Source organism: Archocentrus centrarchus, chromosome 21 (assembly GCF_007364275.1).
Source record: "Archocentrus centrarchus isolate MPI-CPG fArcCen1 chromosome 21, fArcCen1, whole genome shotgun sequence".
In the NCBI taxonomy this organism is placed as follows: domain Eukaryota; kingdom Metazoa; phylum Chordata; class Actinopteri; order Cichliformes; family Cichlidae; genus Archocentrus; species Archocentrus centrarchus.
Window position 1 is genome coordinate 24,230,035 of NC_044366.1, and position 126,601 is coordinate 24,356,635.

General features: G+C 42.4%; 4 protein-coding genes and 1 long non-coding RNA gene across 8 annotated transcripts; all 5 read right to left on the bottom strand.

Annotated features, from left to right (window-relative positions):
• Positions 1-13,648: 13,648 nt before the first annotated feature.
• Positions 13,649-39,493, bottom strand: impg2a (interphotoreceptor matrix proteoglycan 2a). Its single transcript, XM_030757503.1, is given in 25 exon segments — positions 13,649-15,825; positions 16,834-16,897; positions 17,453-17,532; positions 18,068-18,269; positions 19,982-20,167; positions 21,440-21,557; positions 21,560-21,649; positions 22,905-22,928; positions 22,931-23,123; positions 23,231-23,518; positions 23,605-23,885; positions 23,888-24,520; positions 24,860-25,046; positions 27,550-27,593; positions 29,723-29,907; positions 33,849-33,874; positions 33,876-33,908; positions 35,104-35,259; positions 35,347-35,396; positions 35,686-35,732; positions 37,349-37,419; positions 37,501-37,515; positions 37,609-37,775; positions 38,836-39,066; positions 39,169-39,493. Coding segments are annotated over 24 exon segments (3,429 nt in total). The 5' UTR covers positions 39,248-39,493; the 3' UTR covers positions 13,649-15,825; positions 16,834-16,854.
• A 2,642-nt stretch (positions 39,494-42,135) lies between these two features.
• Positions 42,136-67,515, bottom strand: LOC115800616 (sentrin-specific protease 7). Of its 4 annotated transcripts, none has more exons than XM_030758099.1 (23): positions 67,321-67,515; positions 63,487-63,575; positions 61,930-61,995; positions 61,739-61,854; positions 56,056-56,310; positions 55,626-55,750; positions 55,238-55,344; positions 53,755-54,073; positions 52,275-52,423; positions 51,077-51,217; positions 50,956-50,989; positions 49,750-49,977; positions 49,229-49,638; positions 48,881-49,008; positions 47,177-47,293; positions 46,927-47,043; positions 45,651-45,746; positions 45,355-45,560; positions 45,196-45,242; positions 45,063-45,106; positions 44,384-44,452; positions 44,131-44,281; positions 42,136-43,999 (listed from the first exon to the last, which is right to left on the bottom strand). In XM_030758099.1, the coding sequence occupies exons 2-23, from the start codon at positions 63,541-63,543 to the stop codon at positions 43,820-43,822; spliced, it is 3,162 nt and encodes a 1,053-aa protein (XP_030613959.1). In that variant the 5' UTR covers positions 63,544-63,575; positions 67,321-67,515; the 3' UTR covers positions 42,136-43,819. The 4 variants fall into 4 exon arrangements, with proteins under 4 accessions (XP_030613959.1, XP_030613958.1, XP_030613956.1 ...); XM_030758098.1 differs by lacking the exon at positions 67,321-67,515 and adding an exon at positions 65,952-66,017; XM_030758096.1 differs by lacking the exon at positions 67,321-67,515 and adding an exon at positions 65,871-66,010.
• A 3,397-nt stretch (positions 67,516-70,912) lies between these two features.
• LOC115800935 (uncharacterized) lies at positions 70,913-72,599 on the bottom strand. Its single transcript, XR_004021704.1, has 3 exons — positions 72,465-72,599; positions 71,868-71,957; positions 70,913-71,525 (listed from the first exon to the last, which is right to left on the bottom strand). It is a non-coding gene; the product is annotated as an uncharacterized LOC115800935 (long non-coding RNA).
• An 838-nt stretch (positions 72,600-73,437) lies between these two features.
• On the bottom strand, positions 73,438-79,148 carry atp6ap2 (ATPase H+ transporting accessory protein 2). Its single transcript, XM_030757864.1, has 9 exons — positions 79,000-79,148; positions 75,844-75,974; positions 75,616-75,744; positions 75,428-75,523; positions 75,197-75,334; positions 75,022-75,075; positions 74,767-74,916; positions 74,563-74,682; positions 73,438-74,296 (listed from the first exon to the last, which is right to left on the bottom strand). The coding sequence occupies exons 1-9, from the start codon at positions 79,073-79,075 to the stop codon at positions 74,102-74,104; spliced, it is 1,089 nt and encodes a 362-aa protein (XP_030613724.1). The 5' UTR covers positions 79,076-79,148; the 3' UTR covers positions 73,438-74,101.
• Positions 79,149-85,212: 6,064 nt separating this feature from the next.
• On the bottom strand, positions 85,213-119,055 carry bcor (BCL6 corepressor). Its single transcript, XM_030758095.1, is given in 19 exon segments — positions 85,213-86,393; positions 86,500-86,653; positions 86,831-86,908; positions 88,842-88,987; positions 89,772-89,938; positions 97,581-97,865; positions 99,198-99,523; positions 100,837-101,121; positions 102,182-102,517; positions 103,573-103,732; positions 104,311-104,367; positions 105,834-106,883; positions 106,885-107,142; positions 107,145-107,213; positions 107,215-107,589; positions 107,592-108,311; positions 108,313-109,020; positions 109,202-109,283; positions 118,252-119,055. Coding segments are annotated over 18 exon segments (5,508 nt in total). The 5' UTR covers positions 109,205-109,283; positions 118,252-119,055; the 3' UTR covers positions 85,213-86,062.
• Positions 119,056-126,601: the final 7,546 nt, after the last annotated feature.

Here is a 126,601-nt window from a genome sequence, read left to right on the forward strand (position 1 = left end):
CAGACACTTAATCCTCAGTAAAACCACAATGTGTCAACTTCAGTGGGGAGATTTCATTTTATTAAAAAAAAAAAAAAACTGCAAAAACTCCAGCCTAAAAATTATGTCATGCAATGGTTACTGTTAAAGCAGATGAAATGATATCAAGAATTGTTTTGACAGTGGAAAACTGATCTCAAGTAAAGTTAGGCAACTTATTTTACAGCACTGCTTGCTATGAAAATCTCTTAAAACACAATTGAAAGTAATTCTTTAAGGTTAAATTGTCTAAGGTTAATATAAGATCAGGGATATTCTGTAGATACTTTATATGCCACCAAGCCAGTACGGCTTTAAAAACTGGACAGGCTCTAATATTCTTGTTTACAAGGAGACATAGTTGATAAAAGATAAGAGAGACTCAGAAGATTACAGGAGGCAGGACATGAGGGGAAGCAAGTTAGTGGGGAAAAATAGATCTGTGAAGAAAAAGGTAAGTGAACCATGATTTTCTTTCAAATGAGTATTGTAATCACTGCTGATGTAAAACATTCCCTCCTGTTGACCCAGAATGTTTTTCTCTGTGTTAGATTTGTTGGTAAGCTACAGTTTCCTCCACAAAGCACAAGGTATCTAAACCATTATCACTCTTGACCACAGATATGATGAGAAATACCTGGCAGGAAGAGCCAAACAAAACAAACTGCTTTTATTTGAGACAGAGCCTGCACTCAGCTATCGTAGCTTAGCATAACAACTGGAAACAGAGAAAAACAGCCAGCCTGGCTTCATCCAGAGGTAACAACATCTGTCTAGAAGAAACTCTAAAGCTCACCAATTAATACTTTATGCTATTTATGTGAAGTAACTTCCTGTCAAACAGAATGAGTTAACTAATGTGTGTACACAATCATTTCTAAGTGTAAATTAAGATATAGAATAATGGTTTATGATGTCAAGTATTAGGATGGCCTTCGCAGCACGAGGACGAGTCGTTCACCCTGGGTTTCTACCCAACACACATGAGTGAAACTGTGATAGTAGTGCATCAGTGAAAGCTGATATGAAGGCAAAAACCGCAAAATCTCTTATTTGTGCCTTTGTGAACTTAACATATCTGGACTGTCACAGCAATCATTCATCATTATAAAGCCTGTGATGAGAACGTTAGTAGTTAAGAGTTAGCTCAGTAGGATAAAAGGTAGTCCTTGGAGCCAGAAGCCAGGATTCAGACTTGTCCTCATGGGATTTTTTTTCCCTTGGAGTTTAAACTCCTTTCACATTTTATTGTAAAATCATTCTTGACTACAATTCTTGCTAGAAAGTTAACAAGGTTGTCCAGGTGACAAGGTTGTCCAGGTGGGTGGCTTAGTGGTGAAGCCGACGACCACACGCACATGCCACGTTGCGGCGCGGGTTCGCGTCCCGGCCCGTCGCCGATTTGCCCGCGTGTCTTCCCCTGTATCTTTCCCCCATTTCCTGTCTCTCTCCACTGTCATGAAAAGCCACTGTGGCCAAAAAAAAAAAACTATCAGAGGGCTCAATAAACACTCCATTTTCTAAAAAATTCTAATTTTCTGCAATTATTTCATAGTTCAGGCTTTACAGGGTTAAAACATCTTTTGATCATTAGTGGATTTCATTGTATATTAAGTCTGTTTAATGTTATAAATTATTATTTGCTGCACTTGTAAAGTAGCTGCTGTGAAAGCTCGCATTCCTGCTTAACTGCACAGAAAACATCAATAAATAAATAAAAACTTGGTCAGGCTCCTTGTGTTGAGAAAGCAATTCTGGTTTACAGATGTGAAAAATCTAAAGAAGGGAAAACTAGAGAAATCCCAAATTCATTCAATGATAATTGAAGTGAACTGACTTACTGAAGCCATCTCACCCTGAAATGACTGTGGCCCTCTCTGGTTTCACATGAGCTGCCAAGGTCAAAAATCTGCTATAGCAAACAGAGGCTCAGCTTTGACTTTGATCATCTTTTGACTTTGAGTTTAAACACTGTTTTCTCTCATATAAACTATGCTTAGGAAGGACATTCATCCACTGATCCACTTTCTGCCTCTTATCGCAGGCTGCGTTGCAGAGACAGCTGGCTAAGCAGACAACCTCAGTCCTCTCTCTTCCTACCCACCTCCTCTAACTCATCCAGGGGGATACCAAGCAGTTCCCAATCCAACCGAAAGATATAATCTCTCCAGCGCATCCTGGGTCTGCCCCAGGGCCCCCTCCCTGTAGGACATGCCTGAAACACCCAGGAGGCATCATAATAAGATGCCCGAACCACGCCAACTGGCTCCTTTTGATGTGGACGAGTAGCGGCTCTACTCTACGAAATGACTCATTTCCTCACCCTATAGCCACTTTATTAGCAATCTCTTTCTTACAGTCGCTACCTAAAGCTTGTGAACATAGATGAGAGTAGGAACGTAGGTCTACCTGCAAACTGATAGCTTCACTTTCACCACCAGAGACTGGTGCAGTGTCCCCTCACTCGTGAACAAGACCCCGAGATACTTAAACTCCTCCACTTGGGCCAGTAACTCATCCCTGACCTAGAGTGGGCACACCACCCTTTTCCAGCTCAGACTTGGAGGTGTTCATTCTCATTCCCACTGCTTCAAACTCGGCTGTGAACAGCTCCAGTGCGAGCTGGATGTCACCACCTGAAGAAGCCAACAGAACCACATCATCCACAGAAAACAGAGACAAGATCCCGAGACCACGTAAGTGGAAACCTTCCACCACTTGGCTACACTTAGAAATTTTGTCCATGAAAATCATGAATTCTTAGGAATCGCAGGATTTTGTAATTCCACTTAAAAAGCTGACTAAATAAGTAAGAATATTGAAACTTTGATCTCAATTTGTGTAGCAGTCTTCCAGATGTCATAAAGCCAGTACTTGGGATTTAACAGTATGGCTACTAAAATCTAAATAACACCAGACTGTGAGCTCAGCAGCCATGTGACCAGTTTCTTTCTAATCCAAACAAGGAATGCCTGTCTCCCTCCATGAGCCGAGGCATTGATGGGCCAGAGGAGGTTTCCCTGCGGCATCTTTTTCCCTATGAACATTTGTTCCCACTTGCACCTTGTGGAGGACTCTGCTGACCAAAAGTCTGGAACAAGACAGCTGAGATCATGTTTTTCACACTCTTGATTTAGCATTTCCAGTTCAGTTATAAATAATGCAAAGTCTCCATTACACACAATTAACAGAAAAGGAACATAATTGGAAAAGGCATCGGAAAAAAGCATTCATTTTGCATTTTTTTGTGTCACTGGGGACAAATGCCTCACTGCATCAAAGGTTTTTTTGGCTTTTTTTTAAAACCTGTGACTAGTCTAGCCTATGACTGAACCTTTAGTGTTTGAACAACATACCAACAATCACCAAAACAAAGGGACAAATGGTGCCAGCAAATCAAACTGATACTGAAAAACAGTCAGCTGGTTAGTATTGCTGCCAAAAATCCAAAACTATCCCTGATTAAAGAAGGATGAGAGTAAGAGCTGTTTGTGATAGAAACACTTGTGAGCTAAGATAAGATGGTGCTTCTGTAGTGAAGTAGCAGTTAATCTTAAAACATCAGGTACTACGTGGAAGTGAAAAAACAATCAATGTGATCAAGGAAAAGTAACTTCCTGCAAGGTCAAATATGCTCTAAAATCCACACCACCTGTGTAGGCAGCAGGAATGAAGCATCGGATTTGTGTGAGATCAACAACTGGAAAACACAGGTCGAGTATTTTCTGTGTGGACACAGCTTTACCCTCACAAGGCTATACATTTGTGACAAAAAAGTGTGACTCTAATATAGCTTAACAACACTCATTTGCCTTTTCTGGATACTCCCAAGATGAAACTGCATTCCTCTGAAGAAAACAGTATCCTAAATGTTTTCCTTTCTGACTTCTTTGGACTCCTCTGTTTCACAGCTAAAGGCATTACACTCATCACAGAGACACTGAACTACTTCCCAAGAGCTCATTCCAGAACATCTGTATGGTATAAATCACTCTCTGAGAGGTTACCTCACAAAACACCAGGTCTCAGGGGTGACAGAGAGAGAGGGAGAAGCCCTTGGCAGTGACTGCCAAGCAAGAAAAAGGACCCTAACACGCAAAATTAAATAGATCATTTTAATCGTCAAAACACTGGAATTATGCTCAGAGAGGGATTTGTGGATGAGAAAGTAGATTCCGGCTGAAAAAATGAGGGATGCAGCAACAAAATGAAATCAACACACTGTTATGCTAAATGGATCCCCAGAGGCCTGGATGACTCTAGTATAGACACATCCACGGCAGACAAGTTCAACTCTATGATGAATTACATCAAGCACAATAGCAGTAAATATTCTACCAGACTGACACCTGGCCGAAGCCTATTTACCGCCTAAGATTCGGTGTCAACATTATGATCCAAAAAAAAAAAAAACAATCAAATGCAGAGTGAGACACATTTGTGGGATTTCATGGACCACGAGAGGGCCAATACAGCCAAGCGTGACGAGGCTGCTGATGGTTTACAAAACCTTCAAATCTACTTTTAATGTTTGATCCTAGAGTATTTTTAAGGGCAAATACGTTCAGCATGTTTTAGAAAAGGACTCCTTGCATTTAGGTCTGAACTGATTCACAGACGACCATTATTGCTGGTAAAAAATAAATAAATTTGGCCAGTCCCATAGGCAAGCAAGCCAGGAAAACTCCTACACAATCACTTGAATTGTGAAAAAGCCCTATGTACTGTATATCAGATGTTATGATGTCACACTAAAGTGACCCATTTTTAGCATTCATGCACCTACAGTATGACACACAATGAAAGTATTGTATCATGTTTACTTCACAGCCATGACATCTACTTCATTAACAAAAAAACCTGAATATTATACTATGATGCCATCATGTCATCTAGCAATCATCTAACAATGGACTAAAATTACATTTATATAGAAAAGGAGCACCTGAGCATTTCAGGGGACCCAAAAAAACAGGCTAATTTTAATACAATCAGTCCCATATTTATGTTCTATTTATTTATATAGATATGTAGAGTAAATATAAATATAAAACGACTCTTGGTTGAACTCTTGGTCACCCATTATTACACTGTTGGTGAAGTACGTGAGCTGAAACAGAAAAGTAATCCAGCCATGTGTCTTATTTGACTCTTTCCTTGACGTGATTTACTTTCACCTTCCATCTTTCACTCTCACTCCCACAAGAGACACGCTGGAAACAATTATGGGTCTAGATCAGGCATACAGAGAAAAAAAGTGATGACAAGAGGGGACCTGGTGAAAGAAGGAGAGACTGAATAATAAAGCAAGAGAAATGCTATTACAAGTGATAAAGTTCTATTACAACTTGGTCATAAACGTCTAGGGCTTCCCCGAACACCATTTCTTTGGCTCCAGAGATTTTCACACAGTGCACAGATTATTTGGGTGCTGTGGCAGCTGGTCTGCTCTCAGAATGGTGCTTAGATTGACAGGGATATCAGGCGCTGATAAAATATATGCAAATCATTGCAAAGTTAGATAATTTCCAAAAGAAAACAAAAAACAAAATGTGTTGCAGTGAAATGTCATTCAAGTTGAGCTGCATGCAAACACCACACTTTTATATAAGCTTTAATAACAAAAATATTCCTAGCTGTAAGAGCAATGATTACAAATCTTATGAGTAATAAGTGTCCACCACCAGCCTGCATGTAGGAAACAACTTCAGTTAGAAGGAAACTCTTTTTCACAGATACAGGAAATAAACTCTGTAGCTTCTGCAGTGTATTTGCATTTCCCATTTACTCTGCTATTTACCAGCTCATAAATCAGTAGACTTTCATAAGACACTTAACAGGAGTGTGCACAGACATGAGGAAAGGAGAGGCAGACTTAGATATTAACCAACACCTCTGTAGACTTACCAGTAGGATTATATGCTCTTGCTCTGTTGGTGAGGCAGACACAGAAAGACGAGGTACCCGTTTATGTCCACCTTCCTGTAACACAGGAATTAAGCATTTCAACTAACCTCACCCACATCAAAACTTTGTGTGCTGTTACAAGTTGCAACGATGGATCAAAAGGCTTTCATTTCTAATCCATGTCATGTTTCAATATTATTGAAACATGACAAATGTGATATGTCCACAGAGGCTTTTCTTTTCATAAACAAGAATACATATACATATCACTGCTTTATCATCTAGGTAACTTCACTGGCTTTTCCTGATTTTTCAGCAAGCTGCTAATAACTACAAAAGATTCTGCAAAACATCTGTTTATGCTTTGAGAGACAACTGTGAATTATGGTTAAACATGTGCCGTCTCTATGTGATGTGTGTAATTACTGATCCAAGGACACTATAAACTGAAAAGAGGTCCTGCAAGCAGTTAAAACTGCTCTTGAGTCCAGCTGGTCTGATGGACAGCCACTATATTATATTAATAGGTTTCCTGGTGTAGTAATAACCAACTCCTCCTAAAAACAGCCAAGACCAAGGAAATGGTGGTTAGTTATTGAGCAAAGGATGTTGCACAAACTGCTGAACATACTGGACAACACCTCTCACCACCTACTAGTCAAACAGCAAAGTGTGTTCAGCAGCAGGTTCCTTAAACTACTCTATACTGCCAAAAGTATTCACTCACCCATCCAAATTATTGAATTCAGGTTTTCCAATCACTTCCATGGTCACAGGTGTATAAAACCAAGCACCTAGGCATGCAGACTGCTTCTACAAACATTTGTGAAAGAATGGGTAGCTCAGTGTATTCCTGTGTGGTACCGTGCTAGGATGCCAGTGTGTAGAGAGCTTCATGGAATGGGTTCCCATATCTGAGCAGCTGCATAATGGGTAAAAATTATACATGAACAGATTAACACTTATTTTAAAGACAACGACCTCTTCACAAGTTATCAACATGCTTACAGAGAAAAATATTCCACTGCAACTGCTCAAATCACAGATGACTGGTTATGGGAAATGGAAAATAATATAACTGGGGTTGTGTTACTCGATTTCTCAGCAGCCTTTGACATTATTGATCATGAGATTTTTTTGAAGAAACTTAAATGCTATGGCTTTGTAGAATCAGCATTACAGTTTATCAGCAGTTATCTTAGTGACAGGAAACAACTGGCCTACTATAATGGCTGCTATTCAGATAGTAAAACTGTAAAACGTGGAGTGCCACAAGGCAGTTGTCTTGGCCCAATTCTATATACAATATTTACAAATTACTCAGTGCTAAGCAAAGCAGACATCTCAATGTATGCTGATGGCACTACAGCATATCTAGCAGCAAATTCTATTAGTGAGATTAAAACTGACCTTGAATGAGAGATTAAATGTATAGTTGACTGGGTGGACAGTAACAAACTCATTTTAAATGTTTCTAAAACAATGAGTGTTGTCATTGGTACAAATCATTCTCTAAGAGCCAAACCTCAAGTGGAAGAGGTGAAGCTCTTAAGAATTCTTATAGACAGTAAACTCTCCCGGGATAAACATATCCAAGGAGTGGTTTCTAAAATGGGTAGTAGTTTGTCAGTTATTAAAAGATGTTTTGAATATATAACTAAACAAACAATCCCAGATGTCATTCAAACTCTTGCATTGTGTCATTTAGATTATTGCTCTGCTGTTTGGTCCAATAGATCATTAAGCAATATTAAAAAATTACAAATGGTGCAAAATAAGGCAGCACGTGTGGCTCTAAAATGTGGTACTAGGACAAATGTTGCTAAAATGCATGATCAGCTTTCCTGGTCATGGGTGAAGAATAGAGGGTTGTATGCACTGACAAATTTTCTAAATAACATAATTACAGTAAAAAGTCCATCTATGTTTTACCAAAAACTACCATTTAGCAAATGAGGTCAAATCCAGTGCAATTTAAGAAAAGAAGACGTAGAAGAGAAGAAACAGCCTTTATTGTCCCACAGAGGGGAAATTTAGGTCTAACAGCAGCCACAGATATAAATATAATTTACATTGTTGAAAAAATATATAAAAAGTGAGACAAGATTAACAATAATAATACTAATACTATAATACTACAACTGATAATAATAATAATAATAATAATGCTGTACAGAAATATAACCAGTTAGGGGTTCACTTGAAAAATGTACGTGGTGTGCCTGTGTGTTGAACCTTGAACAGGACAGACAATTTACAACATACTATATATGTTACCATACAATATTTACATACTATTGATGGTGGTTTTGTTGGGAGCAGTGATGGTTATAAAGTCTTACAGCTGCTGGGAGGAAGGATCTGCAGTAACACTCCTTTGTGCATTTAGGGTGCAGCATTCTGTCACTGAAGGAGCTCTCCAGTTCAGTAAGAACTTCACGCATGGGGTGGGAGACCTTGTCCATCAATGATGTTAATTTGTTCAGAGTCCTTCTGTCTCCCACCACCTGCACCGGGTCGAGAGGACATCCTAGGACAGAGCTGGCCTTCTTGATGAGCTTGTCTAACCTCTTCCTCTCAGTTGCAGATAAGTTGCTGCTCCAACATACTGCTGCATAGAAAAAGGCTGATGCTACTACAGAGTCATAGAAGGTCTTCAGGAGTGCCCTCTGCACTCCAAAAGACCTCAGCCTTCTCAGCAGGTAGAGTCTGCTCTGACCCTTCCTGTAAAGTGCATCAGTGTTGGGAGTCCAGTCCAGTTTATTGTTCAGGTGAACACCCAGGTACTTATAAGAGTCCACTATCTCAATGTCCACTCCTTGGATGTTTTTCCATACTGCAGACCACCCTGTCAGAGACACTGCCCTGTGTCCTCACGTACTGTGGGCAGTCAGTGAGGTAGTCTAGTATCCACTGGGACATGTGGTGGTCCACTCCTGACAGCTCCAGCTTGTCCTTCAGAAGTACTAGCTGGATGGTGTTGAAAGCACTGAGAAATCAAAGAACATGATCCTCACAGTGCTTCCAGGCTTCTCCAGGTGGGTCAGAGCTCACTGCAGGAGGTAGATGATGGCGTCACCCCAATGCCAGGCCGGCAGGTGAACTGCAGCGGGTCCAACAAATACGTCACCAGAAGGCATAGATGGTTGAGGACCAGCCTCTCGAGGGTCTTCATTAGATGCGATGTCAGGGCTGCCTGTAGCTGCTAAGATCCTTTGGATGCTTGGTCTTTGGTACTGGTACCACACAGGAGGTCTTCCACAGTTGTGGTACTTTCCCCAGCTTCAGGCTCAGGTTGAGCATGTATGTAAAACACCAGCAAATATAAAAGAAATGCAAAAGCACACAAAACACAACAGAAGTCGAATAAAACACACTGAAAATAGAACATTTCATTTCAAATGATTCATCACTCATCCACGTGACTTCTTCAGTCTCAGCTGACTGGATGTTTCCCCGACCTTATAAATAGTAACCTTTTCCAGGTTACAGGAAAGCTCTGATATCATGTCCTGCAAAACCACCGAGACCTTGGTTCAGGTATGTGGATGACATCTGGGTAAAAATCAAATTTCAGAATACCACAATTCACTGATCACATTAATTCAGTGGACAACTACATCAGGCTCGCCAGGGAGGATATGATAGGATCAGTATTTAAAGTTTGAGTCTCATAATTTACTGGAGCACAAACTTGGTGTCATCAGGACACTACAACACAAAGCAAACACCATCCCCACAGACACAGCAGCCTGGGAAACAGGAGAACATCATATCAAAGAGAACATGAATAACTTATCCCAGCTGGCAATTTGTTAAAGCTGGGAAGATTCCTAAAGAAAGCTCCAGGCCATCCAGGAGAAAAGAAGAACTACGGCTCCCCAAGCAAAAAACCTTTAGTGATCCTGTATGTGTCAGGAGTATCAGAACAGCTGGGATGTATTTTTTTTCAAAACATCACGTCTCTGTGGCTTTTAAACCCCAAAGCACGCAATGCCAAAAACGCAATGCCAGGAACTGGGTGTACGCCGTTAAGTACCAAGAGGATTGCAGTTAGTTTTACAGAGGGGAAAACAAATAACTCCTGGCTAAGTAAATGGCACAGCACAGAAGAGCTGCCTCGTCAGGGCCACTCTTTGATGGGGTGCACATCCTGGACAGGGAGGAAGGGTGGTTTGAGGGGGGAGTCAAGGAAGCCATTTATGTGAAATTGGAATGACCATCATTGAACTGAGAAAGGGGCCTTAGAGCATATCTCTCACCATCTTACTGTGACTGCAGCAATTCAACAACTCTCTGTGAATAGTACTCAAAGCCAAATTGACAATTTGCATATTAACAATCTTGAAACTGAGCTTGTGGCTCATTGTTAGGCAATGGCACAGGGCTGGGAAAACTTGCAGTCAGTTCAGACTGAAGAAGTCACTTGTGTGAGTGATGGAGCTTCTTCCCACTGAAACCACTGAGTCCAGATGAACAGAATCAACTTTCTGGCAGGTGCAGCTCAGCTAAACTCCTTATATAATTATAAATATTACAGAGCACACAAACAGTACATTACAAATGTAAATGAGTTCAGGTTTGATCTCATGTTTGGGTGAACTCAGAGAAACATTATAGAGCACATTTTATAGGCACAGACACCCCCTGGTCTTCACCCAAAGCCACCAGAAGATAAAAATTTATTACTCTTAACTTTACTATCATTACTCATACAGCAGGGTTACAAGTATGGAATTATATTTGGGTCACGTGTGAGAAACTTTTTTTTCTTAAAGAAATTGGTTTGTCATAAATTACACACCAAGATAACTGACAGGAAGTTGAACAGATGTCAGCCACAGCGGTTCAGGAGTTTCCCTAACTGCTGAAATTTTCATCTATTCATCAATCTTCTAACTAAATTACTTGGTGTTTTCCCTGTTTGACTCATGTTGTGCTGCCATGAAGAAATATCATACTGCTAAATAGTCCAAACTGGAAAAATCTAGATTCATTCAGTGTTCCTTTCCATTCTTCATTCGTCACTAATATTGAACACGCTGAGACCCAAAGTAGACACACCCTCCTGCTTGATTACCATGGTGATTTAGATTTTCTAATATTAAAATTAAATTATGTTATTGCTGGCGCTAACACACCCATTGATCTCACCAAACCACACCAACTATAAACCAAACCTCTGGAACAATAGCTCACACTAAAAACATAACAAAAAAGGGGGCAGCTGGATCCGATTTTCTATGAATGCAGCACATTGACACACTGTTCAGATCTGTATTGTTTCACCAGACTGATGGTGTGTTTACACAGTGTCGTGGACTTGTGCATAGCCGTTAAACACCAGATCCTGGCACATCCGTATAAATGTGTGTGTCACAGACTCATTACTCATACGTACTAATTTAGAAACTGTCATGTTGCAGGCAAACCTGTAATTCTGAGGTTTGTCTGCTCTTCAGATCATCTGGGATAGCCTCATACTAGAAGAAAGTAAAACTGTTGCATGAGCAGTGATGTTGAATGCATTAATATTTATTTTTATTTTTAAGCGTGGCCCAGGCAGACATCAAGCTCACCTCTCAGTCCTGGCAGACCATCTGATGAAAGCTGCTCTCGGTGCCCATCCACATAATGTAGTGACTCAGTTTTTTCTGTAGTCCTTCTTCATAGCCAACTGGCTATGCCATATATATCACAATTTCAGCTGCTTTAGCCTGCCTGCCAGTAGCTGCTGCACATCTGTAAGTCACTTTGCAACCCACCTCCTGCTTTTGATGTTGTGTCTGACTTCACCAATTTCATATCTGTTGCCACCGACACCTGCAGCATGAACTCAGCATTTTTGGCTCTGTAAAGGGATCTTGTTGTACCACCAAATGTAAAATAATGCAGATATACACTTGCTGGTACACTTTGCCAGTACTGGGTTGGACCCCCTTTTGCCTTTAGAATTGCTGTAATTCTTCAGGGTATAGATTCAACAAGGTGTTAAAAACATTCATATGAAATATTTGGTCCATATTGACATGTTAGCACATTCTCCCACTTGTGATGCAAATGTCCCAGTCCACCACATCCCAAAGGTGCTCTGCTGGATTGAGATCTGGTGACTGTGGAAGCCATTTGAAGACAGTGAGTTAGATATGATTTGAACTTTATGATATGGTACATTATCTTGCTGGAAGCAGCCATCAAAAGATCGGTACACTGTAGTTTTAAAGGGATGGACATGGTCAGCAACAATACACAGGCAGGTTGTGGTGTTTAAATGATCTACAATGGGTCCTAAGAGTCCAAAATTAACCCCACACCATTATACCAGCAGCAACTATTGACACAAAGCGTGCTTTGATGTTGTTTACACCAAATTCTGACTCTACCATCTGAATGTTGCACCAGAAATCAAGGCTTATCAGACCAGATAACATTTTTACAACTTTCTGTTATCCAGTTTCGGTGAGAATGTGTGCATTCCAGCCTCAGCTTCCTGTTCAGGACAGGAGTGGTACTCAGTGTGGTCTTCTGCTGTTGTAACCCATCTGCTTCAAGGTTCAACATGTTGTGTGTTCAGAGATGCCTCTGTCATTAACAAGATATTTTTGCCCAGAGAGCTGCCATTCACTGGATATTTTCTTTTTTTCAGACCATTCACTGCAAACCCTGAAGATGGTTTGTGAGAAAATCCCAGTAGATCAGCAGTTTCTGAAATACTGTCTGGACCCAATAACCACACCACATTCAAAGTCACTTTAATCACCTTTCTTCCCCATTAATGATGATGCTTGTTTGAACTTTAGCAGATCATCTTGACCATGTCTGCATGCCTCAGTGCACTGAGTTTGCTGCCGTGTGACTGGCTGACACATATTTTCATTAACAAGCAGTTGAACAGGTGTACCTCGAACTCAAATTTATTTAAAAAGCACGTTTAAAAACAACTCACATTGATCGAAGTGCTGTATAAAAGACAGAATGGAGAGAAATAAATAAGGGAATAGATAAGAAATAAATAAAATGCATGCTAGTAGGCGCTATATATTTATATACAGTTGTGGCCAACACATGCACAGGAGACACAATGAGCAAATCAGATGGACCCAAATGCCAATAAAAATAAGTTTTAGGTCTAGTTTTAATCTCTTTTTCGGGTGCCTATAAGGAGCCTACCAGCAGCGTTTTGGACAAGCTGGAGACGGGACAGAGAGGACTGACTTAGACCAGTGTAAAGAGAATTGCTGTAGTCCAGATGGGAGGAAATGAGGGCATGAATGGCAATATCTGAATTTCTCACAGAAATAAAACGCTTAATTTTCAATATGGAACAGAGATGGAAAAATCTGATTTTAAGCACTGAGTTAATCTGCTTGTCGAACCTAAAGCCAAATCTAACAACGTGGCCAGTGAGTATTAATAACAATGTTCTTCTGACGAGATTTGTCCTGACTGAACTGTTGTATTTGCTGATACGTTTACATTTAGACAAACTGACAGCAGTACATCATAATTTGTAGACAGTGTGTAAATAAAATCTTACATTATACATTAGAATGATGTAGAATCAAAAATAGTGGTGAAAAAAATGGGAATGGAAATTTGTAAGTAAATGTGCTTCTGGACATTTCACACTGGACCGGATTCTGCATTTTATAATAAAATATTTTATTTTTGTACTTGTTACACTTTATCAGTCATTTACACAGCTGCACAGTATGATAACACTGTTAACATGGTGTCATCAGTATAAAAAAAAAAAAAAAAAAGTTCACATGTTAAAAGACTGGAAGCACACACGATTTACATCCTAGAGTACAGCTGCTATTTTTGTGACAGGACACTGTATGTGATGATTGGCTTGTTTGTCCATGTGGCAGATGTTCAAATGATGGTGACAAAAACTGTATGCAGACAAAAAATAGCATACATATACAAATGAAATTGAACATAAGTTGCGAAAGGCATGACAGTATCATAAGAGTCTGTTTCACCAGTGTTTATGTAGAGATGTAATAGAAGAATGGAGGATAGGAAATGTGCCATGTAAACAAGAAGCTAGGACATTATGTTATTGTGGACTCCTATAACAAAATGAGCAGATAAACTGGCTGACAATAAAAAAGAAGAAAAAGCTGAACTGCATCTATGAGGATCCTCTCAAGGAACGAGAAGGGTGAAATCCAACAAATCTAGAGAGGAACAGATGAAAATACCAAAGAAAGCACTGGAATCTGTCAGAAGGTTTCAGACTAAGGAGAACTATCACAGTCAAATAGGTAGACAAAGGACAGAACACTTTTTAAAAATTGCTGGTAACTGCGCAGTTTCTTTCAGCAGAAGACACAGCTTGAGGTCATCTTTCCAGAAAGCATATGTTGTTTATCAGTTTGCTTTCCCTAGTTTTCCTGTTCTTCCAGTTGCATTGCATTTGACATCTGAAAGCACACCATTTGGTCAAATCCCTGGGCCGCTTGCCTTGGAGCATTTCTTCACTGAAACGTGTTTTCACTTATTTCTGGATCCCAGAGCTGTAGAAGGTTTGTGCTCTCTGCCTTTCTTCCCCCACCGTAGTTTTTTCATTCTTGTCTGCCTCTTGTCATACATTATAAACAAACACCAAAGTTTGTCATATATGATGAGAAACAGAAAGTCTAACACTTACAAGATTGCTACGTTTGGCCACCTTAAAGGAATAGTTTGACATTTTGTCACATACATTGTTTCTGGAGTAGATTTAGATAGGAAAATGAATAATTCTTTAATATCTGAATATAAGCAAAAACCCATTGCTTGGCTCTGTCTGGAGCATCTCTAAAGGCAAATCCACAATGGAAGTGTTTTCAAATGATGATGACCTTCACTTTTTTTATGTTTTTGTTCATTGACACACATAAAGAAGCATAATTTCTACAGAGAGCTGTTAAATTAAACAAATCTTCTATATTCATATACACTATGTGGACAAAACTAGTGGACCACCTACACATTACACCTATAGCAGCTGCTCAGCCATGGAAACCCATGACACCAAGTTCCCAGAACACAGTTTCTGTGCTGATGTTAATGCCAGAGGAGGTTTGAAGCTCTGCAGTTCCTCAGCGACCTTATTCTGAATCTTTCCCGGAAGAAATGAATGAATCTATAAATGAAACACTGCTGATTTGCTCCTGTTGAGTTTATATGTTAAATTCTACGTGGCGAGTTAAATCCTGCCAGAAACTGAGAAAGTGTACATCCCAAAATCCTGAACTATCCTTTTAATGTATAGTACTATCCAAATATACATAACTGATTAATTGGTGTAGCTTTTAAATTGTAAAAGTGAATCACATATTTCAAAGAGTATTTTAAATTCAAATAGCACCATTTACTAAAAAAAAAAGGTCGCTCTCTCAATATTTCTCTGAGAATGTCTACTGTAAAGAGAAAAATCTCCCCTAGCAAACATTAGTTCAGCTATATATATACACAATACATATATGTTCACACTTTATGTTCTTCCCTTTTAAGAATGGACGGATATGCATGATGAAAGGAATCCAATACACCAAACTACATAAAAATTCTACTTGGTGCAATTTGACAGTCAAAATTTCAAGTAACAGGATGCAGTCCACTTTTCCCTGCAGGGAAATGTCCAAGTAAATAAGCAGCCAACACATCCCGTGATGTCACAGCAAGCTCACCCAGTTGAGCGAAGGCACAGAGGGCAGAGGAAGAAGCATCAACACCTCTGCCCTCTCACGGGCAGAGACGGACGCAGACTCATTGTGGAGATTGTAAGAGAATCGTGCTGTGAGACAGTCCATTTTGAACAGCACAGTGCAGGCTCTGAGAATTGTGGCAAAGAAACGATGACAGCCTTGACGGGGAGCTTTGACGTTTTGAAACAGTGGCATGTTTCTGTGAAGGGTAAGAGGAGTGCAAGTATGAAAGTTTGAACAAAATATACATTACGGTACACACTCAAGATGCAGTATACACAATATAGCCTTTGAATAAATTTTGTTTTTGAATGTCTTTGCACATATTACCTCTAATGATTGAGTACAGCAAAAATGAATTTACCATTAAGCTTCAGGAAATGCCTTATTTCTCTGTGATTCGTGTGCAAAATGCTCTGAGTGCACTGGTCAGCCAGGCTTTAATAGTTTGAAACTGTTGGAAATATGTAAATTCACTTTTTGGAGACAGTTAGATGAAAAGACTGATATCAATCTGAAGTCTCCATACAAAATATAAAGCTGGCTCCAGCAACCACTTAAATGCTCCCAGACTAGTAACAGTGCGGCACACAATCACTCATAAAAACAACATCAATTTGATGTTTTGCATATTGTTTTTCATCTGTGTTAAATTAAAAAGATAGAATGTTAAAAATAAGCATACTTCACAAAATGCTGAACATGCCCTTGAAAATCATTTAAATCCTAAGTCATTTTAATTTCTTCCACATCTGCAGAGACCCAGTATCCCATGGGTCATTGAAAATGGAAAAGCAAGACATCATTTATCATTACCTTTTCTTACAGCATGCTCAGTTTCTTCCTATCTACAGTGTGGTTCACACTAATCTAAACAATCTGCTCTAGTAATCCTTCAAGAAACTGGGAGTATTCGGTTCCCCAGGAATCTTTATGTTTTGTTTTCCTGTTCTTATCTAGATAATAATTTGCCATCTTTCCTGCATTTTCTTCACTGGAAAACATAAATTACAATACCAACCTTATATCAATGATAAGTATGAATATCTACCATTTTTTATTAATAATGAGTTCAGAATTAACTTCTTGTGATGTTCTTAAATATATCTTTTCTTACTTGATCGCCTTTCTTAACAATTATATTGAGGAGTATTGTTAAAAAAGAACTAGAAAGTCCCTAAGCAGTGTTCAAATAAAGAAGAAATACCTTGTTGTTCACAGGACAGCTTCATATCTGTGTAGAGGAGCTCTCCGTATGGGTATCCAGGACACTGCAGCACATGCACACACATACAAAAGCACATTATTGATCTTTATTTAAACAGGAAGTGAAACGCCTGATATTAAGAACCTCTTCTGCAAGAATGTTGTGGGCTTGGATGGGCAGCATTACATGAGGAGAGCCTGCACACTCCACACAGAAGGGCCCGGCTTGGGTTCAAATCCAGGACCCTCTTGTGAGGCAACAGTGCTAATCACTGAGCTACCATGCTGTAACATTAGATATTATGATTAGATTCTTTTGAGGTAGATAAATTACTTTTTTCCCTCTGCTTGGCCTGGAGGTGATCTGCTGCCAGATATGGCTTGAAAACAATCAGCACCACAGGCAAACTGCTATTGCCAGGCTAGCTGGATTTCGTAATGGTTTCAGCCTCACTGTATCAGTTCCAGGTCTGGCTGGTGATGATTTTGGAATGATAAATGTGCCCCGTCGACCTCCTGTATCTCAAACTCACTTCCCCTATTCCTCACATCCTGGTTTGTTTGGTCTATTTCTTTATCTCATCACGGTCCAAAAAGAGGAAAACAAGTGAGCCACTTACGCTTGGTGCTGCCGTACGAAGTCTGCAAACTGCCGGTCCTTAGCGTAGAGCTCAATGATGCGTATCCTGTCTTGGATTTCCTGCAGAAACACAGGATATAAGTCCAGTAGGAACATTACATCAGAGGCAGATAAAAAGTAAACTCAACAGGCTGTGGCTCACTCAAAACATGACATCACAAAACACACACACACAGATAAAAGGCAGATAGCGATTAAAAAAAAAAAAACAACAACAACCTGATATTAATTAATCAGCTCCTAGACAGGTAAACTGTGTAAGTATTAAGGGAAAGGGATATGTGTTTCCCTGGGTCTGTAATGCAGCTGCACTAAAATCTTTTGGCCTTTTTCAGCCTTGAGTCCAAATTGGAACAAGATTTTCTCTCACAAAAATCAAGCCAAACAGTCTCCAGAGTGTACTGTATAACTCAAGCTTGGTGTTTGCTTGGTGTACAGAGTAGACAGAGCAAATTGGGAATGACTTCTGCTCACTAATCCAACAGTTTAGAAAGTAATAAGAAAAGTAATAAGGTAAAGAAAAGGCAAACACCCTCCCTTTGTCGTAAACACATCTCTTCTAATTCGACCAGTGGATAGTAGTTCTCACACACACCTCCCTGGTCAGTTCGCTGTTCTCATAAATGTGTCGTATCTCCTCGCTGCTGAAGTCAGTGGAGGCCTCGGCGCTGGCACTGCTGTACACAGGAGCTTCAGGATAGCGGCGGTAGTAGTGACTGTAGCCTGTGGTCGCCTCACTCTCATACATGGGGTTGTACTTGGTCGCCCTCTCTAAAGATGGGAGACTCTCTACTCGCCTGCAAAATGGCCCAAAAACAGTGAAGTTAGTCACACTGTGGGGAAAAGGCGATAAATAGAACGATACATCCTGCATTGCATGGCCACGTGTGAGATCTGATTGCTTGGCCATCAATGAAGTGTGGTCATGACAAAGGCGTACATGGGAATAAGAAGCTGTGGCCACGTCTTACTGATGGGGGGGGTGTGAGATGACTGACTACTACAGCCAAGCTCCATAGGGCTATTACAACAGTAAGGCATGATGAATTTTGACAAATGTTGTTTAGTAGAAGCTTTAAATAATGACAAAGCAGATGTTCAACAGATATGAAAATTTTGCATGCAATATGCTTCAGTTTTACAGAGGACAAGTCAAACAGACACACTGTTGCACCTTATGTCCATTCCTCACTCGCTGGAACAGCACCCTCTCTAACGATTGACTTCTGATTGCACTGTATAGGCTACACTTTGTGCCAAATTAAAGCGACTACCATGACATGTGATAAGGTAAAATGCTAGAATCATGTGACAGCAACCATGATGAACATGGCAGGATTTAATAATAAAGCATCTCAAAATCAATATATAATGGAATTAAAAACTAATTTATCCATGCGTCATGTGTAATAATAGCATTATGGAGTTCATCCCGTGGAGCCAGTAAACAACAGACTAGTTATCTTGTGGCCACACATTATTAAGATACACACACATATTTGTTTTTTGTCACTAATTCATGGTTACACAATAATATCTTGCAGCTACGAAATGATTTACCTCATCCGTGGCACCGGGAGTCTAAGGAAATAAGACATTATTGTCGAATAGTCTTTATTAAACTTAGATAAGTCAGCCTGTTTATGCCAGCAAGTCAGATTCCAGACTAGTAGAAAGCCTAATGTGTTATGTGTTTAAGGCTTTTTAGAAATGGATCAGCACCATATCTGATCAGTTAATTGACTGAGGTCAGCACAGTCATTCTCCACGGACAGCTCTGGATCCATGCCAGATAGATACTTATGTCTGTGCGTGCGTTGTGTGTGTTGTGTGTGTGGTGTGTGTGTGTGAGCGGTTGTGTGCGTGTGTGTGTGTGCGTGCATGTGTGTATTGCATGTGCATGTCTTTAAAGAGAAGGAAGTCAAGAAAAGAGCAAATCAGGACAAGATGACTGAACACCAGACTCCAATACTCAGGTAGCAGGAGACGGTGGCTGGAAGTTAAGAACGATTAAAGAGATGGTACAGTGGATAACTTTGACTGTGGATACAGGCCTGGAGTTCTCAACTTATTCTGTCCCCTCAAGAAAATAATCAGGCTTCTTTAAAGCTGATTGCATGGAGGAGAATCAGTCATCAAACACACTAACTTTAAGAATCTCTGTTTCAACTATCAAATAGTAAGGTATGGTTTGTTTAAATTCAAGACTGGCTGAGAATTTTCCACGTTAATAACCCATCATTATCATTTTTCCCCTGTAGCGGCAAATATTAAATACAGTTCCAAAGCTTAACTGAAACTGTATTTAAACTCCAGTGGTAATATGGTTTTAAATGTAACTTCAGTGGATGTGAAAACTGAAGCTCTGTTGTTAAAATATCATATCATTGTTTATATCGATACTCAGGTATCTTCTGAATATTTTGCCAAAGCCCCTGGATGCTCGTTCTCTCACTATGGAGCGGGGTAACAAAGATAATCACATAAGTATTTGACTGGGACTCCTCACCGTATGGGGTCCTCTGACTCATCCTTGTCATACTGATCCCGTAACGTCCTGGCCAGGAAGAAGATGACTCCAGAAGCCACCAATAGGAAGCCGCTACAGAGGCAATCGCTATTCCGAAACCAGGGCTCAGATACGTACTCCTCACAGTGTTCTCCTCTGTACCACCAGTTCTCCCCGACGCGACACCTGGGGATGACATTGGCATTGGAAACAGCAGAAGATGAAAATGCTTTCAGCCCACAGTATGATGCACGCACACACATCATGCATCACGTTATAATGTATTTTACCTTCATTGAATATTAAAGCATTTAAAAAGTAATCACTGAAGACAAGATGTCGTTAAATCATTAATACCTCCCCTTGGAATAAAAACTTATCACGTTTGTTTCGTGTCTCTGTGGAGCAGCACGATATTTTTGTAAGGACAGTGTGAGGTAAACAATAATCAACAGCATCTGGAGCTGCCTCTGTGTTTTATGATGTGGTAGTGGGTGTGAAACAAATGTTTAGCACTCATCTTGGAACAAAGGCCCGTCTTTGTCTGTTCATAATCACTCAAGTTAACCGCACTACATACAAAAGCATGAACACAGCCACCGGATATATTTCTGTCGCTGATGTTGGATTATTGGCATCTTATGCACATCTTACACAGCGCATGCAAATTTCTACGTTTGGATAGATTCTTTATCACACACAAAAAAAAAATCTGTAATCCTCTGGGATTTTTTTTGGATCATTACAACAAAGTAACAACATCTAAGGTATTATAAAGATTTTAAAAAAGGGGTTGCAGTTTATTGTGTTAGAGAAATGTAAAAAGATATGTCCCTGAGGAGGAAACTGAATTACATCTAAGCATTACTGTTTTCATGTAGGTACAGGGCAATAAATGTCTTCGTGTGAAAAATAAATGAATATTAGCTGCCAAAGCTTTGAGCCTTTGTAGATTTGCTGATTCTGACTCAGGCCAAATCATAAATCTTAAAAGAGAGCTAACTGTATTTTGTAGCCAACAAAGATATAAAACTTCTTCATGTTTATAATTTGTAAGGCCAGCTAGGTTTATGAGAAGCCTCATTTTTAAAAAAAAAGAAGAAGAAGAAGATGTGAACTACCAGCTGGGCAGGCCAGCTTAAAAGAAGAAGAAGAAGAAGAAGAAAGAAGAAACAGCCTTTATTGTCCCACAGAGGGGAAATTTGGGTGTAACAGCAGCCGCAGTTATTATAAATATAAATAAAGATATAATAATTCACACTATTAAGAAAAGAATATATATAAAATCAACAAACAATATTAACCTTAAAACTGAAAGACTCTGGCTTACTGCATGGACCCAGCTAAAACCTGAAAATCTGCTTATGTGATGAACTACTAGACTCGCAAATGTGCAAACTCAGACATCTTTCCCGCACACACTCTCAGATCACTTCCCTTAATCCCCCTCCCACCTACCTGCAGATGGCTCCCTGGCCGGGGATGACGTCACATTTGCCGTCATTGAGGCAAAAGTCAGTCTGCAGCTCACAGATACTCTGACAGGGCAGGCCATCCACACTGAAATACCCAGCATGCAGACGCACTCTGCTTCCCCGGACCACTTGTTTACTTTACACTCAGCATACTCGTTACAGGCCTGGAACTTGCAGGGGTCAGCCTGGTCACCTGTAAATAAGGAGAAAAGTGCTGATTTAATGTATGAGGATTTTTTCTACCAGCACACCATAACTATTGTAGGGTCTTTACCCACAATGCCAAAGCACCTTGAGGTGACTGTTTGTTGTGATTTGGTGCTATATAAATAAAATTGAATTGAACTAAGCATCTGAGGGCCAATGGCCAGATTTTGGGGGGCTTGGCATAGCATAGGATAGCCATGTCGTGATTTTTTTTTTTCATCTGGCTGGTCTGTGTTTGCATATGCAGGATGTGTTAAAAAAACAAAACAAAAAAAGGTAATAAAAAGCTAATTCCTCATTAGTCTACAGCTTATGGGTTTGAGATTGCATTTAGATTGAGGCAACTGAAAGTTGTGATTTGGTGCAATATAAATAAAACTGAATTGAAACCCTGGCAAATGCAGTTCTTCTTTTGTTCTCCACATATGACAGTCACCTGTGTGCACCCAAAACCTGCTCAAATGTGAATGATCACTAAAATAGCTACAAATGGTCAAGTACTAGCTGACTTATGTATCCAGCTGAAACCTGGATTAGTTACCTTACGAGAAATGTCATTGTGCTCACACTAATCGGCTGGTCAGAGTGCAAATAATGATATTGTCAGCATGGCTGCAATCCAGGGAAGCCCTGATTATCTCATCTCAGCTTATCTCTGCCACACGTCTCAATAATTCAATTCAATTTATATAGCGATGGTACATTACAATAGTTTTCTTGAGGTGCTTTATAATGTAGGACCCTACAATATTAGAAAGAAACCCCAACAATCAGACCATCTCTATGAGCAAGCACTTAGCAACAGTGGGAAGGGAAAAACTCCCTTTTAGCAGGAAGAAACATTCGCAGCAGAACCAGGCTCAGGGGGGGACAGGGGTTCAACGTAAGGTTTCATGGGCACTTGCACATGTTTTTTTCAACACTGAATTGATACATTAATATTTTGCAAGCATTTTTCCAAGTTAACTAAGAGTTTAAAATGTATGGAAATTACAAAACTACGAGTTTTTTTAGACAACACCAAGTGAAACATTTGCAAAGGTTAATTTATATCCCCAAATAAGTGCCGGAAGTGTTTCAGGATAGCTGCTGAGACTTGGTCCTGAAAGGGCTGTGGCTCTCGGCAAGAAAACAGAAGCTGTGAAACCATTTCTTTAAGAGACCTGTGACATAAATTTCAAGAAGAAGATGCTGTCATGGTTGTAGTCTTGATGACAGCACTGATCATTAATGAGAAATACCTGACTCAACATCCAGCGAGTACTGTCAATGGCCAGGTTCATGGTCTGGTAGGCTGTATTACAGAAGTCCTCCAAAATCAAGTAGACAGTTGTTGTGACGCCACGAGCCACAGGCTTCCCAAATTTCATCCGGCTGTTGACTACAATGCTCCCATTCCTGAAGTTCAGGATCTCCAGGTTCTCAAAGTGACTCAGATTGGATTGCAGGTAGGGCACAAGCTAGGGAAGAGTTGAAAAAATATACAATTTGATATTACAAGCCAAAGAATTTCACATGGGACCGGGAAAAATGAAAATGACTAATACTGTAAAATGCAGGCATTTACCAGTTCAAGGAAGCGTTGCTCCAGAGCCTTGTACTCTGGGGAACTCTTGTTAAAGAGATCCTCTGAGAAGATCATGTTGGTGACCCTCAGGCTAAAGAAAACCATCAATGCTCGCCCGGGGTTTACAGGCATTGCAATACTGGCCTGGTCTGTGCCATGGCCCCCACCTATCGGGAATCCAGTGCTGCCCTCCTCTGTGTGGTTAACCAAACCATAACCATACTGAACCACATTATAATCATGGTCTCCAGCGGTGGTATCATCCACATCTTTGATAGTGGTCTGGATCTGGGTGATTAAAAAAGTGAAGTTTGTATATTAGATGCAGTGGCTGTACATTTGAAAACAAATCTTGGTTCATTCTATTGCTTTACCTCCACCAGTGAAGGGATGTCTGCGTCAGGCTCAGCATCAAAATCAGGATTAATATCAGCAATACGGGTAAAAGGTGACTCCCTCTCTGGAGACAGGGCAGTGGGTTCGGCGGGGCTCGGAGAATCTGTAACTGGTGGTTCTGGAACATCTTTGTTTACCAGTAAGATTTCATCATCTGTAAGATCTTCTGTTGAGATCTCTGGAGTTTCTGGAGCCACTTCCACTACAACCGGAGCTTCAGGCACAGCCTCTTCCGTTATCTCCTGTCCTTCATTTCTGTTGATTCCTCCAAGCCATCTTCATCAAATACAGGTTCCTCAGAGCTGGCCAACACCACATGAATGGCTGCATCCTCAGGCTTTGCGGGGGTAACGTCCTCATTAGCAGGTATAATATCTGCAACGTTAGACTCTTCTGGTGTTCCCTCACCAACAGGAAGAAGGCCCGTCTCTGCTGCCTCTGGCTGCAGTTGTTCACTAGTTATATCTACAGCATCTGGAATTGGGATTTGGGCAGGCAGACCCTGTTCTTCTATGGTTTCGGTAATGACAGCAGAGATCTCAAGGTCCTCTATAATCGCAACAACTTCATCCAGATTTTCATCTTCCACAGTTACAACAACAGATTCAAATTTGTCTTCCTCTGCTCCAGATGTAACATCTGCATGTATGGTAATTTCTTCAGTTTTCACCTCATCTTCTGTAGCAGTCTCCTCAAGGGACACTTCCCCCTCTTCTGGAGTGGTTGTAGATGGTTCCAAGACATCAGGAACTAAACCAGAGGCCTCGATTTCTACTGGTGGTTCAGGCAGCATGATGCTCCCTGGCAGCTCAGGTGGGAGTTCTTCAGGTGGAGGAGGTTCTACAGAAGGAATCTGCACTGTATCCTCTAGCAGTAGACCCTCCTCCTCAATCCCTGAAAAAACAAAGATGAGAAGAAACTCGCTATCTATTTTTAGCCACTTTTTCTAGTATAGAAAATATTTGACTTAAAGAACTAAAAGCCAGAATGCTCTGGCTGTATCCGTTATAATTTTTTGAAAAAGGGAAATAAACACTCTCGTTTGTCTGCATTTCTTTAAACCAATCACAATCAACTTGGGAGGTGCTAAGCCCAGGCTGTCATAGTGGTGCCCCCTGCAATATAGTGTGAAGAGGAGACTTGTTTAGCAGAGGCAAGCACTCACTCCAGTCTCCAAAAAACTACAAAGGCAAAATAAAGCATCAGTTGTAAAATTGCCCAAGTAACACGTACCGGCAGCTTCTGGTATACGGAAGGTCGGGACAAGAGCAGGAGAAATCAGGACTTCACTCTCCTCTAAAACAATGACATTATTTTCTGATGTTGCCAGTGTGTTGGTTTCTGAAGCTTCTGGCACGAGGTCACCTTTGACGTCCTCTTCCCGGGTCAAGATCTCTGGCGGCTCATCAACAGCACTGACCTGCATCACAAACAGGAGCTCTGGTTGGCCAGCTGCTTTGCACAGACAGAATTTGAAATGAAATTAGAGCCGCTGCTACTGCTCTGTGAGTAGACTTCCTTTATTGAATTAACCGTGGCGCTATAGATCTTTAAATTAAAGGGAATTCCAACCCTCCAACTCCCTGTGTCAGGTTTCATTCCATCAAATAAAAATATTCTTCATGTTTTCTTCTGTAATGCGTCTTCATTTTAAAGGCTAAGTAATGAAAAAGAAAAGATTTTCAGGCAATGTTAAGTTTATCAGCCGTATTCAATCACCAAAGAATATTTTGTTGCTGGTATCAATTGCAAACTGAGAAACAAAGAAAACAGAAGCAGAATTTTTTTTAATCTTACTCCCAAACACCCTTTTTGTATTACGAGCTCTTCAGACTCTTTGGAATAAAGTTTTGATTTAGCAGATTTTGTTTCCTCTGATTAGTTCAGGTCTGACAATTCCTAAATCAAAACTAAATTCTTCATACAAATGCCCGCAGGCTTGTTCCCCAGTTCCATGTCTTCCCAACAGTCCTCTTATACGCCTAGAGACATTCTAAAAGTTAACTACAGTAAATGCCTGACTTAATGGAAAGGCAAGCACATCAGGAGGATTATGTGAGCGTCACGGCAGAGAAGGGAGTGATTGCTTAATGCCAACTGCAAAGACACTACTGGTATATTAGCCAACCGTTGTTATGAAATACAGTTTAACTCTGTTTAATCATCTTTTATTAGAAGCATATCTTGTGTTGCTGTAAATACTAATTTTTTGGGGGGGGGGGTTTAGGCATTTTTAGCCACAGCGGCTTTTATCGGTAATGGAGAGAGACAGGAAATGGGGGAAAGATACAGGGGAAGACACGCGGGCAAATTAGCAACGGGCCGGGACTCGAACCCACACTGCAACATATGTATGTGGTCACTGGCTTCACCACTAAGCCACCGAGGTGCCCCGCTGTAAATACTATTTAATTAAAGAATGAGCAACAGTGGTTAGAAATAGCTTGGTGGCACGTGGTGCGGTGTTAAGCACTGTTGCCTCACAGCAGAGAGGTCCTGGGTTTGAATCATTCTGGGGTCTTTCTTTGTGGAGTTTGCATGTTCTCCCCATTTCACTGGTACTCAGCTCCCCCCACAGTTCAAAGACATGCATGTTAGGTTATATTAGGTAGGTTAATTGGTGATTATAAAATGACTGTAGGTGTAAATGTGAGTGTCTGTCTGTCTTTATGTTAGCCTTGGGACATCATCCTATGAGAGATAGGATAGGTCCCCCCTTAGCTGGGATGGATGGATGGATGGATATGGTAATTAGCATGTGTTTGAATTGCATTTACTGGTTAAGCCATGTTAGTCTAATGAAAGGTGTAATGTTTAAAGACTGTTCATGTGAAGACTAACCTCTGAGAATAATGGTGATGTGTTCTTGCCCATGGTAAGAGTACTTTTAGATTTTCTTTTTCCAAAACTAAAAAGATATGAGCAGATTAGAATATTCCTTGTACCCTTTATATTCAGATTCCTGCTAATCCAGCTAAGTCACTCTAAATAACCAGGTTTTTTTTATGAGAAATATCTCATTCTATATTTGTGGGAATCCTGTTTCTTTGTTCCTTGGCTTTAACGTTTGGTCTAATTTTTTCTTGTGGACCTTGTGTTTTAAGGAATTTTCATGCATTAACTTAATTCTCTAATCTTAATCCCTAATCAAAGACTTGTTTACAGCAAAATCACAGAATATTCTGTTTCCTTTACTGAAAGTGTCACCTGTCCTTCCACAGTGATTTTAATAAGTCAAACTAATGAATCATATAACACTATAAAACACTAAACTATAAAAATCTATAAAATCTATAACTACTTTGATGGCTTAAACAGGATTCCTCACTACATATTTCTGATAATAACCAAATTAAATCTTAGAAAAACAGCATTTTTATTTAAACTGTTCCAACTCCAAATCAGGGTAGCAAAGTGTTTGATGAAACAGCAGCTTAGATCTCACTACTAATGAAAGGTTGCCGAACTCTCCGGCTATACTTGTGTCAAACTATCAGGTCACACTAAAACGTGAACCAGCAGACTTATGGGGCAAACAAAGTCTCAACCACAAGACAGCACAAATAGAGACAGACTTTAGATCACATTACTCGTCTGAATACATTCTTATGTGCAGTCTCTGTGAGTCACTGCGGTGTGGTTGCACTGTAGGTCTCTGCCCAAGAATAGCAGTGGATTATTACAGCAAGACCAAACTAATCCTCAAAGCTTCACTTCATCCTTGCTGGTGAGCTCATCTCCTACCTGCACTGGTCTAGTCTGGATAGCATCTCAAGCCAGTGCAGGTCATCAGTTATACATCAGTCCAACAGCAGTTATACCGCAGCATCTTTTAGCAAAAGTGATGTACAAACTCAAAGCAGCTGGATCGCCTGGAGAGAGATTGTTTTCATGATAACTGTGGAGGGTAACTTGTTACTCACCACGGCTCCGTCTTCAGTGTTGACAGACTGAGGAACCTCAGACACTGTGGAACCACAGAAGAAACAAATATTAACAAAAGCTGACACACAACAGGCAAACGTGCCAAATAGCCTAAATATTTCTGCCTGCCAGCGTATGCAAAATCCTGTTAACTGTTAGTGTTTTCAGCACTGATTGCCTGAACTTTGACAGCGTTACTCCAGGGGTAAATATCCACAAATCAGTGCTAAAATCTGGAATAAATATCAGCCACTGTGGTCCAAGCCTATTACTGCATCACCACCAAGGCAGAAAAACAAAGCCAAGCTGTGTCTTTAAGTCCCCCAGCCACATGTGTCAGCCATATGAGAATGTTTAGCCATCATCTTAGATGACACAGTATATAACTAATATGGAAATCAGAGGGCATCCATCTTCAGATGTGCTTGCCTTCACAGTAAACTAAATGGCTGCATTCTTTAAAAACATGGGCCTGGAGAAATCTCACAGGAGAGGAGAAGGAGATGGTATAGATATTAGCATATAATTCAAAGGCTAAAGCGAAAATAGGAGGTAGCTAACCTGCTTGCTGACTGCCTGAAACGAGCGTGGCATTTTTTTGGGCCACTGTGGCTCAGGTGATCATCTACCAATCGGAAGGTCGGCTGATCGATCCCAGCTCCTATAATCCATGTGTTGAAGTATCCTCGGGCAAGAAATTGAACCCAAAGTTGCCCCCAATGCATCCGTCAGAGTGTTTGCGTAAATGTTAGATAAAAGTGCTTACTTAAGATTTTTTTTAAAAAGCCCTGTATGAATGTGTGTGGTTGGGTGAACAACACTTCTACTAAAAAGGCACTATATAAGTACCATTTTTATCTAAAGAGGATGCAAATTCATGGGAAACTAACAATTTCACCTGACACTGTTTTACTTTAGTAATGTCACATGAGGGCAGTGTCTGTCTGGCTGAAGCCGAAGATCTCTCCAGGTGCAACGTCGTCAACATTTACACTGGCCAACTGCTCAGTAGTTGTTACTGCAGTGTTACCACCTGCAATCTTGTTTTCACTTTGGGGTCTGTTTGCCTGTCTATGCTGAGATCATTTTGGTAAATGCACTGCTCAAGACTGCAGCAGAAACGACCACAGAGCTGGCTTTACAGCTGGATCAATGCCTTGTGAGGTGGACTGTGGTTACATGTTTACTTGTAGATTGGACAGAGACATTATAAGCAAGAGGCAAGCCACTCAAAGAACCTTGAAATGAAATCTTTTTTTGCATTTTTTTTGTATCAGATTTGATTGGTGATTCTGTATATGCAGTTTATATGTCCCGCTACAGAGTGATGGGACTCTTTTATAGAACGTCTGTCGTTGGACCAACCAAAGTCTATGACTCCATTTTGCACTATTCTGATGTCTTGACGAAGTCCACAGACATGCAGGCAAAAATAAAGACATAAACTTCCATTGTGATGGTTCCTGCTACAGAAGGTGCCTTTGGGAGCATTTTTGCTCACTCACAGACTCAAAAGATGAAAGTAATGTAATGTTATCAACAAGTTTTGACATGAAAAAATAATAGGGAATAAAATAGACAAAATAGACAACATCTCTGCTTCGAAGCTGCCTTCTCTGAGTCTGACCGTTTTAAAAGGAGAGCCATGCTAAATAGGTGAAGTCATTTTTTAAGAGTTCACTGTGAGATCCAAAGTGTATAAGCCAAAGAAAAGGATTACAGTAAAGCCCAAAAATCTAAAGCTCAGATTTCAAACATCCTTTCTGCTGATTTCTGCTGACCATTTAATGACAAGGATTTAACTGACACACAGAATAAATACACAGTTCCTATAACCGATGACTGTTATTTGTCCATTAAAAATGGCTCACTTGTGGGGCTGAAACTTGTGTCTGTCCATTTGACAGAAAGAGAGTCAAATAAGAAACAGATGAGACTATTAAAAGCCTGAATGTTTTCTTAAGTAGTCAACTGTGGTGTTTTAATATGAGTGCAGTGTCAGCTGTGTCTCTATTTGACTTGACACATGGAGGTTTGCCCTGCACTGCATGCACCACTTCTGCCATTCAAAGTGACTGCACTGCCATGCTAACAAAATAAACTGCTGCAGGTGTATGAGTGTCCTGTTACAGTGCAAAGAATGTCTTTAGGAAGACTGGCACATCATCTTACCACTCTCCAGCTCATTGTTATCTAGGGCGCTGATGGTGTAGACCACCGTGGGGGGCTCCTTGATCTCCCGATATGAGTTTTCCACTTGGTTCAGCTGTAGGGTCAAGTAGTCCAGTTGTTCACTGCTCACTCCTGCTCCATTCACCACCACTGTGACAGCATAGTCCACCACCACACCACCTAACCTGGAGACACAAATGTGATTCATTATATCCGTCCATACACTGATCATGATTAAGATTTAGGTTGGTCAATTGCACAAATCCAAGTCTCTTTCACCACATCCCAAAGGTGCTCTACTGGAGATCTGGTGACTACAGAGGCTATTTGTGTACAGTGAATTCAGTGTCACGTTCAAGAAACCCATTTGAGATGATCTGAGCTTAGTGACACGGTGTGTCCCATCAGAAGATGGGTCATAAAGGGATGGACATGGACAACAATACCCGCGTAGGCTGTGCTGTTTTAACAATATGCAGTTGGTACCCAGAGGCCAGTGTGCCAAGAAAATATCCCCCACACCACTGCACCAGCAGCAGCAGCCTGAACTGTTCATGCAAAGCAGGATGGATGCATGCTTTCATGCTGTTTATGCCAAAATCTGACCATCAGAATAGCACAGCAGGAATCGGGACTCATCAGACCAGGCAGCTTTTTCCAATCTTCTGTTGTCAAATTTTGTGAGCCTGTGTGAATTTTAGCCAAGTGGCACTCAGTGTGGTCTTCTGCTGCTGTAGCTCATCTGCTTCAAGGACTTGCCATGTTGTGTGCTCAGTGATGCTCTTCTGCATACTTTGGTTGTAACAAGTGGCTATCTGAGTTCCTGTTGCCCTCCTATCAGCTTGAAGGAGTTTGATCATTCTCCTCTGACATCTGGCAACAACAAGGCATTTTCCCCCAGAGAACTGCAGCTCACTTCTTTTCTTTTTCTAACCATTGTCTGTAAACCCTAAGATGTGTGTGGGAAAATCCCAGTAGATCAGCAGTTTCTGAGGTAGTCAGACCAGCCCATCTGGCACAACAATGTTATGTTCAAAGTCTGCATACCTAAATGCATTGGGTTGCTGCCATGTGATTGGCTAATTGGATAATTGCACTAACAAGCAGCTGAACTGATGTCTCAAATAAAGTTGCTGGTTATAAGCTACAAGGTGCTAAGTGAACCTCGCAGTAAAACTGTTTTGTCCGCTAAAACTGTTTCCAGCGGTGAGAATTGATTCTTCACTCTCTAATGTCATATTGAATCCAGCCATAATCCCCACCTCTAGTCTCTCCTTTCTAAAGTCCATATTAGCCTTAATTACTGCAACTAGTGACTATACTGCTCCCTACAGCAGTAAATGAGTAAGACACCTTGTTTAAATATTCGATTTAAAATAAGCAGAATGGGTTCTCATCTGTTTTCACGACCAATTGCTTTTCAGTTAATATATTAGTACCCAAGCAATAGTTTACATTTATCCTTTATACAAAATTACACTAAATGGATTAGAGGGGAAAAGTTGGAGAACAGTTCTCCAAGAGGCATTAGCTTGGTTTAATGTTAAACCTTGAAAAAAAAAAGAAAAAAAAGCTGTAGAGCACTCGCATATGACAGATGACTTATGTGATTTATTCTTGCTTGGAACGCAGGAGTCTGACTGTATAGGACAAAGCAGCTGAGTCAGCAGAATGATCAATATCATCATAATAAACATGGAAACCTCACAAGAGAATCCAGAGCCTGGAAAAAGCCATCTATCAGGCTTCATTTGACTACTGGGAGCCCTCCATGCTGACCTAGTTTGTGGGTTACTGGCAGACAGCTGAGCACGTGCTGACCCACAGTCAGCCCCATTTAGAAGGAGATCCAATTTTCCCCCCTTTTAGTTTCACAAACGTACCAGCAGGCCGAGCTCTGCTCGGCTGTGCCCTCTGATTTGGAATTAGGAGTTACATGCATATAATAATTATAATATATAATCTATTATATATATTGTATATATGATTATTATAACATATACCTATGTCTACTCAGGTATGTATTTGAGCATGCATATAAGGTATATAACCTTTTATTTCACTGCACTCCAGTCACAAACTTTGTACACTGCAACATTTATCTGATGGCTGTATTTACCATTTTCTACACAGACTCATAATTTACATCCAAAACATTGGTTTATATAATGTTACAATTTGATACCTACAAGGACCTAAAGCTGTTAAATGAATGCATCAAACATTTTGGGAGATATGCCTTGTTTTCTCTTGTTTTCCAGAGGTTGTGAGATGATGATGATGATGATGCTCTCATGTTATTGTTAAGTATGAAGCCATAACCAGTTAGCTTAGCTTAGCTGGAAACAGTAAAAAAAAATATTTTCATACAACCCCAACTCCAAAAGTGCTGGGGTGCTGTGTAAAATGTAAATAAAAACAAAATGAAATGATTTGCACATCTTATAAACCCAAATTTACCACTGTGCTCTAGGAACTGAGACAACCAGATTATGCTCACATGTGGCTTCTTCTTTGCATCATAGAGCTGTAGCCTGCATTTGTGGATGGCACGGTGACCCTGTGTTCACATGCAGGGATTTCTGGAAGCATTCCTGGGCCCCATGCAGTGATTTCCATGACAGAATCACGCCTGCTTTTAATGAAGTGCTCCCTGAGGGCCCGAAGATCACGGGTGTTCATTGTCTTTTGCACACAGAGATTTCTCCAGATTCTCATAATCGTTTGATCATATTATGTACTGTAGATGATGAGATATTCATAGTCTTCACAATTTTACATTAACATTATTATAAAAATTGTTTCACAATTTGCAGACATAACTCTTTACAGATTGGTGAACCTCTGCCCCTCTATCCTTCTAAGAAACTTTGCCTCTGTAAGAGAATTTCTTTTTGTACCCAATCCTGTTACTAACCTGTTGCCAGTTAAACTAATTAGTTGCAAAATGTTCCTCCAGCTGTTTCTTTTTAGTCCCACTTACTTTCCAGTCTTTTGCTGTCCCCATTCCAACTTTCTGAAACGTGTTGCTGCTATCAAATTCAAACTTAGCTAATATTTTTCATGAAACAGTCTCACTTTAAACATTTGATATATCTTCCATGTTCCATCTGGACTAAAATATTGGGTTCTGACATTTAGAAATGTTGGGATTTGCGTCCACAGCATCCATAACTTTATTTGGAATTGGGTTTGCATGGACAGTGATAAATATCAGTGCACCTAAAGCTCAATAACCAGTGCATAATATTCAAAGTGTTTAATCTGCAAGAAAACAAAGTTGCATTTTTTTGAAGAGCTGCTGGATTTGATGATTCCAGGAAGTTCATTATTCCAGCCAATGATCCAGCACAGCATACTGAAAACTGTCATTTATCCCCTTCTGCTTTTGTTTAGCTCAAACAAACAGATGCATTTACCTTTCCAAATACCCATTTCCCTCTGTTTCCAATTTTTGTTAAACTAAGCTAGCATAGTGCTGGCTGAAGCTTTTGCATGAGCCTCATATAAGCATGAGACCTTTCATCTAAATCTTCATGAGAAGGCATACAAGCAGATTGTTTTACACCAAACTTCCCACAGGACAACTCTGTCTGTTGTCCATTTTCCTGACTTTTATAAGTCCCTCATTTTTCTCTTTTTCACCTTACAAACAGGATATCTTTCCCGATAACTCCACTCATTTCCATCCTTCCAGGTAAAGCTCAGATTATCTTCTCTATACCAGAGCACCTGCTCACTTGGTCCGACCCACCCTGATCCCACTTAACAGGTAAGTGACTGCACTAAGTCCATTAACACAGGCAACTAGTGACACAGCTTAACACGTGCCCACACTCACAGGTAAACACAGTGTGAGACGAAGCCGAGGCCACACACATACGCAGCTCTAGTTAAGGGATCTGTGGGTTTAAACACAACACAGGATGAGGAGAGCTATTCAAGGTCAAAGTACCGCTGTGACTACTGATGACTCACCCTTCGGCGTCAATTTGAGGTCTATAAAAACAAGGAGGATCTGTTAAACTTCTGCTGCAAGCTCAAATGCTGATGCAAATGTTACAAAATGAGGTGGCTTTATAAGGCCATTTGTTTTGACCACTATAATAATAGGAGAAAAACTGACCTGAAGTCAACTACAGACACGCTTTTTAAATCCAGGAAGCCCCTCCAGAGCATCCTCTAACTGCAAAGACAAGATGATCAGGCATCAGACTGAAACCACAGTTAATGTGTCTCTTATTTTGAGCGGGTTACAATGAACTTGCTTTCCAAAATAAATCTTATTTATTGTTCCAAAGGACTAATTTTGTTCAAAGTAGTTGAAAGGTCATCCCTGGATTATTTTATTCTTAAAAGACAAACCGTCAGCTCACAAGAACTGCTTTTAGTGGTTTTCAAGGCCTTGCTTCGTTACACTTGCAAAAAAAAAAAAACAATAGATTTGGAGCTCTGCAGACTCACTGACCTAGTTTATTAAATCATTCAGAGATGAAGAAGTATGTGGTCTCCAGGGTCTTTGTCTGCTGACTTGTCCTCCAGTTCCTCTTTCTTTACACTCATTTACCATCAGTCCCTATCCTCCTCTCCTCTCCACTCCATGCTCTCTTAATCTGTTCAAGGCACGCAAGCTTGTATGCATGCAGTATGTGTCTTGGTGTATACTACAGTATGGCATGTGAAGGTGTGCAGCAGATGTAATAAAGCAGCTCAGCAACAAATATTTTATATATATATATATATATATATATATATATATATATATATATATATATATATATATATATAGATATATAAAATATTTGTTCAAAATATTTGAATGCATCTATATATATATATATATATATATATATATATATATATATATATATATCTATATATATATATATGCATTCATCAAATGCAAAGAATGACGTGAACTCACACAGGTACACAAACACATTCTGTATAATGCTTTCATTTGCAATGTTTGTGTGTCCACTGTATTAGTGTGTTGATCTAGCTGCCAGGGGAAAAGCCCGTAGTCACGCTTACTGTATTTTCCAAGTACCTGTAAAACCACAAAGTTGTTTCCAAAGGTGCGTACCTGTGCAAAGGCATGCATGTGCAGTAGTTTATCTATTATCAAGACACCAGTCATAAAGCTGTATTTTCAGCACATTGTTATTTCACTGTAACCAACTGTGTATCATAAAGTCTGTCTGTTTTGAGCCCATGCCTAACAGTTTGAATTTAACTACTGCTGCCATTAAAGTGTGTGTTATTAAAACTAACAATGCATCAATCACAGACCATAAACCAGTAGATAGTGAGTCCAGCCCAGCGCCAACACACAAAGGGGAGACATAAAGACAAACAGACATGAGGAGCTAGAGGCAAACCTTTTCAGCAAGTTGTCTGCTGAGTGTTTGGTACTGGAGGCTGGCTGGATCAGCAAGGCTGTCATTGTACATTTCTCCGGTCAAGTGGATGCTTAGCTCCACCACCTGCTCCAGCGGAGCGGGAGTAGGAGGTTGCACGGTTATATCATTGTAAAGCTGCGTAATGAGAAAGAGACGATGACATCCTTTAGTTTAGGGCAAACTGTAAATCCCAGTCTGCAAACAATCTCTGTTTACACTCACAGGACTCTCCTCCAATGCTGGTATGGCAGCAGAATCCTCCTCCTTGTCTTCTAGGTGGTTGAGTTCATATGCAAAAGAAAAAAGGATTGTCGGTTTATTTCAGGTGGATGTCAGCTTAAACGTTTAGCAAGTGCCATGACTGGTGATAGCTATATGGATTAGACTGTTCTTACCCTGACTTCTTGCTAAATCTTAGGGTCAGCTGGCCCAAAGCCAAGCTCACACACCAAGCACACAGAAAGATACACCTCCAGAATATAAAACTGCACACTAGACAATGGCCTGACACAAAAAACTGATTTTGCTACAGCTACCAGCTTAATCAGCAGTGACACTGACCTAGCTCAGGAGCTTCAACTGATTCGGGCGTGTCCGGTGTTGGAGTGCTGTGAAACAGCAGAGGATTGTTTTACCAATGATGATGCAACATTACACAATTAGATATGATAAAAAGCTTTAATGGGTAATGCACACTGTGTGTAGAGACACAAGAAGTTATTAAAGGATAACTTTTTTTTTATGTTTTAAGACAAATTTAAAGCAAAAATAACAAGTATTGTTGCAGCCAAAGCCTGAAACAGGTTTCCCAGTATCTGAAAATTATTGAAACATGTTAAACATCCTTATAATAATTTAGTTTGTTGTAGAATTGCTATCATTGTGACTTAGAAAAAGACAATAGTCAGAGAATTATGGAAAATTTGATTGCCACTGTATTCAACTAAAACGGGTTACTCTGTATAAATAACACAGTGTGTCATATTTCTTTTTCAAAGAAAGACATTTTGAATGTATATCTGTATATTTACAACTAACACAATATTGTAAGTATTGTGTTAGTACTGACATCAAACAGGAACATTATCCCTTAACTTTATTTTTTAGAATTTCTGAAGAAAACCTATAACTGGTGCCAATAAATTGTTCGCTTGATACACTTGAAACATAAGTACTATAGAGATATTTAAATTCATTAATAACAAACATTTTTATTGACTTAAAACTAAATAATAGTGCCCTGATTATCCACTATGTTTCAGTCCATAATTGAGAGCAGTGCAGGTACAACACCTCTATCTGTTTTAGAAGAGTTGAGGGATGGCAGTGACTTGAGTACATTATGTCAGGCTGTGACTACTCAGGCAATACTTGTTGGTTAGATCAATTAATTTATTTTCTTTTTTGTCTATTCATTTAATTTGTTCAAAATGAAAAAGTATAGCCAGAAAGGTAATAATTGATATCCAAGCAAATCACAAGTAAACTATGTATTTGTTTTCCTAAATAAGCACTCAAATGCATCACAAGAATGAACTGCAGCACTGTTGGCAAGCAGGACTCGACCACCTTGAAATAATCTCAGGGGAAGGTGACTTACTGATTGTGCATCACATGTGCGCAGGATTTTTTTTTTTTTAGTCTATTCAACCTTAAAAGTCTCAAATAATCTCTAAAAGATGCTAACGATAGAATTCTGAACAACCTCATTCTGCAGGTTTCAAGCGTTTGTCGGTTACATGCACGAAGTGCAATCAAACACTTGGTGAAATAGAAGCTGTGCATGTTACTGCAGACTCATCGTTTGGCATTTCTGAGCACAATTTGGAACATGTGGTAGCCAAAGTATGCAAAAAAAAAAAAGTTTTTTTTAATGACCTATTCTGAGTGGTGTGCATGTGCGTGCGTGCGTGCATGCATGCATGCGTGTGTGTGTGTGTGTGTGTGTGTGTGTGTGTGTGTGTGTGTGTGTGTGTAATAAATAATGACGAGAATTAGAACAGTTACTGTCACATTTCTACTGCTTCTTTGCTTGGACCCTGTTAATGTTATCCTTTAAAGAGGGAGCTCAAACAGACAATGAGCATCAAGACTTTCATCTAAATCTATGACACGTAAATGAAAAAAAAAAAATCAAAAAAAAAAATAAATATGTGAACTCATGTTTGGTAAGCGATGAGTGGGAATATGAACAGGTAAGGTTGAAGAACTTTGACAACCTTACCTGCACATATGTTGCCAGGACCTGGTGGGCTCACTACAGATGGTAAGAATGACACATTTACAAAACACAGGCTTAATGATGAGATAATAAATGTATCATTAAAATGTCACTTTGGGGAAACAAAGCAGAGAGTTTCTTTTACCTCTTCAAACCGGCAGCGACATTCTCTGGAAGTGGAGAACAGTTTTGTGAGCCAACGCCAGAGTTAATTTATCGTGTTTTGTGCTGTTCACATATCGACTTTTTTGTTATTTAGTTACCTTTTTAGCCAGAGTCTGATGCTCCTCTGACTTACTAAAGTAGCTGCCAATATCTCGTGCTGTGACTGTGCCCTCCTGACATTGACTCATCCAGCTTTGGTATTCTTCTTGCTCCGGGAGGCGGTCCCAGAAGATCTTAAATGCCTCCCATATGGTCTCCTGGCACACTGGTTAGACCAGAGAAAGACACCAGCCACTTAAAACACAATAAATCTGGAGCACTTTCTTTTATAATAATGTTTTCCAAGTTATCTTTCTTTGGGTGACACTTGAATTCTAATTTAAATGTATGTATGTTTGACAAGAAAGCCACTATACACGTTCACTAGCTGACTAATGTATGACTTAGATATTATTAGTCAGAATTTCTTTGGGTTCAAACTAAGGCATAAATCTATATCCATTCCCAAGTTGATGTCATGACATAACTACCATGAGTCAGCCTACTGGATGCTGATCCAAAATCAGTGTACAAACATATGCTTCCTTAATTAAGAGTGCTCACATGGCTGCAGTGATCACTTCCAAACAAAGAGTTAAATATGTCCATTTCCTATTACATATTTTAAACTTTGCAGTAATTTGAACTATATACATATGTGCTGGTAGTTTATTTTGTAACAATATCACTCATTTTTCTTTTTAACAGTTGTAGTTTTTGGCAGGGCAGATTGTTAGTCTGATAAACTATTCCCAGTGGTGTGATTTGAGGCAGCATTACTTGTTAATATGCAACTTGGCTGTCAAGGTGCATTGTGGGTAATTGGTAGGTAATTTAAAAAAAAAAAGATGCTTCTTCTTCTGCTGTGTTGGCAGTGAACCTTTTTAAATGGTGGAATAATCCTTTAAAAGTACATACACACTAGAGCTTATCTGCAGGACTGTACGTAACGAGCTTTTTAATGGAGACGTTGCGTTGTGTAGATGTGTTGTAATGTAGTAAGTAGAGCAGTCTGTTTGAATACTAATCTAATGAAGCCTAACTGACTCTGGTGGATCCCGTTGTGTAAATGCAGCATATGATGACACTCTGGTCTGCTGGAGAATTAATTATTTGCATACTGGAGACACACAGAGGGGACAATCTAACAAAATCAGATGGTTCATTTTTGTTGGTGCAAACCTCCCGCCTTGCTGCTTGTTTGTACTTATCCAGCTTGACGGTGACAATGGAGATCCAGTATTCCTACAAAATTCAGCTTTACACTGATTCATGTTGTATCTTACCCCTGAGATGAAAATAGCTCAGATGGTTTGCAACCACTTGCTCGGCGGTCTCTTGTGCGCACAGTCTGACTCCACTTGGGAAAAGGATGTTCCTTTTTCGTCGAGAGGTAACCGCATGGCCCTCAAGAGATGGCTTCACCTCAGATATTCGAGCGATGCGTGGAAACGCTACAGGCTCCTGAGTATAAGGCAGATCAAGGTATCCCATAGAGGAACCTTCCATTGTTGCATCTGGGGTGTACAACAACAGGAACAACAAAACTTAAAATATAGCATTTGTCTGCGGGTCTACATAAGCGGGGAGCAATCAATTTTTAAGTCAATGCCACGTACCTGTCTTTATGTCCAGAAATATGACCATTAAACTAAATACAGCAGAGTAGAAAACACATCTCCACAATAGGATGCTCATGTTAAATCCCTGATTGTGTTTAAATCCGTGGGCTTGGAAAAGGATCAAGGAGATACGTGTTCCGTCTCAAGTCACGCAACAGCCATGGGAAAAACTTAGTGCAAGTTTGCATATTTCAGAATTGTCCAAAGAAGACCCTGAAGAATAAGAGAACCCCAATCACAAACCATTTGATGACACAGTCACAGTGTTCTCCTGCTTTCCTCTGTGCCCAGAGAGAGGTGTGGCTCATGGTACTGCGAGGACAGCTCCTGGCTCAGGTAGATAGGCAGATGGCACTTGAGAGAGAGGAGGATTTTTTAATGCTCTCTAATCCTGTTTACAGTAAGTCTTTTAGGAGAGCTCACCAAGAAGTTACTGGAGCAACACTGGGAGGGGAGGGTACTTAGTGTGGAGGAAACGTGGACAGAGAAAAGGTAACAATGGCTACACAAGGGACAACGAGAAGCTATATGTACTGTATTTTAACAGGAATATGGAGCAGGTTAAGGATTTAGTTGGGATTTAACATCTTCTGGAAGAACTCTGAGTGCAAAGACTTAACCTCCAGTGATTCAACTGTAGGACAGTGCCTCTGGCAGCCACCCATTTAGACATGGCATTAATCTTACCCAAAATTAAAAAGATATCAACCAATAAGGAACAACATCCTTTAGGAAAGGTCTGATCTAAAAATTGCAGGTGCCAAAGGTATGCACAGAGACACACAGACTTGACCACTCACCCACCCACACACTAACTGGAATCCTCTCACTTTATATAGAACAAGGCATGAGCTCAGGAGTTGACCTTTAACCCCATCCTATTTCTATGGAGTTTAAGTGATTTTTAAAAATAGAAATCTGCCTCTCCTTACCTTTAAGTAGACTAAGTGGTTCTTTGGACATTGGCTGCTTTTTCACTGACCATTTCTAAAGGAATGTTTTTTGTTTGTTAAGCCACTTAACAAAGGCAGCAGAATTTTAAGCATAGTTTTTAAGATAAAACACATTTTATGAAAGTTTGACCACATTTGACCTTGAAGAAGAGGTCAGCAGTCCAAAGTAACTTGATATTTAGAATCCCCATATACACTATATTGCCAAAAGTATTCGCTCATCTGCCTTCACATGCATATGAACTTGAGTAACATCCCATTCTTAATCATTAAGGGTTCAATATGATGTCGGCCCAACCTTCGTAGCTATAACAGCTTCAACTCTTCTGGGAAGGATTTCCACAAGGTTTAGGAGTGTATTTACGGGAATTTTTGACCATTCTTCCAGAAGCACATTTGTGAGGTCAGACACTGATGTTGGACAAGAAGGTCTGGCTCACAGTCTCCACTTTAATTCATCCCAAAGGTGTTTTATTAGGTTGAGGTCAGGACTCTGTGCAGGCCAGTCAAGTTCTTCCACACCAAATTCATTCATCCATGTCTTCATGGACCTGCTTTATGCACTGGTGTGCAGTCATGTTGGAACAGGAAGGGGCCATCCCCAAACTGTTCCTACAAAGTTGGGAGCATCAAATTGTCCAAAGTGTCTTGGTATGCTGAAGCATTAAGTGTTCCTTTCACTGGAACTAAGGGGCCGAGCCCAACTCCTGAAAAGCACCCCCACACCATAATCCACCAAACTTTACACTTGGCACAATGCAGTCAGACAAGTACCGTTCTCCTGACAACCACCAAACCCAGACTTGTCCTTCCGATTGCTAGATGGAGAAAAATGATTCAGCACTCCAGAGAACACGTCTCCACTGCTCTAGAGTCCGGTGGTGGTGTGCTTTACACCACTGCATCCAATGCTTTGCATTGTGCCTGGTGATCTAAGGCTTGGATGCAGCTGCTTGGCCATGGAAACCCATTCCATGAAGCTCTATACACACTGTTCTTGAGCTAATCTGAAGGCCACGGGCAGTTTGGAGGTCTGTAGTGATTGACTCTGCAGAAAGTTGGCAACCACTGCATACCATGCACCTCAGCATCTGCTGACCCCACTCTGTGATTTCATGTGGCCTACCACTGTGTGGATGGGTGAATTAATACTTTTGGCAATATAGTGTATCATTCCCTATATGCTGTCAATACAAACAACTGCAGTATAAAACAGCTCTATATAGCATTATTATGACTGACCTTCAGATAAATCTGTTGAAGGAAAGGTCTGACGTCAAATGTGATAAATTTTAAATCATTACATGGTACTTTCTATATGATGTAAATACATGCCACACTTGTAAGAATCACAGTTTCTAAGTTCAAAGGCTTTTTGTCAATTTTTAACCAATAAATTATTAGGTTAACCTTGAAAACCTTGGCGGAAGCCAAATTTTAATGGATTGTTAACATGAACCTATTTTACACCCCTACAAAGTTTGTCACACACACGCCTGCAAACATTACCAAAAACATAACCTCAGTGGAGGTAATTACAAGAAAGCTTGTCTAAGAGAATTAAGGCTGTGCCGATGAATAAAGGTGGTCGTACCAAATATTGACTTTCAAGCTCATTGAAATATATAAAGACTGTTTTTGCCTTACATACTGTTTCTCTGCATGTTTGCACATTTCACCATTTTTCTAGCAAAATATAAAAGAAATGTGTGTGTGTGTGTGTGAGTGTGTGGGGGGGGGGGGGGGGGGGGGGGCTGAAGATTTTTGCAAACTTACTTTTGTGAACTTATTGTGTGTCTGCTCAAAAGACTGGTACTGACGCTGGTTTCTTGAAAAAGGATAAAGTTGCTAAGAGAAAAATAAGATTCAGCTGACTGACAAATACCAAATAAGCAGTCAAAATACGCCCCACTGTGAACCAGTCTGTAGTTACGTAATTCTTCACAGAGACCAGCCTGAGCCCATTAACATCAGCCATTTAGTTTCAAATAGAAAAACATCAGAATAAGTGTAATTTGTTCTACAAGTTTTAATACACAAATGAAACTAAATGTATTTTGGAATTAGCTTCTATACATTCATCTGACACAACTTATAAAAAAAAAATCCCACTGACAACAATATAAGGTGTTAGAAGAGAGAAAAAAAAAATGAATGGCAAACCTAGAGAATTTAGACAACAGTAATGCAGAGGTCTTAAGCAGCTCTTCATTCATTACACATGCCAGTGTGTGTGCACCCCTAAACTTTTTTGCAAGTTGTATTCATGTTAAACAAATTCATAAAGTTATCTTAAAACTATTATGGACCTTATTTAACCATTAACCAGGACTTGAAACTCATAAGATGAACAATCCATTTTGCAATATTCAAACCCAGGCAGGATAACAGTGCTAACAGTGAACCACCCTGAAATTGAATACGTAGTTTTGACAACACAATAGGGAACCCATATTCAGGGTCAGACATCACATTAACAAACAGGCTGTGATTAACATTTCCAGACACTGTATTATGACATTCTAAAAGCAAAGTGATGTATACAGTAGGCTGCACTGACTGTTAAACAGATGGTTCTGCCAATTTGTGCAGGTAAAGCTGTCATCAGCTGACTGTTGATAACAGAGCCCGACCGATTTATCAGCAGGACGATGTTATCGGCTGATATTCACTATTTGCCGATATATCGCGTCGCCATTTATAACAGACAATAAACGAAAACATGAAAAGATGAGACAGGTGAAGGCTCTTTTAACCATGACACAAGTGTTGACATTGTGTAATTTGTCCACTAGAGAGCACTCTGCAACTTCCCTGCTGATCTAAGCAGCATAGGACAGAGCGTAAACAAGTAAATAAATACCTACACATACCAAACCTTTATGCTTCAATCGGAAAGAAAAACATATTGTCTGATATATCGACCTATCAGAGTTTTTAAATCAAATATCAGTACTGGCCTTAAAAATCCTTTACCGGTCGAGCTCTTACAGAGAGTCACAGATAAATGCTGGTTTACCGGCTTTATTACAAAGAGGAAGTGACTGCCAGGTCTGTCTGTAACTGAGGCATAGTCCTGTGGTTTCAATCACATAATAATGACATTCACTAACAAAACTGCTTTCTATTAAATACCGAGACAGCACTTCTTGAATTTTGTGTAAAGCAAATTGCATCTAGTAAAACTTGATGCAAAAGAAGGCAAGTTCAGGACTACTTAGAAAACATAAAACTGAGATCTGAACTAAACTATCAATTGCATAACACATGAAATATCTACCAAATACCAGCAAGCTGACTTCAAACTAAAATAGCTTAAAAGAAACCAAGGATTAGGCTGGTGCTCAGGGGGATCCTAATAAAAAGACAGATCTTTTTTTTTTTTTTTTTTTAATGTCACTGTGCAAACTATACTTTCAAACAATATCTTCTTGGGCATACTATATAGAAAATTAAATACAAATGTTTCTTTATAAAATACGTATCAGCATAAAAACAAACAGTAAAAAGTCTCGGGGTGAGCAAACATTTGCATGTATAGATACTTCTAAGTCTCTCTGCTCTTTATTTTAAAGTAGCCAATGCTTTTATATTCACTACTCAAAGGTTTACCTTTCCAAGTTAATGCATAAAAGAAATATTTTCAGTTCACACTGAAATGAAAGTCGCTCAGTATGAGCAGTGATTTATAACGGCTACAGGAATGTGACGTGCTCAGCAACTGAGCTGCTTCGCGTGTCTCTTCTGGGTTCTGGGTTCTGATGTCGGTAAAGGTTAAGTATGAGATCTCTGATTTCATCTCGTTTCCTCCACACCTGCTGCCGTGGAAACCATCGTTCTAGGTATAGAGGGAGGTCAAAGTGCACCACAGGGTCCTGCAAGCAGAAGCAGAATCAATTATACTTTCGTTGAACACAACTAAAAATTATCCCACTGGTCAAACTAAATACAGTTTTAAAATGATTTTTTTTAAAACCACAGCAGCCTAATCAAAAAGGTGATTTACCTTCAGAAAGCACTCAACGTATTGAAGCAGGTAGAGGCCACAGTCACTGCTGTTATCCTGAAGGGGAACGTGACAGTGCGAGCTTTTCATCTGATCAGGACCAAAGTCCCTCGGTGACCCACGTCGGACCTCCCACTCTGACTGTAAGTATCTGAGAAACAAATGTGTATCATTTAAAAAAAATAAATAAAAGCATCACACACACATACACCTATGCAGATTCAGATCTGTGGATTTAAGGTGTCTTACTTACTCCCGTAATAGTTTGAAGACTCGTTCATGAAGGGAAAGTTTAAGGGAATCCATGATAAGAATACATGGTCTGCAGAGAGGAGAGGCATGCATGCATGCAAATACAACTGTGAGTCAAGCACACAAGAGACCATCCAAATTTCTCTGAATACCCACCATAAAACCAGCCCATCAGTATCTAAATACTTAACTTATTTCTTAAACAGCAGTTATAGGTTCCCTATGCATGATACACATTCTGGTGTCTGGTTATCTACAATCTAAGCTGCAAGTGAACTGCTGGCTGAACGGGTTAAGTCAAACAGCGGTGGCCGAGCTGTGTTCTAGCCGGCCAACAGGATCAATCGCAGCAACTGCAGACGATGCTTATGACTCCACCAGACACAGCGCAGCTCACTTCGGAAGCAGCTCCCTGCTTAAAGATGTGTGCCGAACACATTTTGGACAGAAGCTGTGTCAAGCTGCACAGAGCAAATGAGCCTGGCAGAAAGTCACACACAGTTTAAGAGGATCGGGTCACTTTACAAAATCCCATCCTAGACCATCATCACTGCATCAACATAAATGGTTTTACAAGACCAGAAATCAACTGATTATTGGATTTTCCTTTTAGCGTGGACAACAGGATCTTCTTTTTAGAATTTGGACCAAAAAAAAAAAAAAAAGGTGGTAAAACTCACCTTTTGCAAACTGTCTTCTTCTGGCACGTCAGCTCTGTACAATTCTACAAAGACAAAAACAGACTGAACAGGTCTGCAGGAACGCACAGACATTTTTAAATACTGTGATATATATAACAGAATTATTTCTTACTACTGGATTAGGTGGTGGGTCTTTTGCTAATTCTTCTTGAGCATTTTCTAAAACACATAAAACCAACGATTAACTTCACCTTTATCACTGGTATCAGCAAAGCTTGCACAAAAACATAGATCCTAACAAAGAAGGCGTGTGTTGTTTAGTCAAACATACCAGTCTGTGTGTCCATATTGTCACTGCGCATGGGTGATCTCTCTGCATCATTATTTGGACTTTCTCTTCCTTGGGCCTGATCTTGACTCTCTGACTCCCCCGTCCCATCGTTGCTCTTTCCCGCCTGTGAGTTTGGACTAGTCCAGTCTTCAAGTTTAGGCTCATCCAGTCCAGGAAAGCAAATGACAACTAAATACCAGTGAGCTCTAAACAGAAGAGGAGTCATTGATGTGTTATCCAACATTGCTAAAAAAAGAAAAGAAAATTGCAAATAATGCCTCCTGTGCTGAACTTACTCCTGGTTGACGGGCACAAACAAGAAGTCCTTTTTGAAGATGTCAACATGCCGCGTCCATGTCTTTACCCGCTGGTGCCGCCGCTGTCTCTGACAGCTGGGTGCACACACACAAAATTTAAAAAAAAAAAAAAAAAAAAAAGAGAGAGAGACTTTTTTTGACAAAGTTAAATGCACTTTGGAGAGGTGCTTGTAAGCTTAAATGCTGTATTGCATGTTACATTGTGCATTCACTTTTTCTGTTACTGAATACATTTAAGCAAAATCTGGTTCATTATCCATGTTAAGATAAAGGCGGCATTAAATACCTTATGAAATAATATAAATAATAATAATTATTTATATTGAAGACCATCGCATCTCTTTTCAGCAACTTCAGCTAATTCAGTTCCTGTTTTCATATTTCTTCCATTTTTCTACAAGTGCTGCACTTTTTAAGGGTTCGTGTCCCACTTTCTACAAACTTTCTACAAAACACTTGACTATCAAATTCAATCGGGTTAGACTAGCAGAAAGAAACGCGTCCTGAAATTACAGATGAAGTGTGGAAGATCTGTCTGGAAACCTTTAACTGTATTCATGTAGACACCAGGTATATTTGATACAATTCAAAGCTGTCCACAGACTGCACTTTACTCCCGATATATTACATAAAGTATTCAGATGCTTGGCCCCACTGACCCCTCATCAGTTCTTTTACTGTCATAGCTCAAGAATGCCCCCAAGGTTTGATCCATGGATGAACAGATTTGAAAATGTTTACACCTTGAGAAGATTAGATAACACATCCCAAACAGAGAGGGACTAACTGACTTCAAAATTAAAAGCATCCTAGTATAGAAAGTCAGCCTCTTGTAACTTATGTGATAAATGTCATTACTTCCTTTCTCCTTTTTTGTCATCAACAGTCTTCCTGTGTGTGTGTGTGTGTGTGTGTTATGCTCTATTTTTAAACTCTCTTTATACTCTTGATGCAAATTAACTGATTTTAACCACACTCACCAGGAATAATATCCACAGACACATCTAGTGTCTGAGCTCATATACAGACTTTATGAGCTAAGTATCTTTTAGCATATGGACTGCAGTCTGAGCAGCAAATGCATTCAGCCTGACATTCACCACACAGTTTATAATCCTGTTTAAGGATATTATGTATTTTATATGGCTGGCAGTTACTCTGGTTACATGTTAAAGCCAAACTGTGAGAAGGCAAGAATTTTTTTCCAGAGTGAGGACAAATCCTACAATCAGTGCAGAGTGCAAACCCTACTTACGAGTCACTGTTGCCACCTTCGCTGGCGTTATCCCGCCGTGTCAGCTGTTTGTAGAAGAAGCTGCTAAAGATGTGAGAGCGCTCGGCCACTGCAGCAGACGCATTCTGGAGGAGGTATCTGGTTTAAAAGCAAACCCAAAAATGCTTTAGAAGCATCTCACTGCTTCACAAACTCATACAGACTCAAAATTGGTTTTTAAGGCCTTTTGTTTAAAAAATTAAAAAAAAAAAAAAAAAAAAAGATTTCGTACTTGAGGTAAAAATCAATGATAACATCATTAAGGTACTGCCCACTGTCAAGGCACTGCAGGTCCTCCATGGTAACAGTGATTCCTCCTTTCAGTGGTGGAGGAGGAAACTGGATCAACCTAATTAAGGAAGGAGGGGAGAAGAATGAGCTGTGAGCTGGATCATCAGAAGCTGTAGGTGAAGTATAACAGTTAAAGCAGTTTTTATTAAGGATGCACTGATCTCATATGACAGATCAGTCTTATAGTACATGCTGACCTTATTCAGTCATTCTGGTATTGGACCCCAAATAAAATGCAGTTTATATCCATGGAGTATTCCCTGCTCTCCTCTTGTCGTCCATAAAAATAATCCCAATGAGTTCCACACAGTGTGTTACAGCCAACATTTTCATCATTTTGCCTCTGGACACCACCACAGTGCATTCGAAATTACGCAATTATGATGTGATCAAAGTGGAGACTTTTAAAATGTATTTATGGAGTTTAATAAAAACATCATTTTAACTATTTAGGATATTACAACCATTTCTTTCATACTACCATTTTCAAAGGCTCAAAACTGACTATAGAGATTATACTTTGCAGTCAACTGTCAGCCCAAAAAGCAGAGTTTCCTCCCTTGAGATGCTCTGTCAGGCCTTTCCTGCAGCTGTGTTCAGCTGTTTGTTTGTGGGTCTCTCGGCTTGCAGTTTTGTTTTCAGTCAGTGGAAAATAAGCTCACTTGGGCTGAGATCAGTTGCCTGGCTTGGCCACGTGAGAACATTTTTTTTTTGTTGTTGTTGTTAATTATTGGGTTATTTTAGCTGCTTGTTTGGGGTCATTACCCTCTTTATGAAATGTCATCCAGGTTTCTGGCTTTTGACTCCATCTGAGAAGTAAAACATGATACAGAGAATTTATGCTGCTACTTCTATCAGCAGTCACATCATCAATCAGCAGCAATGACCCAGTTCCACTGGCAGCCATACATGTCCATGCCATCAGACTGTCTCTACTGTGTTTGACAGATGACGTGGTATGCTTCAGATCATGAGCCCTTCCTTTTGTTCTTCCTACTCTTCTCTTCCCGTCATTCTGGACTTAAATCTTTCCATAGAATCTTATTCCACAGCGGGACCAGATTCTTTTAGCTGTCTCCTAACAAAGTCTAACCTGGTTGTTCTGCTCTTGACCATTACAGGCTGTTTGCACCCTGTTCTAAATCCTCTGTATTTACTTTCACAAAGTCATCTTTTGATTGTAGACTCTGATGATGTTACGCCTACCTCTTTCTGAGTGTTCTTATAACTTGGCTAAATGTGCATTGAAAGGATTTTCCTCACCTCTGTGAGAGCTCTGCTATCATCCACTTTAGTTGTTTTTCATGGTCCTCCAGGCCTTTTTGGTGTCGCTTATAAACTGACCAGGAAGCAGCTCACACCCGGTCACAAAACTGCTCATCAGTCAACTGCCCAGTTAACCCCCTTGAATTAACACCTACACCTTTAATCACATCTTGGCTGCTGTATTTCAAATCTTCTGAGTTTGCGCAAAGAAGCAGAAATTACAAAATCTGTGCCACTGTCCAAATACTTAAGGATCTGGCTATATTAACATTTTAAATGTACAAAAAAATGTACTTTGGGGCCAGACTGCTACTGTGTATGAACAGATCTCAAACCTCCACTGATGAATCTCATTGGCAGCTTAGCTTAGGCTACTTGCCTGCGAGCCAGACCCTGATGTTTATATTTAGTCCAGTTGGAGTCTGGTTTACACAGTGACACAGAGTAGGATCCTTTGGTTCTACGATGGCACACTGTGTACACAGGGGTCGGTTCCTCTTTCTCCTTCTGTGGAGGGAAATGCACATCATAGACCAGTGTGTGGGCTTGCAAGATGAATACCAACAGAGGAAAAAAAGATGTCTTCTACCAATAGTGTTGCTTATTTTTTTCCAGGCTTTCTTCTAATTTTTATTTGTGTTTGTTGGATTTTATATTTAGGGGATAAAACTTTCATTAAAACCAGGAGGAATTATTCTTACTGAGCCCACAACTAGTAAGCACTTACATCAGAGGGATGTTCAATCTCTTGTTCTTCATGATCCACCTTTGGTTTGGGCGAGGATGTCCCTGTGTCAGGCTCTGGTGCAACCTCTGTATCCAACACTGACTCTTTCTCAACTGCGGTGGGGTTTTTGTCTTCTTCAGGTTCAGTGTCCGTGTTTTTCACACCCAGCATGGAGAGCAGGAAAGAGTCTAGTCCAGTTCTTCTAATCAACTCGATGCTATCATCCAGAGAAAGAACAGGAGACAGAATGTCTCCCAAACCATTAAATCTGTCTTTACTACAGCTTAAATTGCTTTGTTCATTTGCCAGAGTCTTGAGACAGACAATGTCCAGGAGAGAGCGCAATAAAGCTCCCTCCATTCCCTCCAGAGGTTCTCTCAGAGTCAGCAGAATGAAAGGGCTGGTCATCCCTATTAAAACAGAATAAATATCATAATGCAAAACATATCTAAGTTTAAATGACTAAAAACACTGAAACATTCATGTCTGCTTGGAGCAGATTGTGAATCCAATAGTCTCACCGGTGTTAGTGGCTCCATCTTTCTTGGCAGACAGCAGGCAGAGGTCCTGCTGTATCGCAGCTGCAGCAGTTTCTGACACGCAGAATAGCAGCACAGCAGCAGGGGTGGGCTCCTCATCGCCCTTAAAACACAGCTGCCGTTCCTCCAGTTCATGCTGCTCCCAAACACTGTACCTTCTCAGCTCCTTACACTCAAAGGTCAACTTCACCTCCAGCTCCTCACTGGTGTCTGGAGACAAAAGGAGGTCCTGTTAGCTTAATAGCTCACAGAGCTTGGATCGATCACTTCCTCATTTGTACCTCTATTAAATAATCCCCCAAACATAACAGACATGTACCTAGCCATGTGTTTCTTTATGCAGAAGTAAAACACTTCTATAATGAAACACATTCCCAGCTCCTGCAGGATTTAACATAATTTGATTGCTGAGATGTTTCATTGGTCCATTTTTGAGTATATTTTTTTTTAAGCACTTGCTAAGTTTCTGTAACAACTCTGATTTTATAGTCAACCACCTTTGTTAAAGGTTTTAGGGGCTCCAGTAAAATATAAACTCTCAAGCCTTTTATAATGAAGGTAGGCTCCGGCGACCCCGTGACCCTGAACTGGATAAGCAGAAGAAAATAGATGGATGGAAATCTGCCAAACTAAACATGAGCAGCAACCCGCTGTGGTGAATAAGGGAGCAGCTGGAAGTAGTTTGAGTTATAACAGATTGCATTTAGAGTTAGTAGCACTGAAACATTTTAAAGTTAGTGGGACATATTGATTTATGCAAACCTAACCTATGTTTGGTAAGTATACTGTGTTCTTGTTGTAAAAACTGATTAATTAGTTTTAATCTCAGATGAGTGCTGGGTGCCATATTGGATATAATATCATGCACAATTTGGATTTTCAAATACTGTCATAAATAGGTGCATTTGAATGTATTCTACTACCAGCCATCAGGAACGCTGTGGAGTGTACTGAGTGGGGAACGTGACCAAAAGCACAGTTTCAGAGGTCAAAATGCACTAGGGTCTTAAGGGTCCAATGCATGCGCACAAATCATCTAACTGAAATATGCCGCAAAGCTGGGAGAGGATATTGTGCAAGTTTACACAACCAAAAGTACAAAGACTGGTCAGAAAAGCTGATGAAGAGAGCCATAAAGAAGGACCATCAGGAAGAAGTACAGATAAAAACATACAGTCACAACATTACCTTTCAATGGGATGCTGATTTTGTTCTCATCTATCTGTAAAGGGAGAGAAAGCTGAATCAGACGCTCACATTCTGACCATACTTAAAGAAAAATGCATGTCTTTGGTTTTATTAAAGTTACCGCAATGACTCCATTCGCTTTCCCGTGATAAACGCCACAGTGCAGGCTGGAGAAAGCCATCTCCATGCAGGAATAGTCTACGTCAAGCCTGGGAGATGCAGTCACTGAACGAGTAGGGTCTTCAACAACTAACTGCAGTACCTCCAAAACACAAACAAATGCATACATGCAAAGTTTGAAGGAAACAGTGCAAAGAGGGCTGTGAGGGAGCACAATGAGGCAGAGAGAGCAATACACAATAAAGTCACAATAATGTAAATACAACAATGATAACTAGCTGCAAGGTTAAAAGGGCACCATGGGCAGGCTTTATAAAATTGTTGCTTTGGCACCCTCTGGTGGTGGATACAGGAATGACACCACAGTTGACAGCAATTCTGCTGTCCATGTAAAATAGTTTAGCAAGATATTTGTCTCAATAATATCTTGTTAGAATGAGAAAGAAAGGGTGCTCAAGTCACAATCAAATTAATCTCACATGGAGTTTGCGCAGCCTTTTTATGGGCTTGAAATGTGTGCTACAACAGTTGAAACAGTTGTGCTACAACTGTTATGCAGAAATATTAGCAGGCACCATCTTTGTGTACACACTACAGAGATTCTCACCCACTGTATGCACTACCAAATTATTGAAAGCTGAATTCAGCGACTTTTCCTGGTAAATTCAAAGTCTGATGCAGGTATTAAATGTATCGACTATAAATCATTAACAGACCATGTTTGAAACTCTAGATGTCCTTTGTTTTCATTTTATAATGTCATGATCTTATTATAGTGTCTTTTTTTAAAATTGGCTTCAGAGTGAGCCTATTTCATGTGACAGTGAAACTGTTAACAAGAAAGGAACAAGTTCTCCCTTATTATATCCAGACATCCACGTGCATGGCTCCTCTGTCTTCCTGTCACTGGGTCAGATACAAGACTTAGTGGCTGCAGCACAAGCACAGTATTGTCATTTAATTGGCAGGTGGTGAGCTGAAACCCTGGGGTGAAGTAAAACCTTAGGCCCCCGGATCATGTCTGTAAAACACCCTTTTGTGATGTCATGTTAATCTGGGCATTAACTCAGCTCAGTTTAGAGGCGTGTGGGATGTTGTTTTCTGAGCAATATAAAAAGGAAAGAAGTGTATATGGGGATTGTAAAAACTGAGATCACATATGAAATGTGTTTCTGCTGGACTGAACACACTCTACTCACCTGCATGTCAGGAGTGACTTCCTGTTTGGCCTCAGCTTCCTGTGAGGACTGTCCCTTTATTACTGTGTCTTCCACAGCGACCAGTGTGCGGACTTGGCTGCAGCCCTGAGAAACGTCTCCACCCTCCTCATCGTCACTGGACAGCACAACTGAAATACAACCATTACGACAGCATTAGGCCAGAGTGAACATCTTTGGAACTTAGAAACAGCTCCTCTCAAAGTTTAAACACACTCCTGAGCACACATATGTCCTCCTTTGACACCGCATAATGGATATGTAATGGGATTTAAAGCCACAGTGAGGACAGTAGTAATCCGAGAAAAGGCACGTGGGTAAGCTAAAAAGTGAAAACACTGTAGCTACTAATTGTGTTTTCACGTGCTCCCGGATGGCCCCTTTTCTGGAGCAGGAAGTCGCTCTTCTGCCTTCAGTGCCTTCGTGTGCCTTGAACATGAATGTAGAAAGAACATGGACGCTACAGAGAAGCTGTATTTCAATGTTTAAGATATTAAAACATCTTGATAACCTGATACTTGTTATCAGCATTACTGGTAACTTTTCTAACTAATTTTGGTGTATGCAGAAAACAACTAATGACGTCCTGACTCCACATTCAAAAGAATCAATAGAGCTGATGGGTGCTGAAACCAGGTATTAAATGGGACCCAGGAATAAATTATGGTATAAATAAGCACCATTGTTATCAGTGCTGCTTTCAGTAGTGGGGAAATCAAGAAAATATAGGCATTTATTGCTACATAAAAGCTTTTTTTTTCACATTTTATCTGACCACCTCTGTTACTGCTTAAGACATTAGTATATGATGCATTTTTGCTCTTCCCTATCCAGAGGAGAGCTCTCTCATCAGAGCATGCATGCAAGGGGTGAGGTACTGGGGGCATATGCACATAGACCCTGGTCTTTGTGAGGATGACTGAGAGAATTAAATGCTCAAGGGTATGGCTTTACTTCCTTAGAGTCGATAATGACAGTGCTCGTTGCCACAAATGCAACAGGTCTTCTGTTTGTAAAGGTGGAAATGTGAGCAATCTGTCACAACATTTAGTGAAAGTCTTTTTCTCCATCACATTCAATCGGAGAAAAGAAAAAATCCTCAAAAATCTGCAGTAATCAAGCTCCATTTAGACTGAAGCATGTATACATATGATGTATATGAGTAGCAGCTTTCTATCTCATAATCTGCCACACTGGTTGTGTGCCTTTTCTGACTGACTCAGAGTCCTGATGCATTAGACTAAGGAATACAGGATTAAGTAATACAATTTTATTTTGATGACCTTTATTTCAAAGTGAGCCACTCTCAGAATGAGGAGGCAGATGCAGCACACTTATGGAAGTTTAGTTAAGTGCTGTTATAAGGCCACGCACACAATAAAGACAGCATGGTGGGATTTCATTTGCTTTCTCAGACACACTCCAGAGTAGACTGAAGCTACACGTGTGTTGGTGTACTCACTGGGCTCAGAGGGGCTGATCTGATTCCCGTTGTCCTGTGTGAATGATAATCTTTGTCTTGGGCTGCCAATAAAGTCTCCAGCTTCCAAATCAGGCACAAGAACTTCTGTTTCATTGTCTTCACCCACTGTGAACCGTACAATGCAACGGTCCAGGCTCTCCAAACCGCCATCCTCTGTACTGTCCACGTGACAAACATGTGCAGAGGCTGCTCCTCCGTCTCCTCCGTTTTCTCCCGTGAGGCGAAGAACGCTCTCGCGGTGGCGTTTGGGGCTTCCTGTTCCATTGCACTGGAACCCTGAATCCTTTCTTTTCCTCTTCTGTCAGAAAACATTTTGTTATTTTTGATGTATACTCAACACAGCATAGACTGAAACAGCACTGAATACAGAGCCACCGACAAATATAATAACAGAAATACTTTTTTTTTTTTTTTAAATGTCATTTTAGCCCTGTTTAGATGTGGAATAACAACTGCTGAGTCTTAGCCACACTTTGTTTTCTCTAAAGCTCTTTTGGTGTGTTTGCTGTTATTTGACAGCGGATGGTCGAGGACAGCCAGAAACAAAGGAAGAGAGGGAACGACAGCCACCAAAGGTCCTTTTTTTTTGGTCATTTAATATCTTATAATTAAATAACGCCACCGCTTATCACTAGACTTTTTCCCCACTCATTTAACTGGGCAAATAAACAATAATGCAAAAGCAACAAAATATAATCTGTACAAATATTTGCACAGATAGTACTCATGATTTGACCTTCAACACAGCACATAATTTATATACAGTATATTAATTACATGTCTAGGTCATTCAGGGCGCCTCAGGTTGCAGCATCCGGACATATATTGATAAGTAAAATATGTCCTGTTAAGATCTATAAAATGCTCCTTATATCACTGAATGCTTTAAATTCAAAGAGGGTGTGAGCTTCTCTCTCACCCTAACCTGTCCAACTGTGAGTGCGTACGGTATTTTCTTTCGCCTGCCAACACTTTTTGTCTTGTCGCCTGCCAGTTCTTGCTCACCGAGTCTGCACTTGGTTAGGATGTCTCTGCTTTTTATCGCCGACTTGAGCGAGAGGATCTGCCCAGTCGTGATCTCATTTTTATGGCAAGAAAATATGTTAATCAACTTCTTTTAATTTATTTTTCCCCTCAGTGTTTCAGATCGCTTCTTTTGTCTGTTTTAATTCAGTTTGCTCCGACTGGTGTTTGGGAAACATTTTATAACCAGTTTTTAAAAAAAAGGCATCACAGATTGACAGGTATAATTATGGACTATTTGCTAGCTGGGTGTACTGTGGTCCAGTAAAATAAACACTGTGGTTTGCATGGACGTGCAAAGGTTTATTCAAAGCACAGGGCTGACATGAAAAGTTGCATAATGTGGTGCACACCTGTTGATCTCTCACCAGGAATTGTTTAGGTTTGATCAAAGTTCAGTGCACTTGGTAACATTTTGAATTTTAAAAGTGGTACCCACCAAAATAGGCTGCACATCTTTTTCTGACTCAGTCCACTTTTCCTTGATGCTGCTGTCACAGGATGCTATATCCTCAGCAGGCTCCCAGCTCAAAGACAACCCACAGTCTGTATGAGACAAACAAACAGCATATAAGGCTAAAATAAACACAGACACCACCTATGAACAGAATTTCATGTCCAAAAGTATGAAAAAATAAAAAAAAAATGTTTTTTTTTTTTAAATGACTAAACATAGATGAGTAAATACAGTAACATCTGATGTACTTTGATAAGATCAGTGGATGGAAGGGTGATGCCTTGAAGCCAACACTGTCATTATGACAACAAATTCAGTCACAGCAGAGCAGCATTAGACCAACAACTGTATACAGTTCGTGTTTACCCACCAACAACTTCAGCAAATTTGTCATCTTCTGTGTTGTCCTTGCTTATTATCACCTCCTCAATATCTTTGCCTTCTTCTTTGTCCTGTTTATCGTCAGCATTTGGTGGTCTTCTCCTGAGGCTTAACCTGTGGAGATGAAGGGGAGAAAGACTTAGATTCCCACACAACAGCAGAGGAAAGAAACTAAGAGAAACTGGACAACAATAAATGCCTGGAAAATGCCATTTCCACACTGTACTGAACTGAAAGGCACATCAATTAGGTAAATAAAGTATTTTATTGACTTTTTTCCTCCTTGGTCTTATTGAGTTGGCAGGTGTTTAGCTGGGGGATAGTCAGGTTTGCTGTTCATTCCTTGGATATAGAAGAGAAACAGATTGCTTCATCTACTAATAATCCTTCAGATTATTCCTCTAATGATGTTTTCCTACCTTTGGGAGGTTTGAGGGGTGGTCCTCTGGTTGCACTTAGGTGTCACACTCTTGCTGCTATTGTTCCCGGCCTCCTTCTGATTGGATCTAGTGTCTCTGTAGGTCGGAGGTTCCTCTCTGCACCGACTGCTCTCCCTACGCCTATTTGGCGTTTGTCCTTTGTTGTTCATGCTATGAGACTTTCGTATCCTTTCCATATACTCCTTACCGAATTCTGTCTTGAGGACATCTGTTAGGATCAGAAGAGGCTTCCTCCTGAAGGACACAACAGAGGAACGTTCATTCACAGCCTTCCTCGAGCAGCGTCTTCTCTGCATTTTGTGCCCACCAAGGCATTCTGACTTAAAGCTCATCTAGCGCTGCACATGAGACTTTATGTGTCCCAGCTGATCCACAGGGTGGGGTCGGCTGGTGTAGATAAGCCACATGTGCAGAAATGATAAGCTTGGCTTTGAGTTACGGTGTTTGCAATGTTTCCTTAAAAACAGCACACACAGCCAAGTGACATACATATTAAAATCACACATGGACTATAATTGGGTGGACCACACGGGTATATGAATGGGCACATATTAAGGCTTAATAATTTACAAACTCCTTTTATCCTACTTCTACTTCTATTTGTTGCTCTTGCTGTCGGGGGAAGGGTCTACTGGCCATCGCACATCCTCTTCAGAGAAATGCTACGTTAAGCTAATAATGTGGAAACGCTGCAGTGACGCTGGTTTCATATTTGCTGTCTTTTTTTAAACTTAATTTTTATTTATTTTTAGCCACAAATAATGACATTGTTCCATAGTTACATTCTTCTCTTGCAGTTGTAAACATTCCACGTTAGAAATTGGCGAGGGAAGGCAAGGTAACAATAGAGTTGTCAAAGATTATGGCAATGAACACAATACAATAATAAAGGTAAAGTGACGAGAGATAAAAAACAAAGCAGAGCAGGAAGAAACAAAACAACAGTAAAAGATAATAATTTTTTGAATTCCTCTGGGGTAGGTTGGGTCATGCATTCTTGTTCTCAATGGTATTTTCCAAAAGTGTACAGTGCATGCAAGGGGCAGGCCTCTGGGTATATTACTGTATTAGTAGGGGCATGACAGGGCTCCACCGTGTATTAAAATTTGTTTTTTGAAGCCTTAGAGAATATGTGATTTCCTCCATTAAATAAATATCCCAAACTTTTTGGATCCATATGTTATATGTGGGGGGCTCTGGTTTTAGCCATCTAATGGTTATGCATTTCAATGCTGCTGTGAGCAATATATTTAGAAGATATCTGTCAGCCTTCCTATTCATTCCCTCAGGTATTTCTCCCAATATTGCCACTAGGGGTTTTTTTTGGAACATCTCTTCTAAAAATTGCTTTAAGAGCATCAAATATCTCCTCCCAGAATAAACTTAATTTAGGACAAGACCAGAAGATATGAGTATGGTTAGCACTCTGTGTCCCACAATTTCTCCAGCATGAGCTGGGTTGTGTTGGACCCATTTTACCAGTTATTGCTGGTGTTCTGAAGAATCTGATTATTACTTTCCATTTGAATTCTCTCCATGTATTAGAGTTTGTGGCCAAATTTGCTCCCGTACAGATTTCCTCCCATGTGTCCTCTGCTATTGTCTCTTTCATTTCAGTCTCCCATTTCTGCTTTATGTTTATGGAGTCATGCATGTTCATAGACAGGAATACATCATACAGTTTGCTAATTACTTTATGGTTTCCCTTTCCCCTTTGTATGTCCATTAAATAATTTTCTATAGGTGCAGGTCCATGGAATTTAGTCCAATTTTTGTGCGTTGTCACAAAGGTTCTAAGTTGTAAATATCTATAGAAGTCTGTCTTAGGGAGGTCAAATTCACTCTTCACCTGCTCAAAGGTTTTAAAATTTCCCTCTTCAATTAATTGATGAATATGAGATAGTCCATAGTTGGACCAGTTTCTGAACCCAGTGTCTAATTTATTTGGTATAAAAGTCTTCATAAATCCCATATTTGTTAAAAGTGAAATGTGTTTTGGTAACTTAAAAACCAACTGTATTTTGTTCCAAAGTTTTAGAGTGTTTTTTGTCCAGATTGACATTTCTTTTGCAGGGACATCTGAGAAGGGTAATATTTGCAGAGGCTCTGAGCACATACTTTCCTCTATTTCAAGCCATCGCGTGTCTGTACTATTCTGTATCCATACTAATAGGGGTTTAAGTTGTGCGGCCCAGTAATAATATTTTAAATTTGGGAGTTTAAGGCCCGCATTGGATTTAGATAACTGCAAGGTTTTTAGTCTAATTCTAGGGCGTTTTTTTTGCCAGATGAATGCAGACATCATTTTGTTTAGTTATCAAAGGTAGATTTGGGAATTTCCACTGGCAACATCTGAAATAAATAAAGCAATCTTGGTAAGACATTCATACGGATGCTTTCGGCACGGCCTACTAGAGAGAGAGGGAGTGTAGCCCATTGCTCCAGATCTTTTTTAATGACTCGGAGTAATTTGCCATAATTTGTCTCATAGAGGTCATATAAAGATGGAGGTATATGTATACCCAGATATCTGATACCATCCTTGGGCCACTTAAATCCACTCTGTGATTTTGTGGTATCTGAAATTGTGCAGTTTACATCCATAGCTTCTGTTTTTTCTATATTTACCTTGTAGCCTGAGTAGAATCCATACTGTGAAATGAGTTCTTTTAAATGGGGAATTGTTGATGGAGGTTCTGTTAAATACAGTAGTATATCATCAGCATATAATGAGATTTTGTGTACTTCCTTATTTATTACTGTACCTTTAATATTAAAATCGTCTCTGATGAGTTGGGCGAATGGTTCAATACTAATGGCAAACAGAAGGGGTGAAAGTGAGCACCCCTGTCTGCACCCCCGTTCTAATGGAAATCTGTCAGACCTATAGCCGTTCACTTTGACCGCTGCCTGTGGAGAAGAGTAAAGTGTTTGTACCCAGTCAACAAAGTGTGGGCCAAATCCAAGGCGTTTCAGTGTATGAAATAGATATTTCCAGGACACTCTGTCAAACGCCTTTTGGGCATCTAAGGATATGATTGCTGATTCAATCTTTCTTTCTTTTTGAACATTTATTATATTTAGTAAGCGTCTTAGGTTATCAGCATACTATCTCCCTGTGATAAATCCCGTCTGATCAGGGTGTATGATTTGGGTGATAAATTTATTAAGTCCTGTTGCTAGGATTGATGTAAGTATGCGTAGATCTGTATTCAGCAAGGATATGGGTCTATAGGACTGGCAGTCAGTGGGGTCCTTACCCTCTTTATGAATTACTACTATGGTGGCTTCAGACCAAGATGGTGCCATAGTTTTGGATTCTAGAGCATGATGATATGCTTTTAATAGTAGGGGAGCTAAAAGGTCCATAAAAGTTTTATAAAATTCATTGACATAGCCATCTGGGCCTGGGCTTTTATTATTCTTAAGTGATTTAATTACCTGCTTGACTTCCCACTCCTCAATCGGTTGGTCTAACTTTAGAGCTGCTGCTTCTGTCAATTGGCTCAGCTTTATATTGTTTAAAAATTCTGTAAGTTCTTGGTCGTCACGGCAAGTATCAGTGTTCTTATATAGTAATTTGTAAAAATTTGCAAAGGATTCTGCTATTTTGTCAGGTTTTGTTGCAATAGTTTCTTGGAATCTTATTTTATGAATAATGTTAGAGGATTGTTGTTTTCTCAGTCTAAATGCTAGTAGTCTGCTAGCCTTCTGGCCATATTCATAATATTTTTGTTTAGTGAATCTCAGGTTGCCCTCCACTTTATCTGACAGTAGACTGTTTAATTGTCTGCGAGTTGCATTTAAGTCCTTCATGATGTTGGCTGAAGGGTGTTGTTTATGTGTAAATTCTAATTCTTTAATTTTGTCCTCTAAGTCTCGTTGTTTAGCATGCCTCTGTTTTTTCCTCATCGATGTGAAAGAAATAATGCGACCCCGAAGAAATGCTTTAGCACAATCCCATATTATCAACGGTGTTGTTTCTGCAGATATATTAGTTTCCAAGTATGTCTTTAACCCTTCTGTAACCATTGCAGTGAAAGCTTCGTCATTGAGCAGCGATGTATTGAGCCTCCATTGTTTAGTTGTTGGCCTATGTCCTATGTCCCATTTTAATAACACAGGTGCATGGTCAGAAATAGTAATAGATAATATCTCTATATCTATTATTCTATGTAGCTCTGGCTTTGGCGTAAAGAAATAGTCAATCCTTGAATACGATCCATGCCTGCTTGAATAGAAAGTAAAGTCTTTTGTTCTGGGAAACTTACTTCTCCATATATCTACAAGTCCTGTCTCTATGGCTTGGCATTTGAGCATCTTACTCATTCTAGAAAGTGGAGTTTTTGGCGCATGCAGTCGGTCCAACATCTGTGACAACACACAATTGAAATCCCCACCCAGCAGCAACAGTCCGGTGCTGTATTTTAATATTACGTTAAACAGCGACTTAATAAATCCAGGAGCATCTATGTTGGGTGCATACACATTAACAAATGACACTTCTATACCATCAATTGTTCCGTTAACTAGTATGTATCTCCCCTCTGTATCTCTGTGAAGCAACGTTTGTGTAAAGTTTATCTGCTTGTGCATGAGTATGGCAACACCCTTCTTTTTCCCTGACTGGTGGGATGAGTAGAAAACCTTATCTGCCCAAGATTTTTTTAGTTTTTCATGTTCTGTGTCAGATAAATGGGTTTCTTGCAGAAATGCTATATGACAATTAATTTGCCTTAATTGATTCAATATTTTCTTCTTTTTGACTGGGTTGTGGAGCCCTTTTACATTATAAGTTACAATTTTCAGTGGGTCACCCATTATCTCTATATGAGTTACGTTTTGACATATCAGAATATATCATGGATGACAGTAGGCCCCTTGTGACCTCGTCTGACCACAATGATAGACCACCCTTTACGTCTAGGATGTCCGCTTTTATAGTATCCACCTCAGCTCGTATAGCCTTTGTACTATTGGCAATTTCGGAGCGTACCGCCTGTAGCTCAGATCTGAGAGCTTGAAAGTCTTCCGCTAGTGCACCTTTGAGTTCGTCTCTTATCACTTTGGCGACTTCTCCTCTCAATGAGGATAAAATGTCTGCTTTCATTTCTTCAATACTCATGTTTGGCGCTTCAGTCCCAGCAGATATCGGTGGATCCATGTCGCCTGTTGCCCGCTGTCTCATACTCCTAGCAGGCCGCGCAGCGTTAGCGTCGCTTCCGTACTTATACTTTTGTAGTTTTTCTGCCATTCGAGTTGGTTTATCTTCAATTTGTCCGGTTGTTTGTATCCTTATGGTATCTTCTTCAGTTTATCGCCTGGTTTTGATTTAGTTAATGCTGTTTTTTATGTAAATATTGTGGGTTTTGCAGGAGCCCTAGAAAAGGCGTCTTAAACCATATCTTGCTCACCAACGCCCCCCATATTTGCTGTCTTGAAGTAACAAAGTTCGGATTCAGACAGATCCTGAGAGAATGGTGAACTTTATTATTAAGTGTAAGCGCCCCATCTTATGGATGTTAATGAAACTGCAATAAATTATACAAACAACATAAGCGCACTCTACTGCGGCACATATTGTGAGTTTTGAGTCATGAGCAGATATTTTAGTGCGTTGTCAACAGTCTTATAAAGTCCATGTATCAGACTGCCTCCTTACCTGGCCATTTCCAATGTTATCATAGCTGTGTGGCTGGGCTCAAACTTCGTGGATCCATTTTTATGCGGTGGCTTCCGACGTCTGAATTTGCAATCTGCAAACGCAGTCCAGGAAACCTTTCAAAGGGGAAATAGCTGTTAGCTATGAGAATAACCCCAAATAGCCGTGTTAGCAATAAGATATTGCTGTACCTGTCTTTCTAATTTGCCACACTCTGATGAAAGACATGTCATGGGGATTCTGAGTGGATTTTCCATCTAAAATTAATATGGTGATTAGTTAGCATGCATGAATAAAATGTATTATGATGTAACAACCAAAAGCCTAAGAACCAAAAATACAGCAAGTGCAAATATGCAAACCTTGTTATATGCAGCGAGCAGCATGGGGTTGCAGCTGTCGAACCAACTGCTACTAAATTACAGAAGTTTATATAAAATGGTGCCTATAAATAAAATAAGCGCCCTGACCCACGAACTGCTGGACAAGTCAGCTAAAATATAACGAATGGATTATTCCCATTATTCTCAGTTAAAAAAATACCAGCTTTGTCTGCTTTCAGCCAATCAGTAGGAAGTATCTGCTGCTTCTCTTTATTGTGAAGGTAACCTAAATCTAGGCTGCTGTTAGGGAGAAATTGGCATCACAGCATTTTAACAGGTGTTATTTTCCTGTTTTCTTTATGAGTATGTTCACTGCAGACGTAATCAGCAGCTACTGTGGGAGTCAAAATAGCTTTGCTGCAATCCTTGTAACAGCTTTTGAGCTTTGATTACGCAAAGAAATGCACTGATTACAGCTGCCTATCCTAAAAACAGTCAGATCTCCAACTGTTTTTCCTGATCATCAGAATCACAATTATCAGAATTCATCAACAGCTGCAGCGCTCGTGCAACAGTCTCAGGTCAGTGGCTGAGAGTTTTACTGGCACATGCATATTTTTACTGTGAAAAAAAAAAAAAAAAAAAAAAAAAAAAACAGGAAAAAATTTATTTTTATTTTTTCAAATTATATTACAATTTAATTTATATAATGCACTTATGTAAATTATGTTTTTATGTGCTTACATTATTTCCACAACTTTACTGTAGATTTGCACCGTGTAAAACTAACAGCGGTGGATGGGTGCAGCTACAAAGTTTGCTTTTTTTCACACTGGCGCTTGTTGTTCAGGTGGTTTGATGAAGGACTCCTGTCGGCTTTTTCCCAGTAAAGGTTTAAACTGTGATTACAGGAACAAGCGCTGCTGTTATAGGTGCTAGAAAAACCTTTTCTTTCACTCCACCTGAGCTCACCATCTCTGTAACAGCTCCACCTTTTTGCTCTTTGCCACGTGTGAAAACAGACTCCACGTTAATCTATGACGGCATCATCCTCTCTGCTGCTGTTGTATTATCAGTGTTTTTGTTGAAAAAACTGGGGCCTATACGGGCTTAATTTTGTAATCCTTTTTTATTATTGCTCCTATATATGCATCTATTGTAGGTCTATTTTTAGCCACATATGTGGTTGAAACGCTCGCGTTTACAAGGTGACAACTGAAGCGCTACAAAGGTTAAATAAAGCATTGAAGCAAAAATTAACATTGTAAATTTTTTGTAATTCAGTTATTCGAGTTACTCGATGAATCGTAGTTAGCACGACGTTAGCAATAAAATTAAATTAAAGCCACACACTCACATAAGATCACAATGCAATATGGATGAAATGGAAAGTGGATATTTCAAAAACATAGGTAATACATATACCAGGTTATCCTTGTCAACAGTAAATGGAATAGTTAGGGCTCTCCTTTGCTCCATCATGGTCCACAATTGGGTAAGGCACAGCAACAAGACTGCAAGAAGCATATAAACAGTCAAAGTCAAATAGTGTGTCATTATTAAGAACGGTAGCATATAAAATGTGAAAACAGGATAAATCTATGAAACAGGGGTATGATGTTTTGTTGAAGAAAAACTCCTGTTTCGGTGGCCCAGTCAAATATTTTCCACAGAAGATGGACATGCTGACAGACTGCAAATGAAATTTAAACTAATATGATAAAATAGACAAAAAGAGCTGGTAACAAGAATGCAACTGAATTCCTAAAAGTAGGAAATACTTGCTGAAATACAGTTTTACCATTTTCAATTAGGCATGGGACCAAATATTAATACAGGAATATATCTTCTTCTTGGAACACGATATCTAAACACTTGCACCAAATACCTTTTCTGTAATACTTGTTGACCATACTTGTTGTTATGGACAGTATTTATAAACAAAAATATATACTATATGTATATATTAAATTAAATGCCAACTACGGAGGGAAAAAAACTGCCACAGTGAGTACTCCATGACTTGTTGTGGTGGCACATAGGGTTAAGTAAATTTAAGTTAAATAAATTCTTGTGTTTTATTTAACTTAAATAAAATATTGTGTTTAAAAAAAAAAAAAAAGAAAGAAAGAAAAACTGACAAGAACACAGCAGACTGCACATCCAACTCCAACTAGACATTCAAGCAGTTTTAAAAATGAATAATAATAACAATAATAACACAGGAATGGCACCACAATGAGCTGTTTTGTTTTCTTTTTCCCTTTTATACATACACTCACCAGAAACTTTATTAGATACACCTTAGTAGTACCAAGTTATACCTCCTTTTGCGTTCAGAACAGCCTTAATTCTCATGGAGAATGGAAACATTCCTCTGAGATTTTGGTCCAAACTGGCATAACATCACACAGTTGCTGCAGATTCCTCAACAGCACGTCTGTGATGCAAATCTCCCGCTCTGCCACATCCCACAGGTGCTCTACTGGATTGAGATCTGGTGACTGTGGAGGCCATTTGAGTACAGTGAACTCACTGTCATGTTCAAGAAACCCGTCTGAGATTATTTAAGCTTTGTGATGTGTCGTGATAGCCTGCTGGAAGCAGCCATTAGAAGATGCAGTGTGGTCATAAAGGTGGCTGATGTGTTTAAATGATAGTCAGTTGATGCTAAGGGGCCTTAGGTGTGCAAGAAAGTATCTCCCCACACATTACATAACCAGCAGCAGCCTGAACTCTTGATACAGGCTTTCACATTGTTTACACCAAATCATAATCCTATCATCAGAATCTCACAGCAGAAATTGAGACCCATCAGACCCAGCAACAATTTTCCAATCTTCTAATGTCCGACTTTGGTGAGCCTGCACAAGCTGTACCCTCGGTTTCCTGTTCTTAACTGCCACTTCACTGTGGTCTTCTGCTGCACTTTTCTTCCCTATTCTTCTGCTCAGTTTGAAACTCAGGAGCTCAAATCAACCTTGTCTACATCCCTAAATGAACCGAGTTGCTGTCATATGATTGCCTGATTACATATTTGCTTTAACAAGCCGTTGAACGGGTGTACCTAATAAAGTGCCATGATACATCATGTATCTTACATAAATGTCTCACAAAGTGTGGGGAACTGCAGAATATTACAGATGCATTAGGCAGATAAATTGTCCACGTTATTATCGTGGTATCATAAGTGTTTTCAACCGCTGACAAAAGTGAATCACCCCTCTCCAAACAGGAAACTATATCAAATGCTGCAGTGAAATATTAGCACATGGCAGATCACAACAGTTGCTGTCAAAGACGATCAAAAGAAAATGTACTTCCTATCTGTTATAACACAAATGCATTTCCTATTTTGATTCGATAGATATTATAAAAAGTTAGAACTCATTATTTATGTGGAATCTCATACGTCTAAATGATACAATTTTAAAGCAGAATGATAAATATTAAAAAAAAAAAAAAAACGCATTAAGAATGTAACAGTTCCGACCTGCAGCTAATCAGAAAGGACCCACTCCGCCAGTTCAGCAAACACCACTGAGGGTTTCTTTTGTCACTGAAGCTGATGTTTGAGCTGCACAGATAGCATTGCTCCTCATTCAAAACAGCCCATCTTTATCATGCTTTTAACACAGCGCAGTATAGTCCTGCAGACCACCGTGCTGGCCACGTGTTAAATATTTACGTTTATTTTCTCTGCCTAAACGCGACAGAAAGTAAAAATGTGATTAACGCTCGGCTACAGCTAGCAGCGTTAATGCTATGCTTTGCCCATGCTAGAAACACGTAGGAGAACTAAAGCTTACCCCAGGCCACGGCCGCTTGCAACAGTAACGCACAATATCAAGAAACTGGAGACAGAACTACTTCTCCACGGACATTTTCACCTGCTCCTTGCAGACAGTGAAGGCACACATTTTCCAGAGTCCAAATGTGTACTCTACAGGGGTTCCAGTATTCCTTAGGAACATCCGGTGAAACCCGGAAGTGCATCCAGAAAAAAAAAAAAAGCACGAACATCGTCCTTAATTAGTAACCAGGTATAAAACATTAGGAATAATGAATTAATTCACAAGTTAATTAATTATATGATATTTAATGGACAATTAACAGTAATTCAGTCTTTTCCTATTAGCTGTGGGACTTGTACTTAGATCTTCTATTTCTCTATTTTAGCCCTCTCATGCATGAATTATTAAATTTTGATTACAGATTTTTTTATCCAATGATTTTAGGGTTCCATAAGGGTACAAAAACATACTGAGAAAAAAATTTTTTTCTATCTCCATCCCCTAAGGAGATATTTTTTTGTACACTACAGTGTACTCTGCGCGCTTTCCTTAAAACAAAGAATTACATGGTAATTTGTTGAAATACTGTGTAAATCTTGAAATAATATCCCAGTATACCTGTATAATCACACCACATTCATTACTAGTCTTTCCTGCCTGTAGTATACCTAATTCTGCCTGGCAAAGGGTGCACTACATGCTTTATTCTTGACTATTCACTCGAACGATTCTAATTATTTCAAATCACTTTATTGTCAATTCATATCACTTTAGAAACACACACACACACACACACACACACCATCCCTTATCACAGGAGTGGGCAACTCCAGGCCTCGAGGGCCGGTGTCCTGCATGTTTTAGATGTGTTCCTAAGCCAACACACCTGAATCACATATAGAAGTCATTAGCAGGACTCTGGAGAACTTGACTGCATACTGAGGAGGTACTTCAGCCATTTGATTCAGGTGTGTTGGATCAGGGACACATCTAAAACCTGCAGGACACCGGCCCTCGAGGCCTGGGATTGCCCACCCCTGCCTTATCACCATGTAAATAGTCACTGAACTCATACTCGCACCCAGTAAGAGGTTACAGAACTCTCATTCTGTAGTCACATCCTCATCACTGCCACTATCACCACACTCTTCCTCATTTGATTCAGGAAACTGCCAACTCTATAACTATGTACTCCTGTCTCTTGAAGCTCTATAAAATATAAAGAAACAAAACATTTTCAATGCATAAAATATGCATTGAAAGTGCAAACATTCAGTGATGACTAGCTAGAACACAGTGGAAATAGCACATGCACATGGCCATGTAGACATGGCCAGTGCATAATGGTCACTACAGTGTACACATGGAAAATTAGTATTTTCTCCAAATGTAAAATCCAAATTGAGATATTTCTTGGACATTATGTTACCTAAGATGCTCATTAGTCTTATTTTATTTTTTTTACCTTCAGTGGATTCTTTTTATAGAAGGTAGACGCTGGGATAGCTAAGGTGCCTGATCTCTTTTTGTCTCCATCAGCCATCTTGGAATCAATGACCCCTGTAGCCCTCTCAAAGGATTTTCAATGGGGTTTTTTTGTATGAAAGGGTGAAATAGCACTACCTGCTGTTGACTATGTGGAACAGTGCCCAAGATTTTATGTATTTGAAGAGATAAACAACTTTTAATCAGCTGTACACTGTAGTGTCACCCATGCATAAAAGGGTTAGGAGAAATGTTTGTAAAGCAAAACAAAAATGTTCCGGTCACAGTTGAGGTTACATTCACATTTTTATACATTGTCAAGGGCTCAAATGTCATTGGACAATTCACTCAAGTGCTATTTAATGGACAGGTGTGGGATGTCCCTTCATTATTACCTCTAAACTAAGCATGTAAAAAGTCTAGAGTTGATTCCAGGTGTAGCATTTACATTTGGCAACTGTTTTTGTGAACCCACAATGTGGTCAATCTTAGTGCAAGTAAAACAGTCAATCATTAAGCTGAAAAACTAAACAGATTTAACGTTAGGAATATTAGGGCATTGGGACTGGATAAGTCAACAGCTTTGGTACAAAGAAAACCTAGGAATTTTTTTAAGCAATGAAGTACAATATTATGCGATGCCCCAGTCAGTCACTTAATCTCAACTCAGTTGAGGAGGATTTCCCTTGGTGAAGACAACAAAAAAGAGAGAGAAAATATCCAGTGAGTGGCAGTTCACTGGAAGAAAATCCTTTGTCATAGATGGAGAATGGCTGGACAACAAGAACAGGAAACTGAGGCTACAGGGTTCACAAAGTTGGACGATTTGGAAGATGTTGCCTGGTCTGATGAATCCCGATTTCTTCTGTGATATTTGGATGTTAGGGTCAGAATTTGGTCCAAACAACTTGAACACATGGATCCGTCCTGCCTTCAGGCCACTCTTAGTAGTGTAATGGTGTGGGGATATTTTCTCACACTCTGGGCCCCTCAGTGCTAACTGACATTGTTTATTGTTGAGTATTGTTGCTGGTCATCACTTTATGACTACAGTGTAACAATCTTATGATGGCTGCTTCCAGCAGGATAATGTTCTCACAAACCTAAAATCATCTCAAACTGGTTTCTTGAACATGTCATTGAGCTCACTGCGCTCAGATGCCCTCCAGTCACCACAGCTCAATCCAATAGAGCACACAATAGGATGTGGTGGAACAGGGGTTTCTCATCATGGATGTGCAGCTGGCAAATCTGCTGCAGCTGTGGGATTCTATCATGTCAATGTAGACCAAAAATCTCTGAGAAGTGTTTCCAGCACCTTGTTGAATCTGTGCCATGAAGAGTTAAGGAAACTGATAGACAAACTGGGTTCCAGCCTGGTACAACCTGATGATGTGGCTGGTGAGTGTATATACAATGATGAGTAAAGCAATTAAAACAACCCAAAACTGCCTAAACTTGTGTAGGTCCACCAAAAACGCTCTGACTCATCAGGACCCTGTGGTGTCTAACACTGTGATGCTGGCAGTGGAGCCTTTAAGTCCTGTGGGTTGATTGATTAGTCTTATTTCAGTGAATCTCGCAGATTCTTTATTGGATTGGGATCTGGGAATATTGGCAACTCTTCTTCCTGTGTGAGGGTTTTTGGTCTGTAGTGTTGTTTCTGTTCTGCTGTGAGTGTGTTGGAGAAATTCTCATCGACAGAGCCTTTATGAATAATATCAAGAAGACGAAGAATCAAGAATCAATTTATTGTCATTACATGCCAAACATAAAATGAAATGGAGTTCCTGAACACCCATCCTGTTTAAAAAGATGGAAACAAAGTGAACACAATGACCCCATTGTGTGAGGAGGAAAAAAGCATCTCATATTGTGCCTTGATGGGGTACAATATGAGATTAGAAAAACCTCCGCATAGCGTAGTATGGGCATGCTTCCCAGGCAGTGTGCCCATAGCATGGGAAGCGCTAGGGTGGGGAGTGGGGGGTGGAGGAAGGGAGCAGGTGGAGGCAAGTGGGTTCAGGGTTACTGTGGAGCTGACCCAGCTCTCCCTCAACTAAACAGTCCTGATAAAGGTGGAATGTTCATCAGCAAATGGTCGTGAGGAGTACCACTTCACACAGATCACAAGATGGTGCCGGGGAAGAGCATCTGTTTAGATAACTTCCAGGAGAGAATGAGACTCCCAGCTATCCAAGGCCAGGCAGGGGAGCCAAATTCCAGATTATACAATTGTTTACAGGCTGATAATAACTGACTGCCTTGAGTCTTGCTGAAACCTCTCAATGGCAAGTTTCGGTCGGACAAGACGGTTCTCCTTTTCCCAATCTCGTCGTCGAGAAAATCTGATCAATAGCATTGAGAGACCAGCTGACCAAATCCATAGATTTAATTTCCAGTTTGGAGATGTGTAAAGAGAGGCTCTTGAGCACAAGCCAAGCAGCAAGCAGGGTAGATAAGGAGAGGGTTGGGAGAGAGAAAAAAAGGCGTCCGTCTCCACCAAGAGCAGGAAGAAGAATATGGTTTATTACAAAAGGAACAATGTCTCCCGTTCGTCATCCGGTTGACGAACGGGAGAGGAGTGTCAATCTTCCAACTCCTCAAACCTCTGTGTGCATTCACTTTTATAGCATCTAACCTCTGGTTAACATTAGACATGATTTGCCTGGAACCAGTTTTCAGAGATAGAGAAACACTTGGTATGTATACATTTCCATATCTGATGTCCCGTGAGAGGCCTCAGTGTCTAAGATTCTGATCTGATGGAAGCATACGTGGATCTTAAACATACACTTCCTTATTTAGACAAGACAGGAAGTGGGGGGAGATTTTCCACACAAAGAGAAACAGGACCTCACCTAAGAAAAAGGCTTCATATCTGATATATCCCCTAGAATAGTAAAATCCCCTATATGAAATCAGACATGTAAAATATCAAATACTACAGTAGCAACATTCAGATGTGTAGTATGTTTCACTAACACATGGAGACAAATTTCAGGATGCAGAGTATCCCAGCAGAACGTACTTATGTAGTCGTTAACTTAGAGTATGTCTATTCTATGACCTCTCATGTTAGACCAGCAATAATACAGCTGTAAGCTTTATAACAGATTCAGAGTATATGGTGCTTAAACTTAATTAGCTACTTGAAGTAACTTTTTATAATAACCTATTGTCCACTCATTTTTCATAAAAGCTCTCATTATAAATCTGCACATACAGCAGACCTATTAGAGCAGAAAAAATATCCCTGCTGTAATTATTAACAATAACACTTTTGCATTGTTGTTTTTTTTTTGTTTTTTTGGGGGGTTTGTTTGTTTTTTTGCTCATGCTTTTTCATCATCATGGGACACTAGTATTCCCTGAATGGAGCCATTAATTCTGCTGTGACCAAGAATCTGTAACCATAACTACAAAAACACAAAAAGAACAGTCACACAGTCATATGTGCATTAAATACAATATTTCATTTTCAAGTATCACTGTTATCATCAATGTGTGTTTATTGCAACACTCTTAATCCTTATATAATCATATCATCAGTATAAAATATAACCACAAGAGCATTTTTAGAATTTATTGGTGTAACAGCAGAAACATCAGGCCGGCTCAGCCCCTGGAGAGAGGTTGGTGAGCCGGCCTTCAAACACTGCAGCATATAAACTTCAGATTTTCCTCACAGAGAACATGTTGACTTACCACTCACACTCAATAAAATAAACATTTGCCCTAGATAACCAAAATTAAAAGAATAAGGTTACAGATAGTGTTACATATCTTTAGATACCTTTTTTTTTAATGGGGTGATGAGTAAAAATGTCTGTAAAAATGATTTGGCCACTTGATACAACATGGACATGGAAAGTACTGGAATAATGTTTTAATTTTTTTCTGTAGAATTAGATATTTTTTAAATAAGATAGGCCATAGCCATGTAGGCTGTTGAGTGCTAGAAAAAAAAATATATATATATATGTCATAAATAATTTTTTTTCCATTGACTTGTCCACATTCCCAGTGTCCAGCGTAATCTTTAACGTCAGGAGCCACATTTCTGCACGACTGTCTCTGAAGACGTTCCCGGACCTTCTGCTTCTAAGAAGCCTTCGCCAGATCCCGGGCTCAGTGCAGCAGTTGGGGATTTTCCTTTCGACTCCTGCCCCGCTCTCCTTTCAGCTAAGATGAGAAGAGAAACATGTGGGAGTCAGTGATATTTACAGTGTAATGCTCCTCCATGATCCACGTGCACACTCTAACCTCATGCTTCATGATGTAATACGAACAACATCTGTAAAGTTTACTGGTAAAAAGAAATGTTAAATTAATGTTTCAATCAAGTGTATCACCAAAAAAAAAGACTCATTATAATGAAAAATAATAACCAGAAGAATAGTTCAGTTAACATTTGACAAAAGTCTGATGTTCTCCAAAGACCAAAAAGCAGAATGTTCTGCAAAAGAAAAAAAAAACACTTAAGAAAAGTCATTTTAGTCACTCTTAATCACTCAATTGTCTTACCAATAGCACTACATGGTGTGAGGATGGGCTTCTCCAGTCGCTCTCCTTCAGCGATGGAAGCCCGGATCCTTCTAACCACATAGATGCTAGCTGCCAAGTGAAACAAAAATGCAACAACATGCAACATTATGAGTACAATAATACACCTGTGAAGCCTTAAAAAGTCTTCTCCTTAAAAAGATGTTTTTCCACATAAACAGGTTGTCTTTAATTACACAGATATCATTTCAGAGTTTTTGATACATCAAAGTATAACTTTAATGTTGCAAGTGATTAAGATGGGGTTCATTTAAACTACTCTGCAAAATGCTGGGTACCTTAATCAATTATAACAAAGTAGCCAAATAAGATAATATAATGAAATAAATGGAATGGAAGAATAAATTATAAAAATGAAGCCATTCACACAAAATACAAGCGTGTTGGGATTGTACAGTAGTAACTCCTACTCGATAGATAGATAGATAGATAGATAGATAGATAGATAGATAGATAGATAGATAGATAGAGAGATAGAGAGATAGATAGATAGAAACACCACGGGGTGGTCGCGCAACGTTTTATTACACAAAGAAGGATTTGAGAAAAATGTCCTACCTTTTATTAGCAGTCACACCATCGTTTTTGTGTCACTTTGTCCGTAACAGACACACGAGTACACACAGTCTCCCTTGTCCTCTAATATTCACACGCGAACGGTTACAAAAGCGCACAACCTATTACATATCGCTTACAATGCCGGAGGTGGGGCTTAATAAAAACCTGCATTCTGATTCGCTGAGCCATTGCGTAAGCTGAACATGTGATGAAGAATATTTGCATTGATGAGCAATACCTGCGAGGTGATGATATAATAATGGTCCTTCAGGTTTAAGGTGAACATAGCATTCACAAAACACCTTGTGGACTTGTTTACTAAGCATTTCCTTTAAACTGCGTGTTGATAAAACAATCTTTTTTTATATAGCACCTTTCAAAACAGTTTACAAAGTGCTTTGACAGAAGTGCAAATTTGGAAAACTCAAAGGGTAGGCAGGCATATATAGTAAAATGACTAAAATATAAATGAATTACACTGGTGACATCAAATGTAATAGAATCACTTAAAAGTGAGTCTATTGAAGAGTTTAAAGAAGTGATTTAAAGGGATTCACTGATTCTAGGTAACTGATCTCAAGTAGATTATTCCAAAGGTGAGGAGCTCTGATGACAAAATCTTAGTCAACTTAAGGATTAAATCTCAGTTTTGGAACCACCAGAAGGGCTCCCAAAGAGGATGTAAGGCTGTGAGCAAGTTCACATGGAGTCAGTAATTCTATGTAGGATAATCTTAAACTCTATTCTTAAATGTGCAGGAAGCTAGCGGAGAGAAGCAAGGATAGGTGTGCCGTGATGCTGTCCGCTAAAAAAAAGTGAGAAGCCTTGCTGCTGAATCCTGAACCAGGTGGAGGCAAGAGCAACAAGGAACATAAACAGATACACAGTTTAATCATCATGGAGTAGATTTAGCCTTACACAAGCTTCAAAATTACAGTGTGCGTTATGGCAGAATGAACACAAATCAGGGTGATCCATTTAATAATTTATTGTCATTTGCGTGTTGCAATTTACAGAACTTCTTTTATTCTTATCCCATCCTAACAACCAACATTTAGATCAAGTATTTATGTATTCCTACACACTGTAATCTGGAGCAGAAGCACGTTGAAGACTATTTCATATTTTTTACAAGAGCACAGCAGTTTCTCAAACAGTTGCATTTGTATATTCAATATATACACATAAAATTTAATTTAACTTAAAACAGTTTCCCCACACAGAGAAAAGCAACAAACAACTTCACAGAGAAACCAGATAAATTTCATTCTTTCATATTACAATATGGTTTTTATAACAAAAAAAAAAAAACAACTTCAATCACCAAGGAAAACAAAGGAGACGCAGCTAGTGAGGAGATACATTTATAAGGAATGCTGTGAGTTTGTAGAGAGGAAGTCTCAGTTTGTGAAGAATGATACCGCTGTAGATAAACTTCAGCGCCGCTAACGAAATGTTAATATTTTTGTACGTTTTCATGCCAGAGTTGTAAACAAAGAAGTGATCTGGTATTACGCTCTTCCTCCCATCAGACTGTCACAGTTTTGTTTTGTTTTCACTAAACGAGAACTCACACAAAACACAAACGTTCACTTAGAGGGCTCTAAGGGGACAGAAGGAGTGTCCACAGGCAGGACTTATTCCATCCTGATCTTCTGATTGGTCATCCTGTAGATGATGCTGTCGTAGCCCGGGTCCATGTTCCACAGGTTGTAAGCGATGGTGATGACAGCGAGGGCCAGCGCGATCATGAGCCACAGCACGATGTTGAAGACCACAGCATACTCGAAGTTGTACTTGTAGGCCAGGTTGTAAGGGCTGCCCGGGTTACTCTGAAAAATGTTTAAAGTAGGCAAATTAATATGCACTCAGTTATGAGGGTATTTGGAACACCAAGTTTAACAACAAAGGTTTGTTTAAACTGTTTTACTAACAGGCGTTATTGAAGACAGGTAAAAAACAAAACAGAGGCTCATTTGTATAACTCGTCATGAATATTGCCACAGAATCAAACGCCACTCAAAAAGCAAACTAAACTTGCACAAGCCTCCTTTTTGTTGGCACTAAACAGAAAATTAGAAAGCAGACGCAGACTTACAATCTGTCTGGATTCCAGAATTGAACGGGACTTCCTGGTCAAAGGAGCTTCAAAGGCCTTCACTGTAACCACCTCCACCACAGAGCTGTTCCCATAGAGACCATACACATCCTGTCCAAACTAAAAATAAAACACACACACAGTTAAAATCTGGTTAAATTGTTAGTTGAAGAGGTGTGTCGCTTCTTCAGGTCTTCTCCTTACCTTCTGAAGCACCGAAGCGAGAAGGGCCTTGGCGTCGCGGTACTGAGGGGAGTCTGGACCATAGAGTCGGCTCAGCTCCTCCAAACCAGACAGCTCCAATGAGTACAGGTCAGGGGAGTGGTCCTTAGCCAGATGTCTGTGTCTTTGCAGCTACAGGATGGAAAGAAGATATCTGAGTCAAACTCCACACACTCTTTTTTTTTTTTTTTTTCCTTCTAGTGGAAAGAACTGTTTCAGGCCAGATGGACAGCTTACCAGAGCTGTGATATCATGCAGCACTTGGACTTCAGACAGGAAGAGCAAATCCGCCTAAGAAACAAAGGAGTAAAAGTAATGAAAGGTATAAGAAGGTATTTTTGTTAAGTAGGGATTTTGCTCCCTAAACATAACATATAAAAAGCCAGTTAGCTAAAGGTGGGTAAAGGCTGACCTCTGCATTTCTGCTGAGGGAGTTGAGGGGCAGAGAAGACAGCACAGAGCCATCCTGGGAGAGACGGGCACGGATCTGCTGCAACGTGACCGGTAAGTCCTCAAACACAGCATTGGCCTTGCCGAGCATATAGAGCCGCTGAGAGAATTCAAAGACGGGTTAAACAAAAAAACAAAGAGCATCTTGTGAGCGATGTCCCAGATGAGAAGTATGTCAGTAGACTTTGATTACCTCCTCACTGGGGGCCAGCTGCAGCACTACAGGGGTGTCCTCAGCAAACAAAGAGTGCACAGTCTCTGCAACACTATCCAGCGTGAAGGGAACGGGCTGCAGGAAAGAAGATAGCACCCTCACATAATAGTCTGCACTTCTATTTATACCAAGATAAAGAGGTGATGTACAAAAACAGCCATACTCACGTTCTCTAGGGGGTATGAGGCCACACTTTGAGGCAGAGCCAGACTATCCACTCCTCTCACCACCACAAGAACGTTGGCCCGGGGCCGCTGGAACAACAGACCAGCCTGAAGGCCTGGCCACGACAGATCCTGTACAATTGAATAGGCATAGTAGGGATTAAGCAGGCATAATTATGAGCTTAGCCTTCTTCTGTATCCCTACTGAAACTGTGGAGCAATATTAATCACCTCTTGAACAGAGAAGCCCATGGTTAAAGCCACCAGGTCAGGGATCCTCTCTCCAGACACAGGCCAGTCACCTTTCTGGAAGGACACAAACCCTGGAGCCTGCAGCACGGTGAAGCTGTCTGCATGGACACCTGAGGGGGAAAAAAACAGGACTGTAAATCCAAGTGTGAAGACAGTATGTTTAACATTTAAATAAAATATATATATATATATATATATAATATCAGAATAAGAAAAAAAAAAAGATTTCCAGCAATTTAACCACCTATAAATATTTAAATCTGCTTCTTTTTGGGCCCAGTTGCTACCAAACTTCACTTTCATTACCTAACTGATTGCCCAATTTTGTATTTTAACATGTGTCCACTATTCTGCAATCACAGATTCCCACAAAAGGAACAAAAAGACAAAAACACATGGCTCAGGCACAACTTCTTGATAGGAATGCCACACATTACTTTGTCTCTGATTGATGTAAAAATGACATTACAGTGAACTCTGATTCTGTCTGGAAACCCCCTTTACTGCTCAGCCCAGATTAGAGACATGATTCTGCACCATATACTGAACACCAACTGACTGAAGACAGCATCACTTTAAATGTTCACCATCCAGCATGGACTTTAGCTTTCTCCAGGGAGGATGCACATATTGTGAAATTCTGAACTGATGGTGTTTAACCCTCAAGCTAATTCAGCAAATAAAATGACCCAGCGGGGTTGCACCGTGTCTTTTACCTGCAACAGATACTTTAAAATGTTTTAATGCGATTTTGATCTTCAATCATATTTGTGCAAAAATTAGAAAACCCCTCACACCCATCAGTTGAGCCATTTTAATCGTCATTTTGGGCATTAAATATCTTCTTCAATGCTTCAGTAGCAGTAAATCTGGGTTCTCTATGTCTGTTAGCTATTTATCAAAGCAAAACATTATAATATAATTATCAGAAGTGAGAAACTACAATAAAATCAAAGCCAATAATGTTAAAAGAAAATTTCCAGGGTCATAAATGACCCCACGCAAATTTCAGTGATCCTCATCAAACCAAGGGACCAATTCTTGCAAGTGGTAGAACCAAACCTGCAGATTCATGGCAGGAAACATTTTTACAACTATAAATCTCACACATGACTGATAATGACACCGATATTTTTTTGCTCGTTTTTAGAAAGAGTGCAGAGCTGTGGTGGGGTGCTTAGCACGATTGCCTCACTGGTTCGAATCCAGTGTGGGGTCTTTCTGTGTGGAGTTTACATGCTTTCCCTTGTCTGCGTGGGTTCCTCCCACAGTCAAAAGACATGCATAGGATTAGGTTAAATGGCAACTGTAAAGCGGCCACAGGTGTGAATGAGAAAGTGAATGGGTATCCGTCTCTGTATGTTAGCCCTGCAGCAGATTGGTGACCTGTCTATGGTGCATTCCACCTCTAACCATATGACAGCCAAGAGACACCCCAGCACCTCCACGAATAGGATTACAAAGGAAGGAAGGATGAATGGATCGATGGAGCAAAGCAAAGAAATCTCCAATATAAAGCAATAACTTCAAATTTAAAATATTCAGCTTCATCACATTATCTTTGAACATTCAGCCACTGCATGGTTGATGCCTGTGTTGTGGGTAATACATTCGCCTAACACGGAAGATCCCCAGTTTGAGACCAGGAAGAGACACAAACCTTAGGGGGGGAAGATCACAAGCTAATCTACTCCTCTTGCCAGGTGTTGAGCCAAAAAGTGATCGACTGCCAAAAAGTGATTTCCAATGTTTATCTTTGCTTATATTGGTAAATAGGCTGTAGTCAATAGGATTTAAAAAGGTAGAAATAAAATAAAGAAATGACCTGATTTGCAAGTATTTTTATGACTCTGTGTTATTGTGCCTACATTATAATCAATCCAGTCATTTTTTGGCCACTTCAGATATCTTAATAGAACAGTGATGTTATAGTTGTTGTAATTTCTGCTGCGTTCTTGGCCAGATCTCTCTTGAAAAAGGTATTTTTATCATCAGTGACACTTTTTTACCCTGATAAATAAAGGCTATATAAAAGAGACTTCACAAAAACCTGACTGCAGCTTCCACCTTGTGACAGGAATGTTCTTTCTGGCTCGAAATGACTCGATATCATTCATTAGAATCATGTCTGATATACTGTATGTTTGACAGATTATAGGCCAGCATTTACATTTACAACAGTTTAAATAGGGTCAATCATTTGAGTGGCAAATAACGTATATCACTTTTTGGTAGACAAATATTTATTGGCACAACAACCGGCCCTGAGCCTGGATAAATGGGGAGGCCTGCATCGGGAAGATTATCCGGTGTAAAATGCGGTTCCAATCCCTTAAGAATAAGGAAGCAGTGGTTACTGATAGTTTTTGATAGTGACACGTTAAAAAGTTGGGAAGATGTGTGACGACAATGGATTAATAGTGAGTGCATAAGCACTGATAAGGCATTAAGACTACATTTATATCTGACTGTGAGCCCTCAGCTGCTGGAGGATGGACCACTAAAGCATAAAGCCACTTTTCTCACAGTTGATCTCACTGCCGTGTACCCTGCTCAGTAAATATAGCCATTCGCCATGTGGATGTGTATGGAGGCAGAAACTCGTGACAGAGCAGATGATCATGAATCTTAAAAGGGAACAAGCGGCGTAGAGCCTGTCACGTGACCGCCCGGTGTTCCGTGGGAACAAACAAAAAAAAAAAAAAAAGAAGAAGAAAAAAAAAAACAGTAACCGGCCTCCAGGACGCTGTAAATGTACTCCTTTGTTCAATCTTACATGACGTCGACGAATTTGTCAGCCTCCTTCTTGCGAATATTAACCACATCCTCACTGGCAGACCTTAATAAGCTACTGCGTTAGCCGCAAGCTAACGCCATGGTCCTCCGTTTGTTGATTGCCCAAAAACCGAACAATTACTCGCAACATCAGCAGACAGATTACGCCTCTCAGCCCTGTATATATCTGCACAGTCGTGGGAGGCCGGCCAGAGGAATATAACAGTGAGTTAAACGGCGATGCTAACGCTGTTCCGGGCTCTGAGAGCGACCTTGTATTCAGCACACACAGAGAACGCGTGAGCGTGTGTAAGGAAACACACCACGAAGGATGACAGACTATCATTGTGTGTTTCTTACCGACTGTAAGCAGGGAGCAGAGGGCCAAAACGACGGTAAAAACAGCCTCCATCCTTCGCCAGTTCTTCACAGACATCTTTTTCCTGCAGTGATCAGCTGACTCGCTTCTTCCTCCTGTGGGATTAGAGGTGCGCTACCGCCGCCTGCTGGTCTGGAGTGGAGACAAGCTCACATCGCTGTGATGTTTCTCAAAGGAAATTTGGATTTATGTCATAGTCATACTTCAACTGTGCAGTATTCACTACACTTTATACTACACTTTATACTCTGCAACCACTTTAATATCATCTGGCCTCTGCTGTGCTTGTCCTTTTACTGTATTTACTGACTAATTTTTCTGTTCTATTTAGCTTTTTTTTTTTTTTTATTTAAAGTATATCTTTTTTACCCACAGCATTTTAATGGACTTCATTTAGATTTTTAAGTTTTACCTCATTATTTTATCACTTTTGAAGCTGTGGTTGAGTTCAGTTTTATCTGTCATATGTACATTAACACGGGGTCAAAATTAAAATGAAAAATCACTCAGCATCTGAAAATTTAACAAGATCAAAAACAAAAAACGAAATCAGTTTAATATCAGTTTAAACACTACTAGGGAGAAACAAAATAAAACAAGTCATAAACATTGAATTCATATGTGAACATGGGGTAGGGGTGTGCAGTATGCAACATTATTGCACATGAGACAAAGTGACAGGTTAAATAAGAGTAAAGTGGCAGTGCATGTCTGAGGCAGTATTGCCTCAGACTGATGGAGAGGAGGTCACTGAACAACCTGTTATCCATAATGAATAATCCTGACTGCCCTCTGCACCATGTACTGGACAGGCAGTGGGGCACCAGTCAGCTTCACTGCCACAAGGAGACATACAAGAAATATTTCATACTTATATAACAGAATTGTTACAGCCCAGCTCAAAAGCTGCAACACAAAGTAGGGTCTGACAGAGTTTGTAGAAATTGGTTTTATATTAAATGGCTTAATAAAAATGAAGGGAAGAAGTGGCATCTCCCTCATGCTGTCCTCAGACATGTCTTTATCCACACCTTGTCAGGTGTAGACAACTGGCAATTAAACACTGGCAACACTCGGAGACTCTTGCAGTGGTACTGCAAGGTAAGTGGGGGCATAACAGAATATATCTGTTTGGCACAGAGGCATCTGCCAGATAACTGCTGTGAATAACAGAATTTCCCAAATATGTGAAAATAAAGGATTTCTCATCATCTCATCCTATTTAGCTTTATACGTGGTGTTTATTGAATTTCCTTTAGATTTTATTTGTGGTCCCTCATAAATTAGGTTTAGCTTTTTAAATAGAGTTTAACTGTATTTTATTGAGATTTTTGCTAATTGAGCTCCATTATTTTTGATTCACGCACAACAAATTCCCGTATCGAGGCCCGAGAGGAGACACAATGGTGCTGCTGAACGATCCTGATAGGCTTGTATCAGGAGGGGAGTCAGACCACACACGCGGACCCATGTGCTGCAACTTTTGGTATAAATAAAGTATCCTAACAGTTACGATGGATAGAACTGAACATTTGAGGCCATTAATGATATTTTTCTTCTCCTCTGTAAATTAGTAGTTAAATGATGAAGCCAACACACACATACACACACACACACACACACACACTAAAAATAAAAGGCAGCAAATCAAGCCAAAAATAGGAACACTACTTAACACTACTTTTACTTTAAAACCAGCAGCAAACCTGCTGTAAAGTGCAGCTGTCGCGGCCTCCATTATGTTGGAGATTCAGTCTTTCAGGAATAAATGGAATCTAATGCACTCTGTCTTTATGTTTGAGTGAAGATGTGTGGGGGGGGAAACCGTCTCTCTTCACTGGAGCAGTCAGTAATTCCTCTTTTTTCATCGACACGCTGCCAATGCCTAGCCTATGACTGGTTCTGAGCATTTCCTAAATTAAATAAAGAAATAGCTGGTGACAGCACAGCGCTACAAAATTTATGGTTACAAAGTTGGAAAAACTGACATCAAAAGATAGGCGAAGGAGTGGGATTATTCAACAGCACCAAGACAGAAATGGCTGCGCTTCTGGTGATGGAAACACCAGGGCTGAAATCCTGTAGTGGCCAAGGCATGTAGGGTTGGCCAAAAACATGGCAAGTTGTGGATGCATTCAATGATCTTATCTGACCTTTATCATTGTGGTCCCATTATTAGTTTGGTTAGAAACTGGCACAATGCAAAGCACATGCATGTCTGCATCTGCTGACTTGGCTGTTCCATATTTCCACACGTTCACTGTTAAGTCGCCACGATTTTATCCTTAAATCCGAGGGCTGTGTCGGGACACGATAATCACTCCATCGTCTCCAGAGATGATGAGGTGGAAAAAGTCATCTGGTATCTGTTATGCTGTCTTAATTCTAAAATGATTACAGATCATTTCATGCAAAGCTACAAAATCTAACCCAAGAAATGTCTGAGAGAAAACACAATTATTCATCACAGTCCTGTGCCAAACAGAAAAAAAAAAAAGGACTGAGGTTAAGTAAGATGAGCGTGACAGAACTGTGTGTGTGTGTGTGTGCTGAAGGCTGTCCATTTGCAGCCCTCTAGATGTGAAATAACCATCCAAATGTGCTTTGACAGGGAAAGAAAAGTAGAACACATGCAGAGCGGCACTCTGAAAAGGCATCCTGGCTGGTTTGCCTTTTAGATGCAGCTGTTTGTGAGAGTGGTGAGCTTTTTTTTTTTCTTTTTTCTTTTTTACGGCTTGGAAAGATGCTGATTTATCACCATTGCAGATTTCATTTTTATCACAACACTTGCTTGAAATCTTTCAGTTCCATAAATCACTTTAATCATCAGACTATTTCTGGGAGCTTATTAATAATGTAGAAAACCCCCAAGAATCAGACATTACCAACTAAATCGAGCTGCACACAAGCGCTCAGTTTTCAGTCTGCTTGCCTCCATTCTGATGAATTTTACTGACAATTAGGAAGAAACAAAGCCTTCACAGCGGGCGACGAGCATGCACTGCAATATCCGCACCATACAGAAACGTACACCCAATTTTTCCACTTAATGGTGCCCATAATAGGTGGTTATTAGAGGTTTATGTTCAGAGGCAAAGCCCTTATCTGCAATTACATCCTGCTGTTCAGTAAAGAGGGAAGTTAGTCAGAGCGGAGCTCTTCCTGACAATGAGTGTGACCCTCTGGCATCCTCTGCCTCAGGATATGACTCTTCAGGCTGAGAAACTAACACCTTCAGCATCTAAATTAGCAGTCTGACAAACTCTGACGCCTGACACGAGTCTGACACTTTTACCTGGATATCTGCAATGGACCGTTTCCTCTCTACCTGCAGACAGCAGCTCATCTCAGACTAAACAAAACAAGCAGTCACACTGGACATTCTTGGTGACCTTTATCCCTTATCCAGATAATATTTTTAGTCTCCTTTCCCCAGCATTTCTCCAAAGGTTTATTTCTGAGGAGCTGGAGTGTACCCCCCCTCTCTGAAGCTCTATTGTCAGTTTAAATTTGTCAGCTGAATTTTGACTGACGTGGATTGCTTTGCGCCCACTCTGCAGATGAAGTGTGGTTAGGACTTTAGTTTCAATATTTGTCTGAAGAACTTCATTTGTTTCATGCTCATATATTGCAAATTGCTGTTGCTCTCCACTGCAATCTGTCAGTCCAGATATTTCCTGCCTGACTGAACATCTTCACATTAATCTAAACATTTAGGGAATATGGAGGCTGACTGCAGATTACTTCACCGCGGGGCTGTGGGGCAGTCCTGAGAGTCCAACAAACTGAATGACATGCATGCAATCATTGTTCATCTTGTAGAGTGCACACAGCTGACAATTGCATTGCATTTTATATATATATATATTTTTTTTTATATTTTGCCCAGAGCCCTGGATAACAACTGCTACTCCTATACCGTGAAGGTGTCTGTGCACTCTGTCAGATGGCTTAGGAAACCCCCTCCTTCCACACCTGTCTGACTTTCTGAAAACTACCAATTTGACATTCACCACCTTCACTGACTACTCGCCAACTGTGCAGGGGCTGGAAAGGAGCCAGAGTTTGAATTTCTCTTTTTCTCTCTTTTTTTCACATGAAGTGAAACATGATAAATATCTTCCAGGAGACAGCGGCAGAAAATGATTTCTATTAAAGCTGCAACAGCAGAAATACAGAAAAAGTAAAGTAAAAAGTGAAACCTGCCAGATTATGAACCAAACAGCCCTCCCGTCTTTGTTTCTAGGCTCTTCTTAACACACAAACACAAGCTTCAACCTGACAAACTGAAAGAAAACCAGCAGTTGTTGCTGACCTTTGGCTTCACACAGGATTCAGATCCACCACCACATTTCATCTTCAGTGGACTTCTTTCGTCATCAGCTGAGCTCATTTTGAAACACCTATGATTGGCCAAAGTCTCTTCATGGGCTGTGTTTTCAAAAACCTTCAGAGCCCAGAGGAGATTTAGGGGCCCAGCTCCCTCTCAGACCACTTGAACAATAATGCGCTGAAAGGTTACTGTGGTTTATTTGTCCAGTGACGGCAGAAAACATGTTGCTTACCCCAGAGTTAACCCCTGAGTGACAGATGGCTTACAGTACAAAATAGCTCTATCAAACATAACCTCACTGTATCCACTGGCTCCAAGCTGTTTGACTGAAACACACATATCCAGAAAAATGGACCACAGCACAGCAGCACTAAGAGACCTAAATGTCCTAATAGGGTAATGTGGGCTCAGAAAGATTCAACAAGGTGCTGGAAGCATTCCCAAGAGATCTTGGTCCATATTGACATGCTAGCATCTCACGGTTGCTGCAGATTTGTCAGCTGCACAACCGTGATGTGAATCTTCTGTCCCACCACATCCCAGAGGTGCTCTACTGGATTGAGATCTTTGTGACTGGAGGCAATTTGAGTGCAGTGAACTCACTGTCATGTTCAAGAAAGCAGTTTGAGATGATCTGAGCTCTGTGACATGGTTAGCAACAATACAACAGACCAGGGAACGTTTTTCCAGTCTTCTATTACCCAATTTTAGTGAGCCAGTGTGAATTGTAGCTTCAGTTTCCTGTTCATGGCTGACAGGAGTGGCACCAGATGCGGTCTTCTGCGGCTGTACAACATCTGCTTCAAGGTTCAGCATGTTCAGAGATGCTCTTCTGCATACTTTGGCTGTGACGAGTGGTTATTTGAGTTACTGACCCAGAGAACTGCCCTGGCTCTCTTCTCTTTTTCAGAGAGTTCAGTTGAGTTCAGTTGTGTGGGAAAATCCCAGCAGATTAGCAGTTTCCAAAGTACTCAGACCAGCCTGTCTGGCACCAACAACCATGCCACGTTCAAAGCCACTGGAGTTGCTGCCATGTGATTGGATAATTAGATATTTGCAGTAACAAGCAGCTCAACAGCTATACCTAATGAACTGGCCAGTAAGTGCATAGACAGTTTCAATTAATTTAACTTATATATATATATATATATATATATATATATATATATATATATATATATATATATATATAAAAAACAGTTTATGTACAACAGTAGAGCGCTGTGGCACATATGAACGCAGATCATACTGCAGCTTCACAGATGCTGCTGCTTTGAAGGAGAACGTTGATGATTTTACTTATTTAAGGACTTTGTTGACAGTAAGGACAGGTGATTATCTTTTTAAAAATACCTTTTGATTTCGCTAATGTTGCGAAATCCCAAATCGTGACGCAGTGAATGTATCCCAATCCCGCCTTAATGCGAGCGACAACCCCGCACCCGCACCCCCCACGCCAGGCCTGGACTTATCGAAGCGTGGCATTTCCATTTTAACGTTAAAATACAGCATCAGCACCCGCACAAAAGTTGGATTTAGCGTTTAAGCCCCATTGAATGGGTTGCATTTGCAGTTTTATGCGCTAGAGGACGCTGCAAGCCAGCAGCTTTTCACCAGATAGACAGCAAAAGGGGAGTTGGCACATTGTTCTCTCAAGGCTGCAGCAATAAATTGCACTCCGCCTGCAATACTTATAATTTCCAAGAGATGGCAATAGAGGACCGCGCTGGTGTTTACACTTCCATCACGCACAGGAGTAATTACACAGCTAGATTGAAATTGACAGGGCACCCATCAACACTTAAGTTCTCAGAATTCAAATTAATTCACTAATGACTCAACGAGGAGCAGAACGCGTGGATCATCTTGCAGTTTGTATATTTATTTTAAAGCAACTTCGTTTGTAAAATATAAATACAAATTATGAGATATTTTAATTACAAAGTTAGAACCAAAAAAAAAAAAAAAGAAAAAAAATGAACACACCAAAAATTTACTTTACTGCAGTAGCCTCCTTGTTATGTACAAGCTGTGCCAAGGGGTGAATATCCACATTATCTTAAAACTTTATTATACAATTTTGTAGTTTGCATGTTAAATTACAGACTAAACAGGAAGCAACATTTGAACATCAAAAAAAAAAAAAAAAATACAACTGAAAAGCCCCCGAGGCTCAAACGAGCAATAGTCTGGGGGTGGGGTGGGGGGGTCATCATGTGCTTCCTATAAACACAAATACCACATTCAATAGCACAGCCTCGGTACTATTCTGTACAACTACACACATGCACAATGTGCTGCGCGCTCACACACACCGTCCAGTTGCTGACAACCAGATTATACTCTGTTGCCATACAAAATCTTTAGAGGGGAGTGTGAGCAACGTCCAAAAAAAAATCTGATATTTTATTTATTTATTTATATATATAGATCTATCTATATATTTATTTATTTATACATATATTAATTTATAAAAATAAGACCATTATTAAGTCTATTGAGTCACAAATGTATTGATCCTCAGTTAACAGAGGGAAATGGTTCAGCAGCCCATCAGCCAGTAGGTCAGTCCATCTGTACAGCGCACCAGTGTCCAGAGTTGGGCCGAAGCGCAGGAGATAAAGGTCAGGCTAAGGCATGTCGTCATAACCCCTGCTCAGTTCTAAAGCAAACTGCAGTCGATAATGATCGAGGCTCACTGGGTCAAAGGGTCAGGATGAGCTCAACTTGCCCATTGCCTTGATTTTGTCCTTAAGTTTGTCCCCGGAGTGATCCCAGCGGTCGTCCAGAAACTCCAGTGTGGAGCCCAGGAGGGCTGCGAGCTCTGCACTGTCTTCCACCAGGTCCAGCAGCTCCTTGCTGTCGGGATGGAAGCCCTCCAGCTCCTCTGGGCAAGAGAAGAGCTGCGACAAAGATGCTTGCCGGTAAAACTCTGCCTCCGCCACAGTCACCACCTCCATATGGGGGAAAGCCTGCCGGAAACCGCGAGCGGACATCCGCAGCCGACGAAGCACATCGGACAGTAGCAGCCAGTTTTTTGGCCTGAAAGAGAATAAATAACCGAGGTTTGGGAATTTAGACTTGACTTTAAAAAAAAAACAAAAAACAAAAAAGGATAACTGTTTCTGCTTTTCAGATCAATGCTCACCCCTGGGAGAGGGACACCTGGATGTTGTAGCAAGGCAGAAGAGGTCGGTCAGAAAACTCGAACTCAAATACCTCCCTTTTATCATCCTCATCTTCATCATCTGGGCCTGGGGCATCAGCTAAAATGTCATAGACACCACCTTCTTCGCTGGACTCTGGATACACAAGCACAAAAAAAAAAAAAAAAAGCCATGGAGCATTTTTAGTTTGTGTCAACATCACCATAAAGCTGCCTTGCCTAAAAGAGGTGAACGCACAGACACTGATGATGTTTAAAAATAAAGACTTCGTAAGCACTAAAGGACACACACAGAGTGCTGATCAGTACTCACCACACACAGCGCTGCCATAGAATTCCCAATAAAGCCCTGGGTCGTCATCTGAGCGGCCCTGAAGGTCAGCAAAATAATCTACGGAGAGAGGAGAAGAGCGAAGCCTGTTATTCAAGAGCCAGAGCCCTGGGGACAGGCAACGAGGCAAATACAATTGCCCTTGGAGACTACAGCAGAAAAATGGATAAAGAGCAAAAAAAAAAAAAAAGAGAGAGAGAGAGAGGAGGGGGGAGTGTCAAGAGAGAAAAGAGAAACAAACAGAGCAAATGTTTGGGGGGGTGGGGGGTGGAGGGGGGTGATGGTCAGGGGCCAGCGGCTCTACCACGGGGGAGGCAAGCGGCTGTCTCCGCTGGGTTAGAGCTGGCTCAGTGCAGAGCAGGGCTGCAGACTGCTGCCAGGAATCAAACAAGAACCACACACAGTCGCCGAGTGCGCGCACACACACACACACGCACACATATACAGAGAGAGAGAGAGAGAGAGTGCGATGGAAACAAACAGGCAGAGGGAGCTGGATAAGCACACCCAGCGAGAGCAAAGTGTGTATTCAGCACACGCGCGCACACACATACACACACACACAAGCAGAGTGAGAGCTGGGCTTTGTGCCAGTGCTGAGGCGTGGGGCGTCTGGCGTGTGTTTGGAGGGATTAACGGCCTCCAGATGAGTGGGACCAGGTGGAGGGAGGGCAGCAATCGCTTGCTCTCGCTCATTTTCTCCAGTGCTCAATCTCCCTGCCGACATCGATCCATCCACCCGCGTTCTTTTCGACATTCAGCACCAGCTTCGCAGGCGTCTACCTACTCGTATAAACCTCCTCCTGCCACCTGTTTTATTTTCACCTCCGTTCCGCGATCGTTTCTCCTGCTCAGTACGAGCCCCGAGTGTCTCTCAGGCAGTAGGTTTTAACTAGTTCAGGTAATGCTAAGCAGCTGGCTACAGGGGAAGCGTGCGCCCGTGTGCGCTTTCATTTCCTCCTCCTCCTGTGCACAGATTCATGTTGACTCAACCTAAGTACAAACATTCAGACGAAGCTCTCACAACATGCACGTCAGACTCTAGCGTGGCAGCCTTGTGAAAAGACAGGCGCTCACATGCACGCATACAAAAGCAGAGAGTCTCTAGCCAGAGCAAAGCCCATTTCCGCACGTACGCTGAGCAAACACAGTTGCCGTTGCTAAGTAACCAGATAGAGGAGCTCAGAGGCAGCAGCACGCACCCCGGCGGGCTTAGACTCCCTGTCTAACAGGTGGTCGAGGGAGGGGGGGCAGCGGCGGGGAGGTCGCTGGAGGGGAGACGGGATGACAGCGATGGACATGTCGAGCTGTTGTTGGGAGGATTTGCGGAGAGGGCCTCACACCAACAGGTTGCACAGAGGTCAGAGCGCTGAAAGAACAGCAAACAGCGAACGAGCCAAGATGGGGGCTTTTGGGAACTGGGCTTGTGACCGATCTTTTTAACAGTTTACCCTTGCCTCACCTTTTGATGTCCACTCTCTGCTGTGCCTGCTGTCTCAAAAAAAAAAAATCCTCTCTTCATGCAGGCTTTTATTTCCTTTTTCTACCAGTGCTCATTTTTATGATCTGTGGTCAAAGGCATACTAATATTCAAATTTCATGGCTTTTTGCAATTCATTGTGTCTGCATGAGGGAAGAAACTTTCTCCCATTTGACTCACTCCAAAAAACAGATACAACATTAAAAAAAAAAAAAAAAAAAAAAAATCAAGTCTATGGATAATTTTAGGTATTAAAAACCATCCTTTTAATCAAGAGCTTAAATTCCAGAGAGAAAACGAACCTCTCTTTTTTGTGGAGATCCGTTTTGTTTTGGTTTGGGTTTTTTTTTGGCAAATTACAGATCGCTCTTTCTTATGATGGCTTAACTCAGAAGGCCCATTGTTTGCAAGCCATTTATCACACTCACCAAGATGACACCCAACTGTAAGCATCTGAAGCTGGGGACCCAGTTTAATGTCATGTCTTTTCATATGTAAGAAAACCACATTTACCGGTGAGGAATCGCTCCATGCTGTCGCTGTGGGTCATCTTGAGGAGGCCACGGCCAGAATATGTTGCCAAGGTGGGGTCAGCGCCATAAGACAGCAGGACTCGCACAACGTCCAGGTGGTCATTCTCCACGGCGTCATGAATCGGTCTGCACGCACAGGAAAGTACATTTACTTTGACGACACTGGTATGTGGAAATTTTACTTTTTTTTTTTTGGCTGACAGTATGTAGTAGTCTAATTACAACACACTGGACAAGGATGTAATGTAATTGGTTCAGTTTGTCCCTTTGCTAGGAGGGTCTCAAAAAGTTGGAAACTGATTTGCATGTGTAAATTTTATGAGAGAAGGGGATTAGCCCAACTTGGAACTTATGTGTCCTTTGGGGTTTCATTGATGAGAACCAACATATCGATGGTGATATATAGCAGCTGTTAAACTTATACGAACCATCTAGCACCAGAAAATATATTTTCCTTATTTAGATTTTTCCTAAACTCCTAGCTGGACACAAAGTAAAATGAAATTTAGATTTATAAGACTACCACTGTTCTTACTGCGGATGCTGCAGATTTCCATAGCAAAGCTGCATGGACAATACTCCTTTAAGACCTCAGCACAGGTTCCTAGAACAGACCCCCCAGTGTAAATTTTAATAACACTGCAATGAAAGTACTACCCTTACCTTTCCAAAAGTGCAGCTAATCAGCCAAATCACTGCTCTTGTACAATAATGTCTAATAAATCCCGGAAATTTTAGTTATGAGAAAGTTCACGTCACTTTATTGATGACTAAGCTCTGGTTTTCCTTATTTGGGAGCGTAGGAAAAAAAAAAAAAAAACCTTCACGTCTGCCTTTTGCAAAGGAGGGTGTTTATGTAACCACAGGTTTCTGTGGTCGTGTGTGCACATGCATGAAAGAGTTTGTTTACCTGGTGCCGTCCTGCGCGCTGCAGTTGATGTCAGCCCCGTAATCCAGAAGGTGCTGGACTATGCTGAGCCAGCCGCGGGCACACGCCTCGTGGAGTGCGCAGTAACCGGCGTAGTCTCTGTGATTCACCTCACACACTCGGTTCTCCAGACAGTACAGCACGACCTCCTAAAAGAGAGCAGAGAGACCTCAGTGTGCGAGTGGCAATGGAGCAAACACTGCGAGAGCAGCCACACAAGTCAGACGCATACGCAAACAGTCCTTCCCTTTACAATTCCTGTGGGAGAAAAATTAAGGAAAGGAGGAAGTGAGTGTGCTTCCTGCGCTGGACAAACATACACGCTCACACACAAATGCGCCATAATACTGGAGCTGGCGCCAAACACATCGAGGAGACCAAGTGTGACTCAACTGTATTTAGCCTGCCAGATTCTCCTCATGCACATATGAGAGAGTGTGTGTGTGTGTGTGTGTGTGCGCATGTGAGCGTCTGTGTGGCATGGTTGTGCCTGGACGCCGCTGTGGCAGCCAGTTACAATGGCTGGGCTCTGAACACAGCATAATGGAAGCGGAACAAAGAGATTTGATAGAGCCGCTCAAGAGCTGGAAGCGTTTTCTCTGGTCTAGGGCTGTGACAGTTGGAGGTCCAGCACTAAGTAGTCAGACTGGTTTTTATTGGACTGGAGCTGCGTCTGCTGCTATTAAACAGAGACGAGACAGAGAGATAGAAAGCAGCCTGGCAGTGTGTTGATACAGGGCCTGTCCGAGTCAGACGAATGTGTTTTTTTTAACACTGCGGGTGTTTGTGCCTTTGTGGATATGCAACTTAGTGTGGCCCTCGGTATTACTAGTATTTGTAGACCCGAACAGAAATACCATGTTACCTATCTCTCTGTATATCTAGATATTAGACTAGCCATGGAATCCAATATGTCCTTAATTTCTCAAGAAATAAGCGGTTTCATGACCACGTGTGGCCCATCTCCTTGACATCAGGAAATTGTCCACCTGTGGAAATAGAGAGGCCACGTAGAAAAATAAAAAAATCTCTCTAGCTCGTTAACATTAATGCAGTATTTGTCTTAAACCTGTGAATTAAAGCTCCAGGTCCAGACTTCATTTAATATTTATAGCCATTTTTCTTATCGATCGTAGTGGTATGCAGAAGCAAAATTATATATATAAAAAAAATTTTCACTATCTGAAAACTTACGGTTCTAACTGTAACCACACACACACACACACGCACACGCACACACGCACGGCTACTATATCCAGACACATTCATACCCTGTCCTGCTGACGGTCCTGTGCCGAGGGGAGCAGAGCTGCTCATCTGAACCTGGGAAATGACTCCAAACTTCCATTTCTATGCTAATTCTAGGCTGCCATCTAGTCCAAGTGTTTATCTCTCTCTCACTCTCGCTTTCAGAGCAGGGTGGCTGGAGGGAAGAAGAGGGAAGGAAAGGCGAGCGGAGAGAGAGAGAGAAAACAGACTGACAGAGGGACGAGCAGAGGGTTAGAGAGGACACAGAACGGGACAGACGAGAGGCAACACCCCGACAGATGACAGATAAATGAATCTGTGGATGAAATCTGCTGGGGAGTCCTCTGGGCTGCAGCTGATAATAACAAGAGACGAAGGGGTTGGGTGTAGTGGGTGTAATAGGTGGTGGTGTGAAACTGGGTGGGGTGGGGGGTGGGGTGGTGGAGCAAAAGGAGTGACAGAGTGAGTGATCGGAGGAGCTGAGGAGGCAAGAGAGATAATGGAGAAAGAGGAAGGAGAGGGAAAGCAGGCAAGAAAAAGTGCAAAAAAGAGAAAGAGAAATGAGGGAGGGTGGAGAGACGCTCCAACTGGTTTTCTTTCACTGCCAACGCGCTGTTTGCCTGCTGGAGAGAGATTCAGGAGCACTGTGCTCAAGCTCCCCTCTGGGGGATTCCACTCGCTGTGTGTGTGTGTGTGTGTGTGTGTGTGTGTGTGTGTGTGCGTGTGTGTGTGTGTGTGTGTGTGTGTGTGTGTGTGATTGTGTGTGTGTGTGATTGTGTGTGTGTGTCTGTCTGCGTGAGTGAATGAGAGCAAGTGTTAGAGAGACTGACGGGTAGAGAGTGTTGATATGCAGCTTGCCTCACTGTGTGTCTGTGTGTGTGCTCGTGTATTTTTGTGTGTGGCTGTGGCGTAGCGCTAAACCTCCGGAGCCGTGTTTAATATCGCTGGGAGAGAGCGAGGAGCTTAGCATGAGAGCCCCGGCTTCCCGCCAGACACACACACACACACACACACTCCTCCGCAGTAAAATGAGACACCCCTCCTCCTCCTCCTCCTCTCTCGCTCTTTCCCTCCGTCCTCTAATCTCCCTCTCTAGAATGCTTCCCTGCGCTCGCCTGCAATCAATGCATCACTCAGACATTTAACCCCTTGCGGCTCGCAGAGTTCTCACACACAGCACATGTGGTCATGTAGAGATGAATCACGTGTGCGGATGCATGAGTGGCTTTCCTTTGAATGATGAAGTCTCAGCAGTAAAGTTTGTGCGTGCTCGGAAAAGTGAAATGCGTGGATGATTGAGTGCATGTGTAAAGTGCGTCTGAAAGCCTGCCCCTTGCAGAATGGCACTGCTGGAGGGAGACGGGAAGCCTCAGTATGCAACTTCTCATGATGTCAGTCAGACTTAATTAATCTCACACTCAGGCACACATATGCTATTAGTGAATTTAGAAATAAGAATGAAAACAGAAGAATCTCCTGTTTTTATATTTTTCTCACAATAAATCCCCCCGTTCTCACCAATAACCTGCATATTGAAGCTTCTCAATAGGCGTCATTTAAAAGGGTACGGCCACACCAATTCTTTTCATTTTAAAACTTTTTAAAAAATGGACAACTAGTGTCCATTTTAGGACCCAGAAAATAAACCTTTCGAAGCTCTGGTGACCCAGTTTTGGTGTGAAAACTTTGGGATTTTGCTATAATCTGGACAGGCAATGATAATGCCAACACCCACGTTCAGTGACGCACTAAGCCAAACCATTATAAGCTAAACTTGAAATTTTCTGTTTTTTTTGGGGTTTTTTTGAGGTCATCCTTCTTGTGCGTGTACTCCTTTTCCAATCCCAGTGGCTTCCACTAGTGACAGATAATGGTCACACCACCACTCTCATATATATTGGCTCAGAATCTGTTTTTTTGTTGCCATTTCTACCTTCCACCTCATTTGTAGTCCAGGGAAAAAAACCTTGTCTTGAATTTTGTAATTGCTGTTGCATGCTGCAGATGCCTGCCCTGTGTATGTAAATGGTCTTGCAACAAGTGTTTATAGGTGCCTTGTTGTTGTCCATACACTGTATATTAAAGATGGACATAGCCTCGCCATTTCTAACAGCCAGCAGGGGGCGACACTAAGCTTCAAAAGATACGACTACATGTTCAGTCTTTATAGTCTACTGATACCATTTCTGAATCACTTGTCTGGACTGAGATCATTTTGAATTTAAATTGGTGTTTTAGAGTCTGTACTCTTAAGCCTCGATTAAGGCCTCAGTATATCCACTGTGTTCATCACTTCGCAAGCCACCTATAATGTCATCACACAGCCAAATCCACACTTATGCTCACTGTTAGAGCACACGTAGCTGCAGCAGTATTGTGCTGAACAATAGGTGTCACCATTCAGACAAAACCTCCACATGGGCGCCGATAGAGGTGGAGAAGAAGTTAAAACTGGAAGCAAAGAAATTGCTGAGTTTTGTTCCACAAAGTCTTGTTTTTTTTCAAAGAGTTTTAGCATTTCCCTCTGTATAATCTGTGAATCTCTCAGTCTCTGTGCTGATATATCAACCTGCAATGAACGTACACTCATATCCTCAACCCAGCTGCAGCAGCGGCACAATGTGCCAGGTTACCCAAAAAAAAAAAAAAAAAAAAATCAGAGCTACACAAAATGGCGGCTAGTGACAGCAGATGTGACGTCAACTTTGTTGTACAGTGCCATGGCAAGTATAAAAATGGACTTCTACTCTGGACAGGGACAGCTGGTGACACCACAGCCAGGTAGTCATTCCTGTTAGGCCTGGATTAGACTTCTACGTCGGGTCTGTGCCGGGCCTAAGTGCATAACCTACCTAAGTGGCCGACCCAATTGCCGGGACGCATAAGTCTAATTCAGACCTCACACTTCTTTGAAGTCTGGCACCTGGTGCGCATACGTAGCTGCTGCACTGTAAAGTAAATTCTCTGTGGATAAGTGCGCACAGTCACCAAAAACAGGTAAGACATCCCCATGGACCTTCACACTCACTATCCGATGACAAAATTGACATCACTCAGACCCAAGCAGACTCGCAGACACGGAAAGCAAAATCAAAGCCTTAGACCTACCTGACACCAATAGTTACTGGTTAATGGACTTGTTCTTATATAGCGCTTTTCTACTCTCTGAGTACTCAAAGCGCTTATACAACATGTTTACCACTAAGCTTTTATTATCTAACATTCACACTCCAACTCTTGCGTCGGAGAGCAACTTGGGGTTAAGTATCTTGCCCAAGGATACATTGGCATGCAGCCTGGAGTAGCCAGGATTCGAACCGCCAACCTTCCAATCAGTAGGTGACCTGCTCTACCTCCTGAGCTACAGCCACCCCAGCGACAGCTGGTGACTCCACAGTCAGGTAGTCATTCCAGATATTGGTATCTGGTTGTTTCTGGCTTGCTAACTTGTAGCAGTTAGCATGCAATACTACTACTACTACCCAATAACTTGATGGTGTGAGCTAGCCATAACAGTTCTCATAGCTAGCTGGCTTGTGACCAGTACGCCAACTACCCAACTACCCTAACAACCTCATTAAAATGGTTTAGTCAAAGAGACGTACAGTATTAGTCTGTTTGAGGAAATTCAATACAGTTAGTGTGATGAGTTGTTAAATTTTGGACTTTTTGGTCAGTAGTCCCATCAAAGGTCAGCACTGTCGAGACTGCTTGCCATCGGTCAAAGCTGAACTTTAAGTCACTGTGGATTTACTTTTACCACCACGGGCAAAGCCACTGATCACAGCGATTTCATTTCCACGTTTTTCCCCATCACGCTTTCTGGTTCGACTAGGCACTTAAAATGCAATCCAGTTTTTCCTCTTTGCTTGGATCATACATGGATTTGAGGAGGAAAAATCAGAAGCAATTCATGGGGAGAATAAATGACAGATTGCACCTTTATCTGAGCTTTCAATGGGCAGAGCTGAGGGGCCCCGAGCCCCAGCACTAGAGGGATGAAGACATCCGCAGAATCTCTCCTCATTACCATTTCAAATGCTCGGAGAGCGAGGCAGACGAGGGAGAGCGAGAGAATAAAAGGGTAGTGAGAGAGGAAGAGAGGAAGAGTGAAAGAGAGAGAGAGAGAGAGAGAGAGGAAGAGAGAGAGAGTGGGCTTTCATGTGCAGAGGCACGGATTGCAAAACTAAATGAACATGAAATATGCACAGTGTCGGCCCGGGCAGCGAGAACAGCACAGAGAAGTGCATGTGTGCTAAATCACATGCATGTGTGCATGAGGTGATTCTGCATCCTGCATTTGCCGGTTCATACACACAAAAAAAAAAAGATGGCTGTGTGTGTGTGTGTATTTAGTAGGCTCTGTGTGTGCATGAGAAGACTGAATTTGCATGTGCAGGTCTATGTGGGTGTGTGACAGCGAGTGCCGAGTCGACTGTCTGTGCAGCATATGGAGAAGAAACACGTCAGGATGCCTGTGCATGTGCTTATTGGGTCAGAACGGGTGTTTGTGAGTATTCCGTCGCATGCTCATAATCGGCATGTGAGCTGTGTTCGTGTGCGTGCCTCCGTCTCGCGGGCCCTCATATCTCTCTGCTTGCGTGTGATAAGCCCAGAGCTCGCGGCGCTTAAACACCAGCGTGAGACAAGCGCTGTACGCATCTACAGGCTTGTATGCAAGTGAGTGTGTGTGTTAGACGTTATGCATAGATTGGTGTGTGTGTTTCTGAGCACGTCCTTGTGTGTGCATGTGTGGGAGCCCCAGGGGCCTGCCCCAGGCTTATCACACACAGGCAGTGAGAGACGAGCTTCCTGAGAGAGAGAACGAGAGAGAGAGAGAAAGGGTGGGAGAGAGGGGGTTGTTTGCGCAGCGGTCAGCGCCTTGTTTGTGTAGTCTCAGGTTTTCTCCTCCCTCCTCCCTCATTCCCTCTCCACATGCAGAGCGCAGGAAGGGAAAAATGCGAAGGGGGGAATAAAAAAAAAAAAAAAAAAAAAAAAGGAGAGGGAGGGAAAAAAAACGTTCGAGAGAGACGCATAAATCAGAGAGACGAGCCAGCTTCTCTCCAGCACGGCTGACTGAACCCTGCTGCTGCGCTGCACCCTGTGTGTGCGTGTGTGTGTGTGCGTGCGTGCGAGTGAGAAAGAGCGAGCCAGGGAGAAAAACAGCCGCCGCCACTGCTAACCACAGTCACCACGGCACATTAGAGGGCCATTAGAACGCGATTATACTCCCAGTGCTTACCTCTCATTCACACTCTCGCTCTCTCCCATTCAGACTCACACACATAATCACTGACACACACACACACACACACACCTCATCATCATAAACGTGTCCAAACACACACACAACCATAAAGCAACTCATGAATGAGCAACAAAAGAAACCCACACCTATTTACAGTTCTGTGAAGATTCCTCTGCTGGTGATAAAAATGATCACGCACTCTCAAACGCAGCATCAAAGCAGATAGAGAGCGAGTGGACACGCACGCACGCACGCACACACACACACACACACACACACACACACACACACACACACACACACACACACACACACACACACACAGAGCAGAATCCACAGCTCAAGTAGCATTAAAACTACTCAGATCAATAAATCAATTTGTAACATCTGTCAACAAGGGGGAGAAACGTTTAGGCTCGTGAACGGAAACACAGGGGATGAGGGAGAACGGGAGAGTGGGCCATCCAACTTTAATTAAAAGCTTTCAGAGCAATGGGAGTTGAGAGAGTTGGTAAAATATACACAAGTCGTGTTCTTTCTTGTATGTGTAGAGAACAAGAGGATCTGGTTTAGGAGCAAATGATCAGCGGCAGACAACACACAAAGAAAAAAAAAACTCCCGATGCTACAGAGAGGCAGCGAGCATCAGTCTCCGTATAATGATCCCACCGATCCCTCACGCTGCCTGCGTGTGCTCGTTTCTGTGTGTGTGCGTGCGCCAGGGTGTGTGTGTGTGTGTGTGTGTCACACTTCGCCTCACGGAAAATTAATGAGATGTGAGAGCGGAGCGAGGCAAGAGAAGGGGAGGTAGAGTGTGTGTGAGTCTCTGTGTGTGTGTGTGTGTGTGTGTGTGCACTTGTGGGGAAGAGGAGGGGTGCCAACGACAATCTGAGTCACAAAGAGAGGAAGAGAAAGAGAGCACTGAGAGGAAGGGGGGGGAGCGGAAACCTGACAGAGAGAAAGAGAGTAGAGCAGGCAAGAGGAGCCGAAAAGATGGAGCGTGTGAAGCAGAAATCGCGAGTAGGGGTGAAATAGGAGGAAATCGTAGAAGAAGGAAAAGAGGAAGAATAGGACAGATGAAAGAGAAGAATCTTCAGATCTCTGAGAAAGAAAAAAAAAAAAAAAAAAGAGTAAAGTAATGTCTGCCAGAGTCACAGACAGGAACAAAGTAGGTGGAGAAAATGAGCTCAATTTAAGGAGAGAGAGAGATTTGGAAAAGACAAAGTCTGAGGGTGTAAATTGCGAAGCGAGAGAAGAGATAAGAAGGGAGGATGACTTTGACTGAAGCCTATTACCTCGTAGCCCAGTCGCGCTGCTCTCTGAAGGAGAGTCTCCCCGGCGTTCTTGTTCACAATCAGCCGACGAGCCTCTGGCGGGATCGGACGCACTGCGGAGGGCTCGGCAGGGGGGGTTCTGTGCAAGCCTGCCGCTTCTGGTGGAACACCTCCCGCTCTGCCATTAGCCTGGAGCTGCAGGGAGGGTGGACAGAGCGCGGTGGGGGAGCAGGGCTTGACTGGAGAGCAGGGATAATGATTAGGAGAGGCGGCTCTCTTCCTCGGAGCGCTGCACTGCTCACTCAGCTGAGGAGAGAGTGAGAGATGGGGAGAGCGTGTTACAACCCCTGCCACGAAGCAGACGGGACATTCTCTCTCTCATACATACACACACACACACACACGCACACACACACACGCACACACACACACACACACACGGGGACAGGGATAAGACTGCACGCACACACACAGACAGACAGACAGACAGACACACACACACACACACACACAGAAATTAAAATGTGCATCCATGCACAGGAAATCACATCCACTTTTTTTCCTGATAAGTTAAAGGAGAATCAATTAAAAAGGTGGCTTAAGTATTAGAATCAGGGTCCAAAATTCATCCTGAAAGATTAACTATAAATCTATTCTTAAGCCTCGTGTTCACTCTTCACAATACCCCCCTCCCCACATTATCCTCACATGACTTCTAAACTACCCCTTTAGCAGCCTACCTACTGTATATGCAGATTGATTTTTTTTTCCATTGACAACATCTGTGTTTATATATGACTATTGTGTCTGGAAGATGCACTACGCATCGCTGAAAACACACACGGCTTTCACATCGAGTGTTCACGCCCAAAACGCTGCAGGCTGGCACGCCACTTTTCTTTAACTGCTAAACTAACAGGGCCCTCTGAACACAACACACGACAGAGGGAGTTGCCTGCCTGCGTGTGTGTGTGTGTGTGTGTGTGTGTGAGAGACTGTGTGTACGAAGAGTGCGTGCCCTCTCAGTGGAATTCCATGTCGAAGCAGCTGTCAGGCTGAGGAGGAGCAGGGGAGGAGAGCAGCACGGGCGGAAAACGACTCGCCTTCTTTTTTTTTTCCCCCCTCAATTTTTCCCCTGTGCTCTTTTTTTCTTTTTTCCTTTCTTCCCTCTTTTGAACTCAGGCGTTTCATACGTTCAACCGTAGCTGCCACATTCCTCATTGTGCGAGTGAGAGAAAGTGTGTGTGTGTAGCTTTGTGTTCAGGAGTGAGTGTGATATATAATTGCTCCAGGGTTTTGTTGTCAGGAATGCTCGCGAACACGCAGATACTCACACCCCTGTCACTCACCTACGCGCACATACAAAAAACAACACAGATGACACGCGTTCGACAATTAAAGCCAGAGACGAACACACATGCATGCGGGGGCCTCCGCAGGGAGTCGCCGAGGGTGCGGGGAGGTCAAAGCTCCAGCAGTCCTCTAAACATTGTAAACATACTTCCTTCCTCTGTCCCTCCTTCCCTCCTGTCCCCAGCTGCATAATCAGAGGCGCCAACAGGCATACTGAAACAGCCTCTGCTGCTGCTAACATCCAGACGCCTGCATCTTGTGGTCAGATACCCTATCAGCACTCACCTTGTCATCCTCAGCTTTTCCCAGCTCGGACACACAACGCTGGCCTGGGCTACTAGCTGGAGCCTCTTTCCTTTTCTCCCTCTCCCGCTCCCGCTCCCTCTGGCTGGTGTGTTTGGTCTTACACGGCCGCTTGCCCTTGGGTTTGTCCGTGTCACTATGGCGACGGGGCTTGAGGGGAGGGGTGCCTCCCACGGACGGCTCTGGGGCCGGAGAGGGGGGGCCCCTCCTGGACTCCTTGAGGCCACGGTCACCTGAGAAGGGGTTTGGCGGGTGCACTCTGTCCTTCAGCTGGCTGGGGGGAAGGGGAGAAGCAGCAGCAGCTACTCCTGGAGAAGAAAAGAGGGAGGCAGAGTGAGTGAGTGTGAGGATAGGAAAGTATTGCAAGGCCATCTCTCACCCTCTGTTGGTTTATTAATGAGCACACAGAGCTGTCTGGGAGCGCAGCATGCCTGCTCGCCCAGGAAAAAAAATAAAAACACACACTTTTGCATTCAAGCTCACATAAACACCCCTATAGTGATTCCTGTGCACTTCCTCACTGCAGCAAGGACACAGCTAGGAGTAATCTCCCTAAACAAATGTGGCACTGTGTGGTTTCAGCCAGTACATGTCATTTTTTTATGATTTTTTATATTATTATATTATATTATATATATATATATATATATATATATATATATATATAATAACCTGCCCTTGAAACCTCAATGTCAAAAAGCTTATTGGAAATACATTTACTCCTGAAGATCGTTGCAAACCAGTTTTATCTTTTCTGCAATGTGGTCTAGGTCTGATTTCTGTTGCAATACAACTTTTACAATAACAATTTAAAAGGCTATTAAATCAGGCCAAGAACAACTGAGAAGCTGAGTAAATTTATACCCCTTTTTGGCAAATACTTTCTATGTGATCTGTGTTGCAGAGAAAGCTTTTTACAACGCGATAGCCTTAACAGACAGATTTATGTATTTCATATGATTAGGGGTTTTCTGAAGGAAGAAAAAATATACCCTGACAGACACAGTGGAATAACCTCAATCATAACACTCATTATCAGCATGTTATCTAAAAAGGTGACAGCAAATTAAATAAATAATAATTATATATATATAAAAAAAAAAAAAAAAAATCAGTAGCCAGTAAAGGTCTGTGGTTTCTGTAGAAAATATTCAAAACCTCTTCTGCTTTATTCACTTCCTTTAATCTCTCCACTGCTCTTTTAGTCTCCCCTCTTCCTCTGAGAAACCACATGAATAAGGGAAAGCCCTGGCTTCAGTAAGACCCCTCTACCTCACCCACCCAACCAGGGAAAAACAATAAAAAAAAAAAAAAAAACATTCATTGATCACATATTAGTCACACTACACCTGCCCACACGGGGAAGGGGGGGGTATCTCTGTGTCCCCTATTCTGATTGCCAAGAAGAAGAATCTCCTACCCCCCCTTTCCACCACCACCACCACCCTATTCACACACACACACACACGCGCGCACGCACGCACACACACACACTCTAACAGCTTTTGGGAAATCCCCTAAAGACAGACTGCTCAACAAGAAAGTGAAACGTGAGCCAAAGATAGATTTCCGTTACCCTAGCTGAACTCAGCGGTTTGTACGGCTGGTGGTTCATTCTTACCATTAGGCAGTTTCTCGCAGCCCCATTTCCTGTTGATCTCGCTTCTCTGCGCTGCGGCTCTGTCCTCGGGCTCGCCGGGCCTGATCTTGCGTTCGCGTAGGCTCTGGGCAGGGTTAACCAATCGGGGCTGGGGCCATGCCCTCTCCTGCTTGATTTGGGACCCATCGGGCGAGGTGGCACCAGCAGCAGGCTTGCTGAGTCGCAGTCCCTTGAGCTCTATGCAGACCTTGAGCTTCCGCACCTCCTCGTCATCATCTTCATCCGGGGTGGCTTTCTCAGGCTCATCTGCAGACAACAAAAATACAGAATGCCGTGTCATGTGAAAAGCTCCAATTTTACGGTTTTTGAGTCCTCACTTATAATAAATGGTCATTTAAAAACACTAGATAACCTGAACAGCGCACTGTGAGCTACTTTAACTATGGCAGATTTCTTCCAAGTGCCTCCGAGTTGACATTTGGACAGAAGGTTTTTTGCTTTCTAAAGCCACCATTCTCACCATCTGCAACACACAAAGCTACTGTACCTACATACTGACATGCAAGCTACAGAACACAAAGAACAAAGACCATTAATCAGGACATTCTTACGGCTGGTAAAACCCCATCTAAGCCTTACATGTGACACACACCCAGGCAAAAGAGGCAGGGAGCAGGATGTAGAACAGACAGATTGCAGAGTGAAAGGGGAGACAAGTCAAGAGTCGGGTGGAGAAACAAAGCAATAAAGACTGGAAAAGCAGAGGGAGGGTTCTCCCCCATGAAATTCACAGGGGACGGGTATTTGACTCGTCTGCCAGTGCCGAGGAGAACAAGCACGATACCGCATGCCAGCAAAAAAGGAAACCCAAACAGATGAGGGGAAAAAAGAAAGGAGATGAAAAGAGAAGAAAAGAGCAGCTTTGAAGAGGGTGGGTAAGCACAGCGAAGGAATGGCAGAGCTGAACGAAGAGAGAGAGAGAGACAGAGAGAATGGCTGTCCCTCTTCGTCGCTTCTCTCTCGCACGCCGCTCAAAGGCAGGATTAAACACTTCTCAGAGCTGGCTGCCACACAGAGCGAAACACAGGACAGAGAGCGGGAAAGGGGAGGAAGAGCGAGTGTTGTGATGGAACGGGTGTGAGGTGGAATTGACTGGGATGGAAGAAACGACAAAAGGAATGAGAAGATTTTTCTTTTTTTATAAAAAGAACAAGGGAGGAAACGGGACTTGGCATCACACAGTGAAGGAAAACGAAGCGGGCAGAATTCTAAGGATGCATGGAAAGCGGATGAAGAGCAGAATGGGATGCAATTTGAGTCACGGGAGATGCGTGTGGGGGACGAGGCACATTTATGAAATTCTCACCCGTACAAAGCTTGGCTCTTTTCTCTGAGTGGATCACCCTTTCGCCCTCCATCTCGGTGTCCTCCTCTGCCTTGGGGCCAAGGGGGCGTTTCCTGGTGGCTCCAAAGCCAGGGCTGGTCCTCTCCTCGGTGAAGCCTTTTGATGGCATTAATGTGGGTGGCACACAATGACCTTCTTCAGGCTCTTTCATCGCCTTCCTGACACCATCCTTTAGCCCTCCTTGGACTGCACCTCTGGCCCCATCTTGGGCTTCATGACTGTGGGACAAAGGCTCCCTCTGGCCTCCACACCTCTGAAGGACTGGAACTCTGTTGTTTGTGTATGCTGGCCGGACACCTGAGCAGACAGACAGGGCATGGAGCGAACAGAGGAAAAATAAACAAAAGAAGATGAGAAGGGGACAGACACATGGGAAGAGAATTCAGACAGACAGAAAGCAAGCAGGGAAACAGGGTGACACAAGGTGGGGGGATTGACAGAGAGAGAAGGCCAGTTAAACACCAGCCAGCTTTTATTCTGCTTTAAAGACAGGCAGTAAAACTTTGATGAGGTAAAGACTTTTTAATCTGATGTGAGCCGAGCCAGCGGCCTGATGGTTCAGTGCAGCCGCGCACACTTCCAACAGAGGCACGAAAACATCCTGCGCACACGTTGTGCACGGCGACTCCCATCCCTCCTCCTCCCTCTCCCTCTTTCACTGCCCCCCCCCTTCCCCAACGGCATGACCGCACCACGCCCTTCTCACACAGAGCGTGACTCCCCCCCCCCCGCCCCCCATCCTTCCCCTCTCTCGCCGACTCCCTCTCTGTCTCTCTCCATGCCATAATTAGGCTCACACGTCAGCCGCGGCCTCGCTCCAACACACAGCTGGGCTGCCAGCCAATGTAACTACCCCTCTCCCCACCCCACCCCTCTTTCCGTTGCGCTCTCCCATCCGCTTTCACCCACTAACTCCCCCCCCCCCAAGCTTTCACTCACGCACTCCCTGCCCCTCCTTCTCCCCTTGCCCTCCCTCTCCATCGTCTCTCTGCGCAGATAAGCACAAAAGGCTTCTTGAAAATAAAACTCCCCCTCGCTGTCTCCCTTGCCCGTTCATTGGCTTGCGCTTCCTAGCTTGTGTAAGAGTGTGAGCATGTGCGCGTGCACTGAGCCTGTGTGTGTGTGTCGTGTGTGTGTGTGTGCACGCGGAAGTGTGTCTTTTTTTAGAGTGACCCGGTCTTGCCTCAGCATTTGCTGCAAGTGCATGTGAGTGAGTGTGTACGCGCTCCTATTGTTTGTATGTGTCCCTCTTTTTTTTTTTGAGTGTTCATTTGCAGAGTGTCTGCATATATGTGTGTGTGTGTGTGTGTGCGCGCGCGCACCCTGTGTGTGTGTGGTGCTGGGTTACTCACCCTCCCTCTCTCCCTGCCTGGTGGTGTGTTGGCAGTGCTCCAGCACTCGCTCTCTGCGCTGGCCGTCTGCCAGCTCCCGTCCTGCTGCCGAGGCAGACACACACACACCGCTGCCCTCCTTCTCCTTCAGCTCCAGCTCCGAGAACCGCATCATTGCCCGCTGTGCGTACACACACAAAAATGCAGAGAAAACCCATGAAAACCACTCATCATCTGCCCACGCCAAGCACACACACGCACACATACATACATACATACACACACCTCTCTAAGCCTCAATCTGGCCTCAACAGCTACAGAAGCAAAAAAAAAAAATTGCATCAGAAATCACATTGTCTTAAAATAAAAATAAAATGTCAAAGAAATTACCCCCCCACCCCCCTCCACACACACACACACACACACATACACACACACACAAATGCACACAAGACACAAAGGAGGACAGATAAATCACAAGCACGGCATCAAGACACAGGTTAGACTACTGCAGCCACTGTCAGTCCATGCGCTCTGGGGCTTAAATCCTGGCATCTCCCTTCCTGAAACATGAACATGGCTAGGAAACATATACATCTAAGCCCTGAGGCGGAGAGAGGAGATGAAAAAGAGGAAAGAAGGAAAGAAGGGAGCGGGGAGAGAAAAAAAAAAAAAAAAAAAGGAGTGTGCAGCGATACACAGTACAAAGGAGACAGAGCCCGTCAGAGGCAGATGTGATAAGAAATGTAAAGAACTGACCTCCCAGTTAGCTGCAGGTTGACTTATATTACTCCCCTCTCGTGATATGACTTCCATCTAAGCAATTAGAATGGGGGGGCTCAATATATCTGTCCAGCATTTCATCTTTTTTTTTTTTTTTTTTTTTTTATGAATTTACGTTATGTTTCTCCACATGTTTCTTTACACAAAATAGGTAGCCACAATCCCAACAAAATAACACAATCAAATTAAAGTGAATCAACAGGTCAATTAACAATGCATCAAAGCTATCAAATAATTTCTGAACTGCATGAGTGACAAATTGGAAAATTTGAATCGAAATAACATGGCTATCCGAGGCATAATTGATGACACTAATTCAGTTTTAGCTGTGTCATTTTTTGGGGTCCAAATGGACCGCATCTGAATTTTACACATCAGAAATACAGTGTTCGATAGCTTTGAGTTGCAGCTGTGGATTGACAAGCATGACAAAGACAAAACCACAGTTTTCTAGGGTGCATTCACAACATAGACAGACATGTGCAACCTATTAACATTTCTGCCCCTGAGCCAGTGGATAATATAGCATAGTGTTTCTTTGTGTTTCTGTGCTCAGCACTGAGCAAAAGCAACCCCAAAGACATAAACAGTTTAAAATGAATAGCTCAGTGTGCGTGTATGAATGACAGTGGATGATAGCTAAATGTAGGTGATACTGCTGTAATTGCATGTTTATAGAGGTCATGTGATCTGTGTTAGGAGAGAGGGTATTTTAGCCAATGGGGTGGAGAGAATTATGACCTTGGACAGCAACCAGGCAGGGCAGCACAGGCCATCAGAGGGAGGTGGGTTGGGTGAGGACAGTGAATGGTGGATGGGGGCATGCAGAAAGCCTTAGAGGAACCCTGAAGAGGGCAGCTGTTGGTTGTTAAGCACACTGCAAGTCCTCCACTGGCCCTAACCTTGGGGTTAAGCGTAGCCAAAGGCAGTGCGAACTGTGAGGGTGCCACAGTCATGCTCCAAAACTACTGTACATGTCTCTTTAGCACACTCAGCACTAACATGCTTTAGCCCCAAGGCAGTCACACAAGGACAAGCACATACGGAGACACAAACACGCACACACGCACAGAAATAACCTTTACAATGGCTGCTCACTAATCAAGACACAAAGGTGGCAGCTCTGGTTAACCTTTGAACTGCCACCCCCTGAAGGAGGGCCTCAACTGGCCATCTCACTAAGACAATGATAAACTAAGGGATAATCAAATCTATGGCCAGGACAGTAGCATGACAGCAATTATATTACATTATATGAAAGTATGCCAATTCCATGCAAGGTTTGCTTTACAGGCAGTTCTGAATATTGCAGCAAGGGAATAAAGAAAGTGGCCTTTGAGGTTTTATTCCTGTGTGCATGTTAGATATCAAAAGTATGTTTGAAATGTCTGCACATAAGAAAAATTGCTCATAATGACCTCTCCCCATCCCACCACTTATTTTAGCCCAATTCATCATGTACTGTATGTATACACATGCACAGTTGTTTGCAGCCTTACCTGCAGCGCTCTCTGTTCACGGCTCAGCTTGCTCGAGTCAGCATATAGCTCAGTGGTGACACATTTAAAGCGGTCGCCAACGTAGCCTGAGGAGTTAGCGATCCTTTTGGCCAGGCTGGATCTACGAGAGCTTTTAGACGAAGTCTGGCTACCCTCTTCTTCCTCATCCCCTTCTCCTTGGAACTCCCCCAGGTCAACAATACTGTCTTCCTTTTCAGTCTCTCTTTCGGAGACTTTTTCCAGCTCTGACTCCTTCACCACATCCGTGCAGTGCTGTCTAAGATGAGAAACTCGGCCGTCCCTGTCCCCTTTGTCCCTACCAGAGCTGCGTTCGCCTGATGTCCGAGCACAGCGCAAGGTACTCTGGTCTTGGTCTTCGAGATCTGGGCTAGGGCTATGCTCCTCACAGCTCTCCTCAGCTTGGACAATCAGGCCTGGAGAAGTTGGGGATATGCTAGATGTTGCCCCAGCACAGCCAGTGTCCTGGGGAACCTCTGCTTTCCCAAAGGGAGTTTCTGGCTGTCTGTCACTGTGGTTGGGCTTAAGGTTAGGGCTCTGTCTGGAGTGGACCGGATAAGGATGGGAAAGGTGGCGTTTTGGTTCATAGTCAGTCTTTGTGAGATTTTGGTTACTATGACTACATTCATTTTGGAAAGCCTTGGTGCTGGTCTCCACAGAGGACTGTTTGTGGCCTGATGGGGTAGTCTCCATATCTGTGTCTGAATGTACAAGGTCAATACAGACAATCTTTTCTCTAGATGTTAGAGAGGAAGAGGGGGGTTTGCTTTGACTGCCACCCTGCCCTTGTGCTCCAGCTTCCCTGTCAGGCTTCATTTGGTTTCCTTCACCTATCTCTTTCCCAGTGTTGTTATCTCTGTGGCCTCCACCTTCTTCGACAGTTCCCCGAGATTTTTCCTGTCCCCGTGGCTTCAGTGCTGCATCTGCCCTTTCTGCCAGCTTGTTGTCAGAGTGCGTCTGCATCAAGGGATGGGCCATCTCCTGTGAGTTATAAGTGAGGTATTCGCCTCCTGGACCAGGGAGACTGTGGTTATGGTAAAGGGTGCTTTGCTGTCAAGTGGGTTGGATAAAGGCTGTTGGTGCCCAGCAATACTGGGTGAGGGTAGACTGGGCCGTTTCCTGTAATTGACACAGAATGCAGTGCCATGTTCTCTGTGATTGAGTAGGGCAGGTATCTATTGGCATAAGCCAAGCTGTGGTTTAGATAAGCCTCACTTTGAGAAAGGTAAAGATGGCCAGGAGGGTGACCGTTCTCTACACAGGGCCTCTTGTAAGACGGCACATCTGGAAGTAAGTTTCAACTCTCTTATTGGTCTGGGAGGGCTTCTCTGTTTCCCTCTCTTGGTGGCCCACAGCTGGTGGATTGGTCTGACTGGCTGGGGCTGCATTTGACCCACTCACCATTAGGTTTGGGGAGAAAGAGCCCTGAGCTGACCAGAGAAGTGCCAGAGGGCTGAGTGGAGGAGTGGTTGGGCTCTTCTATCCTTGGACAGGATGAGCTGCGTTGCTGAGGAAGTACTCTCTCCAGACCTTTGTTTTTGATAACAGAGGGTGAGGAGCCTTGGCTTGTGAAAGACCCGGTCTGTATTAGGCCCTTGGAGATGTAGGGCAAGCCTGGTGTGTGCTGTGCATGGGAAGGAGAAGGGCTAGGTACAACCCAGGAGGAGTGTAAAGTGCTGATCATCTCTGGCCTCTCTGAGACCTTTGAAGAAGTGCTGCTGACCACAGAATGAGGATGGGAAAGAAGGGAGAATGTGAGCTCTCCCTCTCTCTTAAGAGCTCTCTACTAGGGGGAAGTCCATAACGTGGACCTGAAGCTATAGTGTCCATTTTAACCGGGAATCCATTGGAGGGCAACCCAAAGTCTAGTATTCTTCCAGACAAATCCAAAGGCTTCTCTGCTGAATCTTTGGTTCCCTGTGGTTGGTGAGCTGGCCTCTCAGAATTTACTTTGGAGGGAGACCTGCTGGGTCTTTTCTCAACTCCTGCTGCATTTCTGTGCTCAGGGGCCCCATCTCTTGGCCTTGGTTTGTGGGGGCTGGGTCGAGCAGGAGAGGGCTGCTCTGATGCCATGCTGCTAACAGAGAAAGTAATAGGAATGGACTGTGCGGACGTGGATGAGGCAGATATTGAAGAAGTGGATGACACAGATGGTTGTCCTATCCTGGCAACTGGCCTTTGTACATCCAGTGAATTGTCAAGGTGAGCAGGAGGATGGGGAGGTTGTGGGTGACGAGAAGAAACACGAGGAGAAGAATCAGTAGGCAGACTATTATTATTCCCACCACCAGAGCCACTAGTAATAGTACTACTTGCATTAATGTTGTTGTTAGAGCCCTTTCTAGAGGGAGGTCTGCTTGGTCTGATACTCCTGCTAGGTGAGCGATCCCTGTCTATAGAAGCCTGATGATGCTGAGAAAGAGGTGAAGGTTGGTGAAGCTGCTGTGCAAATGGAGGTGCAAACACCAAGCCCCTTGTCCTGGCAGTGTACCAGTGATGTTGGGGCCACTGTGACTGCAGGAATCCTCATAGGGGGTGCCACCAGGGGAGACGAGATGGGAGAAGCAGGATAGGGAGGCATATAATAGAGCCTGTCAGCAGCAGAGACAGCTGCAGCAGGGGTAACATTGCCCCCCTGGGCTGCACACAGAGATGGGTAGGCCAGGTGCTGGGGAAGATAGGGGTTGGGTTGGCTGAGCAATGAGGCTTTGTACATGTTTAGAGCTGCATACTTGGATGTGTCCATGAAGGGATACATGCTTGCTTCAGGGTAAGGGCTGAGCCACGGCATGCGGAGGTAACTGCTACCGGCGCTTGCCAAGCCCAGTTCAGATGCCTTCTCTCCAGGCCCTACTCTGCGTTCCAAGCCGAGACCGTCGGCTCCAGGAACCAGCACAGGCTTGTGGAGACTTGGATGGGTGCCCTTATAGAGGCCTAGGTATCCATTTGTTGGCTTACGACTGTCCAGAGGGCCATCAGGCTTGTAGATGAGTTCTGGGAGTCCATCCCTGTTATACGTGAGTGGAAGTGAAGGCGTCTCTCTGCTCTTCTCTGCTGGAAGTGCTCTGATCCCTGGATACACAACCCCACTGTGGAGATGAAGACCATCATGTAAAAGAGTACTTCGGTCCAGCCCCATCGCTGCCAGGGGCGTCAACCTTGCATCCACCTGCAACAACAAAGGAAAAAGTGTTAGCACAGAAAAAAAAAAAAAAAAAAAAAAATCCCATCCTGACATCAGCAGAAACTATTAATAAAGACTGGAAAAAAACAAATCTTGGCTTCTTTTGCTAAGGAACTTATGTGACAAATGAGTGCAATCTGTACTTAGGATGAGCACTGGAACTTGCCATGTTTCGTGTGATATGGTTCCCTTGTCTTAGTTCCAGGTAGGTTTGTGCCTCAGCATCGACATCACGAACAGATGTTGCCCTGTGGAGACGAGCAAACAGTTAGCTGTCAGTGCCTTGGCTCTGTCACATACACACATCTGCAGGCATGCACCACAGCTATGTTGCAATCCCGCTGCAAAAAAAAAAAAAAAAAAAAAAACATTCATAAGATTTTAAAAGACAAAACACATTTTAATTCTTATTAATACTTAAATTATGCATAAGAATTTTAATAATAAATCAACAAATGTGCCTCTGCTACACAGACATTAAAAGCAGTCCAGAGATGTGCGAGTGAAATGAGACAAGAGCAACAAAATGGCACTGTCCACTGGAGTACTCGCTAGAGATGAAAGCACTGTGTGGGCTCCCCCACCTCCCCCTTCTAATCTGTCAACATCTCCCCCATCCCCATATTCCCCCTCCCATTACCCCCAACCTGCCCACCCTTGGGCTAGACGTGCACTGTGAAGCTGCATCTATTCAGTCACGTTCCTCACACACTGGTTTTTCTGTGCCCTCTTTGACCTGCCCCCTCGGCTGCCTCAGCCAGCAGAGCGAGGGAAGATTATGCATCACAGACCAATTCGGTGGGAGACCATTTACCACCCGCCAACACAGAGCTTCAGATCAACAAACACTCACACCAGAACACACACACAAAAAGAATAGTAGGCAGCAAGAGAAAGAGACAACTGTGCTAAATTTTAAATAAACCACAGATTTAAAACATAAATCATGAAGTTTAAAGCTGACAATAGAAGGGAAGGGAAACTGTGCACTAAAAAAGAGGTAGTGACCAAAAGGAAAGAAGAATAAAAACACATCAAGATACCCGAGTGTGAAATGTCCCTTAATGTCTTATTACTTCCATAGTTTAGAATATCTTTAAAACACTGGAACATAACAGGTTTGTTGTTGTTAAATGACAGGAAATGTGTGTGTGTGTGGGGGGTGGGGGGGGGGGGGTTACAAGAGGATAGTTATCAATTATTCATTACTGCAACAAATTCTAAAAACAACACATTCAACACCCGGTTGCTTAACCTGTGCTTTTCTCAGCTGGGTGCTGATGAGGCCCGATTTCAAAAAGGGGAAAAAACAAATGTGCCTAATTTAATTAAACTGCTGTGAAAGCAAATGTACAGAAACTTTCCAGATAGGAAAGATACAAATCTACTTTTATTTAAGAGCAGCGGCATCTGACATCAACCCTGCTTGTGCATTACTGCCTGAGTGATATCACCGTGTCCTTAAAAGGAATATGACATACCACAAAAAGTTAGTTTGCACAGAATTTAACTGCACAAATGTCAGAAATAGAGATATTACTGAAATGTTTTCTGACCCTTAATGGGTTGAAGTGGTATCTTAACACTAACAGAGTGGTCTGCCTCATTTCAAGAGGTTTTAAAAATAATAATAATAAATTACAAAATAAAAATCAAACAGATGAAAGGACGTAGGGGCAATGTAAAATGTTGATCCTCTTGTCAGGCTTTAGGAAATATTTCACTTTGAATTATAACTCAATTCCTCTTTAGCGCAAACATTATTTTGCAGGGCAGCCCTAGTAAGTAAGCACATACAGGAGTGAGGTGAAAAGCAGCGAGAGGGGAGAGACTTTAAAGAGAAATAACTGAAGCTTTGCGGCGCTTGCCCGTGTTGAGAGCAGTAGAGAAACACGGCCCCTCGATCGTTGCAGTAAAACGCCTCTGCGCCTCGCTGCCGCGCCGCTGGAACGCCACTTTTATTACCGTGACCCCGGGCACATTAATCAGCCTGCTGTGGGGCCCTCGACACGGCTTTTCCCTGTCCCAGCGCTCCCATCCCCCCGCCCCCGTGTCACAGCTCCGCCGGTAGTGCCACTTCAACAACATCCGCGTGTGAAGAAACCGAACGGTTGAGTGTGCGCGCGTGGTCAAAAGCGCGGCGGTGTACGCACGTGTGCACGACCACGTGTTAGCTGCACAGGATTCGTCAGTCGACGCGGGAGGCTGTGAGAAATCACATCGCTTCTCCTTCCCCGCATTTCCCGGAGCGTCACACGCACCGGCTCTGCGTCTCGCTCGCAGACCGCAGATCATGTTGCGCTTGCATTGAAAAGTCCTGCGCTCAACAAGACCCGATGTAACACCAGCGGACAAAGCCTCATTCAAACCTTTGTGAACCTTTTCCTACCCAAACTAAGAAAACCTCAACTGCCAATACAGTTACATGTTCCTCTTTATCATATGGTTGCGGTGAGTCTCCGGAAGGGGAAAAACACAGCTGAAAAGAGAAAAAAAAAGATCGAGTGTTTTATGACATTACTATCTCTATCTTACGCTGACGTCCGACTATATGTAGATCGACTCCTGTTTCTTAGATAAATTAATAGCATTGGGGGCCGAGATAAGCGACAGTATCAGGGCAAAGGTCAGGATCAGGCACCTGATAGCACAGTGTATAGACGCTTGCGGGGAGGGGGGTGCACGTCTGTAGACTGCTGCCGCACAAACTTAAAAAAAAAACGCATGGGTTAAAGTTTCCATTTGTCTTACTGGCTTGCTAAAGTATTGCTAAATTTAATGTAATATGTTTATATGTTTTGTTATATGATAAATATGGTCGTGTTTATTCTAGATGCTTTAGAACTTAGTCGTATTCACATCCATAAAGCGCCCGCCAGAAAAAGATTAGATCTGGCCTACAGGCTATCAACAGTCTAACAGATAAGATGTCGTTAGAAGCCTGTGAAATAGGTGTTTGAGGATTTTCCGGGAGTAAATCCTGACAATACTTGCAGACTGTGCGTGGATGGACGGAGGAGAAAAAGAAAAGCGGGAGGTAGGAAAGAAGAGGGAAAAAAGCAGCATGTTGACGCCCAACCCCACAGCTAAGAATAGTTTGCGCAACAAACAACTCCCGACGGCAGTCCAATCCATCACACTGGCCGGCAGCAAGCGGTGGGGGAAGGGGGAGAGCAGCGGTCGGTGCTGCTGCGTTTATAAACCAGACCGCTGGAGCGCAGCCCCGACTCGCACCATTAAACTGAAAACCACCGGGTGTTTTTAGAGGAACCTGGTTAAGCCCTGTATATTCGGCAACGGAGCAGCTGTAAAAAAAGCAGAGAGAGAGAGAGAAAAAAAGAGAGAGAAAGAGCCAAAAGACAGTCTCGCTTCTCCCTCTTTCCCTTGTTTCCCGTCTCCGATGACAGCGACTTGAACTCTCCGTGACCCGTGGCAGGCGCACCAGAACAAACACCGGCACCACTTATCATTTCCTCCAGGGCTGAGGCCTCTCTCCGCGCAGCGCAGCGGTTGCGTGCATACGAATAATACGCGAGTGTGAGTGTGTGTGTGTGTGTGTGTGTGTGCGCGCGCGCGTGTTTGGAGGCCTCATCTCTCTTTAAAAGTTGATAAATGACCAACTAGAAACGTTCAGTGAAAGAGCTCAGTACATCTATTAAGCACAACTGTTCCGTTTTTTACGATCAGCTCGCTGCATGATCTTGTTGTCAAATTCACCACACTAATGAGGAAACCGGGAACGGGTCTTGCTGTATAACGGGAGTGTATAGGCGCCCTCTCGCTCTTTGTCCCTGGAGCTTTGCCAGACTCTCTGAAGCGCAGAGCTCCGATCAGCTCTAAAAAAAAATGCACTGTGACGCAGGATAATCTCCGCAGCGACGGGGGGGGGGGGGGATAAACACGGATTAAAAGCGGGCGTGCGCGCACACGCACTCTCGCACACGCACCCTCTCGCTCTCACTCGCGCACACACAGAGGATCACCGTACTTGATCGCACACGGCGGGGAACATATTTGACAAAACACACAGCAACTACAGTGTGGCTACAAACTCCACCGCCTCAGGCCACAAGCTCACAGCATTAACACCCAGCATCGTAATGAGGAACAACTCGGAAGAGAGTGCCAGCCCAATTTTAATGGTTATTGATTATCAGGCCGACGCGTGCCAAATGGTCCAATTGATCATCTCTGCAATCTATGGAAAGCTGACACGCTGTTTCTCATTGTAGTTTCAGATTTAACAGAGCTGTGAGGGAGCGGAAGGTGGCTTTGCGGCGGAGGGGGGGACTGGGTTGAGCAGGAGATGGAGGAGATAAATGCTGCGCAGAGACTCGGAGCGCTGCTGCTGCTGGAGCGCAGAGCTGGAAGGAGATGGCGGCGTCTCTTCAGCTGTCACATTATTAGCGAGCGAGTTGTAAACAAGGGGCCCCTGCGTCCTCCCGGGCCGCTGCACAGCCGCACGCAAGTCGGTGCACGGTTCAATTCCCCCCCTCGGCAACACGGCCGTCAACAACGGCGACATTGTGAGGCCCCTCCGTGCTGTCACCAGGGCTCGGGCGGCGGCTGCTGAACTGGCTCTATTCAACTCAGGCCAAATGAGTACTAAATGGCTCTTTATGCCACCAAAGGACCCAATTGTAACAGAGATGCACATGCACGAGCCCGGCCTGCGTTTACCGGAGGTTTTTGGAAACGCTGGCATTGCTTTCATGTGTTTCTGATAAAAGCACATGATGATGAAGGAATGATCCTCTTTCATGTGCCCTTTATTTGTTAGGCACTTTCCAAAGCGAAGTTACAAAGCGTTTCACGCAGACAGGACAGGAGGACGTTTAGCCTCTTTACAGAGGCTGCTTAATTAACTGTGCCCTGTAAATAAGGCTAAATCATTTCTGCTGAAACAACTGTTTACTTCATGGTACGTGCAATGATGACCCTCCTACCTCGAAGTCAAAAGCTTTGTAGCCAACCAGAGCTCAGTGATGTTCCGTGCAGACAACACATTCCTGCTTTGAAGACTATTGGCGTAATAAACTCCTGTCGCTATTAACCTGCTGCGTTGCCAAGAGTCTGTGGGATTTCGTCAGCGATGCCCGAGGCGCAGCGCTGTCTAAAAACAAACGAGCAGGCTTCAAGACTGTGCCTGCAGAGACTCGGAGGAAGGAGGTGAGGTGTGTCATCATTACTCTGCTGCTAAATCAATCATTCCACAGGCCAGAGCGAGGTCAGTAAACTAAACGCATTCAGAGCGAGATTTAGACCTTAATTACAGCCCACAGCCCCTGCATTCATGTTACATTAAGTCACTGCATCTGACATTTATCAGCAAGCCCATCCGAAAGATGCTGTAAAAATCAGTAAATGTCTAAAAAGTCGCTATTAAACTAACATTCGTGGGTCATCGGCAGCAGAAAGCAGCTGCTAGAATAAAGAATAATGCTATGTGGCTCTGTCCCCCTCCGTCTCTGTGTGGGTGAAGCGGTACTGAAGGGAGGGGGCGACACATCTCTGCGGGGGAAGTGACCCGTGCGCTCCAGACCTCGTCGAAACAAAAAGCTTTGTGGAGCGCTGAGCGAGAGAGGGAGAGGGGGGCGGGGGGTAAGAGGAGGAGGGAAGGGGAAGGTGCGGAGGAAGGGGGGGGGGGGGGGGTCTCCCGTTTCATCGCGAGGTCCCGGGAGGCCAGCATGGAGCATAGCTTCAATCAAACCGTGACGTCTCCTCCGGGAGCTGCGCAGCGCCTGGAAAACCGATCTCTCCTCGGCTCTCTGCCGTGCCTCCGCTTTTGTTCACACGCATCTCGCCTCAGCAGCGAGTGCAGCGCCGGCAGCGACGAGCCTGTTGTTTTATATCCAAGCGTGAGACACACACGCACACACACACACACACACACACACACACACACACACACACACACACACACACAAAAGGAGCGCGACAACAATAAGCCCGCCTTCATATTTCTGTCTGGATGTTTACCGGAACATGGGGCATTTCTTTTGACGAATTTTACCCGTTTCCCCGACTATTTATAACACAGTAGGTTTGATAAGCAGAAGTGGCCCTGTGATTGTAATGACACGCTCTCTCTGTGCACAATATTCCCCGCGTGGTCCCTATTGATTCCAGATTAGAAGCGGACAAACGGGGGGTTAATTGGTTTAAAATGGAGGTGGTGTGGTTGTTTCTATTCTCTTAAAGACAGCAGATCCCCCACCATCCGCCCCACGGAGCACCACGCTGACACACTGTCACACATTCACTCAGCAAAACAATAAGCCCAGCAGCCCTCCGGCTGCTGCTGCCTCCAGGTGAACTGTGCCCACCAACATACGCGCACCTCTATACTCTTTAACTGAATTTGTCGATTGCTGGTTCCTCGGATGTCTTTAAAACATAAAACATCCATTCACACATCACATCTCCACCTCTGCTGATTACAAACCTACATCTGAATTGACTGTATGTAGCAAGGTGACGCTGACAGAGATGAAAGTAATTAATAAACCCATTTTTGAACGTTTTTAATTCTAAATTATGTCTAATTGCTAAAATTAGCACCAGATGCAATCCTGTTTTGCTTGGGGGCCCCCACTGAACCGCACTCTGACAGCTAATGGGCCTTGGCAATACAACACTGTTTGTGGAAGAAGTGTGAAGTCTTCTCGTGTGAAAAGAGAGAGAGAGAGAGAGAGAGTGAGTGAGTGAGTGTGTGTGTGTGTGTGTGTAAACTCAGTATATCAATCTATGGTAAGCAGCCCTCCCTTTCTGTGTTCCGACACCTGGAAAACGGCTAAGTCCCACACTGACTTCACAGCGCACAGTGGAAAAATGATGCGCAAAACAGTCCGACGGGTTTCACTAAAAATAAACTCGGCCCACACAAATGTGAAGTATTTGTTGTAGGCTTCCACAGCGTGTAGCACTTGGGAACCAGATTCTATTACAGACATATCAAACTAAGCAGTCATCAAAGTTTGTGGTGTACCGGCAAAGTGTCTGAGAGCAGATAGTGTGCTTTGAAGGCAGGACAGCCGGATTATTCCATAGCGCCTAATGAAATCCACGCGCAACTAAGACAAAAAAAAAAACAAAAAAAAAAAAACAGTGAGACCTATGTCAAACCTCAGACCATGACTTAATACACAAGCAAAAGTTGATATATAATTATTTCCACCAATACAAGCTAAAGTTAAAAAGGCTCTTTTAGCAAGTAATTATTTCCCAGCTATCCCAGGGCACGCGACTTTCCACATATCCATGTTTTTTGTTTTTTTTTTTGTTTTTTTTAAATCCTTGAAAACCTATAGTCACATTTTAATTTCAGGTAGATGCTTTCCAGGTGTCCAGGTTTCCTCTGCCATACCAATTAAGACCGATGTTTAATTTAAATATAACAGCTCTTTAATTCTGCGTGAAAGCCAACAAAACAGAAACAGACTCCTTCCCCACAAGTTCACCCCACCCCCAACCCCCTGAGGTTCCAAATCGAGGTCCTGCTCCTGCAGCCTGCTCGCTGCCAGGCAGACGTTCGCGTTATTATGAGCGATTGTTTGACCGTTTATCTAGCGTGGATTGGCTTCTGGGGGCTGAAGTGGTCTTTTAGTAGCTGCTTCCCTCACTCAGCTCGTCAATGAGGTGGAGCCAGCCAATATGAGGCACATCGATCGTCCTAAGAGAGCGTCCCCTAATTAGTGCCTGCGTGGCTCCAGGACAGGCAGCAGGCAGGGCGGCACGGAAGGAAACCTCCCCAGATACGAATCTCTCGTCTGCGTTGGAAAATGTGGTCCGATAAGAACATCCTTCTGATAATAATAAAATGTTTCGGTTAAGCGCTGATTTGACGCTCGTGAAACGCAGTCTACGTAGCTCACAAAGGAGCTTTAAACAATCGCGAGGTAAGACGATTCAGCTTGGAACACATCCAACACGCCTCGCAGCACTTATTTCAATTAAACTGCAATTTTATAAGAAGTGGTTCGCGGTGATTGACTTTGCGCACAGCAGCGCAGGAGGGTGACAAAAATAAGTTCTATATTTTGAAGTTAGTACAGTATAAGTTAGTGTACTGGGGAAGCAAAGCTCGCCAAACTATGAAGTACATTATTGTAACATTAAGTTCATAAAGTGTTTTATTATTAAAGCGTCTCGCTGATACATTCTCCCTACGAGAGAGCAGCGCGTATCTGGGGGGATGGGGGTAAAGATCCTAACTGGCGCTACGACTATTCTCCGTGCGCAAAGAATATTCCCCTGCACTGCAAAGACTACTCATACAGCAAGTGTGCCTGTATGAGTGTAATGCAAAGTCATATCCGAAAACACCTGCAAGACACGGCGTGTGAGTGGGGAGAGCGAGCAAGCGAGAGACAAAGCGGTTTCCATCAAGTAGACACGAAGGTGAGCGGTACAGCCCCCGCGTCCCGTTTCTTCCCCAGCACTAGCTTTGATGAGACAAGTGATCAACGTCCACTCTGTCCAAACCTCCCCCGCGAAACACGCACACACTCCGCGTCACGCCAACAACACGCACACACCGCGGGGATGCCCTCCAACTGAACTGAAATGTGCATAAACGGAGCAGCAGCGCTCGCTTGCCTTTGGCAGGGCGAGGCTGGATTCCGTAACCTTGTTTAGCGCAGAAGCTCCGTGTGCGCGCACGCACACGCGTACACACACACACACTCTCCCTACCCTCAGCCCCACAGGCACACTCACGCTCTTCATCACACAACAGGGTGCGAAAAGCCTGAATATTCACCTTCGAGGACGGCGCCACTTTCAAGTTCGCTAATCTCTGGGATGTCCTTCTCACCTCTATCAGCTTGACAGGGCAGTTGTTAAAGGCCAAACTCACGCTCGGATAATTATGTGTGTGTGCCTGGCTCTGGGTGTATGTGTGTTATTTATCAACCACATGCCACTGCCCCGCCGAAACGCACAAAGACCACCCTATGCGCTATTCTTAGAAGTGGCCGATCCTCTCCCCAGTCTGCGCGCAACACCGGACGATCGCGCTTAGATTCAGTCTCATAAGAAGACTGTTTTTAATAAGAAACACACCACATGAAAACACTGGTTCGTTTAAAAACATCTTGGCCGTTATAGTGCCGTTAAAAACAGAGCACAGTACGTTTTCCATCGTCACGCAAGGGATTTCACATCAAAGACACACGCTAAGGAAAATACATTCTGATTTGCCATTGATTGCCTCACCTGGTTAATTGGTGCAAGTTCCAACCGTGCTCCGCGCGCCCCAACTCACGCCTTTTTCTCTTGTTTTTCCAAGTTAACTACAAGGGCAGTGATCCGTGCGTACGTAGACTTGTCCGGTTACGGTCCTGTCCGCTGGAGACAGACGATCCCGGCCAGAGGGGAAAAAAAACTAAAAGTGTCTAACAGGTTACTTACTTGTCATAAAACAAAACAATTCTTACATACAAAGCTTTGGGTCTTTATTCTTTTGTCTACAAGCAGCTCTCATCCATTATCCTATATTTCAAACGGACTTTTTTGCTGCTGAAAATGTCACTTGGGTTTCCATAAAGCAACAACAAAAAAAGATCCTGCGCCGAGAAAAACAAACGGCAGGATACAGAGAAATCCACTAAAGAAAATCCGTTAAGGTCCTTTAAGGCGAAGAGCAATGCGCCGTATGGCCCGGACCCCTGAAGGATACAGGTGGCGAGGTCGGCGGAATCGCGGAGAAATTAATTCAGCTCGGCCGTACCTCGCAGCAGCGCCATGTTGGGTTTCAGCGGAGCACGCCGTCCTCGGAAAAAGCCCCTTTCTCCCGCTCTCCGTCACTCCATGTCCTCTCCAACAGCGGAATCTGTGTCGCAGAGGGTTTGCTGAAGGTTATTCCGTGTAGCTTTACGTCCCGCGCGTTTTCTTCGAGGATCGTAGAGAACAGCCCGGTCAGAGCCCTCGGTTCGCACCGAGGACGCACGGAGCTGTACGGGGAGTGCCGCACAGAATGGATGAGCGCTGCCGAGACCGAGCGACTCGCTCCACTCCCACTCGCGCAGACTCTACCCAGAAGGCCAGTCGGGAGACCGCAATTACCATAAGCCTCCAGCGCACGGCACTGACTGCGTGCACGCGCAAAGGGAGACACACACACACAGAGAAACACACACACACACACAAACGCCGCTGAAACTTCAAAACAGGAATAGATGAGGTTTTAACTGAAAACAAAGCAGTGATGAAAAATGAAAATAGATATTTGACTAAAGGAAAAGTTCAATTACGGACTTCGGTTTCTAGATCTCAATGTGCAGTTCAGTAATAGATGTACGAACATACATGTTTAAATATATAAAGAGATATAATGAAAAACTACATATATGCACTTGATTAAGTGACGGTACATGGTAGTTAAGGTGGCCTTGTACTTTAACCTACATATACGAGCATTTTCTTAGCTTTCTTATTCCATCCCTGTCTTCATTAATGTTCTCATTTTGTCTCCATGGTTTTATTTTCAAATTAAATGTCAGTTTGCCCATTCTTTTTTTTTTCCAAGCTGAGATAAGGTAAATCTGTGAAGCACAAGGCAGTGGAGAGACAGAGAGAAGGGGGGAGAGCGCGGGAGGCAGCTCAAGGCTGGGGCACATCTGTTAAGGCTCCCATGTCAAGTAAAGGAGGAGGAGGCTATGAATATCAAGCCTGAGGTGTGTGGATCGTGTGCCTGCGTGTGTGTGTGTGTGCCTGCGTGTGTGTGTGTAGGAGAGAGGGCTCCAGGCAGAGAGAGAGAGAGAGAGAGAAGGGCCAGCAGACAGACAGAGAGACAGTCAGACAGACAGAAGCAGAGTAGGAGTAGGAAAAGAGGGAGACTTGGCAATGGAACGTCTGGCTGCATTTGCCACAGCTGTTGAAAGTAGGAGTTAAACTAGACAGTCATACACAAATAACAAAGCTCACAGAGCACTCACATATGGACGCGTTTAAAAGCTAAACTCATCATGAAGGCCAAAAGTTTGGAGTCAGAGGCACAAGGAATTGAGAGAAGGGCTTCCTCTGTAAAATGAAAAGGTAGCGGGGTAGGCGCATTCATGCAGGGCACACAACAAAAGCTCCACTTTTTTTTTTTAGGCTGGACAGAACTCAGAGGAAAAGCGCTCATGCAAATTTCTATAACAGGCAATTTCAAAAGACTTTTTTCTTTTTTTTTTTTTCAAATCTAAATAACTTCAGGGTGAAATGCCGGGCACGTTTGCTCTGATCAGCTCCACCTGTACCTCTCAAAAAATGAGACTTATCCCACTGCAACCACAGCTGCTAAACCACAAGACAGCTGAGCCCCGTGTTCACACTTAACCGACTCAATGTGAAAGCGGCGTTTGCGAGATGTCAGATTGTTTGCATTCATGCTGAAATGTTTAATCAATAGGAGAAAAGGGCTTAATTGCTTCTTATTCCTCCTCTTTTGGTCAACAAACTATAAAATTATGCACCTCAGACAACATCTGGCAAGAAGTGGGGCAGCCTGGTTACTCTGCTCAGCCTCAGCTGGTTAAACCTCTCTGCAGTTCCTTCCTTCATTTTATGACCGCATATGTAGAACCAGACACACTTTTTTAGTGCTCCTTATTTGCATGCGTGTCTTGAGACAAATGGAAACGCTTGAATTACTGAGATGACTCTGTGCTGTTGTTGCTGCACAGTAAGGCTGCATTCAGAATCATTTTAGGACAGCATGAAAAAAAGGAAACGCCTCAGTTCATTTAAATGAGGCCCGTCCACTGATGCAGCAGGTGTTGCCATGCAGAACCTGTAAAAGCTTACAAAAGAAGAAGAGACGAAGTCTGACAAAGAAGCTAAATCTGACTCAGCTTTTATCAGATAAGGTACCGTGGGACTGAGTCATGCCCTGTTGACAAAACTGCTGCACCAAGACTCCAATCAAATTACCACAGTGACTGCAACATGAAGTGATACACTGACATTTAAGCTGTGGCATCAGGTAGAACCAGGATGTTACAGTCATTTAAGTATATGGGAGCATATAGAATGTAGAACTAAAATTTCAACTTCAGTGGGATGACCTGGTAAAACAACTGCAGTATAAGCTGAAAACCATCACATTTAAGGCTTTAATGTTAACAAAAACCACTGCATGGACAGAAGTGTGATACGTCTGGGCTTTTTCACATTCGGTCAGTCTGCTGTTGTTACAAAGAAACACTACTGTTGTACCACAAAGAAACAACGTGGGCACGGCCCCGTGGCATAACCATCCTCTGTTGTAGGGCATGGGTATTGTCTTTGTTAGTAGGAAAGTTTGAAAACTGAAAATGATTCAGACCTCTTGTTTGCATTGCAACACTTTTCATTTCATTGCCAAAAATGCAATGAAATCTCCCGACACCCTCCTCTTCCCACCTTCTTTGAAAGTTTCACACTTTAGACAGATTTGAACCTTTTGGTTGACCACTTCTGGGTTCATGGGCCATATGCTTGACACCCTTGACCTAAAAGGTTAAATGTGACAGAACGCTTCACTGCCACAAAGCAGGTTCATGTCCCTGTTTTCTGGGAAGCTTCACCCTTATTTTGCCAGCTAGTTAAGATGTAGCTTGTCATTCAGACACCTCACTTTAGGAGAGGCTGAACAGGTATCTGCTGACAGCTGGGACTGTGTGTAATATATAACACACACCATCAATAAACTTTAGATGTTGGAGCATGACAATGAATGGATTACACAAGGAGCTCCTCCTTAAACAAGAATAGAAGAAAGAATTATACAATATTCAAGTCTTATTTAAGAAAAAAAAAGAAAAAAAGAATTTGGCTGAACGCAAACTGCAACATAAAATTTTACATTCAGTCACTGCTGATGCTGTTTTGTTTTCTACTCCACTTTCACTGTGGATGTAACAGAGGTAAGAGAATAGTGATAACATTTAAAAGAGGCCCAGGATGCACAGTAATCTTTTTTATTCCAACAAACACGGCAAGCCAAGACTCTAAACTACGCATTCTGGACCATCCCGGTAAAAATGTATTATTCATGTAGTTACAAGCGGCAGCTGGCATGTGACAAACTGCCCTCCTCACTCTGCAGCCAGATTCTGGTTCGGCGAAAATGTTTCTTTTTTCAGCCTACAGAAATATGCCAACATTTATTTCCCCAGTACATATAACACCATCTTTAGCCTTGGCAACGTGAGTATCATGCTCTACACATTCAGCCACATTGCACCATATGTCCCATTCACTTCTGCTGCCCAGATTTTTGCAGGTAGGATCCAACCTGGCAACCCTGGGATCTTCTACCAAAAGCACTGGCTGTTTGTGCTGTTAGTGTAAATACTAGCTTATAAACGGATTTGATGGGCTACTTTTCAGAACTGTCAGCTTGTCCAAAATCAGATTTATTTATTTATTTATTGTCTCCCAACAGTATGCTTTATTATGAGCCTCGATTTAATACAAAGTCACCAAGGAAGCTCTCGGGAAGATCATTTATAAATACTGAAAACCTACAGTGCTCAAGTCACGGAATCATGGCAACACCGCGCACAGCCTAAAATCACTTAAAAAAAAAAAAAAGGCAGAGGGATTTTGAAAGACAGAAATCATTGCACAGACGCTCCTTTCTCATCCTTTCCCTCCAGCTCTGACTCAAGGGGCGCTGATGGCAAGTGGCTCTCTCCATCACTCACTGGGAAACTGGATTAGGATGAATATTGCCGGGAGAAACCGCAGGGCAAACCAAATTTCTGGCGCTGGACACAAAAACACACAGCAGTAGCTTCAGAAAAACACCTTTGCTGACAGAGTCTGAGGGAGACGGGGGAAAAAAAGGTCTGGGGAGCGAGTGCGCCCCCCTCCCCCCCAACACACACACACCACACACACACACATACGCACACTTCCCTTTTTTTTTTTAATGGCTCTACTTTTATGGCTGTGTATGAACTCTGTGGTTTGAAAAGCCAGCCCGAGAACAGCATGCGCCTTTGAAAACGCTCTCTGTGGATAAGGGTGACAAAAGCATCATGCTTAAAACTGTGTCGCCTTCCTCTTACTGCCATTTTATGTCATGTCAGAGCACCACGCATAGATTACGTGTGCGTCTTGTCAAAAACCAAACACAGCGTGAACACATACGCGCGCACAGATGCATCCTGGTGTGGAAAGTGCTGCACTCTGGGAGGTCACAGCGATCCAGCCATCTGCTGTTGCAATCAGACACTAAAGCAGCGGCCTGGCAAACACACAGTCCGCACGGTAAGTTCATGTGTGCACCTTCGGCACACGTTTTGTCAGATGCCTAAAAACGCAGACACAAAACCCACACTTTTATTTTTATTTTTTTTTAAAGGGGGCTCACTGCCAACACACAAGCAAGCACGACATCGCGCGCGTACACACTCAAGTTAGGCAGGCGGGCTCAGATTGCAGGAAGCGCTTTGCACGCAGCTCAGTCCACAGCAGCCGGTACTAATCAGCACAATCCACCTGCAGATCGTTATGGATCGCTTACTGCAACTCACACACAGAAACTTGCCTGAACACTCTCCAGCACGCACAAGCTCGGGCATGTGCACGTGTGCAATCAATAGATCTATGCTTGCTTGCAGCACACCGCTCTTAAAAAAAAAAAAAAGCAACTGAACAGTCCACATTCACTGATTTTGCTTTTTTCCAGTTCATCTTAAAACGATTACTCCGCTAAAATAGGAACACGGGGGACTCGTTTGCATTTATAATAACTAATCGCGACTTTTTTTCAGGTCCTATCAGTTGCTTTAAATCAGCTGTCTAATCTGCAATTCAAAGCTCCAAGGTTCGTGTAAGGACTCGAAATTGCTCTGATACAGGCTACTGAAATATCAACACAGAACCGCTCTCTCCCTCTGTGTCACACAAGCGCACAATCACAAGCGCGCACGCACACTCTGGCACGCACATTCGTGCACCCCCACCGGTGTTGTAGGGCTAACCGGTTCCCCACAGGCGCGCCACGCTGTGTTAGCGCGGCCTCACCGGGGATAATTACAGCCTGGCGCGGCAGGGCGAGCGTGGCTCCGAGCCAAAAACGCTGCTGCTCGCGAGAGAGAAAGAGGGAGAGAGATGGAGAGAAGAGAGGGGAAGGGGGGGGGGGGGGGGGGGAATAATTGGAGCGCTGAGAGACATTAACCTATAGATTAAGCCCTAATCAATAGGCTGCTAAATTCATCGATGCGATCAATCAGTGGGCTCGTGACATAAAATGCGATCTGTCACGCATTTCTTATTTCGACCTTGGGGATTAGAAACGGCAATCCCCGTTTCCACATGCGCGCGCAGAAACACTGAACAGCCCCGTCTCTCTCTCGCTCTTTTATTTTTTTTTAGGAGAATATGAAAACCTTCAAACGAACCTTATCTGAGAGGAAGGAGAAGCGGTGGCGGCTCTCAGCAGCGCAGCACAAGAAAGATCCCCCCCGTCCCCTCCCTCCCTTCCCTCATCCTCCCCTCCTTCTCTCTCGTCTGTCGGCCTCTGTCGAGTTCCGCTCATAACCTCGCCACCCACCCTCCCAGTTCCCCGCCTCTCCCTGCTTTCCGCTGCTGGCGGGGAGCGCACACACACATACGCACACACCTCTTTATAGCTCTCTCGCTCTGACACGCACCCACAAGCGCGAGCGCACACACACAACACACACACACACCACACACACACAGGCAGGCAGCGTCAATAAAAAGCCCAGCGCTGTGAGAGGCCGCCGGCACTCCACTCCCCCCTCCTGCCACTGCGATTAGCGGAGGCTGGCTGGCTGGGGAGAGGCGCCCCTCTGTTATCTGGGGCGGTGGCAGCCTGTGTGTGTTGAGAGAGAGAGAGAGAGAGAGAGAGGGTAGAGAAAGAGATTAATTAACTCTTTCGGGGCCGGATCGCAGCACTCGAAGCGCCGCTCGCTGCTGCACTCTGCTCAAGCAGCAGCAGCAGCAGCAGCAGTAGCGGGGCCTACAGCCGAGGCGCCGCGAGATAGGGACATTAAACAGATGATTCGCAAGCGACAGCTATAAATAGGAAAGATCACGGCCACCGAGGTCACGTCATTGGTGGTGTTTCTCGAATTTCGGGGGATTATTCGAGTTACACACAAGCAGGTTTTCTGCACAGCTTTATACTGATATTTTTTAGAAGAAATCCTTATAGGCTAAAATGCGAAACCTAAAAGGATCATGCAACCTTTTGGCAGCACTAGGGAAGACTACATAACAATATGTGGACTAGTGCTGGAACAGTTACGCCTAATCGATTAACTGATCGACAGAGCACGGCAGAGCTGGTTCTTCCTTTATGTACTTGCGTTGGGGTATTAGGGTATACATGGGTGACTGTGAGCGGCATTTTGACTATTTTCTGAAACTATATAAATCATTAAAAAAAAAATACAAAGCGAATTTCTAAAGAATTCCACAGGAGGAGTCATCATACAGAATAATGAATGGATGCAACTTTTTTTTTAAAAAAATACTCAGACTAATGTACTAGTTTAATTAGTGACTATAACTTCATAGGTACGTCAGTGCGTTGTCGTAATATGATGCGATTTTGTCAGGCCCCGCCTGCGCCTCACGGTTACGCACATGGTGACCTTTGACATCTTGACGCATCGGTCGTGACTATATTGGCTACTGAGAGATTAGGATCCAGTTTTAAAGTGGCAGGCTTGTCGGCCAGCCGACCAAGGGTCGCTGTCCTGTTTTGAACACTTTTCACTCGCTGCTGATTGATTTAAGCTTTTAAAAATCTTGGTTCGCACTTTATATGAAAACTGATGAGATCTGTCACACAAGCGGACAAAACATTGGTATACGCACTGAACGTGACACCCCGAGGGCCATTTTGTGCCAAACTGCACATTAAATGGGCAAATCGGTCTTATTTTAGATTACTTCGGAAAAACACGTGGAACATACACTTATGTAGAGCATCTTCACATAAATAGATATCAACTTAAACTGGTCTCAAAACTAAGAATGCGGCTTTAAAATTCTGATTAAAGCTGTGAAACCCTGATTTTTGGTCTTTGGTGATATTTATTCTGTATTTACAGTTTTATTCAGCTCTGCTCTGAGCCAAATGATCACAGACTCAAGGACGATGTTAAGTGGAAGTGAGGAGTTTGCACACGCTTCTTTTAGACATTTAAGCCCTTAACAACACCACCAATACAGCACCTTTAAAAAAGAAAAGAAAAAAAAACAAGGCCAAAAACTTAAAAGCATGTTTTGTACCCCCTATACAGACAAATAAAAATAAAAAAGGAGGAAGGAAAAAAGAAACTATACTGCTTAGCTGTGTCCACTCTTATGACAGAGTAAGAAACTTGCTGCTCCGGAATTAGCAGATTTGATGACCACGCGTGAAAGATAGCTTCAAGATTTTTGTACAGTTAAATTTTATAGCATTTGGTATTGTTTTTAATCTCTCCTCAATAAATGCCCACATTAATCTGTTGGCAGTCCACCTGGGCAATAATAATAATAAAAAGAAGAAGAAAAAAAGAGGGGGGAAAAGAAGTCCTGCACTGAGCCCCTCTATAATCCAAACTACCACAAA

Bases quoted from the DNA above. Each gene is read 5' to 3' on its own strand.
- LOC115800616 (XM_030758099.1), bottom strand. From the start codon at position 63,543: ATGATGGAGCAAAGGAGAGCCCTAACTATTCCATTTACTGTTGACAAG. The intron at 56,311-61,738 runs GTAAGGAGGCAG...TGTGTCCTTCAG, and splicing joins ATAACATTGGAAATGGCCAG to GAGGAAGCCTCTTCTGATCC. The intron at 55,345-55,625 runs GTGGGTAAACAC...TGTCTCATACAG, and splicing joins CAAATTTGCTGAAGTTGTTG to ACTGTGGGTTGTCTTTGAGC.
- atp6ap2 (XM_030757864.1), bottom strand. From the start codon at position 79,075: ATGTCTGTGAAGAACTGGCGAAGGATGGAGGCTGTTTTTACCGTCGTT. The intron at 75,745-75,843 runs GTGATTAATATT...TCAATTGTACAG, and splicing joins TGGGCTTCTCTGTTCAAGAG to GATCTGTCGTGGCCAGGCCT. The intron at 74,297-74,562 runs GTAAGTCTGCGT...AACATTTTTCAG, and splicing joins TTCTGGAATCCAGACAGATT to AGTAACCCGGGCAGCCCTTA.